We start from the raw sequence: 128,474 nt of genomic DNA, 5'->3' as shown, positions 1-128,474 counted from the left end.
ATTCGTTTGTTTCCCTGTTATATATTGCTACATGCTATCCTTATCTCTGAGCAGTATGAGATTTCATGGGTTCCAGGCACTTACCCAGGATTTGTGTTTTCTTCAGAAATTGGGCACAGCAGAGATGGCAGTGTCCTTATGTTATATGGTACTATTTACACCTATATGCCACCTCAGTCCAGATAGAGGGATTGCAGAGAGTTCCCATCCGATTTGGGTCTTAAGGGCAGCACTGGATTCAACAGACAGCAAAAAGTCATCCTCTGTGTCTCTTAGTTCCAGCCTGTCATGCCCAGCTCACACAGAGGTCTGCCCTTCCCTCTCCTTCTCACTGCTAAGGACCTCCCCCCAGCCTACCTCATTCAAGGTTGAAACCCTAAGCTTGAAGAAGGGCCCACCCTTGCCTGCCAGTCTTGCCCTCTGATAGTTTCCTTGATGGCCATCCTTGGCTTTTGTCCCCTGCAGAGCTGGCTTGGTTCCTTAGCATAATTAAATCTAGTTATGTTTCAGTGCTTGGAAAAGTTGAATCAAGCCTTGATTAATTTTGACCCTTACTAAATCCAGGAATTATGGGGAGGATTTGGCACCCAGGAATTTAAGGGAATTTGTCCCCCCTCCCCAACCTGTAACAATATTTTGGAAATGTGTTTGTTCTCCGTGCAGTAGGACACCTCTTAAAATACCATAACCTTTGCAGGGTGCTTCCTGAGATCAAGGAACCTATGTTTGGATACAAGTGGACACCATTCTGAATCAAGATGGCGGACTGAACTCTTCAAAACTGCACTGATTTTTGTTTGTTTGTTTTTTAGAATTCGCAAGCAACCTTGAGTATGAAGCTGCTAGCTGCTCATTGTGATGGCCTGGGACTCAGGCTCGGACTCGGCACCAGAGGAGTCTCAGTCTGCACCGGATCCTCTGCCTCAGGCATCATCTGAACCAAGTCTGGGGCCTGACAATGAAGAGTCCCAGTCTGCACAGGTTCCCCTGCAACAAACACCAGCTGGGCTGAGTCAGGGGCCTGAGCCTGCCCTGGCTCCAGATGCGAGGATTACCTCGTTGCCTTCAGCTGGGCCATCACTTACAGCTGCTCCACTACCAGTTGGGTCAGGGGAGGCTGAGGCGGCCTCTGGGTCTAGTAACCCACCGGACGTCTCCTGAGCTGCAGACACTAAGGTCTGAGAGAAGGAGAGGCCTAAGTACTTGCAGGAGGAGTGCTCGCCTTCAGGCGAAACAGGGAGGTGAGTCTCTGGGGGATCAGGACCGGCCATTACCCCGACAAAGATAAAAGGCTGTCGGACCCCACCCCAGGTTGTGGGAGCAACATTGCTGTATGCCAGATCCTGCCTGAAATCTTGTACCTGTCCTTGCCTGGTTTCCTGCCTTGTGTCCTGCCTTGGCCCTGTTGGACTGACTCCTAGTGGAACCTTTGGATTCTGGACCGGACCTGGACCACATTTCATGGGTTACCCCTGGGCCCAGCACACTCATAATCCCAGTTGCCAACAAAAGCCATCAAGGGGCAAACAACAGAGAGGACTGACAGGAGCCATTACCTGGGCATCTGCACACCTGTCCACAACTTCTCCGTCACATGAGCAGCTTACCTGTGGGGAAAAGGAAGAGGAAGGAACCCAGTGCTGACCAGACCAGCAAGGCAGGTTGCACCCAGAGCCCAGGCTTCTGATCTCTCTTCCTGTGTCCTGGAGAGGGACCAACTTTCATTTCTGCTTCTCCCAGGGTGACACAGAGGACCTTCCACCGACAGACTCACCAAGAAATAACTACAGAGCCGCGCCTGGTAAGTAAAGGGAAGACACAGGATGAGCATCACTCAGCTTTGCGGAGTCGTGTCACCGTCACCAGTTACATTTGGGACTTTTTAGCTTAGGAGAAAAAGGTGATGCGAGCCAGTGTGGCGTAGTGGTTGGAGTGCTGGGCTAGGACCTGGGAGAGACTAGGGTTCAAATCCTCCCTCAGCTGGGAGGCTCGCTGGGTGAGCTTGAGCCACTGTGGTGTAGTGGTTAAGAGTGGTGGACTCGTACTCTGGGGAACCGGGTTCGCGTCTCCGCTCCTCCACATGCAGCTGCTGGGTGACCTTGGGCCAGTCACACTTCTTTGAAGTCTCTCAGCCCCACTCACCTCACAGAGTGTTTGTTGTGGGGGAGGAAGGGAAAGGAGAATGTTAGCCGCTTTGAGACTCCTTAAAGGGAGTGAAAGGCGGGATATCAAATCCAAACTCTTCTTCTTCTTCTCACTGCCTCTCAGCCTAACCTACCTCACAGGGTTGTTGTAGGAAAATGGGTAAGAGGAGAAAGTATGTAGGCCACCTTGAGCTCCCTGGAGGAAAGGTGGGATTAATAATAATAATAATAATGAATTAAGAAATGACATAGTAGAAGTGTATAAAATTATGCGTGGCATAGAGAGAGTGGATGGCAGAAACTAATTCTCCCTCTCTCATAACACTGGAACTCATTGGCATCCCATGAAGCTGAATGTTGGAAGATTCAGGACTGAAGTGAAGGACACAAGACAGGTGTTGATCATCAGGTGAGCTGTGCATAAGCAAGCTGCCAGCTAGCTCTGCCGAGGCTCTTTTTATTAGCACAATATGCAAAACTAGTCAGATACATTTTGGACTGTGCCCTTTACACATCTTCCAATCATGAAATCGTGGGGTGGTACAAAGTTATTTTGGCACCTGTTTCCACTGCGTCACTTTCCCCCTGAACAATGTTTAATCGAAAGAGACAAAGGTCACAGACAGGGCACGGCAGACTACTAAGAGAGCAAAGGTTAGATAGAGGACATGATGTTCAGACAGCTGCGGCTTGTCTGCGGGTGGAAGTGTGCTCCACACCCGGCGGTCATTCCTTCACAGGACAGATGAAAGAAACAACTTCTTCATGCTGCACCTAGTTGAACTGTGGAACTCTCCCCCACAGGAGGCAAGGACGGCCACCATCTTGGATGGCTTTCAAAGAGCATTGGGCAATTCATAGTGGAGGAGAGGGCTATCAGCAGTGACTAGCTGTGACGGCTAAGTTCTGCCTCCACAGCCAGATGCAGAGATGCTTCTGAATACCAGTTGCTGGAAGCCACGAGAAGGGAAAGAGAGGGCTCTTGTGATCAGATCTTGCTTGGGGGCTTCCCACAGGCATCTGAGTCACCTCCGTGAGAAGAGGATGTTGGAAGAGACGGGCCATTGGCCTGACCCAGCAGGCTTTCCTTAGGTTCGCTATGGAGTAAGCGCAGGGGAACTTACACCTGCTCTCATGTCTTCCTTGTAAGATTCCTGGAAGCAACTGGCTGGCCACTACAATAAGAACATAAGATCCCCCTGGATCAGGCCAAGGGCACCCACAGAACCTGAGCACAAGAGCATTCTCCCCTGTGGGAAGTAGGATGCTGTACTAGATTAGCCCGGTTCAGCATGGCTCCTCTTCTCCTTACAGCCCCCGAGAACCCAGCCCAAATGTGACTGTTCCAGAGACCAGCCAGCAGACAACTGGCATAGTTATACTGTATCTGAGGATGAAAAACAACCTATGTATAATTTTTATTAAATTTTCTGTTTTACTTCTCTAAACGTATGTTCTTCTGGTTCTCTTATTCTATATGTTAAGTCTGCGAGTTATGCATATTCTGTCAACTTAAGTTGCCATTCTTCTTTAGTTGGGACCTCGCATGTTTTCCATTTTTGGGCTTACAAAACATGGGCCGCAGTAGTAGCATACATAAATAACTTTTTTTGACACCTGGGAATTTCAGTCTGAATTATCCCCAATAGAAAGGACTCTGGGTTTGGGGGGAAAGCACTTTTCAACATTTTTTCCCAGTTCATTATGGATCATTTCCCAATACTCTTTTACCCTTTTACAAGTCCACCACATATGAAAGAACGTTCCCTCCACCTATTTGCATCTCCAGCACTTATCTGATTCAGTCTTATACAGTGGTACCTTGGGTTAAGTACTTAATTTGCTCCAGAGGTCCGTTGTTAACCTGAAACTGTTCTTAACCTGAGGTACCACTTTAGCTAATGGGGCCTCCCGCTGCTGCCGCATGATTTCTGCTCCCATCCTGAGGTAAAGTTCTTAACCCGAGGTACTATTTCTGGGTTAGCAGAGTCTGTAATCTGAAGCGTCTGTAACCCGAGGTACCACTGTACATCTTAGCAAGCCTAAAGGTAAAGGTAAAGGAACCTCTGACCATTAGGTCCAGTTGTGACCGACTCTGGGGTTGCAGCGCTCATCTCGCTTTATTGGCCGAGGGAGTCGGCGTACAGCTTCCGGGTCATGTGGCCAGCATGACTAAGCCGCTTCTAGTGAACCACAGCAGCGCACGGAAACGCCGTTTACCTTCCCGCCGGAGCGGTACCTATTTATCTACTTGCACTTTGATGTGCTTTTGAATTGCTAGGTTGGCAGGAGCTGGGACCGAAGCAACGGGAGCTCACCCCGTTGTGGGGATTCGAACCGCCGACCTTCTGATCGGCAAGTCCTAGGCTCTGTGGTTTAACCCACAGACCATCTGTGACTCCTTTTCAGGTAGCATGGCTCTCCTCCTCCTTACAGCCCCCCAGAACCCAGCCCAAATGTTCTGGAGAAGGTGCAAGCATCAAGGCACACTGCCGTTCCCCCGCTCTCGTCGCAGCAGGGGCTCCGCCTTCCAGCAGACAACTGGCATAGTTATATCTGAGGATGAAAAACAATCTAGTCCATAAGATTTATGTCTTTGAATACTCTATTCATCCATCAGAGCGCGAGGCTCCTGGGGGAATAATGTCGCCTTTTGTTTCTCTGAGAGGCCCCTGCCTACCTCCCCTTCTTCTAAGAAGAGCTGGATGATGGCAGATGAGGTGGTCTGCAGCCAAGAGCGTGTACCTGTCCTGGCTGCAAGAAGGTGTGTAGGTAGCTTAGCTCAGGAAGTCCTCTGCCCCATCCCCCACCCCACCCTGCAATCTTAACAATTTGGAGCACGCAGATTTGCACGCTACCCATGGCTCCGAGTGAACAGAAGGAGTTTTTCTTTCTCTTTTTAAATTGATTTGATGGGGAGGGATTCAACTGATGATAATAATACGGTAATATAATAATAATAATTTATTATTTATACCCCGCCCACTCTGGTCAGCTCCCAATCAAGTGTTAAAACAATACAGCATTAAATATTAAAAACTTCCCTAAACAGGCTGCCTTCAGATGTCTTTTAAAGATAAGATAGCTGCTTATTTTCTTCACATCTCAAGGGAGGGTGTTCCACAGGGCGGGCGCCACTACCGAGAAGGCCCTCTGTCTGGTTCCCTGTAACCTCACTTCTCGCAATGAGGGAACCGCCAGAAGGCCCTCGGAGCTGGACCTCAGTGTCCAGGCTGAATGATGGAGACGCTCCTTCAGGTATACAGGACCAAGGCCATTTAGGTCTTTAAAGGTCAGCACCAACACTCTGAATTGTGCTCGGAAATGTACTGGGAGCAAATGCAGATCTCTCAGGACTGGTGTTATGTGGTCCCGGCAGCCACTCTCAGTCACCAGTCTGGCTGCCGCATTCTGGATTAATTGCAGTTTCCGGGTCACCTTCAAAGGTAGCCCCATGTAGAGCGCATTGCAGTAGTCCAAGCAGGAACATAAATGGTGCTCTAGAATGGTCTGAACTTCTAGTGTGGGACCGAAAGAAAAATCACACATGCTATTGGGTTAGGCGAGTGCAAAACACATTCACAGCTTGAGTGTTGGAGGGTGTTCTTCAAGGGTACAGAACCTAGGGCTCTCCTCCAGATGTTGCTGGACTCCAACTCCCATCAGCCCCAGCCAGCATGGTCAGGGAGGGTGTGAGTTGGAGTCCAGCAACATCTGGAGGGCCACAGATTCCTCATCCCTGGAGTACATGTCTCAAACCCAGCACACACCCCTTTAACATACCTGAAACTCAACCTGGTCAACAGCCTCCAAGTTTTCTGAAGGAACACCTGCCAGACTTTCTGCTTAGGGTATCCATATCCAAGCACCAATTATAAAAATGAGAACTGGCCTATTCTGATGGCCTAAGGAAGTGGAAAAACCTCAACATCACGGTACATTCCTTTAAGACATATCTAATAAAGCACGTCTCTGTCGCAAGTCATTTCATGAGGAATGCCATTCTCTTGGGAAGCTACATTGACAGACTTCAAAATACTCGCTCATTTGTTCGCGATGTTTGTTTTCCACAGTGCAAGAAGCTAAAAAGCAACCATTAGTGTTTAAACCAGTGGCTCTAAAAAATAAATAAATGGGGGGGGGGGCCTCTGCGCCCTTGGTTCCATAAATTCATCCCCAGTGCCCCCTACCCTATAAAAAGCATTGTTCAGCACAGCGGTTTGCACAACCCACTAAGGAAGATCATAACACAATAAAATTATAAATGAGAGCAATTAATTGCATATTTATTCAGAATCCAATTGAAACTAGTTAGTTTAATTAATTTAACAAATCCGATATACTTGATCGAGCAACACCAGTTTTTCAAAGTCTGAAAAAAGCTTTTGAAGCTCCCGAACAATCGACCAGGAGGGAGAGAACATGCCAGTCAGGCATGTGTCTCTGCCAGGGTCCTACTCGAGTGTAGGACGAGCTCCTGACAATTTCTGCCTCCAGAGACCCCCTTGCCTCTTAGTGCCCCCCCCGAGGTAATCCTACCCCCCTCACACACAGGGGGCGCTATTGCCCACTTTGGGAACCACTGGTTTAAAACATTGCATGTGAATTCTGGGTTTTGCCCCTAAATTTCTTAGCTACTGAAGCATCATCATCATCATCATCATCATTCACCCCTCTTCTGCTTCCAGAGCACCCAAGAGTGCTGAATCCCCTCGCCATCTTCCCAAAGTCGGAGAAAAAGTGTTGTAAAGTTCACATACCTGCTTGCTATTCTGTTTTGCACTTTGTAACGGACGCCAGGGTCACATTCCCAATTTTAGTCTTTGGCGATGAAGTGGCCGGGCGGTGAAGATGTTTGTGCGTGGGGAAAGCAACTTTTCAAAACAAGAAAAAAATCTTTCTTCGCATGCCAAGCAAAGGCACCCCCTTTTTTTCCTTTTCTTTTTCCTTTTCTTGCAAATTACAAAGAAGCACGGAGACAGAAAATCCCTCATCCGTCAGTTCAGCGGTTCCAGACTGTCATTGCTGTAACCCTGCTGGACTTTGCAGTAGATGGAAGAGGACGAGCCTTGAGATTGGATTGTATGGCAAAAGGACCCTTTACAGTAGTGCATCTTGGCTTAGATTTGAAATCATCTTCATCGGCAGGGAGGTAGAGCAGGGGGTGGAAACCCCAATCCGGACTCCTTTAAAGGTACATGGTTTCCTGCAGAATGGATCAAATTTCCAGAAAGAGCAGAAGAGATACTTTCACTCAAGAGGCGCTGGCCACAGGCTGCTGATGGAAAGTGGAAGCTAGTTTAGCAACTCTCACAAGAGGAAACTTTCCTTTTTTGTTTTTGTTTTTTTGCAGGGGCATTTTATTTCCCTTTTAAGAAGGGGGGGTGGAGCACCAGGTCTAAATTGGGAGGAAGTCAGTACAGTAATGATCATTTGGCTGCAAGGGTATTGGCTGAGGGCCTTTGCACAGTGCATGGTTCCTTCCAACATATTAGCAGACAAACAGCCAGGTGGTGGGGGAGAGGGGTTCTCAGGGATTTTTTTTGGCACTGTGTGCTTTTGCCTTCCTTGTAGTGTGTGTGGAGTGGGGTGGGCAGCGCATGGATGGGGCAGACTGCTAGATTTGGAAATGGTCAGGGCATTGCTGGAGGACAGGTGGCTCCTCCTGGCAAATGGCCTGGTGCGCGCTGGATCACCAGTCCTTCCTCGCCCCCAGAATCCGGGCAACCAAAGGTCCCTTCGTGGTTGCCATCTGTAATAAGCAAAATCTGCCCTTATTCCCTTATGGGGTATCCAAGGGCCCTTCTAGAGTCCTTTGTAGGTTCTCCATCGGTAGGAGAAAATAACAGAGGCCAACGAGAGAATATTGAGAAGCAAAGCAGCTAGTAAGCCTAATCTTTATTAAAGCTGTTGCAACAGGGTGCTCCCCTCACACACAGGAGGACGGAGGAGGACCCAGAGCAAAGGTGTGCCTGACCTTATATAGACATTTTAAATTCCTTGCCCTGGAGCTCAAGACCACCCCTCCATACATCATACATACATCACAGAAGGGGTGTAACCCAAGACCACCCCCCCCCCAAACATCATACCTACATCACAGAAAAGGTGGTCTACAACAGAAATTTGAATGTTGTTGTTTTTCCTGTCTGTCAGGTTATCTGATAATGCCTTATCTGATTGCCTTTACTGGTAGTCTGCCTATTCCTTTGAGATGGTGATTTCCCAATTCCTGAGACAATGGGAAGGTTCCCTCAACCCTCTCCATCCTTGCAGAGAAAACATTTGGTCAGTTTGGGAGTCAAAATGGTTTCAGGACGGTCTTCCTGTGCTGCTCCAGACATGTGGTCCACATATCTATATACATGCTTGGTTGGTACATTTATGAACATTATATATATATATATATATATATATACACACATATATATACACACACACACACACACACACACACACATATATATATATGATCTTAAATTTTTTATTTCAGTACGTTTTCCACTTTTGAACCATTGACTGATTAAACTGTAATGCAGGATCTGATAGTATTGGTGGAATTCTGGATAATATTACGTTTCAGAGCCTTAAAAAATAAATAAAAAGAACCAATATTCTAGCTCTCTGTCAGGGCTGGGGAACCTCAGACCTAGAGGTATTGAATACATTATTCCAGACCCGTCTTTCTGGTCCTATCACATTGCAGGGCTTGGGGCTTTTTAGTTTAGAGAAAAAGCGAGTAAGGTGGCAGGACCCGCAAGGTGATGTTTGTCCTAAGAAAGGGCTGCTCCCACCCCCAACAGCATAGCACATAGGCTGGTTCAGGCCAGAACAAGATTGCCTTTGTTCACCTGTGTTAATCTGCTTCATGATGGGCCTTGAGCAGCAACAGCAGCAGCCTGTCGTGCCAAGCCAGGGAAGGGGGCGAGGGAGAGCAGCCCAAGGGCATCCTGTTGAAAAGGGGCTTTGGGTATGCCAAGCAGTTCCTGCGAGAGACCCACTTCTGATGGAGGAGCAGCTTTCAGTAAAGGAGGAACTTACAAATGAGACAGAACTGCCGCTGGTCTATAAGGCACGGTCTAAGGCCCGACTGTTGCTGAAGCAACATCCGAATTCTGACATTTTCATCAGGCAGCCTTGAGCCCTGCAAAGGGCCTTGAAGTCTCAGATGCGGTCAGCGCTTGCAGTATAACACTCCTCAGATTTTGTGGGGTGATGGTTCTGCCTGTGGGGAGTTAGAGAGCAAAGCCCTAGGATTCCATGGTCCAGTGCAGCGCAGAGGTACAATGGTTAAAGCTGAAATAAAAAAATTAAGGTCTTATATATAATAAATGTTCATAAATGTGCCAACCAAGCACATACATTGATGTGTGGACCACATGTCCGGAGCAGCACAGGAGGACCGCCCTGAAACCATTTTGACTCCCAAACTGACCAAATGTTTTCTCTGCAAGGAGGGAGGGCGTGGGGGAGCCTTCCCATTGTCTCAGGAAGTGGGTAATCACCATCTCAAAGGAATGGGCAGACTACCAGGAAAGGCAATCAGATAAGGCATTATCAGATAACCTGGCAGATAGGAAAAACAACAACATTCAAATTTCTGTTGTAGACCACCTTTTCTGTGATGTAGGTATGATGTTTCTGGGGGTGGTCTTTGATTCCAAGGTGGGCAATTTAAAATGTCTATATAAGGGCGGACACACCTTGGTTTGGGGTCCTCCTCCTTCCCCTGCGTGTGAAGGGGGCACCCTGTTGCAACAGTTCAATAAAGATCAGACTTACTAGCTGCTTTGCTTCTCAATATTCTCTGGTTGGCCTCTGTTATTTTCTCCTACCAATGGAGAACCTACAAAGGACTTTGTAAGGGCTCTTGTGTCCCCCATAAGGGAATAAGGGCAGATTTTTGTTTATTACAATGCCTTGGCCCAGGAAGATGGTCCAAAGCAGTATGTTGTGTGTGTCAGAGAAATCACAATTCAAATCACACAAACATGGCTCTAAAACACAGTGTACTAGATCTGTATCTAATGGGCTTACATTACAGGAAGGGGAATTTTGGTTGAATGTTAGAATAAACCTCTTGAAGCTAAGAGGTGTTTGACAATGGAACTGATGACTTAGATTGGTGCTGGATGGGCTTTGCCTCGCTTCAAACTTGACTCTAGCTCTGGATCTTCTGGATCCAACAGGGGGCTAGACTAGATTGACTACAATGACAGGGGTAAGGGGACCCAGGAGGTACATCAGGACATAATAGTAGATCTCTGGGTGATTTGCAAGAGATAGGCAGAGACTCTGATCACTTGAAGGGTTTGAGTCAAAAAATGCAGGTAGAAGCAAGCATCCATTGGAAGGTGTGGTTTCGGGATGGGAGGGGATTTTATTTTGATTGCATTTTAATGTGAACCTTCTTAACCTGCAATTCTTGAACCCATACATGAACTGAAACACAGCTGTCCTTGGAAGTTTACTTTTCTCCAAATTTTGCAACACAGTTCTGCAGGCAAGCAATGCATATACTACTGAATATAACATTTAAAAGATGCATTACATTGGGCAAATATTTGCATTAGTCAAAACTGCCTATAGAAATGGGTTTATCTGGAGATATTTGCAGGGAAAAGCTGGCAACCTTCACCAGGGTTTCTAACAGGAGTCTGTCCCAGGCTTATCTGGAGATGCTGAGAACTGAACTCAGGGGCCTTGCACTGCCCCTGGGTTCTCAACCACTGAGTTAATGCTGTTGGTGATTTCCCTCTGCCCCATTTCTCTGGGCTGGCATTGCTCACCAGCTGTTAATAGCCTTTTGATCCAATATCAACCTTGCTCCATCAGAGCCTAGTCCTTCCTAGGCCACCTCTTTGATACCAGCCAAGCAATTAAGTGCTCCATGGTGGCTGCTAACTTGGCAAGGTTCCGCTTGCTAAAAAAACAAACAGACTGGAAATAATTGCTCTTAAGACTCCTGGGCCGTTCCGGATGGTCAGAGTATGACTCTGTCACCCCAGGAATTCATATCACATCCTTCTCACAGTTATCAGCCTGAGAGATCCCGAAAGATGCCTTGAATCGTATTTCCCAAGCGCAAATTAGCTTTCAGTTGTGCCTTAATAAGCCCCTTCTATCTGTATGACCTTGATCCAACAACAGGATACAAAATAACTGCACAGCAGCTGCTGCTTATCTGCTATTCATTTTTGTTTTGTTTTTAAAGCCTTGCAACTCAGAGAAATCCTTTTCAGCCTGAGGGATACATGCCCTTCTGGGCAGCCTTGAAAGCGTAGGAGCTTTCACACCCCCCCCATAAAATATCTGAGGGAGCTGCTCTGCACCCCAAGGTGAGGGCATTGTCATTCAGATGGTGTGTGTTGAACCGCAACTAGTGATTGATTATGTGGGGCAAGGCTTACCCGCCCCCCCCCCATTTTTTTTCCAAGTTGGCACCCCTGTTTCCAAGGGCTGGAGGCAGAGGCAGAAGCAAAAGTGGGTTCAGCAATGAGTGCAAATTTTACTTGTGTACCCTAGGCTAGTTTCTACACACACACACATGTAAGGAGAATCTGCTGATTCCCCTTACCCAGACTGCATTAAAGATATTGTTAGGAGAACCTGCTTACTCAAACTGTATTAAGAATGTGTCAAGCATGGTTGTGCAGGAAAAACTCAGCCTTGAGCTAGCCTGATAGAGAGCAGTAGCTGTTTTTAATCGCATCTAATCCAGACCACAACTAACAATATGACAACATCCCTAATCCAGGTTGTTATTATTATGATTGCAACCACCACCAGCACTCTTGCAAAGGTCCCTTCCAAAGGAATCACCGCCACCACGTGGGAAGAGGCGGAGGGGCTGCAGCCCTTCCCACTTCCCGAGACTACCCTTCCCAGGACGCACCGCGGCACGCGCGGCGAGCATGCGTGGTTCGGGGACGGGGCGCGGAATGGAATGGAACGCTTGTGCAGGAAAAAGAAGAGTCGTTTCAGCGGGGAGGGAAGGAAAGACTACGACCCCCATGATGCTGCTCGGCAGCGAGGAGGCGGTGCCGATGACGACAGCGGCGGCGCATGCGTGCTTACTCACTCTGGCTGAGGCGGAGGTGGCCGAGAGGAAGCAACGGCAGGAATAGCAGCGGCGGCAGTAGCAGCGGCAGCGAGGAGCTTCCTGGCAGCGGCCTCCGGTGAGGGGCTGGGAGGGCGAGGCGGCTCAGCCCCACTCGCACGTCGGGAGGTGGGGCGGTTTTTGGGGGGGGGTTGAAGAGTTTTGGGGGCTGAGAGGTCTGGGGGGCTTGGGGAGTTGTTTTGGGGGGGTTTCGAAGTGTTGCGGGTCGGAGGGAAGTGGGTTGAAGGGCTGAGGGGGGCATTTTAGGGGGTCCACGACCCCTCGTGCCTTTCAGTCTCCAGTAGAGCTTTTCAGGGTTTTTAAAAAATTAAAATAAATGGTGTTTTTTTAATAAAGTGGAATTTCTGAGAAAATTGGGAGCGGCTCTTTAATAACGTGACATCTTTCATTTCCTCCCAGAAACTCGGGGTGGGGCCGTTGGTGTTTGTGGTCTCCTGTTTTCTCTTTCCTCTCCTGTCCATTTTACCCTCGCAGCCCCCCCCCCCCGCCCGGTGAGGTAAATTAAGACTTCAGAGACGGAGAGAGTTACTAAGCAGCCAGGTACTTGCCCAAGGCCGGCCACCCACCCACCCACTGTGATTTCTTTCTTTCTTTCTTTCGCTAAGTGAAGACCTCTTAGTCTTCTCTCGCCACTCCTTCTAGCCCAAGGACGACTCTCAAAACCTGTAGGTTGTGGTTTATTCATTTATTGTATATTGTATTTTTAATAAACCCTGCCCTTACTTGAAGGAGGAACATAAGGTAAGCAGAGGAAGTTTCACTTCTTCTGTCCCCTTGCCCCACGAAACCATTGTGCAAGGGAGATCAGCCCTGTGTGGTTAAAGTGTCTGACAGGGGCCAGCAAACTTTTTCAGCAGGGGTCCGGTCCACTGTCCTTGTGGGGGGCTGGACTATATTTTGGGGGGCGGGGAAATGAACGAATTCCTATGCCCCACAAATAACCCAGAGATGCATTTGAAATAAAAGGACCATTCTACTCATGTAAAAACAAGCTGATTCCCGGACTATCCGCGGGCTGGATTTAGAAGGCGATTGGGCCGGATCCGGCCTCTGGGCCTTAGTTTGCCTACCCATGGACTAGGACCTGGTTTCAAATCCCCATGAAGCTCACTGGGTGACCTTAAGGGCCACTCGCTTCCTCTTAGCCTAACCTACCTAACAGGGCTATTCCCCCCCCCCAGCTGGAACTCACAGGAACTCAGTTCTGGCACCTCTCATGTGGACGCCATTGCTGTTATAAGAGAACAAGGGAGGCGTTCATGGTGATTTCCGGCACCTCTTTTTCTAGAAAAATAGCATTGCTGTGATGATTACAGTAAAGTGGGAGGGGAAACCATGTGGACCACCTTGAGCTCCTTGGAGGCAAGGTGGGGTATAATTGTAATAATGATGATGATGTGTGACCCAGGGATACCCAGTGGGCTTCAAGGCTGACTTGAGAATTTGAACCCAGGACCGCCTGGTCATAGGCCAGAACTCTATGGGGAGGAGGGGGGTAGCTGAGTGGTGGCCTCTAGATGTTAGACATCCAGCTCCAATCATCTGTTACTGTTGACCATGCTGACCAGGGCCAATGGAGATTGGAGTCCGACAGCACATTGGCTGCCTTTAATACACCACTCATTGCTATAGTCACCTGCCTGGAAAATGTTGGGCTTGTTTTAGGGGTGCTTTAATGGTCCCTTGGGCAAGGTAGCGTTCCTTTAAGGATTCAGGCTTCTCTTGGGGGAGGTTTGGTGTGCTTGTGCTAAGGCACGCATTCTATGGTGCAACTTTTCTTCTACAGGAAAGCTATGTGGGTGTGGGATGGGTATTTTGGGGTGTTGTGGTTTCCCCTCCCAAGTAAGGGGGGCTGCTGAGTGATCAGAGCTGTTGGCAAAATTGTGCATTGGGAAGTAAGTTCCCCCCGCCCACGGGTGTGGGTATATATGTTTGTGTGTGAGGGGTCCTCCTTATACAAGAAAAGTATACCCCTAAGTCCCTTCTGCTGGGGAAGGTTTCTCAACTTCGCCAAGCTTCCAGGAGGCATTCCATTGGCAGTTGGTTGGAATCAGGATGCTAGGCTAGGTAGGTTTTTGGTCCGATCCAGCGGTGTGTTTCTTACTGTCTTAGCAGGGTTGCCTTTTCTTGACAGAGGTCACCAGGCATCTGAGGTCTAGCCACTTTTCACTTGAGGGGTCTGAGCTGCAAGAATCTATCACCCTTCGAGTAAACAGGCCTGCCTCTGGGGTGGCTTGCTGTTTGGCTGACTTGATACCTAACTTTATGGTCCTAGACAGCTATTCCCCATGCTGGAAATTTAATGGTGGGAAATTCCTCTCCTTTATCATTCACATGTCAACTAATCTAATTGGGGAAGGATGAGTAATAACTTTGTGTGTATACGTGAGAGCAGAGGGGATAGATGTCATCCAGCTGTTTCTCAGCACCTCTTGTGTGTCATTCTCGGCTCCATTTACTTACATTGGGTAATCATTCCATGTTGCTAGAAAGGCATGTGGAACTGCTTCCCCTACATTTAATACCCACCCCAACACCACAGGCCTTAGTGGAGTATTTGCATGTTTCTGGACTTCATTTTCTTCCACATCTCCACAGTGTTGCTGGAAGTGGCTTCTGCAATTTGCCTGTGAATGGGTGGACCCTCTTCGTTCTCTTGCCAGGGTTGTTATGAAGAGCGACAAAATAATCACAGTACTCTAAATTTCTCAGAGTGGGTTACAACATCCGAACACAGCACAGTATTAAAAAAAATTTAAAGCGACTTACACAGGTGGGTCCTGAAAACACATAGCTCAGGTGTCTTAAGCCAGGGTTAATTCAACATTTTCCAGAAACTGCTGAATGAAAGTGCCAGATGTACCTCTGTGGAGGAGGAGTCACACAATTTAGGCGCTGCCACCCCCACTCTTAGCTTCTGCAGAACTACTAAGGGGCTCCTGCCCATCTTAGCAACTGAGAGGGTCTGCAGGGAATGTGGTAGTCTTTCAGTTATTTGGGGCCTAAGTCATTTAGGGATTTAAACACTACTGTGAGCACCTTGAATTGGGCCTGGAAATGCACTGGTAGCCATTGCAGCTGTTTTAGAACAAGGGTTATATGAGATCTAAATGCAATCCCAACCAGTAATCTGGCTGCAGCATTTTAGACCAGCTGAAGTTTCCTTCCAAGGGTAGCCCCATTAAGGGAGAGTTCAACCCTTTCCAAAACAGACAACCAGTCTAATTAAAAAAAAATAAAATACTGAAAGAGTGTTCTTTTGAGCCCTTAGGCAAAATCATATGTAAATACCAGTAAGTGGAAGCATGCATCAGAAATGTGAAATGGCCAAGGCTCTCGAGTGCTTGAAAGTGTTCAGCAGCAAACTAGTGCTGGTCACTTTTAAACCCTCCGTAGCTGGGGTGGGCTAATACTGTGGCCCTTTGGATGTTGTTGACCTCCAGTTTCCATCAGTCCCAGCTAGCGTGACCAACAATCAGGGGTGATGGGGGGTTGTACTGCAATGTCTGGAAGGCCACGAGTTCCCCATCTATGTTGAACCGAAGATGAGACTGTTCTCGGAAGGCCCTCAAGGCCATCTTGATAGTCAAAATAACTTTGAAACTAATTGGTAGTTGTTGCAAGAATGCGCTCACACATGTATGTTCACTTGCTTGGATATCTGCTAATTGGCTTGTTTTGGTACTATGTTTTTCTGTGGGCCCTGAGATCCTGGCTCTGGGCCCAGAGAGGGGAGTTATCTGCGAGCCTTGGATAGTTGCCACCAATGCCCTCAAGGGTCAGGTGGGTTGATGGGAGGTTCTGGCCAAGCTGACATATGCAGCTTCTTTTATAAGTAATGTATACATGTCTATCTGCGTGTGGACAAGTCATGGCGACTTTTTGTTGCTGCTGTGTTCACCCCGTGACTGTAAAGGCAGCAGGGCTCTTTACTCCATGTTGCAAGTTTACACCTTTCTTTAATAAAGCACTGGAACTGGCCGCTTTAGTGTTTTTAAGATCCTCCTTTGGTATCCCTGCACCAGACTACTCCCACAAGCCCCACTTGGTGCTTGCAGTTTGGGACACCATCCCTTCTCTTGAGGCAGGAGTGCACTGTGTAGTTGTAGCAGCAAATGATGAAGCAAAAGCAAAATGCCCAAGTGCATTTTAGATATATAGTGGTATCTCTGGTTATGTACTTAATTCATTCCAGAGGTCCGTTCTTAACCTGAAACTGTTCTTAACCTGAAGCACCACTTTAGCTAATGGGGCCTGCCGCTGCGTGATTTCTGTTCTCATCCTGAAGTTAAGTTCTTAACCCGAGGTACTATTGCTGGGTTTAGCGGAGTCTGTAACCTGAAGCGTATGTAACCTGAAGTGTATGTAACCCGAGGTACCACTGTACTTTAAACTGCAGCCTCCTTGAGGCAGGGGTCTTTCCTTTTATTGCTTTGTAAAAGTGCCACCAATAAGGGGCATCAGGGTGCCTTTTATTTTTTTTAGCCCTCCAGGTTGACTCTCAATTGACCTACAAACCTAGGTTACTCAACAGTACCATTCTATGTAAGCTGGTTATATTTTGCTTGTATGCTGAGTTTCGAAGCAAAGTATTTTCTGAGGGGAGAAAACTCTGTGTTTTGATTTGAAAACAGCTTCTTCCACTCTTTACAGCACACAGCAAAAGCTTTGGTGACCTCTTTCCTCCCTCCTGGTGTCATTTGTTCACATTTGAGTTCAATGCATCCAGCTTGAAAGGGGGTGCATGTGCTGTCAGCTTTGGACTGGGGACCAGAGTTCATGGTCTCATGTATTTCACTAGCTATGACCTTGTGGACCATTTTCTGACTCATAGCTTTTTTCCTGCAAAGCTTTTGGAACAGGCTCCACAGCTCTCCTGTTTCCTTGAGGAACAGTGAAAGCAAAACGGATACAAGAATAAAACCGAAACCTTCTGATCTTATAAAATCAGCCTGCATGAAAGCCTTTGTGCCATTGGTTAGAAAGATACCACCACCACCCGCTCTTTGTCCACACATGCTGGGCCCAGTACAACTGATCTTTCCTCTTTGCCCTCCCAACAGCCCCAGGAGAAGGAAGCAGTTCTTTTGTGGAGCCTCTCTGCTTTGAAAGGGAAAGCTTTCTTTCTGAGCTTGTCCTAGATTCTTTCCTGGGTGGAAAAAAAACCTGGTTGTTTGACCTGCTTCTTCCTTGTTCCTACCTCCTTTCCGAGTGCCATGCAGGGCTGATGCTGTCAGAGACAGGGTTCTTGGGCAGCAGTTGGAAAGGGCAGAAGGAGGCTTTGCCTGTGTGCTTGTAGCAACTGTCAAAACTACTTGTTGCCACCAGCAGCCAGAGGCTTCACCCACATGAAGCCATGTTCCCAGGCTCCTACATGAACCAAGCAGACCAGAACAATCCTAGTAGTTTGGGGTTTGTTTGTTTTTTAATTACCTGCTTTTGTGTTGTTACTTGATCTTCCCATAGGGACAGAGGACGAATTCATTCTGTCCGCTTTCCACAGTGGTGCAGTTGTGGATTGGAACATAGTGTGGATTTGTTTGGATCTTTGCAGTGCAATTTCGGTCCATGCAACATATGCACAATACAGTGGTACCTCTAGTTATGTATTTAATTCATTTTGGGGTGCTGTGTGCACCCCGAAAAATCTGTAACTAGACATGCCACTTCTGCGCATGCTCGTGGCCCTGTAAAGCGCTTCTGCGCACGCGCACAGAGCTCTTCTACGCATGCTTCCGGCTTTGCCGAGGCCGTAACCTGAAGTTTCTGTGACCTGGAGGTTACGCAACATGAGGTACCACTGTGTGTGTTTGTATTTTTTAAAGTATTTTACGGGGGGCAGGGTAGAGATTCAAAAAATGTGTACATTGCATGCAGAGTGTGCATAAAAAGGAATTTATAATTTAAATGCAGATGTTTTTGTGCATTCTTTCATAAACACCACACAAGATGGGACAAATTGAGTGCCAGTGAAACTGAAAATGAAACTGAAAATGGGCAGAGTTACGCTGATTCAGCTCAGCTCTAACCTTCCACTCATTTTTATTTTAATTCAAGAGTCTATTATGAAGTTAAAATAAGAATGCAGTAGGAAATATGAAATGATGATGAAGAAGAAGAAAACTTGCCCCTCATTCATCATTATTTTTAGGAACATAGGAAGTCAGATCATTGGGTCCATCTAGCTCAGAATTGTCTACACTGACTGACATTGACTTTCCAGGGTTTCAAGCAGTGGATGTTCCCAGCCCTACCTGAGGTTGAGCCCTGGGACCTTCTACATGCAAAGCAAATGCTCTAACCACTTAGCTGAAGTCCTTCTGTTCTTGCTCATATACCATTGTATTGGTAGAGGGTGATATTACCATGTATACTGTATTTGTTTGGCACCCACTTGTTTGAACCTTGAGTAACAACACAGAGTCTCAATGCTAACATTTCCCCCCTTTTAACTTGCAGATGTGACAAGCTGCTGTTGCCAAAGATGAAAAATTGAATTCTGACTTGACACCATCCCGAACCTTCCATATTCCCCCCACTTTTTTTTTGGAGGAAGGGCAAAAAGCCCATTGAAGATGGCAACTTTGCCAGGTACCTCCGCCGGGCCTCCCCCGTCCCTGCCAGATCCAGGAGTGGCCGTATGGGAGTGGCAGGATGAGTTCGGCAGGTGGAGGCCGTACCCAAGTGGCGTGTGCAGCTACATTGAGCAGTCCTTCCAGGCTCTCATGGCAAAAGGGAGGCAGTCGCTGCCCTCCTGGCCTGCCAACGGCAGCATTCCTTTGGGGCAAGCGGATTCCACGCTAGCACCTTACATCATCGACATACCGAATCTCACGCAGTTCCGGCAAGATACAGGTAGGAAAGTGGCTGTGCCAGCTGGCCTGGGTGTGACTTAGCAGTGGCCCTTCTCATAACACTAGAACTCAGGGACATCCGATGAAGCTGGATATTCGTAGATTCAGGACAGAAAGAAGGAAGGACTTATTCTCACAGCACTGAGTTAAGCTATGGAACTTGCTCCCACTGGAGGCAGTGATGGTCACCAATCTAGATTGCTTTAAAAGAGGATTAGACCAGGGCTGGATGAGATTATGTAGAGGCGAATACTGTAGGGCTGGGCAATATCTGGTTTGCAACATTGTGATATATCACCAGATAAACATCACAGTATCTATCATGATGGCTCAAATAAGGATTGAGCTGTGTAGAGTTGAAGCATTGGCTGGCTTCATGGTGTTTCCCTCATCGTGATTTTTGCATCACACACACACACAGATACAGATACACGTCATGATTTGCAATATATTGACCAGGTCTAAAATTATGAAACCGTTATCACAATACAGACGTCAAAACCGTTTTGGATGATGTATCAATATATCGCCCAGCCCTAGTGGGTAATATCCAACAAAGTCATACTCGAAATAAACCCATTAAAATGGATGGCTTAAAGTTACCAAGATGCACCAATTGCCTACTTAGAGTAGGACAAACAATGGGTGTGGGTGTATGTATGTATATATATATATATATATATATATATATATATGTACACACACAAACACACACACACATAAAAATTGGGGGGTGGACAGGAAACATAGCAGGAAATGCCTATCCACAAAACTTTGTAATTGCAATGTAAAAAAACCCAGGCAATCTGGGCTGTTCATCAGAAGCCAGAGAGAATGGCAGGAAATCTTCCTTCCTGAGTTTCTGAACATCTTTGTAGAAGGGAGCAACAGATGCAAAGTCAGGCCGCAGGAGTGTGGCGCTTCAGCTGTCGGCAGTGGACAGATTAGCAGATTAGCAGATGTAGGGGTAGCAAACACTCTCTGGTTGCTGCTGGACTACAGCTCCCATGATCCCTGGCCATGTTGGCTGAGGCTGGTGGGAGTTGGAGTCCAGGAGCATTTAGAGGACATTGTGACTTGAGCCCAGGCTGCCTGAAAGGTCCCATCTCCATATGTGAACCTGCTTGGGTGCTAAGATCCTCAGGTAAGCACCTTCACTCTGTCCCATCAACATCAGAGGTACAGCAGGTCCACAGGAGAAAGCCTTTTTTTTGTGGCTGCTCCCAGGTTGTGAAATACCCTCCCAAGAGAGGTCAGACTGGGTTCCTCTTTGTTACCCTACCACCAGTAGGCCAAGACCTTCCTGTTCACATGGGCCTTTGGAAACTGAGGTGCAGACCATGCTTACCACTGGGCTGCTGTCAGGGCAAACCCAGTGTTAACTGCTGTCTCTAAATGTGTTGTGATATATTTTGACTATTGTTTTCAACTAGGTTGGTTTTATTATTATGTATTTAATAATGATGTTTTTAAATGTTGCAAGCTGCCTTGAATCCCTACTTGGGAGAAAGGCAGGATAGAAATACATTAAATAATAGAGGAGCTGAACAAGAATGCAGGTCAGTGTTGGGTCTTCTGTTCTCTGTTATTTAGATTAAGAGTTACAGGTGTCTCCAACCTGGAGGAGGAGGAGGAATGTTCCTTTGGCCCCAGGATCCCTTTCCTCTTCACAGTAGGGTTAGCCAAAGTGGCATTGTTGGACTCCAACTGCTATCAGCACCAGCCTGCATGGCCAGCAGAGAAGGATGATGAGAGCTGTAGCCCTACGACACTTAGAGTCCACTACATTCTCTGTTCCTGTCTTGCAGGAACATCGTGTTCAGGGAGACTTCTGTTATGAGCTGAAGAATTTAGCTGGTTATGTCTCAGTCAGTCAACTGAAGGAGAAGAGCCTTAAGGCACAGAAACAACGGGACTGTTAATCCCGTGTCCAAATACACAGGACAATGCATCAGAGCCCAAGAACCCATTCCAGCCTGACAAGAGCACTCAAGGTTGGAGCAAAGCATAGTCATTGAAGGGTGTAGCCCTGAGGACTGGGCGATTTGCCAAGCCTTGGGATACCAAAATACTCCAGATCATTAAGATCAAGTGTTTTCCTTAGCAACTGGGGCCTGGACCTCTGTCGAAAGATGCAAGGCTTGTTCCTTACCATTGTTCCTCATCTTACAAATTGCTGGTACCCCTTTTCTCTCCTTGTAGGGACTATGCGCTGTGTGCGCAGACACGTTTTCCAGTTGGATTCAGCCCCTGGGCAGGGAGTCGTCTGGGAGTGGCAGAATGATGACGGCGGTTGGTTCCCCTATGAGATGACCGTCTGCATCTACCTGGAGCAAGCCTTCACGGTCAGCACCCCCCAGGCAGATCTTGGGCTCTTTGGCTACAAGTACAGCATCGATTTCGTCTCACAGACCCAGACCAACAAGGCCACGGGCTACCAGCGGAGAATCCGGAGGCGGGTGGATTCTCCCTACCCAGTCACCACAGTGACGGGGCCTCCTCATTCAGGACCCTCATGCACATGCCAGCAGTGTTTGTTGAACAGTGGGACTGGCCCCATTACATCACGGTTCCGGCACTCCATGGTGAACCTCCCTGGACCCTCCGCCGGAACCGCTCCCAGACCCTCTGCTGGGAATCTGGGGACTGGCAGGACAGCGGGCCTCAGTTCCTCTCTGGTGGGCTTTGTGCCTTATAACAAGCCAGCCCTGTCCGGAGCACGGTCGATGCCAAGGCTGAATGTACACAGTGCCGGGGCAGCACCGCAGTCCGGAGCCGTCGCTGGGCCAAGCCCAGCAAACACCACATCAAAAGGAGTCAGGTGAGCTATGTTTGTTGATTTACTCTTGAGTTGCTAACATCCTTTCTAAGCCAAGGGTGGGGAGCATCAGGCCTGCGGGCCAAATCTGGCCCTCCAAAACTCTGTATCTCAGCCTTGGGACTCTCCCCCAGGCCACCCCCCTCTCCCACTCTGCTTCACAACCCACCAATAGCTTTGTCCTGTGCAAAATTGTGTGTTCTCTTTTCACATCCAACCAGGTTAGACAGTCACTATGTTTTCTGGTATTAAATTCCATACTTCAGCTATGTGTTGTCTGAATTAGGACTTCCTTTTGTCCTGAATCTTCCACCCTTCATTGGATGTCCCTAGGTTCTCATATTATGAGAGAGGGCGAGAAAAGCATGGATCCTGTAGGGGGGTGGGAAGCAAGTTGTCACTGTGATTAGGATAAAAGTATGTTTAAGGCTCTGTTTATTAGGATGAGGCAGTTGCATTGGAGAAGCCAGACTCTTCTGAGCTGATCAATTGGGTGTTCTGCTTACGTGCAGCTTTTATAGAGAAAGCAAATTCATCACAAGCCATGCACAATTTCTTTATATCACACTCTCCCCTCCACCCCAACTCACCTTTTTTTTCTGAACGAAAAAGACCCGGAATGTTATAGCCTTTCCGGTGGGGGAGTTGTTCCACCCGCCTGATGGTTTTGACTGCCCTTATTCTGCACCTTTTCCAGCTCTGCAATAAACTTTCTTAGAAGCGTCAACCGGTATTCCATGTGTGGTCGTGCCACAGGCATTATGATATCAGCAAGGTGTAGAAGGTGTCAGGCCCTTTCCTAATTATCCCCAACATGGGGTTTTCCTTTGTCTCTGCTTCTGCACACTGGATTCAGGTAGCAGGAGATGGAAAATATTCCCTCTGCCTGAGACTCTGGAGTGCCACTTCCAATCACTGTGAACCCACTGCTGATGGTTCCCCCCTCTCTCTTGAATGGCGTTGTTTATCTGCTGTACAAGAGCCTCTGAAGCCTGCAGCTGAAATAATGTCAATCTCCCAATCTAATATTTGTTGGAAAAGAGATGCAACTTCAGCACAGTGAAAAAATAAAATAGAATTGTTGATAGTTAGTGGACTCTCTTTCAGCCCAGGGGTGGGGAACCTCCCTCCCAGGGGCCAAATGTACCCCATGCCCAGTCCCCTCTAACTGGCCCTTATTACTCCTAAGGCCACAACTCTTACCGGCCCAGCTTCACATCCTCCTTGAGGGTTTCTGCCTGATTGAAATGTAGCTTTAAACTCTGATCGTGTCTTTTTCTTGCCTGGATGGAAGATAGTGTGGGGTACCTGAGTGTGAAGAAACTAGCTTCCTGTAATAATATAAAAATCACATTCATTGTTCCACACACTTTTGCCTCTGGCCTCATCCAGCACTGGTATGTGACCCTCGGAAGCTTGCTCAGAAGGGTATGCAGCCATTAAGTTTTAAAAAAGGCTCCTCACCCCTCTTGTAGAAAATGCAGGGTTAAATCGTCTGAGCTGGTATCAGGCAGCTTCCTACGTTCCAGTGACTCTTTCCTTCAGGACACAATCTTACCGGCTGTCGGGCATTTGGGTAAGCCATGTTGACTGCAACATGCTCTTATGCTCTCTTGGTGGCATGGGTTCACACATTCGGATGCAAGTATTTAGTATCCAAGTGATTCACCCTGCGTGTGTGAACTGGCCTTCAGGTTAGGGTCACTGTATTGCTGCTGCTGCTGCTCTTTATGAGGTGTTTAGACTTCCTCTTTCACTTGCCTGTGCTAAGTGGGGATCAGGCCTTGAAGGTGATGCTGGTGTTTGGGGGACTAGGTAGAAGCTTAAGCTGTGGAAAGGTCCTGTTTCAGCACCAGCAGACAGCCCTGGGCAGCTTTCCTCCACATAATAGCCTCCTGTCGGAAGTGTGTAATTACTTCTGTCCGGGCTCACATACTTGAAGCTAGCAAAAACCCACCTTCAAACAGAATATTCCCATGTATGTGATTAAAGGAAATCTGAGCAGCCAGCCATTGCTATCCAGCTCTTGGGCTGTGCTGTTTGTTGGTCAGCACCACAGATTAAAATATTTCTTATTTTTGTTAGATTTGGAAACTTTTCATTTTTTTGCGCACAGCAAAAAGCCCCCCTAGAGCTGCAGACAGTGTCTTTAATCTGACTGTGAAGGTTTTGTTTTATGAATCAGCCTAGATACAAAGCCAGGAAATACTGGATCAGATCAGAACTGTAGAGTTGTAAGGAACCAAAAGGATCATCTAGTCCAACCTCCTGCAGTATAGGAATTTTTGCCCAGCATGGGCTCGAACCCATGACCCTGAGATTAAGTCTCATGTTTTACCAACTGAGCTGTCCCAGCACTTGGTGGTGGTGTTGCAAGAAAACTTGGTATATCTTGAGCTGGAGTATAAGAAGCTGGTACTGGCTTGAAATTTAACTTCCTGAGAATCAGCTGTTTTCTTTTTCTAAAAAAGCAAGTTGCTGTGTGTGAGTGTTTTAAACTGGGCAGTACTTGTTGAAATCTCAGAAAGCCAATAATATATCCTGCTGAATAGGTTTTGCAGTGGTGGTGATGGAGTTGTGTATGCCTCATTTCCCCCATCTGATAAAATCACTATAAACTGTGCCCATGTGTACAGTTTGCTTGATTTATCCATGGTTGTAGGAGTCAGCTGTTCAGGGGGCCAAACCTTTTAGCCTAGAGCATGTACAGCCCTAGTTATGTCTGGTTCTCTTGCTTATTCCTTGTGGTTGCTATAATTATCCACTTTAAAACACATTCAGTAACATTGTCCTCTTCTCTCTCCAGTGTCCCAAAGCTACCAGTGAACATGTCCAGACACAGCAAAGTGAGCCAAGCTCTGGCAGGTAAATGGCTCCTGTTATTTCTTTTTGTTGTCCCCCCGCCCATGGCTTACACTGGCAACTGGGCTTACAAGGAACTGGCATCCTCATACCCGGTGCTGCTTGGGAATTCTAAGAAACAAAAAAGGTGCAGTTATGAAAGGTTCAGTCCACCATCTTGATTCAAAATGGCATCCAGTTGGCACAGACAAAAATCTGCTCCTTGATCTCAGGACCCATCAGGCAAAGTGTGGTTAAAATCCATGCAGGTTTGAGAGATTCAGTCTGCCATCTTGATTCAAAATGGTGTCCGATTTCATCCAAGCGTAGACAAAAACATGGGATTGTAGTCAGCTAGCTTTTACTCAGAGTGGACCCATTGAAATTAACCAACCTAAGTTAGTCATGGCCATTAACTTCAACTCTTGAGTAAAAGTTAGTTGGATACATTGATCCCAGAAACCATTATGCAAAAAAAAACAAAAAATGTTGCAATATCTCTTAGAGGTGTTCAGTTGCTTAGCAAAAAGACAAAATGGTGCCCTCACTGATGATGTGGGACTTCAACTCCCATCAGCCTCAGCCAGTATGATAAATAGTCAGGAATGATGGGTGTTGTAGTCCAGCAACCTTCTGGAGGGCCACAGGTTCCCTATTTTTAGCAGTTACCTGTGTCCTGTTAGGGTAAACATATTGCCTGCTTCTTCCTGAATGTCCCTAAGTCCACTTCACAAAATGAGGATTTCTGAATTCTCAATAGATTGTCTTTCCATACTTGATACAGTTTCCCCTCACCCCTTCTGCTTCTCAGAGGCTGCTACTGCTACTGGAGTTCAGACCATTGGTCCCCTTTCCCTGACAGAGGTATTGAGAAGACTGCCTTTCCGTAGTTAAAACCATGCCTAAGGCGGCTTACAACATGAAAAGATGTACACAATTGCAAAAGTACAAAAAAAGTAGACATAAGCAGAGAAAGTAAAAGCATATAAACAATCTGCACCTAAGTCATAATAAAATCTAAAATTAAAGATACAAGAAACTGTTATTAATAGTAGCAAGGTTAAGCCTCTCCAAAATTAAGTCATAACCACAACAAAAAACCCTAAACAATAACCCGCAGGCATCCTGAGAAGCAGGGCTTGAAGGACTCGCATCCAAAATAGGCCCTGGCCTCTTAGGCAGTCTCAGCTTTTGTAGCTGCAGTCAATCAGTCAGGACTTCACCCTCCCCAGCTAGGTAGCAAGCCAGGGAGCAGGGGTTGCAGGACTCACAGCCAAGATGTACCCCTGCCCCATATATTCCATAAGATGCTCGGACAATCTAATGGGAGGCTACAGTCCACAAATTCTCTTCCAGGTGCTATATGTTTTGAGTGCATACTACTTTCCCCTGTGGCTGGCTCTGTGCATTGTGAGAGTCTGCCTTAATTGGGCAGAGTCTCACTGCAATGAGGTGCAAGGAAGAAAAGCCCAGGAGGGTGTGGGGACACCCAGTGAAGTCATAAAATGGGAGATGGAGGGTGCACTTCTGGAATCCCCCCACCCTTAAAAAAGAAAGCAGGGTGTGGTCTTCTTTTTCTCCAAAATCTGTTCACCACCTATCCTTCCCTGACTCTGAAAAGCAGGTGGCTGGTCTCCAACAGGGGTGCTTAGGAACATCAATGAGTCTTGCTGCTTCTACATGCCTCAGAAACACTTTGCAGCTGCTGGGATGATATCTTGCCCATTTCTCGCTTTGGGACTTGAGTAGGCACTGCAGCAGCCCTCAGTATGGTTGTCATCGTGAGTGTAGGCCTCAGGACTCACATGAACTTGGAGCACCCTAGAATCCTCTGCCACACACAAATTCTGTTCTGTGTCATCGGCTCAGGGCTTTTCAGCAACCAGCTGAACTTAGGAGAGATCCCTTGAAAAACAGTGGTGTGTTTGTGACTTCTTGTCGTATTATGTATTAGTCTGGTTCAGATGACTTGTCTCAATCACTAGATTGAGAATGGACTGTACGAAGCCTTGCATGCCCCACCCTCTAAATCTCCAGCTTGATCGTGCTTTGTTGTTGTTGTTATTTTGTGAATGTTGGTTAGATCAAGCCACAGTTCCCCCAAGCTTGTATGTCACATGGAACTATTGCTCATTCTAAAGTAAAAATGGAAGCTTTTGCTTTTTGCTGAACTGAAGGCTGGGAGCCGGCATTCCCCGTCACCAGTAATGTGCTTTTCTGGGAAAAAGTTAGTTGGGAAAATTCCCCTGTGCCAATTAACCTTCCTCAAGCTTGTGCCTTCCATTTATTTTGGACTTCCAGTTCCCATCCGCCCTAGCCAGCATGGCCGCTGCTCAGATCTGCTGTGGCCCTCCAGATGTTGTGGGCTACAAATGCCCCATCCCTGATTTATGTGGTCATTTGAAGTTGGCAGCTGTGAACATGTCTGCTGCTTGACTCGCTTCCTTGCACCCCACCCCCCAAATTCCACCCTTTTGAGAGAAAGTGAGTTTCTAGGTGTCTCTGTCTTACCCATCTATATCCCCACCCCCTTCCAATACTGAATCACCTCCTTTTCCTTTTGTGCTTGTTTTATGATTTCTTTTTACATTGGTCAAATCAATTTCTCAAATCAAGGTTTCCTTGTGTTATTTCCTGGCAAATTGTGTGATGCAAATTTTCTTTTCGCTCCTCCTTCCCTCCCTTCCCCACCTTGCATGCTGATCTCGTGCCCCCCTGTAGGCATGATGGCCTTTCTGATGTCAGTCCCTGGATTCCCTGTGCACCTCAGCCTGGCACCTCAGCCCGCCAGAGCCCCTAGAGCCTCTAAAAAACACAGCTCAGTTAAGGAGGGGAGGAGGAGAGAGATCGCCAAAGGTAGCCCACTTGCTTGGATTCCTCAGGGGGGCGGGTTGTGGGGGAGATCTCCTCCCGGCTGCCGCCACCACCTCCTCCTTGCGGCATTCTGCTCTCCTTTCCTTCCTCCTTTCTGGCTTCTCTGGCAAATTGGATAGCTTTGGACGCTCTTTGGATGGCCTGGCCCTTGTCTGCCGCAGAGGGTCTTGACGCGATCTTTGCCTACATGCTGCTGCTTTGTAGTCTCTCCAGAATCTGCATGACATTTTCTAAAGCCGCCTCTGTGCTCCCAAACAGAGAAGTCGGGTGGTCTCCAGGCTTTCTATGCTTAGAAACCAAGGTACACACAAGAACGAAGGGAAGGGTGGGGAGGAGGAGGCTATATTTACAGTATCGGAGGCTCCTGTTGCAGCTTATCGGATTAGCCGAGGTTCACCTTCTGGTGGCTGACACAAAAACGGTCTCCGATGGTTAAACTGGTATTAGTAAAATGTTTTGGGCTGAACGGCGGCTCAGTGATACCTTGGTTGCAGCTGGGTTTCCCGGGTTTGCTAATGTGCATAATACTGACCCCCTTAAAAATGTTTGTGTCCTTTAGTCTTCGGGCTCATCCATCACGGCTCCTCTTAATTCGTTCATTTAGAAAGATTCTCAGATCACTTAATGATAAATCAAGTTCCTATTTGTTGCCATTGTGTTTGTTATGCTGAGACACATTTCCCTTTAGGGATGTAAGAAGAGCCTGCTGGATCAGGCCAATGGCCCATCTAGTCCAGCCTCCTATTCTCAAAGTGACCACCCAGATGCCCATTACGGGAAACCCTCAAGCAGGATCCAAGTGCAAGAGCCCTCTCCCCACCTGTGGTTTCCAGCAACTGGTATTTGGAACCGTTATTGCCTCCATCTGGCTCATCCTAAAAAGAAATTCCAAAATCCCTGTTTTGCCCAGCCCCTTTGCTTTCAGCCTTCTCCAACAGCTGGTGCCTTCCAGATATTTTGGGCTGCCAGACGATCGATGGGTGTTGTAATGCAAAACAACTGAAGAATCATAAAATCTTAGAGTTGGAGTGGTTCCCAAGATCATCTAGTCCAACCCCCTGCAATGCAGGAATCTCAGCTAAAGCATCCATGTCAGATGGCCATCCAGCCTCTGCTTAAAAGCCTCCCATGAGAGAGAGTCCACCACCTTCCAAGGGAGCCTGTTCTGCTGTTGAACAGCTCTTACTGTCAGAAAGTTCTTCCTGATGTTTAGCCTGAATCTCCTTTCTTGTAACTTGAATCCATTGGTTTGGGTCCTACCCTCCAGAGCCGGAGAAAACAAGCTTGCTCTATTTTCCATGTGACAGCCCTTGAGATATTTGAAAATGGCTATCATATCTCCTCTCAGTCTCTTCCTTTCCAGGCTAAACATACCCAATTCCCTCAACAGTTCCTCATAAGACATGGTTTCCAAGTCCTTGATCATCTTAGTTGCCCTCCTCTGCACACGTTCCAGCTTGTCAATAACTTTCTTAAATTGTGGGGCCCAGAACGGGACACAGTGCGCTAGCTGTGGGCCTACCAATTCGGAATAGATTGGTACAATTTCTTCCCTTGATCAGGACACTGTAATTCTGTTGATGCAGCCCAGAATAGCATCACATTTCAAAAGAGATATACTAGGGGGGTCGTTCCAATAGGGCAATGATTTCAGCATTACAGAAGCAATTATCCTCACCCCGTGTTGCTACCTTGGGGCTTTTCTCAACCCCACAAGAGGCAATTTTGGGTGGGGTGGGGGAAGAGCAGAGGGTGTCGTTGCAGAAAGGAAAGCTATTGGGCAGCACCTCCACTGGTGTGACTCCTTAGCTGAATCCCATCCACTGCTTTCTGATAGGTTTCCAGACATTTTTGGGCCACTGCCCTCTTGGTTCCATAAATTCATCCCCAGTGCCCTTTACCCTACCCTATAAAACAGGCATAGGCCAACTCTGCTCTCCAGCTCCTGTTGGACTACAACTCCTATCATCCCTAGCTAACAGGACCAGTGGTCAGGGATGATGGGAGTTGTAGTCTTAAAAACATTTGGAGGGCCAAGTTCGCCTATGCCTGCTATAAAAAGTATTATTCAGTAGGGCAGTTTGCACAACCCACTAAGGAAGATAATAATACAGTAACATTCAAGCCAGTTGCAATTAATTGCACATTTAGTTAAAAAATAAATATATGCAGAAATAGATGTATGTTCTGATCTAATATTGTAGCTAAAGAAGAGGAAGCAAAGAATTGTGCATGAAAAATATTTTTACTCAGTCTTGCCAACGACAGCATACAGGTGAAGGAAATTTAGAGCAGTATATATTTATATATGGGTACGTACCAAACATACACAAGTCTTTGCCTACTGTAGATGTACAGTAACTAATTTATAAGAAAATCAATAGCTGTTTATAATAATTGGCTTTCTTGTGACTTGCAAAGTCAGAATCATAAATACAAACAAATGTGACCAAAGGAAATAGCTTTGAAAGTGGTAAGAGCAGTAAAACAAGTACAAAGAGAGGAAGGGGCTTTGCTTTAGGCTCTAGACTGGTCAGAACCCACTGTAAAGAACCACTGTCCTAATGTTTTCTCTCTGCATTGCTCTGCAAACCCGCATTTTTGCATTTTCGGAGGTGGTATTCTGGATCCTTAGCTCTGGGCAGTTTGTGGACAACCCGCTTACCTCTCCTACCAGTAGCTTAAGGCACAGGTGGGGAACCTGTGGCCCCCTGGCTATTATGGGTCTTCATTCTCATCACCCCTCTAATCTGACCCCAGTGTCAATGGGGCGTTGCAGTCCAGCAAAATATGGGGAGCCACCCCTGGTTTAAGGGTAGTGTTGCATGTCACTGGCCAGCTGCATCTGCTCTCTGGGATGAGGGGAGAGGACTTTGTATATGTTCAGAGGTGCTCTTCTCCCCAGTAGACAACTGTAGCTTCCACAGACTTTTTTTTTCCAATGACTAGATCTCAATGCATTTTGAGATTACCTTTTCTTTCAAGGGGTACAATGGTAGGATGGTATTAAGAAGTCTCTCTAGGCAGGTGGTACTCTGCCCAGGTATTGGACCCTTCCTTACAGACCCACTGCAGGAGCAGAGCAAAGCTTTCGTCATCGTTACAAGTTGAGAGACCAAGGCCACGTTCACTGAAAGCACCTAGAGCTACAATTCATAGAGTTCCCTGGGAAGAGGGATTGACTGTTAACCTAACTGTGGAAATCGTAGCTCTGGGAGGGGAATAGGGGCCTCCTAACAGCGCCCTTAATAAACCACAGCTCCCATGATTGTTTAAAGTGATTTTATCACACTTCAAACATATGGTGCGAATGGCCTCTACCCAGCTCTTGTGCCCATCAGTGGAAACGACTCCGCCCTGCTCTGTGATCTTGTGCACGTAGCATTGAAGCGCTGGCTGCGACTGCTCAGAAATTACTTTTGCTGGATTTAACCTTCTTGCACCTTCTCTAACCCTTCCTCCTTGGCCTGTCGCCTTTACTTGCCTGTGGGCTGCTTGCTCCTATTGCATCTGCTGTCTCCCAAGCAGATTTGTGCCTTAGCTTAGGTTGATGTCTCCTTCTGTGCTTTCTCTCTTCTCCCTCTCTCTCTAGGTGGCTCCAGCAATCCTGAAGAGGTGGTTAAGAAGTATTTGGAAGAGCTGAATGCACCCCCTGCTGATGAGGTAAGCTGCAGAACGGCCCCAGGAGCCCCTCCAAGCTAGGAACGGAGCCCTCCCTAGAAACCAGGGGTGGGGAACCTCTTCCAGCCTGAGGCAAACCTCCAGGTGGTGGGTGGGGCCGGAGCCAAAAGTGGGCAGGGCAGTGAATGCAAATTTCTACAGTAGGCTTGTTTCTACACCCACCCACCCTCCCTTCTCTCTATCCTCCATCCAGGCAAGCCAGTGGCATGAGTTCAAGCAAATGTTCCAGCCAGGCAAAGCCACTGATGGCGGGTACAGAGCAGGGCTGGGGAGGGATGTGGCCTGGAGAGAGTTCTGAGGGCCAGGTGAAGAGGCTCGGAGGGCCGCATTTGGCCTCCATGCCTGAGGTACATCACCCCTGTTTAAAGTTGAGGGAGAATGGAAGGGGAAATGCAGCTTTCTTTATTTGTTAATTTTTGCTAAATCGGTTAAAGAAACATCACAATATAGGTTAGTTGTCAGGAGCCGGAGTCAGGCGTTAGGTCAGCGACAGCAAACACGTCCGTGAAGTTATTCAAAGGAAGCAAAACAGCTCAGGCCCAGTGAGCACAGCAACTCGTCCCTGTAGGTCTTGCCCCGATAAAGCAGTTGCGAGGATTAAAGGTCTTTCCCACTGCTCTCTACGGCTCCTCCTCTCCATGGTTTTTCCCAAGCAGTCGCAGATTGCGCACACAGCCGATCTCTCCTCTGCTCTTCATTTCTCTGCATGTCCTGGGAGACCGGGGGGGAGGGTAGCTGGTTGCGGCAGGAGGGGGAGACGTCCTGGCTTCTTCAGCAGCCTGCCTCCACTCTGCCTCTCGACCCTGCTCTTCTCCAGCCTCCTCTTCTGCTTTAGTTGAAACACTGATTCTCTCTGTCCAGGATTGCATCATCTGCATGGAAAAACTAGGCGCCCCTTCGGGCTACAGCGATGCCTGCGAGAGCAAGACGATCAGACCGGAGAGCGTGGGGAGGCTGGCCAAGTGCACCCACACCTTCCACCTCCTCTGTGTGCTGGCCATGTACACGAGCGGCAATAAGGTACTTGGTGGGTGGGGCAGGTTCATGTGCAGAAGCAGCTACCCTTTCCCTAAACAGCATGGTGTGCAGTTGCTGCTGAGGGTAATCATTATAGCAGGGATGATGCTGGTGCTCCAGCGAGGCGTAACCTTTAAGGTTGCTGGAAACTCAAGACCAGGGATAGGGGCAGAAGTCTCAATTCTCCAGCCGGCTCCTCCGGTACATCAGCTTCAGCGAATGCTCCATCTAGATTTCCATCAAGACACACATATCCCATAAGGATTTTAGCTCAGAAAAGAACCAGGCGCAGGTTTAAGGTTCTTGCATTAATTTACGAAGCCCAGAACAACTCATTAATATATCAATATCTTCACCCACAATTATCAATTTCTGTGCAAAAAAATCTCGCAAATGGTTGATTGACTGCATTGTTGGTCCTTGAGAGAAAAAGAGGCCTCAAACTTTAGAAACGCCCTCTTTCGATTTTAGAAAACTGCGAAATGTTCTAACTTGCTTGCTTGCGCCTATATCAAATGCCCTGGTTGTTTGGCTACAGGAAGCACCTTTAGCAAGAAACCGACTACTAAAATGAAGTATTATTATTGTGGTCCTGGTAATTTCCTGCTCCAATCTGCCCCTACAAAGTATCATTTGGACTCCTTATGCCTTATGTGGGGGATTCCCTGGTCCTGAATGAGGTAACCGTGCCCCTGAAGGACCAGGTGCGCAGCCTGAGAGTCATTTTGGACTCACAGCTGTCCATGGAGGCACAGGTTAAATCCGTGTCCAGGGCAGCTGTGTACCAGCTCCATCTGGTACGTAGGCTGAGACCCTATCTGCCCGCGGACTGCCTCGCCAGAGTGGTGCATGCTCTGGTTATCTCCCGCTTGGACTACTGCAATGCGCTCTACGTGGGGCTACCTTTGAAGGTGACCCGGAAACTACAACTAATCCAGAATGCAGCAGCCAGACTGGTGACTGGGAGCGGCCGCCGAGACCATATAACACCGGTCTTGAAAGACCTACATTGGCTCCCAGTACGTTTCCGAGCACAATTCAAAGTGTTGGTGCTGACCTTTAAAGCCCTAAACGGCCTCGGTCCAGTATACCTGAAGGAGCGTCTCCACCTCCATCGTTCTACCCGGACACTGAGGTCCAGCACCGAGGGCCTTCTGGCGGTTCCCTCACTGCGAGAAGCCAAGTTACAGGGAACCAGGCAGAGGGCCTTCTCGGTAGTGGCGCCCTCCCTGTGGAACGCCCTCCCACCAGATGTCAAAGAGAACAACAACTACCAGACTTTTAGAAGACATCTGAAGGCAGCCCTGTTTAGGGAAGCTTTTAATGTTTGATGTAACATAGTATTTTAATATTCTTTTGGAAGCCGCCCAGAGTGGCTGGGGAAACCCAGCCAGATGGGCGGGGTATAAATAATAAATTATTATTATTATTATTATTATTATTACAAGCATATAGCTGATGCATTTGCTGTTGAATCAATCCATCAAACTGATGGATGATTTAGAAGGATTGGGTCCGGCATCATTTTTGCTGCTCTTGTGTGCCAGTATCCATACTCAGCAGAGTTACATCTCAACGCAGCTCCTTCCTTGGAAGTGTCTTTGCGGTAGAAGGCACACACAGTAGGCAATGAACAATCATGGATGCCATAAAGATTCAGTCGAGTGTAGAGGTTTATTTGATAGGCATAAAAGCATATTGGTAGCAAATATATATAGGCATTCACCACTGCCGTGGTCAAGGCATGCTTAGAGTCCAACAAGAGTCCAAGACACTCTCTCTCTGCTTCTCTCACCAAAAGGCGCAAGCAAGAAACTCACATTAAGTTACGCAGAACCTTTGTTATCAGTGCTTCCCGTCATAATGTGCATGTCCAAAGAACAGTTCCCACAAAAAATGTCCTTGCATAGATAGAACAATCTCAGCCTTCTGCTGCTTCTTGAAACCACTTCTCTGTTCTTTTCTGTTTCTGGAACAAATGGTTCTCACACACAGAGAGAGAATATCCAAAATATGCATGTACCGATCCCCTAGAGACCCCTGGGAAAAAGGGGTTTGTAGCCCTTGGAGAGACATCCTCCTAACAACTCTCAGCACCTTGAACAAACTACGGCTCCTAGGATTCTTGGGGAAAGCCATGACTCTTTAAAGTGCTGTCACAGAGCTGTAAATGCATGGGGTGAATGTGACCTAGATGGTCAAGCAGCTCTGACTTTGTACAAGGACTTGCACCCCCAAACTCCTGTGGTTGCAAAGGGCTTTCTTTTTTTGCTGTGACCTATCTTCTTGCTGAGCAGTCCCCTCTCCCTCCCACTACACACACCCGGGAGTCAAAAAATTTTGCCTGGCCCTGGCCTTGGTAGCCATCAAAACTTGGCTCCCCTCCCTTCCTGTATTGCAGAGGAAAAGCAAATACATCCTCCTCCCAGAAGATAATGGGTGAAAAGAAAGGGCTATGGCTTAGGCGCAAAGCAGCTGTTTTGCATGCAAAAGGTCCCAGGTTCCATCTCCCATGGTAGGGCTGGGAGAATTCCTTGCTTGAAACGCTGGAGAGCCATTGCTGCCAGTCAGACGATGCTGAACTAGATGGGCTGTTGGTCTGACTCTGCATGAGGCATATTCCTATATTACTAAGTCTATATTACTAAGTGCCCGGTGCCAATTTGAAAGAGGTGCTCTCTGCCTCTTGTTGCCAGCTATAACAATGGCAGAAAGAACTCTTTCCTTCTGGCCATCAGAATAAAATTTCTGGCTGCCACTGGTGACCGTATTTGTGGGCTCAAGGAGAGTAGGCATGCCAATCTATGTAAAAACTGTTACAGTCGGAGTGGGGTTGAATAGGTGCTTCTGGGAACTTAAGGAGGTGAGTGATTGCAATCTCCTCCGCCCTTTGTGGTGTGCCTAGCACCACAGACAATAAGGGAAGTAAACTGGATCCCAGGGGTGGGATGCTGTGCTTCAGAGTTGTTCTCTGTAAGTATAAGCAAAACTTCTTTAAAAGGAATGGGGAGATGCAGGCAATATGGAGCCTGCCTCAAAAAATCCTGGGGCTCAGGCTCCCCACCCTGACACGTCCCCTGGTTCTCGGGGTTCTAAACCTTTCTTTGACCTGGTTTTTTACCTTCCAGGACGGCAGCCTCCAGTGCCCCTCTTGTAAGACCATCTACGGGGAGAAGACAGGCACCCAGCCCAACGGGAAGATGGATGTCGCCATACTCTCCGAGTCTCTCCCGGGGAATGAGGACTGTGGCTCGATACAGATCATGTACCACATTAACAGGGGCATTCAGGTGAGAAAGTTAGAATGGAATCATAGAGTTGGACCCCACAGATCATCTAATCCAACCCCCCGCTATGCAGTGGCGTCAGCTAAGGAAGAGGGGAAATCATAGCTCAGGGGTGGAGCGCCAGGGTTTGCATGTTGGCTACCCCTGACTGTTGGCATCCATCTGACTTGGGAGACAGTGGAGGAGTGTGCCTTTGGGGGTGAAGTCAAACCGCTGCAAGGTTGCAGCGCCTACTGTGGCTGTAGAGACCGGCATGGGAGAGACATGTCCTGTTGCAGCTGGGGCAGTTGAAGGCATCCGGTTGTGCTGCTGCAAATGCACCACGGCATTTCTTCTCTCTGCGCTCGTCCCAACAGCCATTCCTCCTCTGGTCACCGCTATGGGTGCACAACCTGACTGCCTGCAGGCACTGTGGACATCTGTGAGGGATTCCCACATATTGGGGTTGATGTTGCCAGCTTTCATGCCACATTTGCAGAAATCTTTGTAACTCAGAGTTGGTCTGCCAACAGGCCTGACTGACAGCATGCAAAGTACCCATCTGATACTTAACCAGCAACCCTTCCCACGTGTTCCTACACAGCACTGCCCCCTTCCTGCAGCCACCTCTGAAGCTAAGTGGGCAGTACAGCCAATGACTGGATTTCACATGTGTGACCTTTGTCTCCCTTCCAGGGTCCGGAGCACCCCAACCCAGGCCGCCCATATTCTGCAAGGGGCTTCCCGCGCTACTGTTACCTGCCAGATAACGAAAAGGGAAGAAAGGTATGATGGAGTCAGCACCTGCACTTACCTGTGGCAGTCAACTTTCAACAGTTAGAGGAGCTAGGAGGTCAGCCTTAGACAACCTGATGCACTCCAAGGGTTTTGGACTACAAGTCCCATCATCCCTAGCAAGGGCTGCTGGGAGCTGGAACAACTTAGGTCCAGGGTACCTCAGGGACTCTCCCGATCCCTTATATTCCAGCTCGAACTCCGGGATTATCTGCAGGAGCAGCTCTGGCTGCTCCCTGAGTAGGTGAGGCTCATTTGACAACAACAAGGAACTGAGCCTTTAGTGTCGTCAGCCCAGTACTGTGGAACTCACCACCACTGGAGATTCAGCAAGGGCCTTCTGTATTAATTTTTAAATGCCTGCTGAAAACTTTTCTATAAAACACCTGGAGGGCATTAGGTTGGTGAAGGCTGTAATAGAGGAGAGGGGTGAGCACAAGCTTATGTCTTCTTTATTGCCTGTATTTTAATAGATTTGCTTCTTATATTGTTCAGATTCTGTTAAAAGTTTGATTACTTTTAACAATAATATTTTATATGGTTTTAGCTTTTTGTATTTTATCTGTACCATGTTTTAATTAGTTTAAGTTCCATTGAGCCCCAGAATGAGGGAAAAGGCAGGATATAAATATTATTATTAATAGTAGTAGTAGTAATAATAAATGTAAGATGCAGTGGGGGACACTGGTAACTGTCCTGGCCAAAACCCCATCCAACACCAGGGACAGCTAAGAAAGGAGGTGAGATGTAAGGACTGGCAAACACCTCTCGATGAATGCAGAACAAAGCCAAATTAGAACTTCCCCATCGCTCAAATTCAGCTCCAAACGGCACCAGCTTCATAGAGACAGTTCACACTTACAACCAAGGTCCATTCGCCCACATGGTTGCAGGGTGCCATCTACTGCCATCTACCATCCAAAACTGCCATGGCCAAGACGGGGAGGGGTGCCCTCACTCTGATTTGGCTTCACAACAATGCATTGTCACTGGCAGCAGTGGCCTCCATTACGCCAACAAGTTCTGGGTGAGGGCAAAGCTTAACGCCCTCACTCTGATTTGGCTTCACGGCCACACAGTGTCACCAGCAGAGATGGCCTCCATTGAATCAGCAAGTCAGTTTTGAGTGACCTCCCTCCCTCCCTCTTGCCAGGTCTTGGAGCTCTTGAAGGTGGCCTGGAGGAGGAGACTGATCTTCACCATTGGGACGTCCAGCACAACAGGAGAAAGCAACACCGTGGTGTGGAACGAGATCCACCACAAGACAGAGATGGACTCCAACACCTCGGGGCACGGCTATCCAGACCCCAACTACCTGGACAATGTGCTAGCCGAGCTGGCAGCTCAGGGGGTCACGGAAGACTGCTTGAGATCCTGATCACCCACGTCAGTCGGATGGAGCCCGCTCCTGCACCTTCGGACTGCAGGCACCCCTCTCGAGGGTCGCCGCCGCTACAGCCAGTCGCCCCTGTTGCCTTAAGCTCGCTTGCCCCCCTTTCTCTGAGCAATAATGCTGTCTCTGGGATCGCCTGGTTGCAGGGAGGAGGTTTCTCTACTCCGTTTTGTATCTTTCTAAGGGCTTAGCCCAGCCTGAATGTACGCAGCGAAACCTTCTCCCCCCTGTATAGAAGAAATGCATAAAAGGACAGTGACTTTAACTCTCCCCTCGTTGCCTTCTTCCGCAATATGCGGTTGCCGATGGGGAGGCGGGGCTTGGAGGTGCCTTTCATGCAATGTGGGCTTGCCTGCTCTGGGTGGCAACCTGCAGGGGGCGCTGCATCTTCCTCCTGCATTGCAGATCTTGCATTTGAGCAAGGAAGTCTGTCTTCACGCAGCACTGAGTTAAACCCCGGAGCTCCCTCCCAGAGGAGGCAGTGATGTCCGCCTGCTTTGGATGGCCTTAAAAGACAAAATATCTGAGGAGAGGGCAATTGTTGACTATGCTCTGCTTCCACAGTTTGAAGCAGCAGCATTTCCCAATACCTGTTGCTGGAAGCCATAAGAGGGAAGAGTGCTCTTGTGTGCGAATCCTGCTTGCTATCTAGTTGGCCGTTACGAGAACAGAACGCTGGACCAGATGGGCTGTCGGCCTGATTCGGCATGTTCTCGTGTTATATGCCCTCCAAGGTCACTTCCTGTGTGCAGAAGTTTGCAGAGCAGGGCGAAGAGCTGTAGTTGAGACTTCTCCATGATCTGCTCATCTTCTCTGTGCAGGGAGATGTAGAAGCAGGGCAGCATTCATTTAGGAGGTCTCTTTCCGTGCCTGGGATCCAGGGTGGTGTTGCTCTTTGGGAAGCGGTGGGCTCTCCTCCACCAGACGGTGACCTTTCAGGGAGGCCACCATTGCCTCCCACATGGCAGGAAGCAGGTTAGGCTGGATGACCTCTGAGGTCCCTTTCAGCTCTATGAGTCTGTGCACCAAAGTGTGCAGAGCAGGACATCCAGAACAGCCCCAAACGCCTGAAATGAGTTTCCTATGAGAAAAGGCTACAGCCTTTGGGCTTCTGAATTCAGGGTGGGAAGGCAAGTAAAGGAGAGGGGACTTGATGGAAGATGTTTAAACGATGCATGGCGCGTGGAGTAAAAGGATAGAGGGATGCTCTTCTTCCTCTCCCAGCCAAGGGAAGTCCTCCTTCACACAGCAGATAGTTGGATTGTGGAACTCTCTCCCACAGGAGCCACTCGTGACCACTAGAATCCCAATACTCTGCTTGAAATGTGCCATCAGCCTACAGAGAAGCTGCTGGCAGCTCTGTGTCCTTTGGAGCTGAACTAAAATAGACCCCCTGCATCAGCAAAAGCAGGAATTAACACCTTGCATGCGTTATGCAAATCAAATAGGTTTGCATAATGTTATTCTCCATAATTCTGCATAATTTTTATTACTATGCTAGTCATACGGAAAAGTCAAGTCTTACTCAGCTACCCTTTCAGCCTTCTGAGATAATATGGCCTGTCTTTGCCTACATACTTTGAAGTATATTTTCACAGCCATAAGGACTTGCTTACCAAAAGAACTTCAGCCCCTGAAATTTGAGATTCTCAGGATGCTGAGAATTGTATAACCATTATGTGGTTGCTTGGTTTTAATGCTATGGAGCTGGAATCCTCACAGAGTCACCAAAGTTTCTTGGTAACTCCCCATCTGAATCACTATTTTGGGGCTGTGCTGATTTGTCAACAAAAAGCAGTTTCAGGGCCTTGGCAGCCTGTTCAGACATGACGTGTAACCCTTTATTCCCTTTTCCAATCAAATTTTGTAACTGCTGGAGCACCATCAGGCCTAAAGATAACTTTGATCCCTAAGATTTTGGAAGGTAAGGGTGTTGTAGTTTGGGAGTGATTTTCCCACTTTAAGCACTGTGACAAAGGAATGGAGGAGTGGAAGTTTCCATTGGGACAAAGCTCACACTCATTGCCCGCTGCCATTTTTTATTGCAGCGTAGCAAATGAATAAAGATTATGCCAAGGTTGACCATAAGAGGGAGACATATGATCCACATTGGAGATGGAAGATCAAATCTCTGTCCAATGTGAGATTCATATCCCCATGGACAGGGCTCAACAATCCAGGCTTTTCTCTCTTTCCCAGCTACTGACAGACCTTCCCAGTTTCTCCAGCTTCTGAGAATTCAGACACCTTTTTGAATTTCTCTGGCCTCCTGTGGACTAGGAAGTTGGTTTTGACATCAAAGCGGGCCCAGCCTTCAAGCAAAGCCGACTTACCCCTGTGCTGTCTTTGCTGATCTGTATGAATGTCCTAAAGCTGAGCTATGCGTGGCTTATTTGGTTCATGAGCCTGACAAAGTTTTGAATCTAGACCATAAATGCTCAGCTGCTGGGAACGGAGAGCATAATAACCTCTAAACAATAAATACTTTTGCACAGAACTTGGAAACTGGTGATTTCTTCCTAACATTTTACTGTGAGTGTTGGAAATTCTGCGTGGAGAAAAACTGGATGCAAGTGTCTTGTTTAAACTACTCCCCTGCCCCACCTCCTTTTCAAACCCTACCTTAGGAGTCATGAGGACTAGTCCCTTGCACTTAACAGTAATGAAATAAAATAAAAATGCAGCCCTCCAGCTGCAGAATTCCACACATAGTAACCATTGCTGTACAGTGGTATCTCGGGTTACAGACGCTTCAGGTTACAGACTTTGCTAACCCAGAAATAGTAAAGGTAAAGGGACCCCTGACCATTAGGTCCAGTCGTGGCCGACTCTGGAGTTGCGGCGCTCATCTCGCTTTATTGGCTGAGGGAGCCGGCGTACAGCTTCCAGGTCATGAGGCCAGCATGACTAAGCCGCTTCTGGCGAACCAGAGCAGCGCATGGAAACGCCGTTTACCTTCCCGCTGGAGCGGTACCTATTTATCTACTTGCACTTTGATGTGCTTTCAAACTGCTAGGTTGGCAGGAGCAGAGACCAAGCAACGGGAACTCACTCCGTCGCGGGGATTCGAACTGCCAACCTTCTGATCGGCAAGTCCTAGGCTCTGTGGTTTAACCCACAGCGCCACTTCAGGATCAGAACAGAAATGGTGCAGCAGCCGCACAGCAGCAGCAGGAGGCCCCATTAGCTAAAGTGGTACCTCAGGTTAAGAACAGTTTCAGGTTAAGAACGGACCTCCAGAACGAATTAAGTTCTTAACCCGAGGTACCACTGTATTCGAACACAGCTACTTGGTGAGTCATCCTTCTCACTCTGGCAAGGGGTGAAAACTCCAATTTAAAGAGAGGAAAAGGTTCGAGAACAAGCATCCTATAGTGTTGTAGACTGTGAGCCTTGGGAATATCTGGATTTTGTCTTATTTTTTGGTGGTTCACCCAACCCAAAAAGAGTTCATTCGAAGGAGGACAGAACGCTTGCGTGCAGAGACAGAGCGAGCTACCTCCTCTGAGTAGAAGCAGTCCCAGGGCGTCTTTGCTTCCAAGGCACAGAGACATTATCGTTCTGCCCCCTCCCCGCAGAAGCTTGGCTGCAAGGAGGAAATCCCAAAGCAGTGGATCATCCAGAGAGACATCAGGCACCCTCCTCTTCAAATGAGTGCCCTGCGCTCTTGGGAGTTTACTCATCATTTAATCTCAAGTCTCTTTGGGGCAGCTCTGACCTGCCTGCCCACATTAATGGACTGCCCAGTACAACCCAGCCTTGTGGAACTGGTTTGGCAGCATTACCCCCTAGCCTTGTCCGTAACCTGTGTGACAGGTAGCATGGCTGGGACTTTTGCACATATGTGTACCCACTCCCCAATCCATACAGGTCTGGCGGCATTTTTCAAGTGTTTCTGCCTTTCCTGTCTCCCACCTGCCACGCTGTTCTTTTCCTGTGTTCCGCTGGCCTGGTTGATGGACCTACAAACATTCGCCCTCAAATATTGCTTATTTCTTAACTTAAAAGCATTCATGGACCATTTATAGGGAAGTTTATTTTTAACGTTTTATTATGTTTTTTTATGTGTTGGAAGTCACCCAGAGTGACTGGGGCAATCCAGTCAGATGGGTGGGGTACAAATAATAAAATAATAGTAATTACTACCACTACTACTACTACCGGTACTCCTACAATTATGGGATAGGGCATCCCTATTTTAATCAGAAAAATGTTGGAGTGTATGGACCTGTAGTCTAATGAATTGTTGGGCAGTACAAATAACAGAATTTTATGAGGCCCTCAGCTACTGAAGGTAATGGGGCCCTTTATATGTCCAGCTGTCCTTTGTCAATAACAAATTGCCGCTGTTTTTTGTGTTGAATATATGCTATATGGTATTTTATGGACCTAATAGGTATCTAAAGCTATTTGCATATAACAAATAGGAGCCTACGCAACAGAAAACACTGTTGTTGTATGTAGGTTTTATTTTATTTGTTTTTTATCTTATATTTTAGAAATGTTCATCCAGTTGTTGCTTTCCTTTAATTTTTTGGGTCCCTCCAAGAGAGTGGGGCCCTAAGCTATAGCTTGTTTAGCTTATACGTAAATCTGGCACTGGTCCTATTCCATACCCTCCAACATTTCTCCAATAGTCCTAAGGAAAAGTGGGACATTCTGGGATCAAATCAGAAAGTGGGGTGGCTTTTATAAAACCAGGACTGTCCATGGGAAACAGGGACGCTTGGAGGTTCTGAAAGAGAAAAAGGGAAGCCTTCATGGTGAGTTCTCTCTTTCTGGAAAAAAATAACACTGGGCACTATTAATAAATAAAAAACCGTCTTGCCAAGCAAAGGGCAGCCAGGACTGGCTAATACCTGGATGGGAGTGTACAGGGGACCTCCCTGCGTATTAATTTTTTGATGGAAGGTATAAAATAAAATTCAGGAACGACAATAGGTTGAGAAACTCAGTCCAAGAAAACTCCTGTTCTTGACAAAAGGGCAGATTTGGTTATGAAGCATCTTGATCCATCACACCTGGACCAGAGGGGCTGCTGGTCTCATCCGGCAAGCTCTTCCCATGTTCCTCTTGGTGGCTGTTGTGTGTGTGTTTTTTTGGTGGGGCAGAATAAAAAGAAGACAAACCTGCTCACTATCAGGCTCAAGATCCTCCTTACACAGGCTGGGAGGAATGTGGAAAGTGGGGAAGGGCCTAGGGCAGCCCCTGAAGGCAAAGCAAAAAAAAAGAAAAAGAAAAAGAGCCAGCCTGTTGAGGAGGAGGAGGAGGAGGAGGAAGATCTTTCACCTCAGTGGTCCTCTCTTCACTTGCACCCAGGACAGCAAGAGAAGTGGTTTCTGTGGCCCTGACCATCTCCTGTTTTAGTGAGGAGAAACATCTGGAGAAGATCCGGGCTGTGTGAAGATGGCCTCCTTCCTTCTGCTTCTGCTGCTGGCAGCTGGAGGGACCGTCACTGGCATAGGTGACTATTGTTTGGTAACACTGTGAATTTTAAAGATAATTTTATATATATTCTGACCCACCCCCAGGATTTTGGGGTAGTTCCTTCAAAGAATCCTGGGAACGGCAGACCCTCCAAGTGTCCCTATTTTCCAGGGACAGTCCTGGATTTACAGAAGCCGTCCCATTTTATGATTTGATTCCAGAATGTTCCGATTTTCCTTAGAATGTCCCTATTTTCATCAGAGAAATGTTGGAGGGTATGGAGTTATGCGACCCCTGAGCCAAGGAGATAAGTAACTATATACATGCTTTAGAAGACATCTGAAGGCAGCCCTGTATAGGGAAGATTTTTTAAATTTATTAATGTTTAATGTTTTGTTGCATTTTTATATGTGTTGGTAGCTGCCCAGAGTGGCCAGGGCAACCCATTCAGATGGGTGGGCTATAAATAATAATAAAAATGTTATTTTAATTTTTATTATGGAATGAGGCATCCCTATTTTAATCGGAGAAATGTTGGAGGGTATGGAACTGTATATTTGCAAAGTGCTGGGGGTTGTAGCTCTGTGAGGGGGAAACTACAGTTCCCATGATTCTTTGGGGGAAAGACTCTGCTTTAAAATGTGGCATATGTGTGTGGAGCAGTGCTTGGGATTTTTTTTAGTTTAGAGGAAAAGCTGAGTAAGAGGCAGCATGATAGAAGTTTATAAAATTAGGCAGAAGAAAGTTTTTCTCCCTAGAATTTGTGGACCTCGAACAAAGTTGAATGTTGGAAGTTTGATGCACCCTGAGTGATGATGACCAGGGTAGGCGGAATGGAAGGAATAAATTTGATTCAGTTCCTCTTTAAAGATAAATTTGCTCTTCCTGAAACAATGCTTGAACCAAAACGCATCCATCCTTCAGAATTCACGCTTCTCCAAATTTTGTAGTGTCATTCTCCAACTGAATAAATGGTACGAAAATGCAAGTACTGTGGTAAAATATGCATAAAATCTGCATAGATCCGTGAAGGAAAGATACTTAAAACATGCATTCTATCCCATATTACTTTGTAAAAAGAAAAAGAAAGGTCAAATTGCATAAAAACATGTAGATTTGGAGAAATTCAAACTTCAATGCTACCAAATTTTCATGGCAAGTTGTTTTCTTTTTAAATCTGATGTGGAAATGTGGAGACTTGAAGAAGAGAAAAATGAGAAGTAGAACTTGATAGATTTGCCCATCTCTACTGGGGAGGGCAGCAAACCACCTACCCTTTGCCCAGTTAACCAGGAGGACTTGGGAATGGAACCAGACCATACATTTAAACTACTGTCATATCATTTTATATAGTAACGGCTTTCCTGCAGAGAATTCTGTGAGCTGTAGTTTGTGAAGAATGCTGAGAGTTTATTATCTATTTACTTTGTCTCTATCCCACCTTGCCTCTCTGAGGAGCTCAAGATGGCGTACGTGGGTCTCCCTCTCCCCAGTTAATCCCCACCCACAACAACCCTGTGAGGTAGATTGGGCTGAGAGGCAGTGACTGCCCCATACCCCCAGGTCGCCCAGTGAGCTTCATGGCCGTTTGGGGGAAGGGGGCAGATTTGAACCCTTGTCTCCCAGATCTTAGTCAGAGACTCTACCCAATAAACCACACTGGCTGTTTAACAAACACTCCACCTCTTTCCCCTGGCAGAGCTACAATTCGCAGAGTGGCTTAACAGGCAAGAGGGAACTCCTGGAATTTTAGCTCTTTGACTGGGGTGGGGGGAATAGGGACCTCCTAACAACTCCTTTTTTTAATTAAAATTTTTATTGGTATTTTCGTTTTCAAAAAACACCATGTGATTTTACATATCTTTACATTACCTATATTCTCGAGTCAACGACTTCGCCCCATCCCACCCAAGTGACTTTCTAACTTCCAATTATAATTTCATCTGCATTTCTCATTCCCCACATCTACCTTTCCTTTTACTTTAAGACTCCTTATCATTGTAAATAAGTTTCTAATTTTAACTGACAAACCTTTAAGCCAGTCCTGTTAGTGTTGTTAAACATTTACAATGTTCTTTCAAATAAATAATAAATTTACTCCAGTCTTTTTCAAACTCTTCATCTCTCTGGTCTCGGATTTTCACATACAGTCTTGCCATCTCTGTATATTCGATCATCTTGTTCTGCCATTCTTCGACTGTCGGAGTTTCTTGCTGTTTCCACTTCTGGGCTAAAAGAATCCTTGCCACTGTTGTTGCGTATAAGAATATAGTATGGTCTTTCTTAGGGATCTCTTCTCCTAAAATACCTAACGAGAAATATGGAATATGTTCTTAAACACTTTCTTAAGTTCATTATAGATCATGTCCCAGTATGCTTTCAAAACCTTAGGGCAAGTCCACCACATATGGTGAAAGTTACCTTCTTTTTCTTTGCATTTCCAACATAAATTATCAGATGTTCTATACATTTTTTTGTGAATTTAGTTGGCGTCAAATACCATCTATACATCATTTTCCATATACAGTGGTACCTCGGGTTAAGTACTTCATTTGTTCTGGAGGTCCGTTCTTAACCTGAAACTGTTCTTAACCTGAAGCACCACTTTAGCTAATGGGGCCTCCTGCTGCTACCGCATGATTTCTGTTCTCATCCTGAAGCAAAGTTCTTAACCCAAGGTGATATTTCTGGGTTAGCGGAGTCTGCAACCTGAAGTGTATGTAACCTGAGGTACCATTATATTCGCCTCCTAACAACTCTCAGTGCCCTTAACAAACTACAGCTCCCAGGATTCTTTGGGGGAAGCCATGTCTGTTTAAAGTAGTATTGTATAGTGTGAATGTGGTCCAGGTTTTCTTGAAAATCCATCTTCTAAGATCACTGGAGAGAGGAAGGATCGTACCATGGGGGGCTCCCATTCTGAGGGGTACAGTCGGCACCTATGCCAGGGTGTCTTTCATCTCAGAGGTATTCAGAGCTGTTGAGCCTGGCAGCAGACTTGCTGCCCTCACCTGGAGAAACACTAGATTACATGGCCGTTTGGGGGGCACAGAAGGAGTTGGGGGGAGGTGCCTGGTTGATCTGTCCAGAAAAAAGAGGAGCTTGTCTTGTGTAAATTTATACATGGGATTATTGGATAGAGGCCCCATTCCCACCATATGTTCAAAGCACTATAATGCCACTATGGGATCCGTGGTTTGTTGAGGGTGCTGAGATATGTCAGGAGACCCTTAATTCCTTCAAAGAACCACGATTCCTAGAGTGTTTTAACAATCCTGCTTTGCAGGGAACTCTGGGAATTGTAGCTGTGGGAGGGGAATGGGGGGGGGTCTCCTAACAACTATCATCACCTTTAAGAAGCAATAGATCCCATAATTATTTGGGGGAAGTTAGTAGTTTGTTTAAACTTTAAAGGTGGGCTTAGACACAGTCGTGGAGGATAAAGATAACAATGGCTACTAGTTGTGATGACAATGTCTTCTCTCCACGGTCAAGGCAGTATGCCCCTGGTCCTGATTGGGGGATTATTTACTTATTTATTTATTTATTCCATCTGCCTCCCACCTTCCCTGCAAGGAGCTCAAGGCAGCAAGGAAAGCCCGCGTGGTGTAACAGTAGGAGTGTTGGATCAGCCCCTGGGAGACCAGGGTTCGAATCCCCACTCAGCAATGAGGAAGGTCACTGGGTGAACTTGGGCCAGTCACTAGTGATTTTTTTTCTGGGGATACACAGATTCACAAAATGTTTTTGTACTTTTACTGTCCATTTACTGTATTTATTTTCCCCGATCTGAACCATAAAATGGTGGTTTTCTTTGAGTCAAAATGAGAGTAACCCTAAACATTTTTTTAAGGGAGGGAAAAAAGCCCTGCCAGTCAACATTCCTCAGCCTAATCTACTTCACATGGTTTCTCTGAGGATAAAATGGGGGAATCATGTACACCACCTTGAGCTCCTTGAAGGAGGAGGTGCTGTATAAATGTACAGTGGTACCTCGGGTTACAGACGCTTCAGGTTACAAACACTTCAGGTTACAGACTCCGCTAACCCAGAAATAGTACCTCAGGTTAAGAACTTTGCTTCAGGATGAGAACAGAAATCGTGCTGCGGCGGTGCAGCGGCAGCTGGAGGCCCCATTAGCTAAAGTGGTGCTTCAGGTTAAGAACAGTTTCAGGTTAAGAACGGACCTCTGGAACGAATTAAGTTCTTAACCCGAGGTACCACTGTAATCAATCAATAAATGCATGGTTCTCTCTCTCTCTCTGTTTTATCCTCACATCAACCCTGGAAGGTAGGTTAGGTTGAGAGACAGTAACTGGCCCAAGGCCACGCAGTGAGCTTCGTCATGGCCAAGTGGGGGTTCGAACCCTGGTCTCCCCAGGCCCTAAGTCTCAGTGCTCTAACCACTAGATCACACTGCCTCACTTCCCTTTGGAGTGTCTGGCTGGCTGCTGTGAGAACTGGATGCCTGGCCCCCTTTGACCCGATGCAGCTGCAGGCGTCTCCTGATGCCCTTCTGATGGCGTCTGTTTGTGTACCTCACAGTTTTCTGCATCTGGGAGTAGGAACCCACTGAATCTCCCTGTATATTTTCAGAGACGATCTCCTACACCCCTTCTGTCTCCAACAAGCCATTGGAAGGGAAAACCACTCAAAGCACCTTCGCCCTGACGCTACCCCACTGCATTTTTGACCGATTTGCCAATGCCTCGGACAGTATCTGGCTGGTGGTCACGTACGCAAACGGTGAGTCTGCGGTGAGCTTTTTGTAGAGCCCACCAAAATCTGGACAATGGGGTTAGAGGGGGGTGGGGTCTCAATTTAAACCCTTGTCAACTCAAAACTACCTGCAACTTTTACTTTTCTATCTCCCAGTTTTAATTTTTGACATCTCTCCCAGTCTGAGTTGCTGCAGCACTCAGATATTTTAGCAAGCCAGGGTTGTAGATAAGTAGAAATGGCATGTTGGCAGTTAATGTAACCACCTTAAAAGCAGGGCTGCAAGCTTTCAGCAATAAATAAATCAACTTGAAGCAGCAAGAAAAGACAGACAGCTTAATTTAGGTTACAAAATGGTAAATGTTTCTAAATTTTATGTCTAAGCTAAACAAGCTATAGCTTAGGGAGTGCCCCCCCCCCCAATTTTAATATTAATATACTTCTTCTTAATTGTATTTCAGTTCAACAATTACTTTGATAAAATACATATTTTGTTATGTGCAAATTGCTTTAGATACCTATTAGGTCTATAAATTACCATATACCATACAGAAAGCAGCTGCAATTTGTTGTTGACAAAGGACAGCTGGACATATAAAGGGCCCCATTACCTTCAGCAGAGGGACACGGGTGGCACTGTGGGTTAAATCACAGAGCCTAGGACTTGCCGATCCGAAGGTCAGCGGTTTGAATCCCCGCGATGGGGTGAGCTCCCGTTGCTCAGTCCCTACTCCTGCCAACCTAGCAGTTCGAAAGCACGTCAAAGTGCAAGTAGATAAATAGGTACCGCTCCAGCAGGAAGATAAACAGCGTTTCCGTGCGCTGCTCTGATTTGCCAGAAGTGGCTTAGTCATGCTGGCCACATGACCCGGAAGCTGTACACCAGCTCCCTCGGCCAATGAAGCGAGATGAGTGCCGCAACCCCAGAGTCGGGCACGACTGGACCTAATGGTCAGGGGTCCCTTTACCTTTACCTTACCTTCAGTAGCTTACAGCCTCATCAAACCTAAATCTGGTCCTGATAGAAACACAAAGATGGCTTGCTAAAAACATGCAGTCTGGGTTTGGAGCAACCAGCCCAAACATCCTTACTGGTTGGTTCACATGGGGGAAAGGTTTAAGAAGAGTTTGGTAGTCCTTTCTCCCAAGGTGATGGGGTGTGACCTCGCTAAGCCTGGCAGGACAGCTTACTCTATGATATTAACCCCTTAGTGCATTAATTAGGTTAAGCATGTTGGTTATATGAGGCTGGAAGTATTCTACAAGCAGAGGGGGCTGTCTTGGTCCTTACGGAAATATTCCTTCACCAGCAAAATGTTTCATTCCTGCCCCCGCTATGCCTCCTCCACCCAACAGCCACAGCCAGATTCAAGAACCCCAAAACACCTCAAGAGATCCCGCCATACGAAGCTCTGTTCACCTCTCACGGCTACATGACCATGAAGTCCACCCCCGCCCAGTACTGCAAAGCCAGTAATCCCAATACCGTCCTCCGGGTAGGAGGCGAATCGTCTTGCAAGAACGACGACACCCAGACCAGCTGCAATGGGCCGCTGCCTTCTCCTGCTTCTTTCAGGTAACAATTCATCAGCTGACTTGATGCAGAGCAGAGGAGTTGAATTTGCATGGGAAACTCAGGCAGAGACCCTTAGCCAATTCAACTATTATTGTTGTTGCTTGCCACCCCAATCTCTGAGCGATGCGAGATTCCAGGGGTTCCAGGCGCTTCCCCAGGGATCATGTTCCCTTTTGGAAATGTGGCACTGCGGAGTCCGTGGTGTCTTTAGGATATAATAGTTTATTGACACATATATACAACCTGAGCCTACGATGGAGGGGCTCACAGCATTAATACTCCAATGGGGCCTTGCTTCCCGTATGGACGCAGCCCTGGATTCAGACAGAAACCAAACATCTCTCTCTCTCTCTTTCTTTCTCTTTCTTTCTCTCTTTCTTCCCAGCTTGCTGCTTTGCCTCTAGCTCACATCACTGCATCTCTCTGCTCGCAACTCTCGCTCTGTCTTTCTAACTACCTGGAGTTGAGGGAGGGGCTTCACCCACTAGCCATCTCACACAGAGCCCCTTTCCTTTGTTCCCTTTAATGGCTCATCACCCAAGCTATCTCTTCCACCAGAAGGCTAGCCTGGCTCTTCCAATAATTAGAAGTCTGATTAATTTCTAACACTCGCTGGATCCAGGGATTGGAAGGGTCTCGGCATACAACCTAACACCTCAAACTCTTAACATTATTATTATTATTATTATTATTATTATTATTATCCCGTCTTTCCCTCAAACCAGGGCTCAAGGCAGCTTACGCAAATTAAAGCAACACCGATAAAATATAGAAAGCTCCAAGACAATCATTAAAAAGTAATTAAACTATAATAAAATTAAAACATGGCTTCCAGAGATGTCTGAAAACGCCACACACCCCTCTTAGAAATGAAGCGACTGTGTCGTCAGTCCTGGCTTGTTTGAAGCCTGAGGCACCTTGAGTTTCTGATGGCTCAGAACCATCTCTCTACCCAAACATCCATGGCAGGGCAGATCTGTTCAGCCAGAAATTCCACATTGCACTCCACGTGAGTTGACATTTCTGAGGGACTGGAACGAGGCCTCAGGCGAAGGAGCTTATTATGGGTGCAGTCAGGGCCAGTCTCCTATTTTAAACACAGGCCTGGAAGATACAGTAAAGGCCTCCGCCCTGCGATCAGGTGAGAGTCTCCCTTGCAGAGAAAGTTTAGATTGACATTTATTGAGCAAGTTGGAGCTTCCTGATTAGAATGGGGGTGGAGACGCTCCTTCAGGTATACTGGGACAAGGCCATTTAGGGCTTTAAAGGTCAGCACCAACACTTCGAATTGTGCTTGGAAACATACTGGGAGCCTATAACACCGGTCTTTCAGGACCAGTGTTATATGGTCTCGGCGGCTGCTCCCAGTCACCAGTCTAGCTGCTGCATTCTGGATTAATTGCAGTTTCCAGGTAACCTTCAAAGGTAGCCCCACATAGAGCACGTTGCAGTAGTCCAAACAGGAGATAACTAGAGCATGCACCACTCTGGTGAAACAGTCTGCGGGCAGGGAGGGTCTTAGCTTGCCTACTGGTAGACAGCTGCCCTAGACACAGAATTGCGCCTCCATGAACAGCTGTGAGTCCAAAATGACTCCCAGGCTGCACACCTGGTCCTTCAGGGGCACAATTACCCCATTCAGGACCAGGGAGTCCTCCACACCTGCCTGCCTCCTGTCCCCCAATAACAGTGTTTCTGCTTGTCAGGATTCAGCCTCAATCTGTTAGCTGCCATCCATCCTCCAACCGCCTCCAGACACTCACACAGGACCTTCACTTCCCTCACTGGTTCTGATTTGAAGGAGAGCTAGAGCTGGGTATCATCCACATACTGATGGACATCCAGCCCAAACCCCCTGATGATCTCTCCCAGCGGCTTCATGTAGATGTTAAAAACAGACAGAACCCTGAGGCACCCCACAAGTGAGAGTCCAGGGGTCTGAACACTCATCCCCCCAACACCACTTTCTGGACACGGCCCAGGAGGAAGGAGCGGAACCACTGTATAACAGTGCCCCCAGCTCCCAGCCCCTCTAGACGATCCAGAAGGATGTCATGGTCAATGGTATCAAAGGCCGCTGAGAGATCCAGCAGGACTAGGAAACAGCTTTCACCTTTTTCCCTAGCCCGCCAGAGATCATCGACCAGTGCAACCAAGGCTGTTTCAGTCCCATGGTGAGGCCTGAATCCCGACTGGAAGGGATCAAAATGGTCCGCATCCTCCAGGGTGCTTGGAGTTGTTCAGCAACCACCAGGTCAATCACCTTCCCAAGAATGGAAGATTTGAGACTGGGTGATAGTTGGCCATATTGGCCGGGTCCAAATATGTTTTTTTTAAAGAAGCAGTTTAATAACTGCCTCTTTCAGCAGGTCTGGGAAGGCTCCCTCACTGAGCGAAGCATTCACCACCCCCTGGAGCCCATCGCCCAGCCCTTCCTGGCTCGCTTTTATAAGCCAGGATGGACAAGGATCAAGGAGACAGGTGGTTGGTTTCACTCATCCAAGCAGCCTGTCCACAACCTCGGAGGTAACAGATTGGAATTGATCCCACACAACTTGACTGGACAGGGCTCTAGCACTCTCCCGCCCCAGCCCTGCTCCCACGGTGGAGTCTACCTCTTTCTGAATCTGAGCGACTTTATCTGCAAAGAACTTTGCAAAGTCATTGCAGGAGATCTTGGGGTCGTCACCAGGCCCCAATGGCGAAGGTGGTTCCATGAGATTGGGTTCAGTTTACATTGAAAGGTGAACCCACATAATTATTTCCAAAAGAACATGCAAACTAAAAAAATCCCAGCCATCCTCTGAAATTTACACTTCTCTGGTTAAGTTATGCGTACACAAATGCATATACTGGGGTAAAACATGCAGAAGAATGAGTATATTAGCAAAAATAACATACACCAATGCTTTATATTAGGGGAAATATAAATAGTAGGGGGAATACATCTTGCAAAGAATGTGTATATTAAGCAAGACTGCATACAAACCTGTGTTTATTAGGGGAAATGCAAGTGAATTTTCCTAAGGCAGGGTGATATGGAAATGTGAAAAGCCAAATTCAAGGCTGGGAAAACGAGAGACAGAGAGAAACCAAGGCTAGATGCACACGCTGGACCTAGATTCAACCAGTGATTTGTTCCAATAAAGTTTAGTAAGACATCCCTGATATTTCCACTTACCCACCTCTGTCTCTTTTTAAACTCCTCCTCAGAGTGAAATTCCTTATCATGGATTCCAAAGGACCGAAAGCTGAAACAAAGTGGTCCGCTCCAATTCCATTGAAAGGAGGTATGTTATAAAAGAAAGAGGCTCGCAGAGAAGATATGGGCTGGCTCAATGTGATTTGCCACCTGAGGTAAAGGGCAACATGGCGCCCTGTCACCAGAAGCTGACCAAGCGGGCAGGGTAACTGGCAGAGTCCTCACAAAGGCACCTGAGTCAGACCATCTATCTCAATATTGTTTACACTGACTGGCAGCTGCTCCCCAGAATTTCAGGCAACTGAGGAACCGATAAGAAAATTGCCTCCTTTTGTTATCCCTTTCAGGTGAAGCGTGGGAGACAGTGGATACCTGGCCTGGACGTCGCAGTGGAGACATGATCGTCATCACCACTATTCTCTCTGCCCTTTGTGGGGTTGTCACCATTGGCTTCCTAAGCACCGTCAGCTATGAATGGTAAGACTTTGCTGTCTGGCATCCTAGATTTGAGAGAAGCCTGCAAGCTTAGTGGGGTACTGGAGGGGGATTGTGGTAGAGGGCAAGTCCCGGGTTTTACCCCAGTGAGGCCTTCTGCTAAAACACCAAAGTGATCAACAGGCCCTCCCTGCTCCTCTCATAACGGGACTTTCAGGTTTGTTAGCACAGAGGGAGTCGGAGGATGAGGAAAACCATCCAACCCACAGGCTAGGTACGTTTTCCCTTTCCTTTGATGGGATTCCTGATTCAGCCTAGCAGTTCAAACAGCAGCTGTGTCACATTTTGCTAAAGCTCAGCGTTTTCTTACAAGCAGTACTGAGTTGCACTTGCATTGCTTTGCATGTAAACCGCTGGAAGATCTGTGCTTGTATTAAGAGAGCCAGTGTGGTGTAGTGGTTAAAAGCGGTAGACTCGTAATCTGGTGAACTGGGTTCACTTCCCCGCTCCTCCACATGCAGCTGCTGGGTGACCTTGGGCTAGTCTCACTTCTCTGAAGTCTCTCAGCCCCACTCACCTCACAGAGTGTTTGTTGTGGGGGAGGAAGTGAAAGGAGATTGTGAGCCGCTTTGAGACTCCTTAGGGTAGTGATAAAGCGGGATATCAAATCCAAACTCTTCTTCTCCTTCTTAAGTGGGATATTTCAAAATATATTAAAAAATGAACGAACGCATGCTGTCAGATGTAAGCACCACTGAGTTGCAAGGCTAAGGTCAAACCTCCATGGGAGAGCATCTGTTTCGCAGGCAGAAGATCCCAGGTTTGAGCCCCAGCGCCTCCAGTTTGGCCTTGGAGAGGCTCCCTGCCTGAATTCCCTGGGAGCCACTGCCAGTCCGTGTAGACAGTACTGAGCTAAATGGAGCAGTGATCTGACTCAGTATAAGAAGGCAGTCATTCCCAGCTTTCCTCCGACATTCATGCTCTGTGCTCTCTCTCTCTCTCTCTCCAGCTTCAAGCTTTGCCGCCCAGGCCCACCGGAAAACCAAGAGGAGCCCCCGCGCCAAGACCCCTTCCAAGGCAGCCGCTATGATACGCACCACATCCCTCCTGCCCCTCCTGCGCCTCCCCCTCCCCCTGCCATGGACATGCCAAGCCCCCACCACCTCAGCCCTGCTTCCTAGAGCCCCCACCCCCGGTTGGGTCTCTGGGCAGATCAATGCACACCCTACGTCTAAAACACACATTTCAAGCACATGACTTCCCCCAAAGAACTCTGGGAACTGTAGTTTGCTAGGCTCGCTGGGGACGGTAGCTGTGCGACGGGAAGACTACAGTTCCCATAATTCTTTGGGGGAAGTTGTGTGCTTGAAATGCGCACTGCGAACATACTTTAAGTGTGGCTCTGCCTTCCCATGTCTGTTTCCAGTCTGATTCCATCCAGACCTGACAGCCACCAAAAGTAGCCCTGTTACATCAACACTCACAACTTAATCCCACTACCTTGACCACCTTCCTTCTCCAGGTTTTATTCTTCCACTCAGCAATATAAGCCTGTCCTCCTTTCACTTTTTCGAATGTCACGTTACTAAGCTGGCTGTGATTGTTTCCTCTTTTTTCCTTTCCTTTCCTTTTCTTTAAATGACTTTTTATTGGGTTTGGTAAACAACAGTCCTGGGGATAATAAATGATGCGAATAAAGAGACCAAGTCTTATCGTGTCATTTGTATAACACAAAAAACAACACAATAAATTTGCAGCGATATCTGCGACATATGGTGCGTTAGTGATCAATGTAAAGGTTCTTGGTTTAAAGAAATAAAAATGGGAAACAGGATAGAACAGAATTATCAGGGAACATTCAGCATCGCATAGATAAAAGTCCAATCAGGAGCCCTCGTGGTTGTGCTTCGATTAAGTATGAGTAATACTCATTGTTCCTCTTATGTTACCAATGGAAAAAATATATAAAGTGTTGGTCTATTGATAAATGGGGGAGGGGGTTCCAAGTGAAGATTATAATTTACATTTAAATTTCAATTTAGATCAACCAGATTGAGACAAATGCTGATAGGGTGAGGGGAAATTGTTTATTTTCTGGAATACCGGCATAGACTCATAAAACTAGAGTTGGCTGGGGTCCCAAGGGCCGTAGCTATCCTACCTCTACTTAAAACCCCCCCAATGAAGGATATGTCATGAAATTCAACCACAGGCCATCTGTCCACCTGTCAACCATAGTATATTTGTTAATCTCTGAAGGAGGGCTGTTTCTCAAACTGTTTTGTACTGATTGTCTATCATTGTGCCAGAAAGGTCTCTCCAGTATGTTGCATGTTGCCACTTGTAATAAATGGCTTATTCATTCTTTACTATGGAAATCCAGATTGTTGTCTTGAAATACATTTAATAAAGCTAATTCTGGTTCGACTGCCCATTGTTGTTTCGTTATTAATTTCTCTGAATATCAAATTCCAGAAAGGCTGGGTTTTTGTATGTTTACCCACCATGTGTGTAGAAGATGTGGGACATTTTAAAAATAAATAAATAAATGACAATAATAATATAATGCAGACTCCCCCCCCCCCCATGCCCACCTGTTTTCTTGAATCCAGCACTGTTCAAATTTGGTGCTGGACGCAAGACATGTTGCCTTTGGCAGGGATCAGACATGTATGTTACATCACAGTTTTATTGCCACAGGAGAAGGAACTGAAGCTTAAATTGTTCTGGTCGCCTCGCCTCAGAAAGGATATTGCAGAGTTGGCAAAAGTTCAGAAAAGGGGACCCAAAATAATAAAGGTGGGGACAGATCAGTCCTATGAAGAAAGGCTGCAACATTTGGGAAATTTTAGCTTAGAGAAAAGGCAGGAATGCTTTTGAAAGCCAGAGAAGAGGAGAGGGCTCTTAGGCTCAGATCCTGCTTTTCCCATAATGGGCATCAGATTGGCAAGTGCGAGAACAGGATGCTGGACTAGAGGGGCCCTGGGCCTGAACCCACAGGCTCTTATGTTCTTAAACAGATCTACTGTTCTTCTTTTCATTTCCTGAATTTTCCTGTTCTTATTTTTCTTTTATTTACTTTTAGGCGCATGTTACACAAAATGAGAGCTAATTTTGCCAATAGAATCTATGTACAAAAGGTCTGCGTGTGCCAACTTGATGTTGCGTAAATAAATCTTGAAAAAAGAAAGAAGCAGCCCTTTGGAGATCCGAACACGGAAATCCTAAAGCAGGGCTGGGCGAGATTGAAAATATTTCTCTGCCACTGAAGTGTGAAAGGGTTTGAGTCACCCAGTGCGCTAACATACGAGCTCCACCCTGGATACACAGACCTGGACACTGGTGCTTGGGGATTCCCACCCCAACCCCACCGGATGGGACTCCTTCCTGCCGCTGGAAATAAGAGAAAAGTTTGTCAAATCTTAATTTTTCTCCCTCTCATAACACTAGAACTCATGGGCATCCAATGGAGCTGAATTTTGGAAGATTCGGGACAGGTAAAAGAAAGGACTTCTTAAACTGTTAAACTGCGGAACTCCCTTCCACAGGAGGCAGGGATGGCAGCCAAATTGGATGGCTTTAAAAGAGGAATGGGCAAATTCATGGAGGAAGAGAAGAAGGCTATTATGGCTCCGCTCCGCCACCACAGCTTGAGACAGCAATGCTTCCAAATACCAGCTACTAGAAACCAAGTATGCGGGCGGTGTTGTGGTCTAAACCACTGAGCCTCTTGGACTTGCCAATCAGAAGGTTGGTGGTTTGAATCCCCGTGAGGGGATGAGCTCCGTTCCAGCTCCTGCCAACCTAGCAGTTTGAAAGCATTCCAGTGCAAGTAGATAAATATTGTATTTTTCCATGTATAAGACGACCACTATTTTTTTTTAACCCAAAATTAAGAAATTAAGTTGTTTAGCTTTGGGGGTGGGTCACTTCTGCCAATCGCTCACCCACCTGCCCGCCACTGCCAATTGCTTGCCACAGCCACTGCCGGTCGCACACCTTGCTGCAGCCAATTGTCTGCCCACTCGCTGCCACCAACCGCCCACCCTCCCACTTGCCACAGCCACCAATCACCCACCCAATCACTGCTGCCAATCTCCTGTTTGCTGTTGCCATTAATCGCACGTCCCCCCTCTGCATTCACTATCCGTGTATAAGACGACACCCAATTTTTGCCTATTTCTTTATTTTAGCAAAAAGCATCGTCTTATACATGGAAAAAATACGGAAGGTACCGCCAGTGCTTTTTTTCTTTCTGGGGGTACGCACGCATACCCCTAAACATTTTGTGAATCTAAGTTTGGCCTCATTGAGGGGCAGTATTTCAATATGAGTAGGAAAATGAGAGTACCCCTAAACATTTTTTAAGAAAAAAAGCACCGGGTATCACTGTGGTGGGAAGGTAAACGGTGTTTCCGTACGCTCTGGTTTCCGTCACGGTGTTCCATTGCGCCAGGAGCGGCTTAGTCCTGCTGGCCACATGACCTGGAAAGCTGTCTGTGGACAAACACCAGCTCCCTTGGCCTGAAAGCGAGACGAGCACCGCACCTTGTAGTTGCCTTTGTTTTGTTTTGTTTTTTAAAGAATATTTATTCCAATTTTAAAGTTACAGAGAGAAAAAATATATAGAAAAAAACAAAAACAAACCACATACATCTTACAAAAAACAGACAGTAAAAAAGAAATAAAAAAGACAAAAAATCACAGTAGAAAATAACAAAAATCAAATTAGACCATTACAACCATTTTCCCTTTTACTTGTTTCCATGACTCCCTCTCACCTCCCTGCTTTGTATTCTAGTTTAAATCGTATCTCCAGCAAATCCTTCTAACCTTCTTTTCTTTTACTTATTTTAACATTCGAAAGTATTTAATTCTCCTCTATCCTCATTTTACACTTCATATTTACTTATTCCATTATACCCTGTCTGCCAATACGGTCTAGTATTCTTCTCCAACCTTTTTCTAACATTCTTTTATATTACAGTGTTTCTGGAGATATATTTTAAATTTTTTCCAGTCTTCTTCCATCAACCCTTCTTCCTGATCTCGAATTCTGCCGGTCATCTCAGCCAGTTCCATATAGTCCATCACTTTCCTCTGCCATTCTTCTCGGGTAGGCAATTCTTGTGTCTTCCAGTATTTCCCAATAAGTATTCTTGCCGCTGCTGTCGCATACATAAAAAAATTCCTGTCTTCCCTTTGCACCAATTGGCCGACCATGCCCAAGAGGAAAGCCTCTGGTTTCTTCACAAAAGTGTATTTCAATACCTTTTTTAATTCATTATATATCATTTCCCAGAAGGCCTTGATCTTTGGGCACGTCCACCAAAGGTGGAAAAAAGTTCCTTCATTTTCTTTGCATTTCCAACATTTATTATCGGGCAAATGATAGATTTTGGCTAGCTTGACTGGGGTTAAGTACCACCTATAAATCATTTTCATTATATTTTCTCTTAATACATTGCAAGCCGTAAACTTCATACCTGTGGTCCATAACCGTTCCCAGTCAGCAAACATAATATTATGCCCAACATCTTGTGCCCATTTAATCATAGCAGACTTAACCATTTCATCCTGTGTATTCCATTTCAACAGCAGATTATACATTCTTGACAGATTTTTAGTTTTAGGTTCTAACAATTCCGTTTCCAGTTTAGATTTTTCCTCCTGGAAACCAATCTTTTTATCTAGGTTAAAAACCTCCCTTATTTGATAATAGTGAAGCCAATCTCGAACTTTAGTTTTTAATTTGTCAAAACTCTGCAATTTTAATTTATCTCCAACTTGTTCTAAAATTTCACCATATTTTGGCCAATTTGTCTCCATATTAGTTTTTTTCAATGCCTTTGCCTCCATTGGTGACAGCCACCTTGGTGTTTTGCTTTCCAACAGATCCTTATATCTCACCCAAACATTAAACAATGCTTTCCTGACAATATGATTCTTAAAGGCCTTATGCGGTTTAACTTTGTCATACCATAAATATGCATGCCATCCAAACACATTATCAAAACCTTCTAGATCTAAAATGTCCACATTTTCAAGAAGTAGCCAATCTTTCAGCCAACAAAAAGCGGCTGATTCATAGTAAAGTTTAAGATCTGGCAGGGCAAATCCCCCTCTTTCCTTCGCATCTGTTAATATCTTAAATTTTATTCTAGGCTTTTTGCCCTGCCAGATAAATTTGGAAATATCTCTTTGCCACCTCTTGAAACAGTCCATTTTGTCCACAATTTGCAATGTTTGAAACAAAAACAACATTCTAGGCAATACATTCATCTTTATCGCAGCAATTCGGCCCAACAATGATAACTTCAATTTTGACCATATACCTTGTAGTTGCCTTTGACTGGACCTAACCATCCAGGGATCCTTTACCTTTTTTTTTTTTTTTTAACGTTACTGGAAACCACAGGAGGGGAGCAGGCTCTGGTGCGCAGGTCCTGCATGTGGGTTTCCCAGAAGAGGCATCTGGTTGGCCCCTGTGAGAACAGGATGCTGGACTAGCTGGGCCCCCACTGGCCTGATCCAGCGGGTTCTTCTTAGGATCTTATCATCAGAGTTCAAGGACATGTTCCAGTCAGACAGAAATGCTCAAGGAGAGTACAAAGGAACACTGGTGAGGGCTTTGGCAGAGCTGGGGTCCCAAGGACCAGACAGGAGGTCTCGAGGGCCGCATCTGAGGTTGCCAACAAGCACCCCAAAGCGATTTAACAATGAAAAACATTGCAGTAGTGTCTCATACCTCACGTTAGCGAACTGTGGAAAAGGCTCTAAGGATTGAAAGTGGAGATGCTATGTGTATTTTTCTCTGTTTGTTTGCTTGTTTTGTAACACGAGGAAACCTTTAATGAAAACACCGACGGACATAAACAACCACCATTTCAAATCCAGTACAATGCAGGTTGGGATTTAAAAGGAAAACTCTCGCTAGAATTGGAAGGTATTTGGTAAGCACCGAAAAGGCAATAAGAGGCAGGAGGATGTTGCAGAAGGAAGGGGCTGCCCCACTAAAGGCCTGATTCTGGCATTGTGAGGGCCAGAGAGAGAGAGGCCTGGAGAGTTTCAATTAGCAGTGAAGAAACCAAACTGATTACAACAACAGTCCTGTCAGGTAGGCTAGACTAAGTTAAGATATGCAGAGAAGCAGCACATCTTTTCAATAAGTGGGGCAGCAATCCCCATACAATGTAATGGGCCCAGGAAATCCTGTTAGCATCCATGCCCCCCCCCCCCCAGTCTTCAGGGTCTCCTTGTTCTATATCAGTTGCAATCAACTGAAAAGTTCACAACGATCCATATAGACTGTCACATGCAAATGTTAAGCAAATCTGTGCCCATATTTGGACAAGCAAAGATCTGAGGAGAGAAAGGCCCCAAGGCATGTTGAGCTGCCCCCCCCCCCCCCCGAGACCAGGCTCCTTGCAATTTAGGAAGCGCCACTCTGCTAAAAATAACCAATAGGTGCGGCCAAGCTGACCTCAGCGCATTGGAAGCCTTTTGCTCACCTGCTTGGGCTTGTCGGCGTGTGATCTTTCAATCACGCACTTGAGAACTTTCCCTCGACATTTTGCGTTGTGTTTCCGTTGCAAAAGGGCTGGGTTTCGACAAGGCCCCAACCCTGCGCTGTCGGGTGTGGCCGAGTCCTCATGAAGGACGACAGCTGTGTTGCCTGTCACCATTTTCTTTCTGGGCAGGGTTTTGGGTCTTTTTAATGGGAGTGCAATGAGCAGAAAGAAAGTCGACCAGCGTAGCGTTCTGAAATTCTTCAACAGCGCATAATTCTGGAATCCTGACCCACAAGGTGTGGCCACACGGCCACTGGCTTCGGAAGGAGATGAGACATATCTGCTAGGAAAGAGATGTCTCTTGACAACTATTAGCCGCAAGAAACCAGTAGAACCTCCAGGTTCGGATGCACTCTATCTCCAATGCTGACCCAGTGTGTGGCAGCTGTGAAAAAAGCAAAATCCATGTTAAGGATGATAAGGGCAGGAACTGAAAATAAAACTGCCATTATACAAACCTATGGTGCAATCGCATATGGAATGCTATGTACAGTTCTTGTCACCTTGCCTCAAGAAGGATATTGTAGAGTTGGAAAAGGGCAACTCAAATGATAAAGGGGCTAGAGAAACTCTCGTATGAGGAAAGATTGCAGTGTTTGTGACTTTTAAATTTAGAGAACAGCGTAACCCCCATCCGTCCCTATTTGCCTGGAACATCCCCGGAATTACAGAAGCCATCCCGGCTTCTGATTTGATCCTGGAACGTCCTGGTGATGAGCGGGTGCTTGCAGTGGTGCCACGCTCTCACGCGAGTCAGCTGCCTCCCACGAGAACACGGAAGACGCACATCTTTTGGTGCCGCACTCTCGCAATTGCCAGCTGGCTTGCGTGGCAGCGCTGTTCCAAAAGACACACTTCTTGATTTTCGTCAGATTAACGTTGGAGACTATGGGACAGGAAAGAGGAGGCAGGATCAAAGTTTATAAAATCACATATATATATTTTTCTCTCTAGTAACACTAGAACTTGTAGACGTCCAATGAAGCGGAATATCAGAAGATTCAGGAAGATAAAGTTCTTCACATGGCACATAATAGGACTCACCTCCACAGGAGGCAGAGAGGGCCATCAACTTTTAACTGGACAAATCAATCAAGGAGAAGGTTATCAATGGCTGCCACCCATGATCGCTCTGTCTTGCTTGTGAATACCAGTTGGTGGAAAGGTGCTCTTAGGCACAGGTCCTGCTCATGGTTTTCTGTTTGGGGCATCTACTTCACCACGATGAGAACAGGATGCTAGACTAGATGAGCCATTGGCTTGATCCAGCAGGCTCTTCCATCATCAGTGGCAAGGAAAGTGCTGTGTCCCTTAACTGGTGACTCCACGCTGCTCAGTGTGCTGCTCAGGTGAAGCGGGGAGGCCAAATGGGGTCTGCCTCCAGTAGGGGGTGGCAGCTGCAGAGGCGCACCCCTAACTTTTTTTGAACCTGGGGCAATTGCTCGAGTAACCCCCCTCCCCCATGCTACACCCCTGTCTTACGTTTTCATGACCCAAGAGGAACTTTACAACCCAAGTGAATGTGCAATAATAAAAATCGCAAAAGCTGGTCAACATCAGAAGGCAATGCTGGGAAATGTTCCTTGGTCTGTGCGAGCGAGAGTCCATTGGCCTCTGCTCTGTGGCACAAAGGGTCTCTCATCTCCCTTGTTCAGCCCCATCTCATTCTGGCTTCTTCTCACCATTCTATGGATTATACAGAGAGGGAACTGCCAGAAGGCCCTCAGAACTGGACCTCCATGTCTGGGCTGGACGATGGAGTGGAGATGCTCCTTCAGTTACAAGCTAGTTGCCATTGGTAGACTTCCTCTCCGTGAATTTGTCCAGTCCTCTTTTAATGCCACCCAGGTCGCTGGCCATTACTGCCTCCTGTGGGAGGGAGTTCCACAGTTTAACACTGCGCTGCGTGAAGAAGGACTTTCCCTTCACAGCCTAGGACCCTCGTACTTACGGGACCGCCTCTCCCGGTATGCCCCACAGAGAGCCTCAAGGTCCATAAATAGCAACACCCTGGAGGTCCTGGGCCCTAAGGAAGTTAGATTAGCTTCAACCAGAGCCAGGGCCTTTTCAACACTGGCTCCGGCCTGGTGGAACGCTCTGCCTCATAAGACCAGGGCCCTGCAGGATCTGATTTCTTTCTGCAGGGCCTGTAAGACAGAGTTGTTCCGCCTCGCCTTTGGCTTGGAGCCAATTTGATTCTCTCCTCTTTCTTTTTCCTTTTTCCTTTCTCCTCCTGTGATGAGGCTGCATTTTAATATTTTAATGGTTCAATATTTTAATGTTGTATTTTAATCTTGTTTAAAGCTGTATTCATTCAACTTGTTTTTATTATTGCTTGTTAGCCGCCCTGAGCCCGGCCTTGGCTGGGGAGGGCGGGGTAGAAATAAAAATTATTATTATTATTATTAATCTGTCCTGAATCTTTCAACATGCAGCTTTATAGGATGTCCACAAGTTCTACTGTTATGAGGAGGGGCAGGAGAGAAACCAAACCTTTTCTCTATCCCCTTTCTCTTCCTTTTGCCCACAAATCTACCAACATTCAGGCTCAAGGATGCCAGGCCAGAACGTGACATCCCTCTGAGGCAGGTGTCGCTTCCTCTTGCCTTTAGAAACCAAGTGTCTCTAAGTGACGCCCAGAGAATGCCAATCCACGTGGGGGACCTTCTCTCGCTCCCACCAGCCCCTGGGCACACCCCTCTTTGGCACGGTCGGTTGGATCGCTCACGCTCCATCTATCCCTCGCTCTCCAAAACAAGCCGGACTTGTTTGCTGCCAGCCCTCGCCCATGTGTATGGAGGGGTTGTGTTTTTTTTAAGTACAGCTGTCTAAAAACTGAATGACAAATGTGGGCGAGGCCCAGTGGGGCAGGACCACAAATAGGGGCAGGAGGCATCTTTGTGCTCAAGTCTCCTGGTGGCATTTTTGTGTGAGAGACCCAGAAGGAGGAAGGACAACCCGTGGGAAGCATGCTTTTCTCTGGAATACTCTTGGTGATGGGAATCTGCGTCACAGCTGAAAAAGGTAGGGATGTTCCTTGCCTTATTCAATTTATGGGGACATTGATTTATTTGTAAAATGCATTTTTGAGAGAGAGAGAGAGAGAGAGAGAGAGAGAGAGATCACTAATAATTCAACATCAGGAAGAACTTTCTGACCATAAGAGCTGTTCAACATTGGAACAGAGAATACTGGGCTCTCCTTCCTTGGAGATTTTTAAGCAGAGCTTGGGTGGCCATCTATCATGGAAGCTTTAGCTGAGATTCCTGCATTGCAGCGGGCTGGACGGGGTGGCCCCCAGAGCCCCTTCCAACTCTATAATTCATTGATTCTGTGATTCGCTCCAGGGCGAGCTACAACAATTTAAGAATGCAATACGAAAACCAGTTTTAACAAATGGCTGTCAAGAGAATAGCTTGAGTCCTGATATATGTATATCTGTGGTGTCAAAGGCTGTGGTCTGGAGGTGCGTATTTAAGATACAATAGAAGGTACATAATGCAGGTGTTCAACACCACTTCTGTGGGAAGGGAGTTTCTCAGTTTAGGGATTGCTACAGAGAATGCCTTCTCCCACCCACGCTCCTGAATTTACAAAGACATTTATTTGTTGGTTTTATTTGTAAAATTGCAGACACCTCTTAATGTTAAAAGGTTGCATCCAACAAGTCTGTGCCACTAATGTGACTGTCCCTTAAGTTCTGCAGAATATAAATTATGCAGAATATCTTGGGTTGTTGATAAAGATATTTGTAATAGCATAATAAGACCAAACACATCTGTATTCCAATGTATGGAAATGTACCGTATTTTTCGCTCTATAACACGCACCCGACCATAACACGCACGTAGTTTTTAGAGGAGGAAAATCCGTAGGCATGCCACCCGTAGGCATTCCCTCCATAACACGCACAGACATTTCCCCTTACTTTCTAGGAGGAAAAAAGTGAGTGTTATAGAGAGAAAAATACGGTAATTGAGTATTTTTTTATTATTTTTATTCTCATTCACATTTTTCTTCCTTCATCACTCTTTTTTTATAAAAGAATTTTTTCTATTATAAACAAACAAATAAATAAAAGTTCTACACAAAGTAGACTTTTTGAAATTAATGGGCCATGGTTTATTAATTTCAGTGGGTGTGCTCTTGTGTAGGACTAATGTTAGAAATACCCCCACCCAATTTTTATGTTTATTTTAAATCTCTAAGCAGTTTACATAAAATATAATGGAGCGGGGAGTCAATATAAATTAAGAAAAGAATACAACAGCAGTGTTCAGACAAGACTTTTGAAAGACTAAATAAAAACAGTTTAAAGCTACATAATAGATAAAACTGAGCAGTTAACAAAGACTTTGTAGCCCAGTTGAAGTTAAGAAAAACGCAGCAAAATTTGGACTAGTTTATATACAGTACATGCTTCGGTTGGCAGTGTTTTTATTGATGCCTTTTATGATGGTTTAATGTTTAATCTCTTTGCGATGTTTTGCAGGAAGCAATTGATAAATGAAACAAATAATAGAATGACAGCTACAACCTCTTGTTTATAGAGCTCTCCCTCCTCCCCAGATTTCCCCTTACCCAATTGGCACATCCTGGGGACATGCCATCGGTTTGGAAAGGGTGGCAAAGAATTTAGACCTCTTGAGAAATGATTAAAATAGAAGCGGCAGGGTGGTGTGTAGATGTGGGGGGTAAAAACTTTGGAGAGGGGGTGGTAAGATTCCAGAGGAGGATTAACTTTTTCATTTAGAGAATAAGCCTCAGAAAGGTAGGCTCTGGATTTCTCTAATTTATGCCTCCCAGAAAATGCAATACATTGTTTTAGTAACTTAAAGGGGGGAAAGGCAAGAGGGGGGGTGGGGGGGAGGCTGTTAATTAGGCCAGTAAACCGGGCATCTCTCTCCCCTCAACCCTGTTTAGTGGAACAAGTCCTTAAACAAGCCACACACATTTTTACAGTCCTGGGTGAGGTGTGCTAAATATTCTATCCTCCATTAGGGAAAGGGAATTTGCAGGGAGGGCAAACGGTAAACGAGTCCCTTCAGAAAATATGGTGAGAATTGAGGAGTGGATGACCGGCAGAATTCGAGACCAGGGAGAAGGGTCGATGGAAGAAGATTGGAAAAAATTTAAAATATATCTTCAAAAATATTGCAATATAAAAGAATGTTAGAAAGAGGTTGGAAAAAGAATATTAGGTCGTTTTGGCAGATATGATATAATGGATTAAGTAAAAATGAGGTATGGAAATTGATGAAATAGAGGAGGATTAAGTATACTATTGAATGTTAAAATAAGTAAATGAAAAGAAGGTTAGAAGGATTTGCTGGAAATACGATTTGAACTAGAATACAAAGCTGGGAGGTGAGAGGAGGTCATGGAAATAAGCAAAGGGAAAAAAGGTTAGGTAAAGGTTTAATTTTTGCTTTATTTTAATGTAATGCATCTTTATATTTTTTGTTAAGTCTTTTTTTTTTGTTTGTTTGTTTTTTGTTGTATGCTTATTCTATTTTGTATGGTTTTTCTTTTCTTTTTCGTAATCCTAAACTTGGAATAAATATCATTTTTTAAAAAAAAAAGAAAGAAAGAGAATTGAGGAGTGGAATAAACATGCTTTCCATAGATAACAGTATTGCAGATTCATAGAAGTATAGAGCTAGAAGGGATCTCCAAAGGTCTTCTAGTCCAACCCCTTGCAAAATGCAGGAGTCACAGCTAAAGACAGATGGACACCCAACCTCTGTTCAAAATCTCCCAGGATGGAGAGTCCATCTCCTTCCAAGGGAGCTCATTCCATCTTCGAACAGCTCGTGCCGCCAGAAAGTTCTTCCTAATGTTTAGTCGGAATCTCCTTCCTTGTAACTCGAATCCATTTGTTCTGGTCCTACCCTCTGGAGCAGCAGGAAAACAAGCCTGCTCCCTCTTCCACCAAACGGATTATCCTCTGCACGAACTTTTCCTTCATAGCTGTCCTGGGGCTGCAGAGATGGAGTACAGGGTCTCTGCCATCAGCCAAAAAAATAAAGACATCTGGGAATATGCCTCCTGGGAACAAGTAACAACAAGGGGAAGAACACTTGCAAGGACATCAGAACCAGTGCTTGAAGTTGCATTCTTTTCCTCTTCCCTCCCAATCCGTTTTTCCTTTTGTGCCACACCCTTCAGATTGTAAGGCTGAGAACAAGCACCTTATTATCGACTGTTGCAAGCCGCTCTGGGAAACTTTCTGCTGAAGAGTGGGATTAAAAAAAAAACCCAAAAAACCCTTTAATAAGCAAAATGAACAGCTCACTTCCTTTTCTCGTTGCCTTTCTCTAGTGTCGGTAGGATATACGCCTCGCCTCACTTCCAAGGACCTGGCCGCGAAGATCACTTCCTCCACCTTCACTTTGGAACAACCTCGCTGCGTCTTCAACAAGTTTGTCGATGCCACTGATGAGATATGGCTGCTGGTCGCCCGCAGCAATGGTACGTTGTGTGTGATTGGTTGCAATTATATCCCGCCTTTTTCGCCATTGAGCTCTTTTTTTTTTTTGGGGGGGGGGGGTAAATCAATTTTTATTGGTTTCTTCACAATTAATTTCCACAGTTAAGTACAAAAGACAAATCCCCGCCCGCCCCCATCCCCATTCACAAACACCTTTCAAAACCTTATCTTTGAGGTTATTTAAACCTCATGACTTGCCTCCATTCCCTCTTCGGGTTCCTTATATTAACAAAATTCTTCTGCATTTCTATACACATATTTCATCAATTCTTCTTCTTCTTCTTCTTCTTCTTCTTCTTCTTCTTTTATAAATAATTTTTATTAATTTTCCAACATACATTTATAATATCCAACCTAAATTTATCACATATTTTCTCTTTTGGACTTCCTTCAGCCTCTCTAACAATCATCCATTATTCAATTTTTTAATTACACATTTCCTAATCTTTATATTGCATTTTATATACCTTCACTCTCTTATTTTTCTTCAACACAATATTCCTCAATCTTCTTCTTCTTCTAATTTTATTCAAATTTTTCTGATTGCAAATGTGCGGTTACACATATACAATAATTATTTCACATTATTTTCCCTAACTTTGGCATATTTAAATTTCACTGGAAGGCAGCTATCAGTTAAATCAGATTTAAAATCCAGCTCACCTTCCTCACAATCTCCTCTTAGTCTCAGGGGCTGTAATTTCTGCCTCACTTCAGCCACCAAGGCATTCCCAAATATTTCTTGCCTACCGCCCATGCCAACCATAGTTACTTCTGACTTTTCCTCCAGAAATTCCACCAGTTCCTTCACAATTTTTTCTCTTATGTCCTCCCTCTCCTGTTCAGGAACCCCACGGAGTCTTAAGAGATTTTCTTTTTGTTGCATCTCAAGCATTTCCAGATCATCCTCTATCGTCTCTTTATGCCTATAAAGGAGTTCATGCCTTCCTGCGCTTGCACTATTTTTGCCACATTGTTCCTGTTAGGGTCGCCCAGCAAGGCCTGGCGAATAATCCATTTTTTCCTTATTGCCCCTTACAGCGGCAGAAAGCTGCGCTGTCCTCAGATCCCCTGAGGAGCTGCCCTATCAGGCGTTCGAGAACAATTCCTGTTACATGACTCTGGGCACTGCCCCAGCCAACTACCCCTGCCCAGCGGAAGAAAGCAGCAAGCTCACTGTCTTGCGAGTGGGGAACGAAGTCGACTGCAAGACGGATCCCGCCAGGCCAGATTGCAATGGCCCCCTGCCTGAGCCAGGACCCTACAGGTGAGTTACCTGTGTCAGGTGATTCCCCCACCCGCCACTCAAAGTTCTGATAGTGTCTCTGTTTTCTGAATTAAACCAGTACTGCATTAAAGTACTGTCTATAGGGTTTGCTTGTTTGTTTTCCATTTGGTGCAGCCGTCCTCAACAGGAAGCCTTGCCAGGTGTGGTTGGACTCCAACTCCCATCGTCCCTGATCACTGGCCACACTGGCTGGGGATGATGGGAGCTGAAGTCCAACGACATCTAGAGCAGTGACTGCCAGACTCCCCACCAACAACACTACCACATCGGGCCTCTTGAAAATGGCCGAGGGTCTTGGAAGACAACTTAATGGTTCTATTTTTCTCCCAGTAAAACATTGTTGACATGCAATGGCATTTGATGGCTGACATGTAATGGACGGGTGGAAGGGGAGGAAATTCGATTCAGTACGCTGTTAGAAAGTTGGTGCCACTTTGAATCTATTTTGGCCAGTTGCTAGTTCAGCTTTTCAGAAGTCCTACGTTATCGCTTTTCATTTTCCTTATTGATAATTTTGATTGCTTTATCTTTTTTTGTGTAAACTGCCTTGAGGGTTGTTTGTTTTCTGCATTCCAGCAGTGTATAAATTCTGTGAAACAAAAAAATGAAATTAGAGCCAAATCTATCATATTTGTGCTTTCCGGGGGAAAACACATGAGGCGTTCCAGCCTGCGGGAGTGGGGGGTTACCTGGGGAGAGTCCTGAGGACTGGGAGGAGGAGGTGTCAGAAACTGAAGAGGCAACAGAGTTTAGTGAGCAGGAAGAGGCTGTGGCAGAGAGCAGTCTAGGGTGAAAGGCAGAAGAGGAGGCTGGAGAGGAGGAGGGCAAAGAGGCAGGGATGAGGCAGGCTGCTAAAGAAGCCAGGGGGTCTCCCGCTTCTACTGCGACCAACTCACTTCCCCCCTGGTCTCCCAGAACCAGAAGAGGTATGAAGAGGGCGGAGCAAAGGCAGGCACAGCAAGGAAGTATCAGATTGCTTAGGGGAGGAGAGGAGTCTTAGAGAGCTGTGGGAGGTAAGGGACATTCAGTCCTTATAACTGCCTCACTGGGGTAAGACCTACTGGGTAGAATTGCTGTGATCACTAGGCCTGCACTGTTTTTGTTTCTTGAATAAAAAGCTAATCTCACTGACACCAGGTGTTTTACTGCTGACCTACCCCTACCCCTGGCCCTAGCTCCTGACAATCTCCAGGGAGGACTCGAGGTGCCCCTTAACTCTCTCTTTTTTTAAAAAAATCAATTTTTATTAAATTTTCTGAATTACATTTCAAAACATTCATTTAAACAACCTTAAATCAATGACTTCCCTTCTTCTTATGTGGTTCATTTTGCATACCATAAAGGTAAAGGTAAAGGGACCCCTGACCATTAGGTCCAGTCGTGACCAACTCTGGGGTTGCAGCGCTCATCTCGCTTTATTGGCCAAGGAGCCAGCATACAGCTTCTGGGTCATGTGGCCAGCATGACTAAGCCGCTTCTGGCAAACAAGAGCAGCGCACGGAAACGCCGTTTACCTTCCTGCCAGAGCAGTACTTATTTATCTACTTGCACTTCGACGTGCTGCTAGGTTGGCAGGAGCAGGGACCAAGCAACGGGAGCTCACCCCGTAGCGGGGATTCGAACCGCCAACCTTCTGATCGGCAAGTCCTAGGCTCTGTGGTTTAATCCATATTCCTGCATATTTTACATGAACTAAACCATTCAGTAATCCATTGTTACATCCATCAAAACTTACTTACTCTGTTGAATTTATCTTAATGCTACCAGTGTTTTTAAATGAACACAATTTTCACCTATATATTCAGTAAATATTTTCCAGTCTTCTTTAAACGTGCATTCTTCTTGTTCTCTTATTCTAGAAGTTAAGTCTTCAAGCTGTGCGTATTCCGTCAGTTTAAGTTGCCATTCTTCTTTGGTTGGGACCTCGCTTGTTTTCCATTTTGGGGCTAACAAAACAGAGGCTGTGGTAGTAGTATACATAAATAGCCTTTTTTTTTTTTTTTTGACACCTGGGAATTTCCCTCTGAATTATATCCAACAAAAAGGACTCTGGGTTTTTTTGGGAAATGTACTTTTAAACTCCCCCCCCCCCCAAAAAAATTCACTATATACCATATCCCAATACTCTTTTACCCTTTTACAAGTCGCCCACATAAGATAAAAGGTACCCTCAACCTCTTTACATCCCCAACACTTATCTGATTCAGACTTACACATTTTAGCAAGTCTACTCGGAGTTAAAGACCATCTGTAAATCATTTTCAGGTGCCCCTTATCTCAAACCCTGAAGGGAGATGCTACCAGCCAGTGTCAACAATCCTGAGTCAGAAGGACCAATGGTCTTTTTCAGTCCCAGGCAGTTTCCTTCTTTCCTTTATTCATGTGACTTGGAAGAGGGTATTCCGACTCCATCAAGTTCTTACCTTTCTCTTCTCAGAGTGAAGTTTCTGGCCTTTAATTCCGGAGGCCCCACAGCAGAGTCGAGATGGTCAGATCCCATCACGCTGATCCAAGGTAACTGAACAGGACCTGCTGGGTGCAATCCACACCCTGCCAAGCACGTTGGAGACCCCTCAGTTTCAAGAGGACCACTGCAGATGCCTTCAAACGCCTCCCTATCACTGTGTGCAGATACATGTTTATCACTAGAGGGCCGAAGGACTAGGAGTGCCTTTTATCAGCTCGGCCTGGTTTGCCAACTATGGCCAGTCCTGGGCAGGGATAAATTGGCTACTGCAGTCCATGCTTTGGTAACCTCAAGGCTGGACTACTGCAATGCGCTCTGTGTGGGGCTGCCCATGGGACTGGTTCAAACGCTCGAGCTGGTGCAGAATGTGGCAGCCAGGTTGCTGATTGAGGCGGCTGGCCAGTAGCATGCAACACCTTTGTTAAAACAGCTGCACTGGTTGCCCATCTGTTACTGAGCCAGGTTCAAGGTCCTTGTCTCAATTTACAAAGGCCTGAAAAAGTTAGGTCCAGGGTACCTCAAGGTACCTCAGGCTCAATCACAGAGATAATCTGCAGAGGCATTGCTAGTCACACCTGAAGTTGGCGTGGTTCATTTGACAACGAGAAACTGAGCCTTTAGTGTCGTGGGCCCAGTCCTGTGGAACTCTCTGCCACTGGAGATTCAGCAGACAACTTTTCAGTGGCAACTTTTAAACGCCTGCTGAAAACTTTTCTATTCTGCCAGGCCTATGCACGCAATTACCATTTGCTGCTGTCTGTTTTTAACTTTTTTGCTTTTAACTTGTGTTTAACTTTTTTATGCTTTTGATGTATGGTTATATGGCTTTATTGCTGTAAACCATTTTGTTATACTTTTGTGATATAGCGGCAAACATTTTTTATTATAAATAAATAAATAGTCCCCCACCACCTCGGTTGTGATGCTCAGGAATCAGGGCTCACCAACCTTTCTAGACCTCTGGGTGCATATACATATATGACACTGAGTATGCCATTCCTTCTAGTCACTTTTCAATAGAACGGCCCGTCTGACAATTACAGCTTTAAATGTATTCTCTTGTCCTTATCAGGGAAGGATCCCGAGACGATCGACACATCCCCTGAGCGGCGGAGCGCAGGAATGATTGCCATTGCCACTATCCTCTCCATCCTCTCTGCCATCCTGCTGGCTGCCCTCATTGCTGCCTTGGTCTATAAATAGTACGTTTCTATTTAGAATTGCGGAGGGAATTGACTATGGCCTTGCCTGAAACCCGGTGGTCATGTCACCCTGGAGTTAAGGGCCTTTGCTTGACGTCTGCAGCTTGGCTTGCTTACTTGAGCCTTCTGGAGCATAGGACGTTAGTCATGCCCAAAACAGAAACGAATGGAGATGGCTAGCACATTCACTTCAATGGGTCGCCTCTGAGTAGGACTTAGCTGAATGTCTGGGCAAATGTTTAATGCTATATTTGATGCATTTTTGTCTAGCAGAGGAGGAGAAGGAGGCAATGTGGTGGGGAGACATCCACAAGGGTGGGTGGGTGGCAATGAGCAGAGGTGGCTGGATCTGCCACCTGAGGTGACCACCTCACCTCATGGGCAGGCCGGACCCTGCCTTTAAGTAATACAGGAGTTTCCCCAATTTAATTGTGAAGTGTTTCTTTTTCATTTAACTGAGTCTACGCCCAACCTTTTCCTCCAAAGAGCTCAAGGTGGTGTATACTGTTATCCTCATTTAATCCCCACAACAACCCTCTGAGGCAGATTAGGCTGAGAGACTGGTCCCCAAGATCCCCCAGTTAAAGCTTCATGGCCAGGTGGGAGGATTTGAACCCTGGTCTCTCTCAGGTCCTCCTCCAGCCCTCTAACCACTACACCACCACTGCTTCTCCCACATCAGTGAGGTTGAGGCCCGACCCGACCTTACGCGATCCTCACAGCCCATATTGACCTCATTCTTCCTTCTGCCATTCCTTTCCCACAGTTCGGACGTCTGCGGCAGTGCCGAGATTGTCACCGTGAGGGATCCAGCGACAATCACCCGCTACACCACCCACCATATATATGACCAGCCGGGCCGAAACTTGTGAGGCGCTCTGTTTCGGGACAATCTGTCGACAGTATCCATCTTCCCTTTCCCCTCCCACTATGGCTGCCTCAATCCCTTAGACTCTCTCAAGGAGCTCAGCTGAGACATTTGGCCTTTGGACGTACATCCCATTCCTGAGTCCCTCTTGGAGGAGCTCAGAGGAGTTGGCGGAGCGGAGGGAAGAGGAAAAACTGAGCAATCATCTGTGAATTACGCACTTTGGGATGTTTTCTTCCCTGAAGATGGATTTTGGCGGCACCTTCTGCCTAAGGGAGAACCGGATGCGACAGTGGTTGTGTCTTAACACATTGAAATAATTCTGTATGTAAACAGCAGCAGATTTATGCTGTTCCCAATGAACGAATAAGTATCCACCATCTGGGGGCAGCCTCATTTTAAAAGATGGGGAGGCGGGAGGCGGGGAGAGAGCTTTCAGGGTTGTTGTCTTTTCAATTACGCATCACAGATGTGGTGGTTACGGGCAGAGTAATTCACCAAAGATACAGAAGGAGAGAAGCTTCGGGGCCAGGGTGCCCCTCAATTAAAGACGTCTTTGTTTGATGAATGGGATGGGGTTTGTTTGAACCTGAAAGGAATATCTCACAGGAGAAAAGGGACGCACACCTTGTTTTCAGGCATCTGTGGGGGCAACAGGCACCTTCTTAAAAGAGGCTTTTCAGTGCCTCTTAGAAGATGGTGCCTGTCAGCTGGGAAGTCTGGCGGTACTGTTATTAAAATATAATCTATATCATTTTAACCTGCTGTTGCCTAGTTAATCGGGGCAGGCACCATTCAAAGCTGCGGAATGGAGAAATCAACGCAACCAAGGGTGTGGACTTCCAGGTATGGTTGGACTACAACTTTCATCCAGGGGCAGCCTGGCCCGTTTCACTGCCTGAGGCAAAACAAGAAGGTGCAGTGAGAATGAGGGCCCTCATTGTCCTTAGAATCGTAGAGTTGGAAGGGACCCTGCAGATCACCTAGTCCAGGGGTCTGCAACCTTTAAGACAAAAAGAGCCACTTGGACCGAAGAAAAAATAAACTGGGAGCCGCAAAACCATTGCGACATTTAAAACAGTGGGGAGTGTCGGGGCACACAATGCGCCTCCTCCCCTCGCTAGTATCCGCCCCGGAGCCGCGGCAAAGGTGTAAAAGAGCCACATGCGGCTCCAGAGCCGCAGGTTGCTGACCCCTGACCTAGTCCAACCCCCTTCAATGCAGTAATAGGCAGCTGTCCCATACGGGGATTGAACCTGCAACCTTGGCATTATCAGCACCACGCTCTAACCATCTGAGCTACCCAGGCCTTCACAGGGTCCAAGAGCATCTGAAGGACTACAGATTAGGCGCTCCTGGACGACACATTATAATCCTACACTTGGAAAACACCACACCATCAAATGGCCACCTTCCCCACAATCAAACAAGCCCAAGAGTCAAAATAATCAACCCATCCTTTTGGGGATTCCTCTACCGCTTGGGCCAAGCAGGTGAATCCGAAACAGGGGGGTCTTTTTTTTGGTGTCACACTTATAATTCTCCCTCCGCCTCTACAATCATTGTGTTGTCGTTTTTTGCAGAACATGCTAAGATCATCCTATGTACGGAAGCAGAAAGGCAACCGGTGTGTGTGTGTGTGTGTGTGTGTGTGTGTTGCAACCTAATGGGTGGCAAATCCCCAACTACAGAGCCTAATTTCCTGACCCAACCCAAAACATTTAATTTTTTTCCCGATTCCCCAATTTGGCAGCAGCAAAAAGGAGAAAAAGTGGACTCAGTACTGGCATAGGCGGAGACAATTTAGGAAGGGGGAAGATATAGCCACACCCACTTTGGGCCACACCCACCACTGGCATGCGGCCCCCCAAGGCGGTTGGCCAAGACTGCATGTGGCTCTCAGGTCAAGGAAGGTTAGTTGCTTCTCCCGTAACCAGCCCATTAAGTATCGTTTAACTGAACGCAAACCATGATTTCTTATTAAAAGACAACAGTGTGAGCCTTCATTCGTATGCACAGTAGAACTATTACCAATTCATTCTGCACATTTTCCGTTCTTTGATCTGTTCCATCCTATTTCTGTATCAAATGGCTTTTTAAAATAAAAGAAAAGCACAGGTGTTTTTTCATTAAAGTATATTTTAAAATGCAAATTTTACATAGGGTGGGCAGCATATTTTGCATGTATATCTCGAGCACCCTGGGTATTTGTACATTTTTGAGTCGCAGCAAAATTTGGAGAGATGCAATAACTGGCCAATAGCTGTGATCTGCAAAATTGGCTTGGTCCCCATTCCGACGTGGCTCATACGAAATCCTCCACCTTCCCTACTCTAAAGTGAGGAACTGCAGTATCAGTCCAGCACAAATGAAGCCTCCTAAAAGGAGGGTGTACACAATCAAGAAATAAGCCAAGACCCTTTGGACTTCCTGGAGGACCGCGGCCGCTATTCCCCAGCTTTTCTCTGGCCCAAACATGGCTGAGGCAATGCACTCTCCTAAATCACCATGGAATGTGGAGTCTCCAAGAGTCCTGGTGGTTGAAAGCAGGTCTAGATAGGACAGGCTGAGGCTGTGGAATGCCTTATCTTGATTTCCTTTCCATTAAATTTGCTGTTGTGTTCTTCCTGTGAAAAGGCAGAAAGAAAGGGTTTGGGGTTTTTTTTTTTACCTTATTATTTATTTACAATCTCAGAAGGCATGACACAAAAGGAAAATGGATGGGGAGGGAGGAGGAGATATGCAAATGTCCAGTTACAGGTTCTTTCCCCCTTTTTTTATTTATAATCATAAATTAATAAGAATAAGCATGTGCACCCACCACCGGGACCATTCCATTGTAACTATCCAACCTCCCAAAATTTCAACACCTCTTGCAATTCCATTTTAACAGTACAAATTCTAAAAACACCTTCCATATTTCCTCAAAACAATTTCTCCTGTATATTCCCTGTCTTACCATAATGGCACATGTTAATAGCTACTGTATATCCCACACCTCTTTATACCATTCTTCCATTTTATATTCTGCTTGCCCCTTCCACTTCCTGGCTATAACAATGCATGCAGCTGTCAATAGATTTGTGAGCGAGTCCTTCACAGCCTGCGAAACCTCCGCCCCGTCGTAAATTGATAATAATGCTGCCTCTGGACTTTCGGTCAGCTTTAACCCAGTGATTTCTGATATCTCCTTAAACACCCTTTGCCAAAAAAAAAGTACATATTTACACCCCCACCACATGTGAACATAAGTCCCAGTTTCCTGGCATCCCCTCCAGCATAACACTGAATATTCCTTGTTTATTTGATTTACAGGCTCTTACAAATAATAAAGTTTTATAAAAAAATAAAAAAATAAAAAGTATTCTCCACCTCTGAGTTCCATTATTATTGAGAATAAAGGTTTGATATAGTCTTAAATGAGCCAGATGTGCTCAATATCTGAAAGCCACTGAACAACCATGTGCTTCAACGTATAGGAAATAAAGCCCTACCATATGTGAAAAAAGAACAGTCCTTTGAGCTCTGCCATTTAGATACTTTTGGTTTATGGCAGATCTCTTCAAGAAGGGTAATTTGCCAAACCCTTGAACACCAGCAACCCAAATGATTTAGGATTAAAGGTCTTCCAGGATTTGGCAACACAGCCCCGGGCTGCTGTTAAGAGATGAGAAATAAGTTCTTTACTTTTCAAATCCCGCTCTGCCTTTGGTTTTTAATCCAGAAGAAAATGCTGCCCACAAAGCTGTTTGCTAACCTTAACTCACCCTAAACTCCAGCCAACGAGATCCAAATGTCCGGTGTCTCTGTTCTTCAGATCCTGTAGCTTTTCAAAAAGGATCAACGCTGCCACCCTCCTAACTCAGATTTCCTTGACCTTCCTTGTGGGGTGCAACAAACCAGGACACCTGCTTTGGTTGGCTCTGCTGCTAGCAGCAGGGTGGTGGCATTAGGAAGACTCGAGCTCTCAAGGAGAGAGCCAGACGAGATGGCCTGGTGGAGCAACCGGCTGGAAGCGTGACTGACAAAAGTGAAAAAGAGAGAGGCTGATTTACACGGTTCTGCTGAGCGCAGCCTCTTTCATCTGCTCCCCCTGTTGCTTGGAGACCTCCTTATCACCAATTGCACATCCTCTCTCACTTCTTATGGACCAGAGTGATTGATGGCTGGGGAAGACAGACGCCTCGGGCATATGTTTCAACCTACATCTATGCCACTGGTTTGGTGAGATTGCCTGCTATGGCTGGCATCACTGAACCCCCTTCCCTGCTGGTCCATACACAGGGGCTGAGATAGCGGCAGTTCCCAGATCGCCAGCTGGAATCATAAAGACTTGCAAAGCAAAATGCTTTTTACTGAGTCAGAACATTGGTCCTCCTTGCACTCCAGGTTTCCAGAAAGGAGAACAATCCCTATCTGGGATTATAAACTGCTTCGAGGTTTGTCCCCCCCCCCCCCCCCAAAGCAGTGTTTAAATTTTATGAAATAAAAATAATTATATAATTTTTATTTATTTTCAATTTGATATTATAAATTCACATCATCATTATCCACTTTACCGCCTTGGGTCTTTAGAGCCTATCCCTATCGACTTCCTTCCCTCCCGCCTCATGGCTTTCAAAATTAAGCTTTATATCATTGCATTTTGTACATTTTCCAGTTCTAATTACCCTCATTACAAAATGGCCCAAAATTTAAATAAATATAAAAAGATAGAACATTTCTAATTACAAGTCTTCAGACAACCCTGCTAGTGATATTAACTGCTTCCAACAATCTTTCAGATACAGCGGTACCTCAGGTTAAGTACTTAATTCGTTCCGGAGGTCCGTTCTTAACCTGAAACTGTTCTTAACCTGAAGCACCACTTTAACTAATGGGGCCTCCTGCTGCTGCTGCGCCGCTGGAGCATGATTTCTGTTCTCATCCTGAAGCAAAGTTCTTAATCCGAGGTACTATTTCTAGGTTAGCGGAGTCTGTAACCCGAAGCATATGTAACCTGAAGCGTATGTAACCCGAGGTTACGTATCATATAAATTTACTCCAGTCCTTTTGGAATACTTGATTATGCTGGTTTCGGATTTTTCCTGTCAGCTTCGCCAGTTCTGCAAAGTCCGCCATCTTCATCCACTACTCTTCTTTTGTTGGCCCAGGATTTTTTATTTACCTTGTCAATCAACATGGGTGACGTCTATGATCCCCCTTCAGATGTGCCGGGCATCAGTTCCCATCCCCCAGCCAGGATGCCCAATGGCCAGGGATGATGGGAGTTGTAGTCCAGGAAATATCTGAAGCTCCACTGGTTGACCACTCTTGGCTGATGTGAACATAAGAAGAACCTGCTGGATCAGAACCATGTCCCATCTAGTCCAGCATCCTGTTCTTGTAGTGGCCAACCAGGTGCCCTCATGGGAAACCCGCAAGCAGAAACCAAACGCAAGAGCATTCCCTCCATACTGCGGCTTCCAGCTACTGGTATTGAGAAGCATTTCTGGCTCTGAATGTGGAGGTACAGCATAGCCATTGTGGCTAGTAGCCACTGACATGGACATAGTAGCCAGGATTTTTGTTAGGGGGCAGGCCTTTTGTTGGGGCGGGGCAGAACCTCAATTAGCTATGTATTTGTATTGATGGGAGGGGCAGCTGATGTGATTTGTCACCTGAAATATACTCAGAGTCGAGAGTGGATTTCATGCTCTTTATTCAGCTCATAGTGGTGAGGAGGAATCGAAGTTCCCCCACAATATCTGCTTTATATACATTATTTACACAATGGGCTGCACGTGATTGGCTAATTCCGGGATTCTCCTGATTCTCCAATCAGGTTGTGGACTCACTTCTAGCTGGAGCTGGATTGGGTGGCTCCTGCGGACCAAGCATACTGCTGCATTGTTCTAGGACCAATCAGACTGCTGCATTTTGGATCCTATTCAACTCAGTACATAACATCACCCTATTAGTTTTATCATATTTTAATGCTGTTGAGAAATTAGGCTTGCACTGTGTGGGGGGGGGTAGGTTTCTAAATCTTGCTGCGTGTACAAAGCAATAGAGGGCTAAGTCAGGGGTGGAACTTTACAGTCACTGAGTAAGCCTGGGAAAGAGACAAGTACTACTACTAAAGTGACTTTGAGAGTACGGGAACAGAGATAACTATGAGTAAAGACATAGCAACGCCGTCCATAGTGTCATATCTATTCTTGCGTTGGGCGTTTGGTATTTAGGTTTTAAGCTGGATTGGATTTTTAAGGTTTCGTACGAATGCAAGATCAAAATGACAAACACAACAAAACACGATCAAGTTTATGAATCACTGAGCGAAATCACTGGACAGAACCAATTCAGAGCTGACTGTTCTGGCTAGAGCACTGTGTTCCATCCATCGCCCTTCACGCCGGCATCGGAATCATGGCTTCACTTGTGCCTCTACCGCCGTTTGCGCCAGCCTCTGAATCGTGGGACTCCTACCTCGCTCGGTTCGACTGCTACCTCCAAGCCAACGAGCTGACATCAGTATCAAATGAATGGAAGCGGGGCCTATTCCTCAGCCTCTGTGGGCCTGAGGTGTTTGAGACGGCCCGAGCATTGGTTGCGCCTGAAGCAGTCCAGGCAACACCATGGGACACGATCCAAGAGAAGCTCCGCAACCACTACGCGCCAAAGCCGTCCAAGATTGCTACCCGCCATGCGTTTTACCACCGGAACCAGGCAGAGGGGGAGTCAATCAGCAACTACACCACCGCCCTCAGACAGGCTGCAATGCACTGCGAGTTCCGAGACTTAGACGATGCCCTGATGGATCGAATCGTCTGCGGGGTCCGGGACATCCATCTGCAACGGCGTCTCCTCGCCAAGCCAGACCTCACGCTACAGAAAGCCATTGAGGAGGCTGTGGCCTCAGAAGCTGCTGAACGCTCCACCCAGGAGATCCGCAAGTCCAGCAGCCTGCGTCTTGCTAGGAAGCCAGTTCCAGTGCATCACGAAGAGGCCGGCAGTGATGAGGCATCCTCCAGTGAAGACGATGACGTGCACCAGACAAAGCGGGAGCGCAGGAAGTTCCAACAGAAGTCCAAGGGCCAACCGGAATGTGCCGGCTGCGGAGGCAACCATTCCCGTGCCAAGTGTCGATTCAGAGACGCCATCTGTAGGAAGTGTTGCAGAAGGGGCCACATCGCTAAGGTCTGCCGATCGGCTCCATCTGACACCCCCCCTTCACCGACTCGCAAGTCCAAGTCTTCACTCCAGTCTGCCAAGGAAAGCTGTTTCGCTCTCACCAACTGCCGCTGCCCGTCTGGAACCACAATTGGCCAAACCGACTCGCCTACGCGACGCAAGCTGAACGTCACGGTGCTCATTGAAGGAGCTCCGTGTGACATGGAGATCGACATGGAGGTCTGCCCTGTCCATCGTGTCTTGGAGCACCATCAAAAGACTGGTACCCAGAGTGTCCAAAAGGCAACTCGACTCTCACCGCGTACACCTGAGAGACTACCAGGGAAATGACATTCCCGTGGTAGGCATTGGCCAGTTCCGGATCGCCTTCAAGGATTTTTCGGGCCTGCTCCGGTTGGTGGTGGTCGAAGGTCAGCGGCCAAGCCTCCTAGGGCTAGACTAGTTTGATGCCCTCGGCCTGGAAGTCACCGGCATCAACTGCATCTCTAACGCAAAGACTGAGGGTCTGGTCAAAGACTTTGCCGAGGTTTTTGACGGCACTTTGGGGCAATATACAGGTACGCCCATCTCCTTTAGCCTTGATCCACAAGTCGCCCCCATCAAGCTAAAGCCACGCCGGGTTCCCTTTGCTCTCGAGGCTAAGGTGGACGAACAACTGGACAAGCTGATCGCCCAAGGAGTTTTGGAGCCGGTTGACCACGCCAAGTGGGAAACCCCCATCGTCACGCCTGTCAAGCCAGACGGGTCAGTGAGAATCTGCGCTGACTACAACTGCACGATCAACAAGGCACTTCAGCAGCACGCTTATCCGGTTCCTGTTGTCCAACACCTGCTGCATTCCCTGGGTGAGGGTAAGGTCTTCGCTAAGCTGGACCTTGCCCAAGCCTATCAACAACTGCCCGTCGATGATGCCACTGCTGAAGCCCAGACGATCGTCACCTACCGAGGGGCATTCCGTTGCCGCCGGTTGCAGTTCGGGGTGAGTGTGGCTCCTGGCATCTTCCAAAGCCTTACGGAGCATCTCCTGCAAGGGCTTCTGGGCGTGGTACCATATTTTGATGATGTCTTGGTGTCCGCAGACTCACACCAGCAGCTGTTCGAGCGCCTCTGTGCTGTGCTGACCAGATTCCAAGAGGCCGGGCTCAAGGTAAAGAGGGAGAAGTGCCAGATCGCCGTTCCACAGGTAGAGTTCCTGGGCTATCTTATCGACGCCTCCGGCCTTCACCCGACCACATCCAAGAGCCACGCTATCCAGCAGGCCCCCATCCCAAAGAACAAGACGGAGTTGCAGGCATTCCTGGGGCTGCTGAACTTACTTACAGATGGCGAGGCTCCACCTACACCTCCCTCGCAAACTGCCAGCGTGGAGCCGAACCAAGCTGCTTCAGAGGGTCTGCCAGACTTACCACAGGCTCAGACCACTCCACTTGCGGAGGCTCCACAGCAGCAGATCCAGGGGATTTGGTTTCAACGCCACCTAGGGTCGCACCACAGCCTCAGCAAGAATTGTGTGGCCCCCCGGATTTGGCTACCAGTCCCCGGCGGTCTGGCAGAGTTTCCAAGCGCCCAACGTATTTAAAGGACTATGTTGTTGGACATGTATCACTGTTGGTCTAAGTATGGGAAATGTAACCGATATGCTTTTGTGCCTAATTGAACCATTACGTGTAGTGCTGTATATAAGGAAACCATTACGATTGTAACTAACGCCTTATCTCGGTGGGGAGGGGTGTTGTGTATTGAAGTTCTCACCCTGGCCACCAGGAGTATTGTGTATGTAGTTTTCACTCAGGTCCACGTCAGTTATTTTAGGCGGGAAACCCTGGGTTGTTGTTGCTACATTGTTGACAGCTGGCTGCCTATAAAAGGAGGCCGGCTGAGCTGTTTGCAGTTCAGTTCTGTCCAGCTTACAAATAAAGAGCTGCTTTGGAAGAATCGCTGTGTCGTCTGCTATGTCTACCCACTATTCAACAGAAACATAACAGTAGTAGAGAGGTTGCATTTTCCAAATAGAGAGCAGATAACGTAGACAAATAAAAGCAGCAAGAGAAATTCAAGATTCCTGATTCGGCCCCAGACACACTGATCAGATGTTTGGAAGCTGTGGCTGGATGGTTACGTGGGAGCCGGTTGAAGTTAAATCCTTCGAAGACAGAGGTCCTTTGGCTGGGAAGGGACGATATGGGATTGGGGGGGGCAACTTCCATCTCTTGCGGGGGTGCAATTAGTGCCAGCACCGTCCGTTAAGAGTTTGGGTGTAATCTTCGACACCTCCCTTTCCATGGAGGCGCAGATTGCAGCTACAACAAAGGCAGCATTTTTTCATCTCCTCCAAGCTAAGCAGTTGGCTCCTTACCTCTCTCGCCCTGACCTAGCCACTGTGATCCACGCGACGGTCACCTCCAGACTGGATTATTGTAACTCGCTCTACGTGGGGCTGCCCTTGAGACTGACCCAGAAACTCCAGCGGGTGCAGAATGCCGCGGCGAGACTCTGTACGGGGTCCTCGCTGCGAGATCACATTCACCCGGTGCTATACCAGCTGCACTGGCTCCTGGTGGGGTACAGGATCAGGTTTAAGGTGCTGGTTTTAACCTTTAAAGCCCTATACGGCCTAAGACCCTCGTACCTACGGGACCACCTCTCCTGGTATGTCCCACAGAGGAACTTACGGTCTTCAAATAAAAACATCTTGAAGGTCCCAGGCCACAGAGAGGTTAGGCTGGCCTCAACTAGAGCCAGGGCTTTTTTGGCTGTGGCTCCAATATGGTGGAACGCTCTGTCACAAGAAACTAGGGCCCTGCGGGACTTGACATCTTTCCACAGGGCCTGCAAGACGGAGCTGTTCTGCCAGGCCTTTGGTCGGGGTTCAGTCTGACTCCCTCTCCCCTTTCATAAGAACTTGCATGAAAGTGGCCTCCCAATTTTTCTCACAGGCCCATATAAGTTCAGCACAAACAGTTGGGCCTGGTGAGCATTTAAGGTCCCCAACCCTAATCTGCGGGTTGCCATCCGATTGGATTTTATTCTGATCCTGATCTGATTTGAGGATGTATTTTAATTGATTGTCTGATTTTATTTTAATGTATTATACATTTTATGTTAGCCGCTCTGAGCCCGGCTTCGGCTGGGGAGGGCGGGATATAAATAAAATTTATTATTATTGTTATTATTATTATTATGGATTTTAATTTTTTTTAATTGTCTTATGGTCATGGTTTTAAGCTGATTTCATTTTATGTGAGTGTAATGGTTCTAGGGGTTGCTCGTGCGTGAATCGGTGCCACACCTGGCTGGGTTGCCTAAGTGAACCCTTTCTGTCCAGACAGCCACTCACCCGTGGCTGTCTCAATCGCTGGCAGAATCCGTCAGTGGGCGTTTCTTGAACTTCTTCCAGCAAAGAAGCTCTTTGATGCCTAGTCTCCGCCTACTCTCCCTGCACAGAAGCCTTCTGCACAGGGAGGGTGTGGGCAGCGGAGGACCCGTGCTCTCCCTGCTGGTCCCCGGCGAGGAGTCATGGAGCCACCTCGCCGATTCCCCCATCTGCCCCCCTTCTCCACTGGTGCTACGCTGATTTCCTTCCCCAGAAGATGTGCTGCTTCTCTCCCTCCCGAGACGCTCTCCGGAATCCCTCTGGAGCCCTCCCTCTCCCCCTGGCTCTGATGGCAGTTCCCTGACAGTGAGTTATATAGGCCATAAACAAACAACAAATAAAAGCAATGAATTCACTATTCAACTCAGTTCTGTTTTATTATGATACCAAATGAAAAGATTCTTAACAATGCACATGATTCTACATGTGAGGAGCAGGTAAAATATGATACCGACCTCCAGTTTCAGAGGAAGCCACCCAGTGACCTACGCATGCGCCCTGCCCTGTGCATTTAGACTGACATTCCCCTCAGGAGCTCTTGCAGCCCAAGATGCAAATGTGCTTCGTGCGCAACTCCAGCTGGGTATCCCGAGAAGAAACGCCCATTGTCTCCAGAAAACTAGGGGAAGGAAAGCAAGAGAGCAGAAACCAGGGTTCAGTTCCGGGATTCATTGAAATGAAAACAATTACTGGACGAAACACCTCGAAATGTCCAGAGCTAGCACCGCTCCATCTTTTCACGGTTCAAACAAGTTCTTCTTTTGACGGCAGCCAGGCGCATAATGGCGAGATACTTAGAAGAATTTGGGAGGCTGCCTCTTTGACAAACTGGTACAATAAAATGCGGCAAACAGAAGGTGTGGGGAAATGGGACTGAGGACATAAAGCTGGCATAAGGTTTGAAGCATGTCTTATGCAGATTAAATGAATAGCTGGCATCTGGCAACACTCCTGACCTCGCCACTCATGTGCGTTAGCGGAGATTCTTGCAGTGCAGGGGGTTGGACTAGATGGCCCTTAGGGGTCCCTTTTTAAAATATATTTTTAAAATTTTTAAATAATTTTTAAAATAATTTCCTTTTTAAAATAATTTTTAATTTGATTTTTAAAAAGTATAAACATGTAACAAAAAAAAATCCAAATATTGAGATTACTCTGAATCTCCTGACTTCCCCCACCCATCCCTTCCATGGGTCCTACTGATATTTACAACTGCATATCAATACTAATCCAAATTTTTATCCTTCTAAATTATCCATACTTACTGTTACTTTACAATTGTGATTAAAATCCTGCTAATGTTTTAACTTGCTTACAGTAGTCTCGTAGATAAATTATAAAGTTTCCCCATTCTTTCTTAAAGTTCTTGTCTTCTTGATTTCTGAGCTTCCCAGTTAATTTTGCCATCAACTTGGTTTGCCATTCTTTTCTGGTCATGGTTATCTCTTCCTTCCATCCCTGGGCTAATTTTTTGACGGGGTGTGTGGTTCCCATCCAACTTTACAATTCTGTTACTATACATGGGAATTTTTTGAATTAAAAATTACAACGTGCATATTGGAGCTGAATTTTAATTGCAGGAAAACATATGGAAATCCAAGCCCTTCTGCTTTGCTAGCATCTCGTACTGAGAACAGTTACTGGTAAATTCTACTGCATGCCATCTATGAAAAGACATGCAATATCACAGGCTAAAGACTTCAATGCGACTCTCCTAGCGGACTCAACCATGGTTCCTTGGCCCTTCCACATCTGGCTTACTCCAGCAAACAGATTTTGTCACCTTCGCTCTGTGTTTTGGAGAAGTGATTTCGCCTCCTCAGGCTGGGCTTCCAGATAAAGTCGGTACTGCGAGAGTGACTGGATATATCCTATTACGTCAGCAACGCTCAGGGGAATTTTATCGAAAATATCCATCATCCTGGAAAGAAGCAGAAAGCTTTAGGAGAAGTTTGGGGCTGAGTTGAGAGTACGGAAATCTTTTGACTACGGAAGTGGTGTCAATCATATGTATGTTTGCTCAGGAGAGTGTGGCTGTTCAACTTAGTGACTTTGACAGCATTGTTCCGGACTTCCCAATTTGCATTTGTTTAGTTACAAAAATATTTGTACGTTGCTGTGTCATAAAAATATATCAAAGCCGTTTACAGCAAGAAAACCATACAACTTACAAATTCAGTAAGTTGGGGAAAAAAGAAGACGTTAAAAACAGGTATCATTTAACAACTGTGGATGCATTCTTAATAGTTTGCATAAGCTTGGTGGAACAGAAATGTTTTTAGCAGGAGATTGAAGAGATTGGCATTGCTGGGTCCATGCACCGCACTGTACAAAAGGGCCTGATTTACTCACCTCTGCTTCTCTTGAAAGGGCAAAGAATCAAAGATTTCTTGGTAATCATTCTCAAGTGATTTGAGCTTTTTATTTCTAAAGGTGAAAAGCTGGTCTACCACCTGGAAAAGAGAGAGAGAGAGAGAGAGAAAGGGGGTGGGTGGGAAGCCACAGTCATTTTTTTTATGCTTGCAAAATCTCACTGTTCAAAGCATGCTGCATAAAAGAGGATGCTGAGCTGTTAAAGGTGCAGAAATCCGGAGTAGAAAAATGATCAACATGCAGATGCTCCCTATATGGAAGACTAAAAGCACTGAAGGAAATGTGTGAGGTGTGGCAGCCTATAGAATAATGTAGCGTGGTACCTCAGGTTACATACGCTTTAGGTTACAGACTCCACTAACCCAGAAATAGTGCTTCAGGTTAAGAACTTTGCTTCAGGATGAGAACAGAAATCGTGCAGCGGCGGCACGGCGGCAGCAGTAGGCTCCATTAGCTAAAGTGGTGCTTCAGGTTAAGAACAGTTTCAGGTTAAGAACGGACCTCCGGAACGAATTAAGTACTTAACCCGAGGTACCACTGTATTTCAAGACTGTCACCCAGTATGTGCCCATTTGATGGCTGGGATCTGCGAAACTGGCCCTTTCACAAGTGTCACGTAACATTCATTCAGCACTTACAAGAAATCAATCTTTTATTGTGGCAGCACTTTGGAACTGCCTGCCCATTGACATACCTGGCTAAAAACTTTTTCATTCCCGCATGCCTACCTAGGTTTTAGTAGCTATAAGTGTTTGAAATGGTCAGTTTTATTTATTTCATGTAACACGTTTTTAATGTTTTTTAAATTGGTATTTCAAATTATAGTCAGACCTCGGTTCCTGAATGCCTCCGTTTTGGAACGTTTTGGCACCCAAACACCGAAAACCCGGAAGTAACTGGTTTGGTTTTCGAACGATTTTCAGAAGCCGAAGATGCTACCCGGCTTCTGTTTTGAGTTTCCCTATTGTACTGAGGCTTCCGCTTTGTATTCGGTTGTTGAATGTTTCAGAAGTCGAATGGTCTTCTGGAACGGATTATGGTCGGCAGCCGAGGTTTGACTGTAATATTTTAGACTGCCTTGTAAACCGCTTGGAGGTCTTTTTATGTGGTGTGTGTGTGTATATATATGGACTATTTTAATTACTGAGCGGGGGTTGGTAAAAGTGTTGAAAGTCATGGTGCTTTGTAGAAACTGGCTTTATAAATATTGCTGTAATAAACGACTGGGCCCTGAAATGATATTCTTTTCCATAGTGCCAGTGTTTTGCAGGAGGGATTAAAATGCATCCAGGACTTCTAGGTTTGCTCAATTAACCTAGATTGAAGGACTCTTCTGTCCTTCTACAGGAAAGACACTTAAAAACAACAACAACCCCACAGACATTTGGGGCTAGAAAACTGGCAGGGATGCCCCTGAAATTTGTGGCCTGAGGGCAGACCTCAGGTCCAAGGTCTGGGCAGACAGGCCTGTGCGATGGACTGACCTCTCTGAAGATCTCGGTTAACTCGTCTGTACAATCTTTGTAACACAACTGCATGTCCCAGTTGTAGGAGCTGAAGACCACACAGCCTGACGGCTTGAGAACTCGGTCCACTTCCCTCAGAAAGCGAGGCCCGTCAAACCAGTGGACGGCCGCAAACGCCGTGACCAGGTCCACAGAGCCATCTTCGAAAGGGAGGTCTTCGGCAGGGCACACCCTGTGGGAGGAGATGGCAAGGTGATTGTTCGAAGGCTGCTGGATCAGGCCCAAGGCCCATCTGGCTAAGCATCCTGTTCTCACAGTAGCCAGCAAGATGCCCCATTGGGAAACCCGCAAACAAAACCTGGGTGCAAGACCAGCGGCAGAGGAAGCCGCTCGGGCGCCTGGGGCAGTGCGCCCAGTGGGTGAGCCACCCATAGGGGCAGGGCGCACCGCGGGGCCTCCAGAGTCTGCCTGCCTTCTCCCACTCAGCCGCCCTACAGCCACAGTGTCACTCCCAGTAGACATGCATAGCTCGGGCGCACTGCAGGCCCGGCGGTGGGTGCCGCCCAGCATTTTGTCACTCCCCTCAGTGGTGACACCTGGGGCGGACCGCACCCACCGCACCCCCCTTTCTTGGCCCCTGTGCAAGACTCCTCTCCCCTCAGTGGTTTCCAACAACTGGAATTCACTAGCATTGCTGGCTCCAGCTGTGGAGGCAGAGCACAGCCATCGTTATACCACCCAACATTTCTCCGATGAAAATAGGGATGTCCTATTCCATAATCAGTGTCTTTTTTATACCCAAGCCATCTGACTAGGTCGCTCCAGCCACTCTGGGCGGCTTCCAACATATATAAAAACATAACAAAACGCTACACATTAAAAAACCCCCGAAAACCTTCCCTGTGCTTCAGGTGTCTTCTAAGGTTGTATGGTTGCATAACTCCATACCCTCGAATGAAAATTTGGACGTCCTAAGGAAAAGTGAGACATTCTGGGGCTGCTTTTGTAAATCTGTAACAAATGATGGCTCCTAGAATCCTCTGGGGGAAGCCATGACTATTTAAAGTGGTATGATAGCGCTTTAAATATACTTTCATATTTTAATACTTATTATCTAATTTGTGGAGTAATTGGAAGTGCCTCTGTGCACAAACATCAGAACATAAGGAAAGCCTGCTGGATCCAGCCTAGGGCCCGTCTAGTCCAGCATCCTGTTCTCACAATGGCCTACCAGATACCTGGGGGAAGCCCACGAGCAGGATTTGAGCAAAATGGCTTCCCTCCTGCAGCTTCCGGTAGTCAGAAAAACTGGCCTTCACTCTGCCCACCTTGTAGGTCCAGCAGAGGCATCGTGGCTACTAGCCACTGATAGGCCTCTTCCTTAATTTCTCTAGTCTTCGTTTAAAGCCTTCCAAGTTGGTGGCCATCCCTGCCTCATGTGGAAGGGAGTTCCATAGTTTAAACATGCGCTGCATGAAGCTGTGTTTTCTTTCGTTGGTCCTGAATATTCCAACATTCAGCTTCAAGAGTTCTAGTGTGATGAGAGAGGGAGAAAAGCCTCTTCCTGCCTGCTTTTTCTCGGCTATCCACGTGCGAGGTCAGCTCCTACTTACAGATAAGAGACATTTGGTGGTTGTGGCGCTCTCCTGGCCTCCTCGATCTGAGCTTCACTGATGTCTGTCCCGACCACCTTCTCAAAATGTTTTGCCAGCATCTGAGTGCTTTGGCCCGAGCCACAACCCACGTCGATTGCCAGCTGCCTAGGGCTCACTCTCTGAGAAAAGATAGTGACACATCTCAGAAAAAACCAAGAATAAGCTCCAAATACCTGCACCTCCCCACCTCAGAAGGAGGATGGGGAATCCCCAACATGGAAGTTACATACGCTTCAGGTTACAGACTCTGCTAACCCAGAAATAGTGCTTCAGGTTAAGAACTTTGCTTCAGGATAAGAACAGAAATCGGGCTCCGGCAGCGCAGCGGCAGCAGGAGGCCCCATTAGCTAAAGTGATGCTTCAGGTTAAGAACAGTTTCAGGTTAAGAACGGACCTCCGGAACGAATTAAGTTCTTAACCCGAGGTACCACTGTACCCATCTAGGTCCGATACATGAGCAGTTTTCACTCGAACACAGTGAAACCAGCCGTGAATTAACACAAAATGTCATGGGCTGCTTGGACGCAGAAAAATGGCGGGAGGAACTAGCTGGGGAAAAGCCAACTCCATTTTCTTCTTATATCACTGCCACCCCCTTGTTACTACCTAGGCACACTACCAAGGGGTCTAAGACCTTTTGCTAGATTTCTAATGTTTGCTTATTTTGAATATGTGTTTACCCTTAGCCTTATGCCTGCTAGAAGTTTTCACAGAAAAGGAATAATGAAAGATTGGTTTTTTACAAGAAATGAAAGAGACAGAATATTTACTTCGGGCAGCAAAGTGACACTGTAGAATCGTGGAGTTGGAAAGGACCAGAGGCGCAACAGGGCCTTGTTTTAGGCTGCTCAGCCTCCTCGTCTAGCAGCTGACGCAGGAGGTAGCGCTGCCTCTGCTGCCGCTTTTCCTCACAACCTCCATCCAGCCCCCAGAGCTTCAACTCCAGATATTTTGGTCTGGATTGGAGAGAGAGGAGGAGAGCTGGAGGGGAAAGCAGGCATTCAGAGGTTTTTTAGAGGGTGCACCCCACTTTGCACAACCCCCACATAAGGGGCGGGAAGTTTTGCAGTGCCTGTATTGTTATATACCAATGTTAGGTTATGGAAAGGGTCTTCTAGAGGAATCATTTACCATGCTAATTTTTTCCTCAAGTATTAAGAAGGCCAGGAAGCCTTCCAGGACATCTTCAGGATAAAGATTAGTATCAGACTCAAGAAAGTTCATAATGGAGCTCTCCTTTTATATAAAATTATGCCAACTGTACGAATGCAATGATCTACGCGTCCAAGTTCAGACACACACACTATTATGTTCTTACCTTTTCTTCCAGGTACGAGAAGATCACGCCCTGTAGATTCTCCTGCGGGGAAAACCTGTATTTTCGATAAATAGCAGCGTGAGCCCTCTCCTCAAACAGACGAGTGGCCATGGTTTCACGGAGCACAGCCTGCAACTACTTGCAAGTTCAGAATGACACACACTACTACGTTCTTACCTTTTATTCCAGGTACTAGAAGACCACGCCCTCTAAGTTCTCCTGCGGGGGAAACCTGTACAGTATTTTTGATCAATAGCAGCGTGAGCCCTCTCCTCAATAAGAGGAGGGGCCATTTCATGGAGCACATCTTGCAACTTCTTGCAAGTTCAGACTGACACACACTATTGTGTTCTTATCTTTTCTTCCAGGTACGAGAAGATCACACCCTGTAGGTTCTCCTGTGGGGATAACCTGTATTTTTGATCAATAGCAGCGTGAGCCCTCTCCTCAATCAGAGGAGTGGCCATGGTTTCATGGAGCACATCTTGCAACTTCGTGCAAGTTCAGACTGACACATTCTATTATCTTCTTAGCTTTTTGTGCTGGTCCCGGGGGTAAGGTACCTTGGGTGTAGCAGAGTCCACACGAAGAGGGGCAAGGTCCGAGGCAGAGAGCCGGGCGGGGAACAGGAACGCTGGAACAGGAGGCTGTGCAGGGAACAGGAGTACCGGATAGTCAGGAACAGGAAGCCGAGCAGGGAACAGGAGTACCGGATAGTCAGGAACAGGAGGCCGAGCAGGGATCAGGAACACAGGAAGGTCCGAAGCCAACAACGACGTTGCTCCCGCAACCTGGGGCCGGGCTGACTGGGCTTTTATCCTCTTCTAAGGCCAGGGGCGGTCCCGGTCCCCAGGAGCCCCGCCTCCTCTGGCCTTAAGGCGAGCACTCCTCCTGGGGGCAACCAGTTCCCTTCGCCTCTCTGCCCTAAGCCTCTGCAGATCAGGAGAGGCCGAAGGGTTACTGGGCCCTGGAGGAGGCTCACCTGTGGCCACTGAGTCATCAAGCCCCTCTGGGGCCAGAAGGGCTTCACCTGGGGCCAGCTCCTGATGCACTGCCACAGGTGCAGGCTCTTCAGCATCTAGGCCTTGCCCCAGTTCAGCCGGCCCTGGAGGCGGGGACTCCTGTGCAGGCTGGGATTCCTCTGTTTCATCCTCCGAATCGGAATCCCAGGCCATCACACCATCCCCCCTCCCAGGCCCCCCCCTCAACCGAGGGTCCGGACCCGGCTTGCCGGGGTACGTCGCATGGAACTCTCGGAGGCAGGCAGGTGCGTGGACATTGACCGCTGGTTCCCAGGAACGGTCCTCCGGTCCGTACCCCTTCCAGTCAATGAGATACTGCAGCTTTCCCCTGCGGTATCGGGAGTCCAGGATGCGTTCCACCTCGTACTCAGGCTCTCCCCGAACCAACACTGGCTGCGGTCGGGGACGGTTCGGGTGGAACTCGTCGGGTGGGGCCACCGGACTCAAAAGGGACCTGTGGAAGACCGGGTGAACCTTCAGGGTTGCGGGTAACCGGAGACGGAATGCCACAGGAGAGATTTGGTCTACGATAGGGAACGGGCCGGTGAAGCGGGCGTCCAACTTCCGCGAAGGTCGAGAGGGGTGGAGGTGGCGAGTGGAGAGCCAAACCAGGTCACCGACGCGAAGTTCCGGCCCCACCTGGCGGTGGCGGTCGGCCTGGGCTTTGTACGCTTCCTTGGCCTGGTGCAGTTGCTCCACCAAAAGCTGTTGCTGGGACTGGAGCTCTCGAAGCCACTCCGTCACCGCCGGGACCGCGGATGCCGGCAGCACCTCTGGAAACAGCCGTGGATGATAACCATAACTGGCCTGGAACGGGGTCTGCTGGGTGGACGCATTCACCGCGTTATTGTAGGCGAACTCCGCCAATGCCAGGTGGTCGACCCAGTCATCCTGCTGGTAGCTGCAGTAACACCGGAGGTACTGCTCCAGCACCGCGTTCGCCCGTTCCGTCTGGCCATCGGTCTGTGGGTGGTAGGCTGACGAGAGGCAGACCTCCGTCCCGAGGGTCTGGTGTAGTGCTCGCCAGAACCGGGATGTGAACTGAACGCCCCGGTCGGACACCACGCGCTCAGGTAGGCCATGCAGGCGGAAGACATGCTGAAGGTACAGCTGAGCAGTTTCCTTGGCTGTGGGTACAGATGGACAGGGAGCGCAGTGCACCATCTTGGTGAAATGGTCGGAGAAAACCAGAAGGCAGGTACAGCCACGAGACGAGGGTAAGTCCACTACAAAGTCCAACGAAACCGTGTGCCAAGGGCGCGGTGGAACTGGCAATGGCTGAAGTAGGCCGGGGGGTCGCCCGGTAGGTCCCTTGGCGCGCCGGCAGACATCACAACCAGCAACGTAGCGAGCCACGTCAGCCTTCAGGCGGGGCCACCAAAACTCTCGACTGACCAGATGGGTGGTCCGATACCGTCCAAAGTGCCCCGCTGCTGGGGCATCATGGGCCATCCGGAGAACCTCCAGCCGTAGTGGCCCTGGCGGGATGTACAGACGACCGTGGTGCAGCAGAAGGCCCTGATGCAGGACCAGCCCCGGATACTGTGGGCTGGACCCTTCAGCCAGCTCCCGGAGTCGTTCCTGGGCCCAAGCGTCGACCCGCTGCTGTTCCCGCACCCGAACCTGCAGTGGCTGCGCCTCCTGGGTGGCCAGGAATGCAGCCGGAGGTAGGATCGTGGTGGGTTCTGCTTGCTGTACCGTGTCTGTGTTGTCTTCAGGTTTCCGGGACAGGGCATCCGCCTTCTGATTCTGAGAGCTAGGGATGTAGCGGATCCGGAACTGGAACCGGGAAAAGAACAACGCCCACCGGATCTGTCTTTGGTTCAGCTTGCGGGTGGTCTGGAGGTACTCCAGGTTCCGGTGGTCGGTTCTCACCTCCACCGGATGTCGTGCCCCCTCAAGATGGTGGCGCCAGACCTCAAAGGCTACCTTGATGGCCAGTAGTTCCCGCTCCCACACAGTATAGTTACGCTCCGCTGGTAGGAGCTGGCGAGAATAGAAGGCACAGGGTAAGAGTGGCGCTTCAGGACCAATCTGTTGAGACAAGACGGCACCGAGAGCCGTACTGGAAGCGTCGGTCTCCACCACAAAGGGTCGAGAGGGGTCAGGATGTTGTAAGATTGGTGCCCTCTGGAAACAGGCCTTCAACCCCTGAAACGCCTCCTCTGCCTCCTTGTCCCAGGAAAACGGCGTCTTTGGGCGCAGTAGCCGGGTCAACGGGGTGGTGCGATGAGCATAATCAGCGATGAAGGTCCGGTAGTAATTGGCGAACCCCAGGAAACGCTGCAGGTCCTTGCGGTTCCGGGGTGCCGCCCATTCTTGAACCGCTGTCACCTTCCCCGGGTCCATTTGCACCCCATCTGGAGAGAGCCGGTGACCAAGGAAGTCCACAGTCCGCTGATGGAACTCGCACTTGCTGAGCTTTGCGTACAAACGGTGCTCACGCAAGCGCTGCAGCACGGTCCGGACATGTCCCTCATGGCAAGCCGGGTCACGGGAGTAAATCAGTATGTCATCCAAATACACCACCACGTACTTGTCTAACAAGTCCTGAAACACGTGGTTGATGTAGCGTTGAAACACAGCAGGCGCGTTGCACAAACCGAAAGGCATAACCAAATATTCGAACTGCCCGTACCGGGTCCCAAACGCTGTCTTCCACTCATCCCCGGCTCGGATCCGAATCAAGTTGTAGGCCCCCCGGAGGTCCAGCTTGGTGAACACCTGTGCCCCTTGCACCCGCTCCAGCAGCTCCGAGATAAGGGGCAAGGGGTACCGGTCTGGGACGGTAATTTTGTTCAGGGCTCGGTAATCATGGCAAGGGCGGAGTTCCCCACATTTCTTCTTAACGAAAAGCACTGGTGCCGCGGTAGGCGAGGTGGAAGGCCTAATGAACCCACGCTCCAGGTTCTTGCGCAAGAAGTCCTGCAAAGCCTCGCGCTCTGGCTCTGTTAGGGAATATAAGCGACTCACTGGTAAAGGCGCTCCGGGTTGGAGGTCTATGCCGCAGTCAAAAGGCCGATGTGGCGGCAGCTGGTCTGCCCCCCGTTCCTCGAACACGTCCTGGTAGTCCTGGTACACGGCTGGGAGCGTGGGTGCTGCCTCCTCTGAGGGCGCGGCCGCCAGCGTTCCGGATTGAGCATGGGAACATGGGTCTGGGAAGTGCACGGTCCGTTTGACCCAGTCAATCTGAACGTTGTGGGCTTCCAGCCAGTCCATCCCGAGCACCAGGGGGAAGCGGGGCATAGAGGCAATGTCCAAAGTTCGCAACTCCCGGTGCTGCTGGAGACACAGGACCAGGGGCTGGGTCTCCTGAGTAACGGCACCTGAACGCAGAAGTCGTCCGTCAATCGCTTCCACCTGGACCGGTACTGGCTTGTTCCGAAGTGGCACCTGATGATGGGCGGCAAAAGCAGCGTCCATATAGGAGCGGGTTGCCCCTGAATCTACCAAAGCATGGGTGAGGATCCAGGGCCCACCTGGAGGGTATAAACGTACCGAAACCATAAGATGTTGCAAGTCCATTGGTGCGGGCCCATTCTGTACGGTTTGGGACCCCCGGTAGCTAGGGCCATCAGCTACTGGGGTTGGCGGTTTCCCTGCGGCTGGCGTTTCTCAGGGCAGGACAGAGCGAAGTGTCCACTTCCGCCACAGTAAAGACAGAGATTTCCCTCCCGACGCCGCGCCTTCTCTGCGGGGGAAAGGCGTGGCCGCACTGCCCCGAGCTGCATAGGCTCCTCCGTTAAATCAGTTGTGACCGTGGGGCTGCTGGAAAAAGCTGGTGCCGTGAACTGGAAGTGTCGGCGACCCCGGGCCTGACGACGATCCTCCAACCGGTCGTCTATTTGTAGACTCCGTTGAATGAGAGTGTCCAGCGTGGTGGGGCGTTCCATTGTGGCCAACTGGTCCAGTACCTCGTCCGAAAGCCCTTCGAGATACTGGTCCCGCAGTGCCGAGTCATTCCAGGTCAAGTCCTGTGCCAACAGCCGAAACTCCGTGGTATATGTGGCCACCGTGGACTTGCCCTGTTTCAAACGCCGAATCGCCCGGTTGGCTTGACTCTCTTTCTGGGGGTTGCCGAACGCGGCCTCCAAACGATTGCAAAACCCCGTATAGTCTGCCAGCAAGGGGGAGTCTTGCCTGAGTAGCGGCAACGCCCACTTGGCCGCCTGGTCCTTTAACAAACTAATCAAAAAGTGCACCTTGGTGCGGTCGTCAGGAAAGTTCCGGGCTCGCCCCTGAATATACAGCTTGGCCTGGGCCAGGAACATGGGAAAGCTGGCCGGGGCTCCATCAAATTTCTCAGGCAAAGCCACTGGGTACTTGCCCGGAGCCGGGGCGTCGGCCCCAGGAGCCGGTAGGGCTTCCAAGCGTTGCTGAAGTGCCACAACCGCGTCGCTGAGCTGCTGCACGGTGTGAGTCAAGGCCTGGTTCTCCTGGGCCAAAGCCACCAGTGCAGCCGCCTGTTCAGCCATGGCCTCTGGCTCTTCCCGAACGCACCCCTACGAAGGGGAAGTGCGGGTGTGGCGGGAGCAAACTGTGCTGGTCCCGGGGGTAAGGTACCTTGGGTGTAGCAGAGTCCACACGAAGAGGGGCAAGGTCCGAGGCAGAGAGCCGGGCGGGGAACAGGAACGCTGGAACAGGAGGCTGTGCAGGGAACAGGAGTACCGGATAGTCAGGAACAGGAAGCCGAGCAGGGAACAGGAGTACCGGATAGTCAGGAACAGGAGGCCGAGCAGGGATCAGGAACACAGGAAGGTCCGAAGCCAACAACGACGTTGCTCCCGCAACCTGGGGCCGGGCTGACTGGGCTTTTATCCTCTTCTAAGGCCAGGGGCGGTCCCGGTCCCCAGGAGCCCCGCCTCCTCTGGCCTTAAGGCGAGCACTCCTCCTGGGGGCAACCAGTTCCCTTCGCCTCTCTGCCCTAAGCCTCTGCAGATCAGGAGAGGCCGAAGGGTTACTGGGCCCTGGAGGAGGCTCACCTGTGGCCACTGAGTCATCAAGCCCCTCTGGGGCCAGAAGGGCTTCACCTGGGGCCAGCTCCTGATGCACTGCCACAGGTGCAGGCTCTTCAGCATCTAGGCCTTGCCCCAGTTCAGCCGGCCCTGGAGGCGGGGACTCCTGTGCAGGCTGGGATTCCTCTGTTTCATCCTCCGAATCGGAATCCCAGGCCATCACACTTTTCTTCCAGGTACGAGAAGATCACGCCCTGTAGGTTCTCCTGCGGGGAAAACCTGTCTTTTTGATAAATAGCAGCGTGAGCCCTGTCCTCAAACAGACGAGTGGCCATGGTGTCATGGAGCACAGCTTGCAACTTCTGCACGTTCCTAGGGACACTGGTCTGCCTCTGTGTGTTTTTAAATGTTTTAACAGTGAGGTAATTTATTGTAGCGCTTTTAAATGTAATCAGGCAATCAGATAAGGCATTATCAGATAACCTGGGTGTTATGTGTTGATGTTCTCACCCTGGCCACCAGGGGTATTGTGCATATAGTTTTCACTCAGGTCCACATAAGTTAATTTAGGTGGAAAATCGTGGGGTTTTGTTGTTACAATGTTGACAGCCGGCTGCCTATAAAAGTCGGCCGGCTGAGCTGTTCAGTTCAGTTCAGTTCCAGCTTACTATAAAGAACCACTTGGAGAAATCTCTGTGTCAACTGCTATGTCCACCCACAACTTAATACTGGCAGACAGAAAAAACAACAACATTCAAATTTCTGTTGTAGACCACGTTTTCTGTGATATAGGTATGATGTTTCTGGGGGGGGTGTTCTTGGGTTACACCCCTTCTGTGATGTATGTATGATGTATGGAGGGGTGGTCTTGAGCTCCAGGGCAGGGAATTCAAAATGTCTATATAAGGGCAGGCACACCTTTGTTCAGGGTCCTCCTCCTTTCCTGTGTGTGAGGGGAGCACCCTGTTGCCACAGCTTTAATAAAGATCAGGCTTACTAGCTGCTTTGCTTCTCAATATTCTCTGGTTGGCCTCTGTTATTTTCACCTACCAATAGGAACCCACGTAAGGACTCTATATGGGCTCTTGGATACCCCATAAGGGAAAAAGGGCAGATTTTGTTTACAACAGCCTCTACTCACCTGCCCCGAACTAACTCTTACATTCGCCTGACTTTAACTTCCATTTGTCACAGCTGCAAGTCTGCAACTAAACAGGCTTGCCAGTTTGGGGTTTTTATGCCGGCCTAAAAAGGCTTTCTGCTAAAGGATTCTGGGAATTGCAGTTCAGCAAGGCTGCTGAAAATTCTGAAGGTTTTTTTGCCTCCTTCCTTCCCTCCCAGAACTACAGGTCCCAGAATTGCGTGGGGAGTAAATTAAGTCAGTAATATAGGTTACAGGACAAGTTTAAGGTCTTGCTATTGGTAACATTGAGAATGTCCTAACTTGTACACAGTGGTCTGGATGCTTTGATCCTTGGGAGGAGATGGACTCTCATTTGTACTGTATGCTCCTAAGGTTCACTGGATGTCTGCTAAGCCTTTAGTGTGAAGGCATTCATTGTGGATTTTAATTTTTTTTAATTGTCTTATGGTCATGGTTTTAAGCTGATTTCATTTGATGTGAGTTATATCAGCCATAAACGAACAACAAATAAAAACAATGAATTCACTATTCAACTCAGTTCTGTTTTATTATGATACCAAAGGAAAAGATTCTTAACAATGGACATGATTCTACATGAGAGGAGCAGGTAAAAGATGACACCGACCTCGTTTCAGAGGTAGCCACCCAGTGACCCAGGCCTGAGTTCTAACGCCGTTCCGACACCCAGCTCTCTTGTTTTCTGCTTCAGCGTGTGGGTGGCTGGGGGAGTCTCCCTGACACCCTTTTCTCTTCCTCCCCACCCAACAGCTTGCCAGCTTGCCAGCTCTGGTCTAAATGGATTGTTTGCAGAGAGCTTTTGGAACAAGGTCCAAGGAGACAGACCAGTCACTGCTGCAAGGAAGTGGTGGCTTCAGAAGGCTCCTGGCCCTTTGAAAGCATCTAGTTCCCACTCTCCTTGAAATCAATGGAACCCTGGAATCATAACCTGCTGTCTTCACAACTGATAGAGCTGGAGTCCATTAATGCATTCAGACTGACATTCCTCTCAGGAGCTCTTGCAGCCCAAGATGCAAATGTGCTTCGTGCGCAACTCCAGCTGGGTATCCCGAGAGGAAACACCCATCGTCTCCAGAAACCTAGGGGAAGGAAAGCAAGAGAGCAGAAACCAGGGTTCAGTTCCGGGATTCATTGAAATGAAAACAATTACTGGACGAAACACCTCGAAATGTCCAGAGCTAGCACCACTCCATCTTTTCACAGTTCAAACAAGTTGTCTTTTGACGGCAGCCAGGCGCATAATGGCGAGATACTTGAAGAATTTGGGAGGCTGCCTCTTTGACAAACTGGTACAACAAAATGTGGCAAACAGAAGGTGTGGGGAAATGGGACTGAGGACATAAAGCTGGCATAAGGTTTGAAGCATGGCTTATGCACAGATTAAATGAATAGTTGGAATCTGGCAACACTCCTGACTTTGCCACTCACGTGCGTTAGCGGAGATTCGTGCATTGCAGGGGGTTGGACTAGATGGCCCTTAGGGGTCCCTTGCTTTTTAAAATAATTTTTAAATTTGATTTTGAAAAAGTATAAACATGTAACAAAAAAAATCCAAATATTGAGATTACTCTGAATCTCCTGACTTCCTCCACTCATCCCTTCCATGGGTCCTACTGATATTTACAACTGCATATCAATACTAATCCAAATTTTCATCCTTCTAAATTATCCATACTTACTGTTACTTTACAATTGTGATTAAAATCCTGCTAATGTTTTAACTTGCTTACAGTAGTCTTGTAGATAAATTATAAACTTTTCCCATTTTTTCTTAAAGTTCTTGTCTTCTTGATTTCTGAGCTTCCCAGTTAATTTTGTCACCAACTTGGTTTGCCATTCTTTTCTGGTCATGGTTATCTCTTCCCTCCATCCCTGGGCTAATTGGGGGAGGGGGGTCCCTTCCAACTCTACAGTTTTGTTATTCTACATGGGAATTTTTTGAATTAAAAATTACAACGTGCATATTGGACCTGAATATTCATAGCAGCAAAACATATGGAAATCCAAGCCCTTCCGCTTTGCTTTCATCTCATACTGAGAACAGTTACTGGTAAATTCTACTGCATGCCATCTATGAAAAGACATGCAATATCACAGGCTAAAGACTTCAATGCGACTCTCCTAATAATAATAATAATTTTTATTTATACCCCGCTCTCCCCAGCCAAGGCCGGGATCAGGGCGGCTTACATGCAATAATAAAAACAAGTTGAATGATTACAACTTAAAAACAAAATTAAAATACAACATTAAAATATTGAAACATTAAAATATTAAAATGTAGCCTCATCGCAGGAGTAGAAGGAAAAGAAAAAAGAAAGAGAGGGAGGGAATCAAATTGGCTCCAAGCCAAAGGCCAGGTGGAATAACTCTGTCATACAGGCCCTGACTTAACCATGGTTCCTTGGCCCTTCCACATCTGGCTTACTCCAGCAAACAGATTTTGTCACCTTCGCTCTGTGTTTTGGAGAAGTGATTTCGCCTCCTCAGGCTGGGCTTCCAGATAAAGTCGGTACGGCGAGAGTGACTGGATATATCCTATTACGTCAGCAACGCTCAGGGGAATTTTATCGAAAATATCCGTCATCCTGGAAAGAAGCAGAAAGCTTTAGGAGAAGTGCAGGGCTGAGTTGAGAGTACGGAAATCTTTTGACTACGGAAGTGCTGTCAATCATATATATGTATGTTTGTTCAGAAGAGTGTGGCTGTTCAACTTAGTGACTTTGACCGTATTGTTCTGGACTTCCCAATTTGTATTTGTTTAGTTACAAAAATATTTGATGCTGCTGTGTCATAAAAATATATCAAAGCCGTTTACAGCAACAAAATCATACAACTTACAAATTCAGTAAGTTGGTAACAAAAAAAAATTAAAAACAGGTATCATTTAACAACTGTGGATGCATTCTTAATAGTTTGCATAAGCTTGGTGGAACAGAAATGTTTTTAGCAGGAGATTGAAAAGATTGGCATGGCTGGGTCCATGCACCGCACTGTACAAAAGGGCCTGATCCACTCACCTCTTCTTCTCCTGAAAGGGCAAAGAATCAAAGATTTCTTGGTAATCATTCTCAACTAATTTGATCTTTTCATTTCTAAAGGTGAAAAGCTGGTCTACCACCTGGAAAAGAGAGGGGGGGGTGGGGGGGTGGGAAGCCACAGTCATTTTTTTTATGCTTGCAAAATCTCACTGTTCAAAGCATGCTGCATAAAAGAGGATGCTGAGCTGTTAAAGGTGCAGAAATCCGGAGAAGAAAAATGATCAGCATGCAGATGCTCTCTATATGGAAAGACTAAAACCAATGAGGGGAATGTGTGAGGTGTGGCAGCCTATAGAATAATGTATTTCAAGACTGTTACCCAGTATGTGCCCATTTGATGGCTGACATCTGTGAAACTGGTCCTTTCACAAGTGTCACGTAACATTCATTCAGCACTTACAAGAAATCAATCTTTTATTGTGGCAGCACTTGGGAACTGCCTGCCCATTGACATATTTGGCTAAAATCTTTTTCATTCCCGCATGCCTACCTAGGTTTTAGTAGCTATAAGTGTTTGAAATGGTCAGTTTTATTTATTTTATGTAACAGGTTTTTAATGTTTTTTAAATTGATATTTCAAATTATAGTCAGACCTCAGTTCCCGAATGCCTCCGTTTTGGAACGTTTTGGCACCCAAACACCGAAAACCCGGAAGTAACTGGTTTGGTTTTCGAACGATTTTCAGAAGCCGAACATGCTACGTGGCTTCTGTTTCGAGTTTCCCTATTGTATTGAGGCTTCGGCTTTGTTTTCGGTTGTTGAATGTTCAGAAGTCGAATGGTCTTCTGGAACGGATTATGGTCAACAGCCAAGGTTTGACTGTAATATTTTAGACTGCCTTGTAAACCACTTGGAGCTCTTTTGTTTTATGTGGTGTGTGTGTATATATATGGAATATTTTAATTACTGAGTGGGGGTTGGTAAAAGTGTTGAAAGTCATGGTGCTTTGTAGAAACTGGCTTTATAAATATTGCTGTAATAAACTAACAGAAAATAGCCACACAGTCACAAATGTTTCTGCATAGGAAGGTCTTAAAACTTCTCCAAAAAACGTAAAGCAAGCTGACCATAAGAGCTTCTCATGGCAAAGATTTCAGAGGGCGGGATGAATTTTTCTTATCCCCTTCATGTCCTCGCCTGGACCCTGAAATGATATTCTTTTCCATAGTGCCAGTGTTTTGCAGGAGGGATTAAAATGCATCCAGGACTTCTAGGTTTGCTCAATTAACCTAGATTGAAGGACTCTTCTGTCCTTCTACAGGAAAGACACTTAAAAACAACAACAACCCCACAGACATTTGGGGCTAGAAAACTGGCAGGGGTGGCCCTGAAATTTGTGGCCTGAGGGCAGACCTCAGGTCCGAGGCCTGTGTGATGGACTGACCTCTCTGAAGATCTCGGTTAACTCGTCTGTACAATCTTTGTAACACAACTGCATGTCCCAGTTGTAGGAGCTGAAGACCACACAGCCTGACGGCTTGAGAACTCGGTCCACTTCCCTCAGAAAGCGAGGCCCGTCAAACCAGTGGACGCCCGCAAACGCCGTGACCAGGTCCACAGAGTTGTCTTCGAAAGGGAGGTCTTCGGCAGGGCACACCCTGTGGGAGGAGATGGGAAGGTGATTGTTCGAAGCCTGCTGGAATAGTTGTTCGTTTATGGCTGATATAACTCATATAAAATGAAATCAGCTTAAAACCATGACCATAAGACAATTAAAAAAAATTAAAATCCACAATGAATGCCTTCACACTAAAGGCTTAGCAGACATCCAGTGAACCTTAGGAGCATACAGTACAAATGAGAGTCCATCTCCTCCCAAGGATCAAAGCATCCAGACCAGTGTGTACAAGTTAGGACATTCTCAATGTTACCAATAGCAAGACCTTAAACTTGTCCTGTAACCTATATTACTGACTTAATTTACTCCCCACGCAATTCTGGGACCTGTAGTTCTGGGAGGGAAGGAAGGAGGCAAAAAAACCTTCAGAATTTTCAGCAGCCTTGCTGAACTGCAATTCCCAGAATCCTTTAGCAGAAAGCCTTTTTAGGCCGGCATAAAAACCCCAAACTGGCAAGCCTGTTTAGTTGCAGACTTGCAGCTGTGACAAATGGAAGTTAAAGTCAGGCGAATGTAAGAGTTAGTTTGGGGCGGGTGAGTAGAGGCTGTTGTAAACAAAATCTGCCCTTTTTCCCTTATGGGGTATCCAAGAGCCCATATAGAGTCCTTACGTGGGTTCCTATTGGTAGGTGAAAATAACAGAGGCCAACCAGAAAATATTGAGAAGCAAAGCAGCTAGTAAGCATGATCTTTATTAAAGCTGTGGCAACAGGGTGCTCCCCTCACACACAGGAAAGGAGGAGGACCCTGAACAAAGGTGTGCCTGCCCTTATATAGACATTTTGAATTCCCTGCCCTGGAGCTCAAGACCACCCCTCCATACATCATACATACATCACAGAAGGGGTGTAACCCAAGAACACCCCCCCCCAGAAACATCATACCTATATCACAGAAAACGTGGTCTACAACAGAAATTTGAATGTTGTTGTTTTTTCTGTCTGCCAGTATTAAGTTGTGGGTGGACATAGCAGTTGACACAGAGATTTCTCCAAGTGGTTCTTTATAGTAAGCTGGAACTGAACTGAACTGAACAGCTCAGCCGGCCGACTTTTATAGGCAGCCGGCTGTCAACATTGTAACAACAAAACCCCACGATTTTCCACCTAAATTAACTTATGTGGACCTGAGTGAAAACTATATGCACAATACCCCTGGTGGCCAGGGTGAGAACATCAACACATAACACCCAGGTTATCTGATAATGCCTTATCTGATTGCCTGATTACATTTAAAAGCGCTACAATAAATTACCTCACTGTTAAAACATTTAAAAACACACAGAGGCAGACCAGTGTCCCTAGGAACGTGCAGAAGTTGCAAGCTGTGCTCCATGACACCATGGCCACTCGTCTGTTTGAGGACAGGGCTCACGCTGCTATTTATCAAAAATACAGGTTTTCCCCGCAGGAGAACCTACAGGGCGTGATCTTCTCATACCTGGAAGAAAAGCTAAGAAGATAATAGAATGTGTCAGTCTGAACTTGCACGAAGTTGCAAGATGTGCTCCATGAAACCATGGCCACTCCTCTGATTGAGGAGAGGGCTCACGCTGCTATTGATCAAAAATACAGGTTATCCCCACAGGAGAACCTACAGGGTGTGATCTTCTCGTACCTGGAAGAAAAGATAAGAACACAATAGTGTGTGTCAGTCTGAACTTGCAAGAAGTTGCAAGATGTGCTCCATGAAAGCACGGCCACTCCTCTGATTGAGGAGAGGGCTCACGCTGCTATTGATCAAAAATACAGGTTATCCCCACAGGAGAACCTACAGGGTGTGATCTTCTCGTACCTGGAAGAAAAGATAAGAACATAATAGTGTGTGTCAGTCTGAACTTGCAAGAAGTTGCAAGATGTGCTCCATGAAAGCACGGCCACTCCTCTGATTGAGGACAGGGCTCACGCTGCTATTTATCGAAAATACAGGTTTTCCCCGCAGGAGAACCTACAGGGCATAATAGTGTGTGTCAGTCTGAACTTATACCCATAGATCATTGCATTCGCACAGTTGGCATAATTTTATATAAAAGGAGAGCTCCATTATGAACTTTCCTGACTCTGATACTAATCTTTATCCTGAAGATGTCCTGGAAGGCTTCCTGGCCTTCTTAATACTTGAGGAAAAAATTAGCATGGTAAATGATTCCTCTAGAAGACCCTTTCCATAACCTAACATTGGTATATAACAGTACAGGCACTGCAAAACTCCCCCCCCCCTTATGTGGGGGCTGTGTTCTGGGGGCCCCACGCACATAAGTGAAAATGTGCAAAGTGGGGAGCACCCTCTAAAAAACCTCTGAATGCCTGCTTTCCCCTCCAGCTCTCCTCCTCTCTCTCCAATCCAGACCAAAATATCTGGAGTTGAAGCTCTGGGGGCTGGATGGAGGTTGTGAGGAAAAGCAGCAGCAGAGGCAGCGCCGCAACCCCAGAGTCGGCCACGACTGGACCTAATGGTCAGGGGTCCCTTTACCTTTACCTTTTAGGGAACCTGTGGATCCTGCACCCACCCACCCCAATGTTGTTGAGACAGTACAGCCCCCTCTCCTCTGCAGCCAGCATGGCCAGTAGTTAGCATGGATGGGAGTTGTAGTCAAAGGAACAACATCGTGAGGGACACGGCTTTCCCACTCCTGACTTACCCAAGGCCGTACAGTGGTACCTTGGGTTACATACGCTTCAGGTTACATACGCTTCAGGTTACAGACTCCGCTAACCCAGAAATAGTGCTTCAGGTTAAGAACTTTGCTTCAGGATAAGAACAGAAATCGGGCTCCGGCAGCGCAGCGGCAGCAGGAGGCCCCATTAGCTAAAGTGATGCTTCAGGTTAAGAACAGTTTCAGGTTAAGAACGGACCTCCGGAACGAATTAAGTTCTTAACCCGAGGTACCACTGTACCCATCTAGGTCCGATACATGAGCAGTTTTCACTCGAACACAGTGAAACCAGCCGTGAATTAACACAAAATGTCATGGGCTGCTTGGACGCAGAAAAATGGCGGGAGGAACTAGCTGGGTAAAAGCCAACTCCATTTTCTTCTTATATCACTGCCACCCCCTTGTTACTACCTAGGCACACTACCAAGGGGTCTAAGACCTTTTCCTAGAGTTCTAATGTTTGTTTGTTATGAATTTGTGTTTACCCTTAGCCTTATGCCTGCTAGAAGTTTTCACAGAAAAAGAATAATGAAAGATTGGTTTTTTACAAGAAATGAAAGAGACAGAATATTTACTTCGGGCAGCAAAGTGACACTGTAGAATCGTGGAGTTGGAAAGGACCAGAGGCGCAACAGGGCCTTGTTTTAGGCTGCTCAGCCTCCTCGTCTAGCAGCTGACGCAGGAGGTAGCGCTGCCTCTGCTGCCGCTTTTCCTCACAACCTCCATCCAGCCCCCAGAGCTTCAACTCCAGATATTTTGGTCTGGATTGGAGAGAGAGGAGGAGAGCTGGAGGGGAAAGCAGGCATTCAGAGGTTTTTTAGAGGGTGCTCCCCTCTTTGCACATTTTCACTTATGTGTGTGGGGCCCCCAGAACACAACCCCCACATAAGGGGGGGGGGGAGTTTTGCAGTGCCTGTACTGTTATATACCAATGTTATGTTATGGAAAGGGTCTTCTAGAGGAATCATTTACCATGCTAATTTTTTCCTCAAGTATTAAGAAGGCCAGGAAGCCTTCCAGGACATCTTCAGGATAAAGATTAGTATCAGAGTCAAGAAAGTTCATAATGGAGCTCTCCTTTTATATAAAATATGCCAACTCTACGAATGCAATGATCTACGGGTATAAGTTCAGACTGACACACACTATTATGTTCTTACCTTTTCTTCCAGGTACGAGAAGATCACGCCCTGTAGGTTCTCCTGCGGGGAAAACCTGTATTTTTGATAAATAGCAGCGTGAGCCCTGTCCTCAAACAGACGAGTGGCCATGGTTTCACGGAGCACAGCTTGCAACTTCTGCAAGTTCCTAGGGACACTGGTCTGCCTTTGTGTGTTTTTAAATGTTTTAACAGTGAAGTAATTTATTGTAGCGCTTTTAAATGTTTAACAGATGTTTTCCTGTAGCGTAGTGAACTTTGGCACCAGAAAGAAGCCTGCCTCTTTCAGAATGCTGACTGTGCAATGCTAATTATTTTTCAGACTTGCTTTTTTGCAGCCAAGAAGCAAAGGATTCAGCTCTGAAATCCCTCTAGGGCAGCCTTGTAATAAAAAAATTAAGGTCTTATATATATATAATAAATGTTCATAAATGTACCAACCAAGCACATACATAGATATGTGGACCACATGTCTGGAGGAGCACAGGAAGACCGTCCTGAAACCATTTTGACTCCCAAACTGACGAAATGTTTTCTCTGCGTGCAGGGAGGGGGTGAGGGAACCTTCCCTTTGTCTCAGGAATTGGGAAATCACCATCTCAAAGGAATGGGCAGACTACCAGAAAAGGCAATCAGATAAGGCATTATCAGATACCCTGGGTGTTATGTATTGATGTTCTCACTCTGGCCACCAGGGGTATTGTGTATATAGTTTTCACTCAGGTCCACATAAGTTAATTTAGGCAGAAAACTCTGGGGTATTGTTGTTACAATGTTGACAGCCGGCTGCCTATAAAAGTAGGCCGGCTGTGCTGTTCAGTTCAGTTCAGTTCCAGCTTACTATAAAGAATCACTTAGGGAAATCTCTGTGTCAACTGCTATGTCCATCCACAACTTAATACTGACAGACAGAAAAAACAACAACATTCAAATTTCTGTTGTAGACCACGTTTTCTGTGATGTAGATATGATGTTTGTGGGCGGTGGTCCGGGGTTACACCCCTTCTGTGATGTACGGTATGTATGATGTATGGAGGGGTGGTCTTGAGCTCCAGGGCAGGGAATTTAAAATGTCTATACAGTATAAGGGCAGGCACACCTTTGTTCTGGGTCCTCCTCCGTCCTCCTGCGTGTGAGGGGAGCACCCTGTTGCAATAGCTTTAATGGTTTTATTAGATTTTAGATCAAAGCAATAATTTACTGTGGGAACTGATTGCCCTTATAAAATTAACAAATGATAAAGTGATTCAAGTTCACACACACACACACACACACACACACACACACAATACTGAGTCTCTCTGGCCAGAAACAGCATTCCTCCTTAATCCCATCTCCACTGTCATAATTAAAAATACATGGTTTTAATACGTTTGTATCCCTGATAAGAAGAAGCAGTAGGGCCAACTTCTGTATTTGGTTACCTGGCAAGATAATGTTTAATAGAGACATTTATGCTTGTGATATAGCCACATATAATGCTTTTAACTAGACAGCATCCTAAAAAGCAGAGACACCACCTTGCCAACAAAGGTCCATATAGTTAAAGCTATGGTTTTCCCAGTAGATGTATGGAAGTGAGAGCTGGACCGTAAAGAAGGCTGATCGCCGAAGAATTGATGCTTTTGAATTATGGTGCTGGAGGAGACTCTTGAGAGTCTCATGGACTGCAAGAAGATCAAACCTATCCATTCTTAAGGAAATCAGCCTTGAGTGCTCACTGGAAGGACAGATCCTGAAGCTGAGGCTCCAATACTTTGGCCACCTCATGAGAAGAGAAGACTCCCTGGAAAAGACCCTGATGCTGGGAAAGATGGAGGGCACAAGGAGAAGGGGATGACAGAGGATGAGATGGTTGGACAGTGTTCTCGAAGCTACCAGCATGAGTTTGACCAAGCTGTGGGAGGCAGTGGAAGACAGAAGTGCCTGGTGTGCTCTGGTCCATGGGGTCACGAAGAGTTGGACACGACAAAATGACTAAACAACAACAACAACGCTTTTAAAAACATGGATCAAAACTCTTTATCCTTTAACAATTTAAGTAAAGTCATGTTTATAACCCAGTTAGATTGACCTGGTGGTCAAATTGCTAGCACATTTGCAAAGCTTAAGCAGGGTCTGGCTTGGTTTCAAACTGGATGGGGAACTGTGTGCCAAAAGTCCTGCATAGCAGGGGGATGGACTAGATGACTCATAGGGTCCCTTCTATGACCAATAGCTTTGATCAGCTTTGGCAAACTTGCCCTGTAACACCCACCCCACCCCCTGGGTCAGTCTGTTACTGAAGTTAGAAAATGTGAGGAGAAAAATGTTAGAAATGGTCAAATAAAACAAGATTCGGGAACAGCTGAGCAGTGCCCCAAGTGGTGAGGCGCATCATTGCAGCTTCTCAGTAAAGCATCGGGAGCTGGCGGACCACTGCCCCATGTGGCCAGCAGTGTCACTACAGCTTCTCAGGGAAGAACCTTCCCCGCTGGCTGGCTCTCCCATGCTGGCCATTGGCTCCTCCTGGGCTGGGAGGGAGATAAAAAGGGTTCTCCTGCCACCTAGGATTCTACTTGAGCAGTAAGGCATAAGGGAGCTCTAGTGCTGGAGCAACGGGAGGCACTGTGGGGGGGGGGTAGGTAGGTTTCTAAATCTTACTGCGTGAACAAAGCAATAGAGGGCTAACTCAGGGCGGGGTTTACAGTCACTGAGTAAGCCTGGGAAAGAGACAAGTACTACTAAGCTGACTTTGAGAGTACAGGAACAGAGATTACTATGAGTAAAGACATAGCAACGCCATTCATAGTGTCATGTATATTCTTGCATTGGGCGTTTGGTATTTAGGTTTTAAGCTGGAATGGATTTTTAAGGTTTTGTACGAATGTAAGATCAAAATGACAAACACAACAAAACACGATCAAGTTTATGAAACATAACAGAAGCAGTAGAAAGGTTGCATTTTTCAGATAGAGAGCAGATAACGTAGACAAATAAAAGCAGCAAGAGAAATTCAAGATTCATTGTGGATTTTTATTTTTTTTAATTGTCTTATGGCCATGGTTTTAAGCCGATTTCATTTTATGTGAGTTATATCAGACATAAACGAACAACAAACAAAAACAATGAATTCTCTATTAAACTCAGTTCTGTTTTATTATGATACCAAATGAAAAGATTCTTAACACGATAAACTTCAATGCACATGATTCTACATGAGAGGAGCAGGTAAAAGATGACACCGACCTCGTTTCAGAGGTAGCCACCCAGTGACCCAGGCCTGAGTTCTAACGCTGTTCCGACACCCAGCTCTCTTGTTTTCTGCTTCAGCGTGTGGGTGGCTGGGGGAGTCTCCCTGACACCCTTTTCTCTTCCTCCCCACCCAACAGCTTGCCAGCTCTGATCTAAATGGATCGTTTGCAGAGAGCTTTTGGAACAAGGTCCAAGGAGACAGACCAGTCACTGCTGAAAGGAAGTGGTGGCTTCAGAAGGCTCCTGGCCCTTTGAAAGCATCTAGTTCCCACTCTCCTTGAAATCAATGGAACCCTGGAATCATAACCTGCTGTCTTCACAACTGATAGAGCTGGAGTCCATTAATGCATTCAGACTGACATTCCTCTCAGGAGCTCTTGCAGCCCAAGATGCAAATGTGCTTCGTGCGCAACTCCAGCTGGGTATCCCGAGAGGAAACACCCATCGTCTCCAGAAACCTAGGGGAAGGAAAGCAAGAGAGCAGAAACCAGGGTTCAGTTCCGGGATTCATTAAAATGAAAACAATTACTGGACAAAACACCTCGAAATGTCCAGAGCTAGCACTGCTCCATCTTTTCACAGTTCAAACAAGTTGTCTTTTGACGGCAGCCAGGCGCATAATGGCGAGATACTTGAAGAATTTGGGAGGCTGCCTCTTTGACAAACTGGTACAATAAAATGCGGCAAACAGAAGGTGTGGGGAAATGGGACTGAGGACATAAAGCTGGCATAAGGTTTGAAGCATGGCTTATGCACAGATTAAATGAATAGTTGGAATCTGGCAACACTTCTGACTTCGCCACTCACGTGCGTTAGCGGAGATTCGTGCATTGCAGGGGGTTGGACTAGATGGCCCTTAGGGGTCCCTTCCCTTTTAAAATAATTTTTAATTTGATTTTTAAAAAGTATAAACACGTAACAAAAAAACCCAAATATTGAGATTACTCTGAATCTCCTGACTACCCCCACTCATCCCTTCTATGGGTCCTACTGATATATACAACTGCATATCAATACTAGCGTAATCCAAATTTTTATCCTTCTAAATTATCCACACTTAACTGTTTCTTTACAATTGTGATTAAAATCCTGCTAATGTTTTAACTTGCTTACAGTAGTCTCGTAAATTATAAATTATAAACTTTTCCCATTTTTTCTTAAAGTTCTTGTCTTCTTGATTTCTGAGCTTCCCAGTTAATTTTGTCACCAACTTGGTTTGCCATTCTTTTCTGGTCATGGTTATCTCTTCCCTCCATCCCTGGGCTAATTGGGGGAGGGGGGTCCCTTCCATCTCTACAATTTTGTTATTTTACATGGGAATTTTTTGAATTAAAAATTACAATGTGCATATTGGAGCTGAATTTTCATTGCAGGAAAAAATATGGAAATCCAAGCCCTTCCACTTTGCTGGCATCTCGTACTGAGAACAGTTTCCGGTAAATTCTACTGCATGCCATCTATGAAAAGACATGCAACATCACAGGCTAAAGACTTCAATGCGACTCTCCTAGCGGACTTAACCATGGTTCCTTGGCCCTTCCACATCTGGCTTACTCCAGCAAACAGATTTTGTCACCTTCGCTCTGTGTTTTGGAGAAGTGATTTTGCCTCCTCAGGCTGGGCTTCCAGATAACGTCGGTACGGCGAGAGTGACTGGATATATCCTATTACGTCAGCAACGCTCAGGGGAATTTTATCGAAAATATCCGTCATCCTGGAAAGAAGCAGAAAACTTTAGGAGAAGTTTGGGGCTGAGTTGGGAGTACAGAAATCTTTTGACTATGGAAGTGGTGTCAATCATATGTATGTTTGCTCAGGAGAGTGTGGCTGTTCAACTTAGTGACTTTGACAGCATTGTTCCAGACTTCCCAATTTGCATTTGTTTAGTTAAAAAAAAAATTGATGTTGCTGTGTCATAAAAATATATCAAAGCCATTTACAGCAACAAAACCATACAATTTACAAATTCAGTAAGTTGGTAACAACAAAAAAAGTTAAAAACAGGTATCATTTAACAACTGTGGATGCATTCTTAATAGTTTGCATAAGCTTGGTGGAACAGAAATGTTTTTAGCAGGAGATTGAAGAGATTGGCATGGCTGGGTCCATGCACCGCACTGTACAAAAGGGCCTGATCCACTCACCTCTGCTTCTCCTGAAAGGGCAAAGAATCAAAGATTTCTTGGTAATCATTCTCAAGTGATTTGATCTTTGCATTTTTAAAGGTGAGAAGCTGGTCTTGGATCTGGAAAGGAGAGAGAGAGAAAGAAAGAGAGAGAAAGGGGGTGGGTGGGAAGCCACAGTCATTTCTTTTATGCTTGCAAAAATCTCGCTGTTCAGAGCATGCTGGATAAAAGAGGATGCTGAGCTGTTAAAGGTGCAGAAATCCGGAGTAGAAAAATGGTCAACATGCAGATACTCCCTATATGGAAAGACTAAAAGCATTGAGGGAAATGTGTGAGGTGTGGCAGCCTATAGAATAACGTATTTCAAGACTGTCACCCAGTATGTGCCCATTTGATGGCTGGCATCTGTGAAACTGGTCCTTTCACAAGTGTCACGTAACATTCATTCAGCACTTACAAGAAATCAATCTTTTATTGTGGCAGCACTTGGGAACTGCCTGCCCATTGACATACCTGGCTAAAAACTTTTTCATTCCCGCATGCCTACCTAGGTTTTAGTAGCTATAAGTGTTCGAAATGGTCAGTTTTATTTATTTTATGTAATACGTTTTTAATGTGTGTTTTTTTAAATAATTTTTATTAACAGGCCAATCAAATCACATTATTTCCAAATCACATTAATTCCAAATTATACAGCCAGATTTTTAAATTTTGTTGGGAGTACCCATACATCAAGCTCCGAACGGGGGTCCAAGCATCACTTATATTGCTGCTTTAATTAAACAGTTCTATCCAGATAGTCTCTTTATTACTTTCTTCATCTTCTTGTTGTTATCATATATTCCTTTCTTTGCGATCTCTGATAATCTTCACAAGCGGGTTGGAAACAGACATCCTCTGTGTGGGTTTTACACTCTACAAAGATCATATCACTTAGGGACAGCCATTCCACACTTCCATAAAAAAATTATCTTCGGTCTGTCCTTTAATTTTCTCAGGCTTGCCAAGTATATCAGGAGGGCTCTGTCAGGTTAAGATCACATTCCAATCATCATTCACATTCCGATGATCCTGATCCTCCTCCCCCCGTCTTTCTTAGACAAGCCTGTCTTAGCGAGACGCCATTTAAAGCTGCGTCATAAAATTTTCCTCCGTTCTCCGTTGTTTACCAGTCATCTCTTTAATCTATAATCCACTCCACACAGTTCTTGAATTCCTGCTTGTGATTAGTAAAATGCAACGATCTTCTTTCTCTGGGGTGCAGGGTTATTAATATTCACATAAGGCAAAGAAAAGAAAAGTTTTTTCCTCCACCCCCCTTCTTTCACTCCAAACATACCAGTCTCTTAATGGTGGTTCATCACTTGATTTATTTGTCCCATCTGTCGCTCCGGTCACAGAGATCCATTAATCAGCAGTCTTATCTCCCGAACTTTGCTTGATGTATGTGCTTTAGCTTCTTTCCAATTATATGTTTCCAATTATATTTTCAAGCTAAAGCGAACCAGCACGTGCTAATTGGAGACAGCGTCAGGAAGAGCCGACCTCGCCGAGGGCTTGTGCCAAGTGACCGGCACCCCCTTCTTTCGAATCCGGGGGTGCGTTATGGACACCGCTGGCAAGGCAGTCCCCCCCATCTCCTTGGGGGGGCGGGAAGGCTGCATACTTCCCATAGCAGCCTCTTAATTACCTCGTGTGGGTCGGAGAGATGTTATTGTCGGCCATCTTCCAATGCGCCACCTGGTGGCCCCCGTTTTTAATGTTTTTTAAATTGGTATTTCAAATTATAGTCAGACCTCGGTTCCTGAATGCCTCCGTTTTGGAACATTTTGGCACCCAAACACCGAAAACCCGGAAGTAACTGCTCTGGTTTTTGAACGATTTTCAGAAGCCGAACATGCTACCCAGCTTCTGTTTTGAGTTTCCCTATTGTAATGAGGCTTCCACTTTGTTTTCGGTTGTTGAATGTTTCAGAAGTCAAATGGACTTTTGGAACGGATTATGGTCGACAGCCGAGGTTTGACTGTAATATTTTAGACTGCCTTGTAAACCACTTGGAGGTTTTGAAAGTCATGGTGCTTTGTAGAAACAGGCTTTATAAATATTACTGCAATAAACTAACAGAAAATAGCCATACAGTCACAAATCTTTCTGCATAGGAAGGTCTTAAAACTTCTCCAAAAAATGTAAAGCAAGCTGACCATAAGAGCTTCTCATGGCAAAGATTTCAGAGGGTGGGATGAATTTTTCTTATCCCCTTCATGTCCTCGCCTGGGCCCTGAAATGATATTCTTTTCCATAGTGCCAGTGTTTTGCAGGAGGGATTAAAATGCATCCAGGACTTCTACGTTTGCTCAATTAACCTAGACTGAAGGACTCTTCTGTCCTTCTACAGGAAAGACACTTAAAAACAACAACCCCACAGACATTTGGGGCTAGAAAACTGGCAGGGATGGCCCTGAAATATGTGGTCTGATGTGGGGATGCAATAGAAAAATAGCACCCTTGTGCAAGATTGTGCAAGAGGAAGCATCTGCTGACTTGTTCCCCCACACGCCTGGGTCACTGTCGCGCTGCCTAACCGCAAAGCTTACGCGGCTGTCATGCTGTCTGGAGTTATATCCTGGTAGAGAATAGTTATTCTAAGAAATGCAAACCCTAGCTGTTTTCCACCCGAGTGCTACACGTGTATATGCAACATGATGTAATGTGCGCAAGGCTAATAAACATGCAAGGCTGCTGGGAGGGAGAGCTCACTCCTTGCTTAAACCTTCACCCATGACTCCTCGTCATTTTTCCTCCGCACCTGGTGGGCTGGTTCCCCGACAAATGGTGCCTCGTGTGATTGCCTGAACGGCTTCCAGGACGCGTGCTGTCAAAGACGGTCCTCACTGCTACTCACCCGCCCGGCTGTGGCTCAAGGCGCCTTCTCATCTTCGGATCCCCGGTGAGTAGCTATTTTTCTATTTTTATCATGGGTTCTGCGCTCTCCAACCCTCAGAAACAATTTTTAAAAGACATGCAGCACCTCCTTCGGGAAAATAAACAGCAAGTACCTGAAGGTGATCTAATTGCATTGATCCTGGCCATAGATGAACATTGTCCATGGTTCCCTGAGGATGGGACATGGGAAATTCCAGACTGGGATAGGATTGGCGACCACTTTCATGGCCATGGCCGCATAAATGTTCACGTCCTCAGTGCCTGGGCTAAAGTCCGTGGCTGCATGGCAACTCTTACGCCCAAAAACATCCTCTTGGCTTCGTTGCAACCACAACAAAAAACAGTCCTGAATATGCCTTTCATATATCCGGCTGCACCGCTTCTACCACCACCTCCGCCACGACCACCAGATTATCAGCCTCCGCCAACGCCACTGGGGACTGCGATTAAACAAGCAGCCCCCCTCTTAGGTTTTTCATCTGGCACACCAGTGGCTAAAGTCATACTGCTCCCTGCGGACGCCACAACTCCTACAAATCCCCCCTTAATTGCTGCTGCAATGCCTCTCACAGCTCAGCGCCCTACATTAAAAATGACACTGGGTGGACGTGAGGTAGAGGGGGTTCTGGATACAGGGGCAGATGTTACTGTGATTGCTAAACAAGACTGGCCTCCCGAATGGCCCACAAAGGCAGCTGCGCAGGTTTTGGGTGTCGGGGGAGAAGCGCCAGCCTGTCAAAGCCTCCACCCAAATGATATCCTTGTGGCTGCACAGGACATATCAGTGGAATTATTAAAAGACCTTACATCTGCCCTCACAGATTTTGGACTGTGTATTGCCCCAGATAAGGTTCAGCAAACTTTGCCTATGTTATATCTTGGACATAAATTGACACAACAAGCAGCCATTCCGGTTGTTCCCCAATTGTCTTTTCCTGCCCGCCTACGGCTGGTTGACCTTCAACAACTTTTGGGACACCTGAATTGGATAAAGAATTACCTTAATCTGCCTACTAGCACCTTGTCACCATTGTTTTCTGCCTTACAAGGACACAAACTACCCGGAGAAGTCATCCCAGTTACAGAAGAAATGCTACAAGCCTTACAACAGGTTAATGCTTTATTAAGAGAACGAATGGTGGATCGCATAGACACTCTGCACAATGTGCAGTTATCCTTGGCAATTTTTTCCACACCTTTGCTGCCTACAGCCATTCTCTACTCACAGAAATCGGCTGCCCCCTCGGGTGTCAACATTGTGGAATGGATCCACCTTCCGCATACTCCACCGCGTAACATTTATTCCTCTCCAGCGGCTGTAATGGATTTGGTAATTAAAGGGCGCGCTCGAGCAAAAGCCCTCTCTGGACTGGACGTTGAAAAAATTTACTTGCCTTTTTCACTCACAGAAACACAACACCTGATTTCCACCTCCGTGGCTACTCAAGTAGCACTTGTGGATTTTTTGGGAACCATCACGCATAATCCCCCCTCTGATCCACGCCTGTCTTTTCTTTCTCAAACTGTCTATACTTTAAAAACTGTTCTTTCTCCGACCCCCATCCCCTCTGCCCTTACCCTTTTTACTGATGGGTCAAAAACGCGGGGGGTGGTAGCATGGGAGGAGGGTGAAAAATGGAAAACTGAATTTACTGAGCAACAGAGGTCCGCCCAGCGGGCTGAACTTGCTGCTGTAATCCTTGCCTTTCAACTCTTTCCTGATAAACCTTTTAATTTGCTTGTTGATACACAATATGTGTATCGCCTTCTGTCTTCCCTGCCTGTTTCTTATATCACGCCTGCGTTAGATGCTGATTTGTTTGTTCTTTTTTCTACCTTGCAGTATCTTATTCAAGAACGCCGTCATCCCTTTTATGTTGCACACCTTCGTTCCCACACCAATCACCCAGGGTTTTTGGCTCAGGGAAATGCCGTGGCAGACGCTGCACTGCGATCTGAAGTGTTTTCCTTGTTTTCTGACCCTATTCTCTCTCATTCTACCTTTCACCAGCCTGCTAAAGTTTTGGCAAAAATGTTTAAAATCCCTATTGCACAGGCACGAGACATTGTCTCTCAATGTTCTATCTGTTCTAAGGCTCCAACCATGATTCCCTTTGATGCGGTAAACCCTAGGGGTACGTCCCCTCTTGCGGTTTGGCAGATGGATGTTACTCACACCCCTCTGCTCGCCCCATTTTCAAAAGTTCACTTGACAGTGGACACCTCATCTGGATTTATCTGGGCCACCCCATTGAAGGGTGAGACCGCTCGTCACGTCATTCAGCACACCCTGCGCTGTTTTGCTGTGATGGGTAAGCCACAAAGCATTAAAACGGATAATGGCCCAGCCTATATTTCCTCTCAGTTTTCATCCTTTTGTGATTTATGGAATGTGAAATTAATCCATGGTTTGCCTTTTAATTCAACAGGACAGGCGATTGTGGAGAGGGCGCACTTGACCTTCAAGACTCTGCTGTCCAAACAACTTGGAGGTCGAAATGCCCCCTCTGCCGAGATTCCTTCAATTGTGCATACTGTTTTATTCACTCTTAACCATATTTTGTGTCCCCATAATAGGGAATATACACCGGCTGAGATTCATTTTCGAAAAGCAGAGCCTTTGGCTCGGCCTCTTGTATCTTACAGACAGCTGCCTGATCCAACATGGCATGGTCCTGTGCCACTCATCTCCTGGGGACGCGGCTACGCGGCAGTGGACCTGGATGGACGGCCTACCTGGTTACCAGCGCGCTGTGTGCGACCCTGGCGAGCTTCTGCCTCGGAAGTGAAGGCAGCAACGAGCCATACTTCACCCTCTCTGGCGGACGTCGCCTTCCTGCAGCCCTGAGTCCCTACTGCACTTGGAGACATCGCCATCTGACCCTGAACGTGCCGTGGTTGGAATCACCTGTAACAGCGATACCAGTCTTTCCTGCAAAACTACCAAACCATCTTGTACCTTACTCTTTTCAAGCTCCACGACGCTCCTGGAACCACACAAAAAGGTTCCATTATGGTTTTGCCGCTGCCTGCTTAGGAAACTCTCCTGGCTATGAAGGATGCCCGCGATATACAGGTCTGGCATGGGTTTTGCCGCCCCGTGATAGTACCCCTATTTGTGTTCCCACCACAAATTGGGAATGGTCTTTCAAACATTCCCTGTCACCAATTAACAAAGCTTATATTGGTCAATTGGGATCATGTGTCTGTCGCACTGGTTGTTGGACTAAACCAGGTTTTTGGTTTCTGAAAAAAGGAAATGTTGCCACCCTCTTTCACAGAGGCTGTGAAGAGGTGGCAGTTGCTGTCCTTTTCCCTTATAACCCATATTGCCCACCTGCACAGCTCATCTGGTTCCTGCAACATTGGCCGAAACAAAAAAATTCTACTGGCTGGCTGCATCCACTGGCTGGCTGCATTCAAAGATTTTGAATTATACTAATTGTTGGATTTGTATGCATATTCCTCCACAGGCTCGGCGCTCTGGCATATTGTTGCATGGCATCCCCATTAATGATTCTTTTAAGATAAGTAATAATCTCAAGATTAACCGCACACGTTTTCCACCAGTGGTATTGACCTTGTTGGAACCAGCAGATAGGTGTTTTAAGTTTAAACATAACACATCTGTATTTCTAGGGAACTACCCTAATTGTGCTTGGACTTATGAATATGTCAATACCTCCTCTTGTTTCTTGAACACAACCACACGCAGTGGAAGGCCACCAGTAGTTATAGGGAATGTTACCCACCGTATGACATGGGGCCAGCATGCAATGTGCAATGATTTTGATGGATGGATATGGTGGATGAAAAAGAGTAGTAGGACATCCATGGTTTTACAGAATGATCTTTGGCTTTTCTGTGGACATAGAGCCTATAAGGAAATTCCTAAAAGTTTTTCAGGGATTTGCACCCTTGGTATTGTAGTTCCATTGATTTATAAGTTAGACAATATTTCTTCGCTTCGGCTTCGCAATAAGAGAGATGCTAACGCTCCTATAGTTCATTATGCTGAAACTGCAATTGCTAGGGCTGCCCTGCCCCCTCTTGGTGTTGCCATGAATTACAGGGACCTCCACAGACTCTCCAACTGGACAGAAGGGCTATTCAATGCAACTATAAAAGCCTTGAAAGTAATTAACCAAGAAATGTCCAATATTCGTGAGGTTTCCCTGCAGAATCGCTATGCTTTGGACACCATTTTGGCCTCCAAGGGAGGGGTGTGTGGGTTAGTGTTATCACACTGCTGTATGTATATAAAAGATTATAATCTTAGTATTTCCACAACTATTAATGAAATGGAAGCCATGGTTAAACAAAATCCGATCTCACATCCTCCCGTTCCTGACTCTTGGGAATGGCTTTTTTCCTGGCTCCCTGATGGATTTTGGTTTCGTCATTTATTGCTAATAGGCTTAGGATTGGTTATAGGATTTGTGTGTATTTGTTGTTGCATACAATGTGTTCCCTCGCTGATCACCCAATGTATGGGGTGGTGGTCTTCGCGACGCACTTCCTTAGGTGTCCCCCGCCGAGAATATGTTGCCAGATACACGCGCTTTCGCAATGAAATTTATGACTCTGATTAAATAATATAAAAAAGGAGGGCATGTGGGGATGCAATAGAAAAATAGCACCCTTGTGCAAGATTGTGCAAGAGGAAGCATCTGCTGACTTGTTCCCCCACACGCCTGGGTCACTGTCGCGCTGCCTAACCGCAAAGCTTACGCGGCTGTCATGCTGTCTGGAGTTATATCCTGGTAGAGAATAGTTATTCTAAGAAATGCAAACCCTAGCTGTTTTCCACCCGAGTGCTACACGTGTATATGCAACATGATGTAATGTGCGCAAGGCTAATAAACATGCAAGGCTGCTGGGAGGGAGAGCTCACTCCTTGCTTAAACCTTCACCCATGACTCCTCGTCATTTTTCCTCCGCACCTGGTGGGCTGGTTCCCCGACAGTCTGAGGGGAGACCTCAGGTCCGAGGCCTGTGCGATGGACTGACCTCTCTGAAGATCTCCGTTAACTCGTCTGTACAATCTTTGTAACACAACTGCATGTGCCGGTTGTAGGAGCTGAAGACCACACAGCCTGACGGCTTGAGAACTCGGTCCACTTCCCTCAGAAAGCGAGGCCCGTCAAACCAGTGGACGGCCGCAAACGCCGTGACCAGGTCCACAGAGCCGTCTTCGAAAGGGAGGTCTTCGGCAGGGCACACCCTGTGGGAGGAGATGGGAAGGTGATTGTTCGAAGCCTGCTGGATCAGGCCCAAGGCCCATCTGGCTAAGCATCCTGTTCTCACAGTAGCCAGCCAGATGCCCCATTGGGAAACCCGCAAACAAAACCTGGGTGTGTTGTAAACAAAAATTGCCCTTTTCCCTTATGGGGTATCCAAGAGCCCATATAGAGTCCTTACATAGGTTCCTTATTGGTAGGAGAAGATAACAGAGGCCAACCAGAGAATATTGAGAAAGTAAAGCAGCTAGTAAGCTTGATGTTTACTGATCTGTTGCAACAGGGTGCTCCCCTCACCCGCAGAAGAGGAGGAGGAACCCGAAACAATGGCGCGCAAGGCCTTATAAAGACTTTTGAAATTGCCACCCTGTAGATCAAGACCACCCCCAGAAACATCATACATACATCACAGAAGGGGTGTAACCTAAGACCACCCCTCAGATACATAATACCTACATCACAAAAAAGGCGGTCTAAAACAGAAATTTTGAATGTTGTTTTTCTCCTGTCGTTGTTTATCTCCTGTCTGGCAGGTTACTTGATTGGATTTCCTGGGGAGCCTGGGTAGTCTTTTGTAATGATAAATACTTAGTTCCTGGGCCAGGTCACAGTCTCACACCATATTCATATCTTAAATATGCCCTTAAGACAGGAATTGTGAGGAAAGAGACAATGGGGAGGTTTCCTACTTTGACCTTGCAGAGAAAACATTTGCTCAGTTTAGGAATCAAAATGGTTCCAGGTCGTACTTCCTGTGCTGATCTATGTTCGTGCTTGGTTGGTATGCTTATGAACATTACCATATATCTAAGACCTCAAAAAGGCTGTTGCCAGAAGTCCCTGATAAAACCATTGATAGGAAAGGATTGATAGGATTGATAGGAAAGGAAATTAAAAAAAAGATAAAAATATCTTTCTATATGCCACGATGGCAGCAAGAACTATGCTAGCCCAGAATTGGAAAACGGATGTAATACCTACTATAATGTAATGGCAGGTTAAAATGGTTAATTACGCAGAACTGGCCAGAATATCAGGAAAATTAAGAGACCAGGATGAACAGAAGTTTCAAGAAAACTGGAGTAAATACTTGATGCATATAAAAGACAACTGTAAAGCTTTAAAGACACTGGCCAGGGTTAGAATAACTCTAACAGCATACGGTAGACAAAGTAAAATACACAAAATACGAGATGCTAGAAATTTTATGATACTTACCAAAGGAATGGAGGGGAGTCCAAGGCTCGGCGGAGCTTAAGATAAATATGTGACTCATTTGTATAATACAGTGGTGCCTCGCAAGACGAAATTAATTCGTTCCGCGAGTTTTTTCGTCTAGCGAATTTTTCGTCTTGCGAAGCACGAAATCCCATAGGAATGCATTGAAATTCAATTAATGCGTTCCTATGGTCAAAAAAAGTCCAAACAAAGCCAAATTTGGTACAACAAGAGTTTATTAAGTGCTCTTTAAAGTCACACATACTGTAAAGAGCATTTCAAAAATTGAAGGAACAATAAATTAAGTTTCTAAACATGACAGGAAAAACATTTAAAAATCAACAAAGTGTACATTACATTTTCTAAGACTCTGGGGAACCACTCGAAGAAGGTTCCTCTTCCACTCTTTGCTTCTTGCTTAAGAACCTGTCCATGGTCTGCTGCTTCATCCACCTTTTCAGCACCTCCCTGAAAGACGACATGACCCTCGTATCAAAAGTGTTCGCAAGGTCACGTGTCACGTGCTTGTTAGGGTGGTTCCGCTCTGCAAAAGCCTGCACATCCTTCCACTTCATGCAAATGTCCCTCAGTTCTTGGGAGGACAGCCGTTCCTCAGTTGCTTCCTCCTCTTCCAGCGAGGCCTGCTCCTGCGCAGCCTCTGCCTGCAGTTCGACCAGCTCCTGGGTGGTCAGCTCGTGGTCGTACTCCTCCACCAGCTCGCAGACGTCCTCCTCTGTGACCTCCAGGCTCATGGTCCTCCCCAAGGCAACAATGTCCTGCACCACTGTTGACTCTGGTGCATCAGAGTCACTTGTTGCCACACAGTCCGGCCACAGGCTGCGCCAAGCGCAATTTAAATTTCTCTGGCTGATCCCTATCCAGGCCGTGGTGATCATCTTCAAGCAGGTGACGATGTCGAAGTGGTCCTTCCAGAATTCCCGCAGGGTGATGGTGGTGCAATCAGTCACTTCGAAGCATCGCCTGAAAAGCTCCTTCGTGTAGAGTTTTTTGAAATTGGCGATGACCTGCTGATCCATCGGCTGGAGCAGTGGCGTGGTGTTAGGAGGCAGGAACATGATGTTGATGAAGCTGAACTCCTCCAACAAGTCCTCCTCAAGGCCTTTAGGATGAGCAGGAACATTGTTCATCAGAAGCAAAGCCTTCAGCGGCAGGTCGTTGTCCAGCAGGTACTGTTTGACAACAGGGCCAAAAGCAAGATTGACCCAGTCCACAAACAGCACACATGTGACCCAAGCCTTACTGTTGGATCGCCACATGACACTCAGCTGCTCCTTGTCGACCTTGTGTTTCTTGAAGGCCCGTGGGTTCTCCGAGTGGTACACCAGCAGGGGCTTGATCTTCAGGTCGCCGCTTGCGTTGGCACAGAAGAGCAGGGTCAGACGGTCCTTCATGGGCTTGTGGCCAGGCAACTTGGCCTCCTCCTGAGTGATGAAAGTCCTTTTGGGCATCCTCTTCCAAAACAGCCCGGTCTCGTCGCAGTTGAAGACCTGCTGTGGAACGTAGCCCTCCGTCTTCACAGCCTCCAGGAACTCCAAGGCAAAGTCTTCAGCCGCAGGAACATCAGAACTGGCAGCCTCTCCATGCCTGACCACGCTGTGGATTCCAGATCTCGTCTTGAACCGGTCAAACCAGCCTCTGCTTGCCTTGAAGACTTCTGGCTCGCCTGAGGTTCCTGGCTGTTCCCGGATGAGGTCTGCGTGCAAGGCCTTGGCCTTCTCACAAATCACGGCCTCAGTCACTGTGTCCCCTGCACGCTGCTTCTCTTCTAACCAGTTGAGGAGCAACTTCTCGACCTCCTCCAGAACAGCTGGGCGGTTCTTCACGATCCTGGTGACTCCCTTGGCTGCATCAGTCGCAAGGATCTTCTCCCTCATCTTTAGGATGGTGCCGATGGTCGATGGGTTCCTGCCGTACTCCCTGGCGAGGTCTGTCACACGCATTCCACCGTCGTGCTTCCGGATGATCTCCTTCTTCATTTCCAGCGTCACCTTCTCCTTCTTCCTCTCGCCGGCCTCTGCAGCAGCAGTCTTCTTGGGTCCCATGGCAGCACAGCTCCTAGCTTCGTAAACTCAGGGGGAAAAAACAAAAAATCAGTGATTCACACCCAAAAAATTCAAAAGCACCCAGCCACCCACCACACAGGAATTCAAACCCAGAACCAAGTCCTTGAATTCCAAGCACCCAACCCAAAATCCAAAAACCCCCAAAAAAGTTTTAAAGGTTTAACTTACGAAATGGCTGCAAATCACCAAAGTCTTCAAAATCCTCAAATGGCTGCAAAATAAGTTTTGGAAAAGCTTTAAAAATCACCAAAGTCTTCAAAAACCTCAACTGTTCCCCCAGCCACCCACCCACCACACAGAAATTGCAAACCACTCCCCAACTGTTGCAAACCCCTCCCCAACTGTTGCAAACCCCTCCCCAACTGTTGCAAACCCCTCCCCAACTGTTCCCCCAGCCACCCACCACACAGAAATTCAAACTCAGAATTTTTTTTTGAAAAAAAACAACATGGCCCAATGGTCACAGAAAATCAAAAAAATTCAAAAACAACCCACACAAGCTCCCAGATTCTTGCAAACCCCTCCTCAACTGTCCCACCAGCCACCCACCACACAGAAATTCAAACTCAGAATTTTTTTAAAAAAAAAACACAACATGGCCCAATGGTCACAGAAAATCATAAAAATTCAAAAAGAAAAACCACACAAGCTCCCAGATTCTTGCAAACCCCTCCTCAACTGTCCCCCAGCCACCCACCACACAGAAATTCAAACTCAGAATATTTTTTTTTTAAAAAAACCAACATGGCCCAATGGTCACAGAAAATCATAAAAATTAAAAAAAAAACCCCACACAAGCTCCCAGATTCTTGCAAACCCCTCCTCAACTGTCCCCCCAGCCACCCACCACACAGAAATTCAAACTCAGAATTTTATTTTTTTAAAAAAAACATGGCCCAATGGTCACAGAAAATCATAAAAAAATAAAAAAAACCACACAAGCTCCCAGATTCTTGCAAACCCCTCCTCAACTGTCCCACCAGCCACCCACCACACAGAAATTCAAACCCAGATTTTTTTATTTTTTTTTTAAACCAACATGGCCCAATGGTCACAGAAAATCATAAAAATTAAAAAAAACCCACACAAGCTCCCAGATTCTTGCAAACCCCTCCTCAACTGTTCCCCCATCCACCCACCACACAGAAATTCAAACCCAGAATTTTTTTTAAAAAAAACAGCAGAGTGCCCCAATGGTCACCAAAAATCATAAAAATGCAGAAAAAAACCACACAAGCTCCCAGATTCTTGCAAACCTCTCCCCAACACCAAGTTCTTGAATTCCAAACACCCCAACCCAAAATCCAAAACCCCCCAAAAAAAGTTTTAAAAGTTTAACTTACCAAACGGCTGCAAAAGAAGTTTTGGAAAAGCTTCAAAAATCAGCAAAGTCCTCAAAAACCTCAGAAAAGGCTACCACACCGCGTGCAATGTGTTGCTCCTCGAAGTCAAGTCGCAACTGCACCTCTTCAAGCAATGCACCCTGGGTATTAACGGTTTACGAAAAAGGAAACAAACTTGCAAGATGTTTTCGTCTTGCGAAGCAAGCCCATAGGGAAATTCGTCTTGCGAAGCAGCTCAAAAAACGGAAAACCCTTTCGTCTAGCGAGTTTTCCGTCTTGCGAGGCATTCGTCTTGCGGGGCACCACTGTATATGTATGTATGTTGGTGTGTTTAATGGAAAATCAATAAAAAATTATGTAAAAAATAATAATTAAAAAAATACATTTGCGATAATACCGCATTAAACAGTCATGGCTTCCCCCAAAGAATCCTGGGAGCTGTAGTTCGTTGAGGGTGCTGAGTTGTTAGGAGAGACCCCTATTCGCCTCACAATTCCCAGAGTACCCTGTGAAAAAGGATTGATCTAGGAACGCCATTCCCTTCTGTAAATCTGTGAATGTCCCAATAAAATAGGGACACTTGACGGGTATGGAGTGGTAGCTCTGGGAGTGAGAGAGGGATCTCTCTTCACAACTCTCAGCCACCCTGGCCTTCACTCTGCCCACCTTGTAGGTCCAGCAGAGGCATCGTGGCTATTAGCCACTGATAGGCCTCTTCCTTAATTTCTCTAGTCTTCGTTTAAAGCCATCCAAGTTGGGGGCCGTCCCTGCCTCATGTGGGAGGGAGTTCCATAGTTTAAACATGCGCTGCATGAAGCAGTGTTTTCTTTCATCGGTCCTGAATCTTCCAACATTCAGCTTCAAGAGTTCTAGTGTGATGAGAGAGGGGAAAAAACGTCTTCCTGCCCGCTTTCTCTCGGCCATACACGTGCGAGGTCAGCTCCTACTTACAGATAAGAGACATTGGGCGGTTGTGGAGCTCTCCTGGCCTCCTCGATCTGAGCTTCACTGATGTCTGTCCCAACCACCTTCTCAAAATGTTTTGCCAGCATCCGAGTGCTTTGGCCCGAGCCACAACCCACGTCGACTGCCAGCTGCCCGGGGCTCACTCTCTGAGAAAAGATAGCGACACATCTCACAAATGCATCGCCAGGTCGTTTTCAGCAAGGCTAGCACCTCAAAGTGCAAGTAGATAAATAAGTACCACAATGGCGGGAAGGTAAACGGCATTTCCGTGTGCCGCTCTGGTTCGCGAGTAGCTGCTTAGTCATGCTGGCCACATGACCCAGAAGCTGTACGCCGGCTCCCTCGGCCAATAAATCGAGATGAGTGCCGCAACCCCAAAGTCGACTGGACCTAATGGTCAGGGGTCCCTTTACCTTTACCTTTTAGGGAACCTGTGATCCTGCACCCACCCACCCCAATGTTGTTGGGAGTGTACAGCCCCCTCTCCTCCACAGCCAGCATGGCCAATAGTTAGCATGGATGGGAGTTGTAGTCAAAGGAACAGCATCATGAGGGACACGGCTTTCCCACTCCTGCCTTACCCAAGGCCATACCCATCTAGGTCCTAGACATGAGCAGTTTTCACTTGAATACACTAAAACCAGCTGTTAATTAACCCAAAATGTCATGGGCTGGTTGGATGCAGACAAATGGCAGGAGGAACCAGCTGGATAGTCCCCAAGGGACCTATGTTCTGGGTCGCCTCTTGCCTCCTTCACAGTGGGGTGATGGTAACTGTGTCGTAAGAGAAAACTGCTTCTTTCAGTTGGTTCCTGCCTTCATTTCTTCTTCTCTGACCCGTAATGGACTTCAGGGATACTGGGTCCCTTTGATGGGGAATTGACCTGTAAAAGTCAACTCCATTTTCTTCTTATATCACTGCCACCCCCTTGTTACTACCAAGGCACAGTACCAAGTGGTGTAAGACCTTTTGCTAGAGTTCTAATGTTTGTTTCTTATGAATATGTATTTACCCTTAGTCTTATGCCTGCTAGACGTTTTCACAGAAAAGGAACAACGATTGGTTTTTTACAAGAAATGAAAGAAACAGAATATTTACTTCGGGAAGCAAAATGACACTGTAGAATCGTAGAGTTGGAAAGAACCAGAGGCTGAGCAGGACCTTGTTTTAGGCTGCTCAGCCTCCCCGTCTAGCAGCTGACGCAGGAGGAGTCATTGACCATGCTAATTTTTTCCAGAAGTATTAATAAGGCCAGGAAGCCTTCCAGGACATCTTCAGGATAAAGACTAGTATCAGAGTTAAGAAAGTTCATAATGGAGCTCTCATTTTATAGAAAATTATGCCAACTCTACGAATGCAATGATCTACGGGTATAAGTTCAGACTGACACACACTATTATGTTCTTACCTTTTCTTCCAGGTACGAGAAGATCACGCCCTGTAGGTTTTCCTGCGGGGAAAACCTGTATTTTTGATAAATAGCAGCGTGAGCCCTGTCCTCAAACAGACGAGTGGCCATGGTTTCACGGAGCACAGCTTGCAACTTCTGCAAGTTCCTAGGGACACTGGTCTGCCTTTGTGTGTTTTTAAATGTTTTAACAGTGAAGTAATCATTGTAGCGCTTTTAAATGTTTAACAGAGAAGGAATGTCCCCGTTTTCCTGTAGCGTAGTGAACTTTGGCTCCGGAAAGAAGCCTGCCTCTTTCAGAATGCTGACTGTGCAATGCTAATTATTTCTCAGACTTGCTTTTTTGCAGCCAAGAAGCAAAGGATTCAGCTCTGAAATCCCTCTAGGTCAGCCTTCTAATAAAAAAATTAAGGTCTTATATATATAATAAATGTTCATAAATGTACCAACCAAGCACATACATAGATATGTGGACCACATGTCTGGAGGAGCACAGGAAGACCGTCCTGAAACCATTTTGACTCCCAAACTGAGGAAATGTTTTCTCAGCGAGGAGGGAGGGGGTGAGGGAACCTTCCCTTTGTCTCAGGAATTGGGAAATCACCATCTCAAAGGAATGGGCAGACTACCAGGAAAGGCAATCAGATAAGGCATTATCAGATAACCTGAGTGTTATGTATTGATGTTCTCACCCTGGCCACCAGGGGTATTGTTTATATAGTTTTCACTCAGGTCCACCTAAGTTAATTTAGGCGGAAAACTCTGGGGTATTGTTGAGGCTTCCGGGTTGGTGCCTCTGGCAATGGCGGATTTACTCCGATCGGGAGGAACCCGCTCTGCGAAAAACAGGGTCTGAACCGCCACGGCGAGGCGGAGACCCATTAAAAACCACAGGCGGGAGAAGCCTGTGGACGTGGGATTCGGCTGGCACCTTTGCGCCTCCCCTACTCGCGGGGAAACCCTGTTTTGGGGATCCGGAGCGACATGGGGTGAGTGGCGTGGTGCTTTGAATCGACTGCTTTTTTCACGGAGTGAAGCCGCATTGCTGTTGCCAGAGAGCGCTGACTTTTTCCTGTGGACAATTGGATTTCAAACAACTACTCGTGAGTAAATCGGAAAATTGGATTTTTAAATACTTTAATCCGGCACTGAAGCGGGAGGGCACAAACAGGAAGTCCGCCTTCCGTTTTTGTAAATAGACTGAAGCAAAGACGTTACAAGTAAAGCCTTTGGAAGCTTTTGGTAAAGGATTAAATTTCCACCGGTTTAAAGTTACAAAACCCCCTTGGGACGCAGGAGAAGAGGGGGAAATTTTGGATCTAGTGAGCCTGCAGGAGAGAGTGAAAAAATCAGATTACTACTGCTCTGAACCTGGGAACGGGCTGCCAGATGACGTTTGAAGAGAGTGCTTTTGACAGAACAGATTTGACAGCTAGCTAAACAAGAGTAAGATACTGTTTCCATTGTCCCTTTCTGCGTTTAAAAAAGAAAAAGAGGAAAAGTAACTGAAATTTTATCTTTAATGTTTGAAATTGCGCTTGAAAGAACTGATACAAGTGGAGACTGTTTCCCTCTAGAGGGAGCTTTTGAAACTGTAACAGGACTGTAACTGGGGAATCTCCAGCTGCAGAAAAGGAGTTTGGGAACCAGAGAGTGACCTTGGGCTATTTAAAAATGTTGATAGGAGAGGCTATTGTGACTGTTTTATGTAAGATAAGCTGTTCGCTGGGACAGCTTCACAAGAAGATGGATGATATGACTCTCAAAGTTGATAATTTGGAACAGAAAGTGACCAACTTGAGTAAAAAAGCGAACACTAACACAGAAATAATTCAGGACTTGGTACAGGAACCCATTTTGGCAGGACAAATGGTGGAGGAGAAGGAGGAGAA

General features: G+C 46.8%; 5 protein-coding genes and 1 long non-coding RNA gene across 8 annotated transcripts; 3 read left to right on the top strand and 3 right to left on the bottom strand.

The window, feature by feature from the left end:
• The first annotated feature begins 12,194 nt into the window (after window positions 1–12,194).
• DTX2 (deltex E3 ubiquitin ligase 2) lies at window positions 12,195–38,068 on the top strand. 2 transcript variants are annotated; one of them, XM_080982990.1, is made up of 10 exons: window positions 12,195–12,322; window positions 18,724–19,119; window positions 21,321–21,939; window positions 24,743–24,801; window positions 27,499–27,633; window positions 31,244–31,314; window positions 32,194–32,352; window positions 35,478–35,639; window positions 36,312–36,401; window positions 37,564–38,068. In XM_080982990.1, the coding sequence occupies exons 2-10, from the start codon at window positions 18,840–18,842 to the stop codon at window positions 37,786–37,788; spliced, it is 1,800 nt and encodes a 599-aa protein (XP_080839116.1). In that variant the 5' UTR covers window positions 12,195–12,322; window positions 18,724–18,839; the 3' UTR covers window positions 37,789–38,068. The 2 variants fall into 2 exon arrangements, with proteins under 2 accessions (XP_080839116.1, XP_080839117.1); XM_080982991.1 differs by lacking the exon at window positions 27,499–27,633.
• Window positions 38,069–38,204: 136 nt separating this feature from the next.
• Window positions 38,205–55,594, top strand: LOC308464078 (uroplakin-3b-like). The gene is made up of 6 exons (XM_080983213.1): window positions 38,205–43,267; window positions 47,827–47,976; window positions 49,306–49,525; window positions 52,739–52,815; window positions 53,075–53,204; window positions 54,172–55,594. The coding sequence occupies exons 1-6, from the start codon at window positions 43,210–43,212 to the stop codon at window positions 54,341–54,343; spliced, it is 807 nt and encodes a 268-aa protein (XP_080839339.1). The 5' UTR covers window positions 38,205–43,209; the 3' UTR covers window positions 54,344–55,594.
• Window positions 55,595–63,294: 7,700 nt separating this feature from the next.
• LOC308464091 (uroplakin-3b-like) lies at window positions 63,295–75,175 on the top strand. Its single transcript, XM_080983239.1, has 6 exons — window positions 63,295–63,757; window positions 67,055–67,204; window positions 68,265–68,490; window positions 70,949–71,025; window positions 72,051–72,180; window positions 72,947–75,175. Exons 1-6 carry the CDS (start codon window positions 63,703–63,705, stop codon window positions 73,050–73,052), a joined length of 744 nt encoding a protein of 247 aa, XP_080839365.1. The 5' UTR covers window positions 63,295–63,702; the 3' UTR covers window positions 73,053–75,175.
• LOC308464168 lies at window positions 73,961–76,258 on the bottom strand. Its single transcript, XR_013979913.1, has 3 exons — window positions 76,008–76,258; window positions 74,249–75,675; window positions 73,961–74,031 (listed from the first exon to the last, which is right to left on the bottom strand). It is a non-coding gene; the product is annotated as an uncharacterized lncRNA (long non-coding RNA).
• Window positions 76,259–83,945: 7,687 nt separating this feature from the next.
• Window positions 83,946–127,033, bottom strand: LOC308464040 (putative methyltransferase). Of its 2 annotated transcripts, XM_080983138.1 has the most exons (9): window positions 126,583–127,033; window positions 125,159–125,319; window positions 119,333–119,546; window positions 90,407–90,448; window positions 89,047–89,207; window positions 87,452–87,665; window positions 85,947–86,047; window positions 85,378–85,515; window positions 83,946–84,213 (listed from the first exon to the last, which is right to left on the bottom strand). In XM_080983138.1, the coding sequence occupies exons 1-9, from the start codon at window positions 126,691–126,693 to the stop codon at window positions 84,123–84,125; spliced, it is 1,233 nt and encodes a 410-aa protein (XP_080839264.1). In that variant the 5' UTR covers window positions 126,694–127,033; the 3' UTR covers window positions 83,946–84,122. The 2 variants fall into 2 exon arrangements, with proteins under 2 accessions (XP_080839264.1, XP_080839265.1); XM_080983139.1 differs by lacking the exons at window positions 83,946–84,213; window positions 85,378–85,515; window positions 85,947–86,047; ... (1 more) ...; window positions 89,047–89,207; window positions 90,407–90,448 and adding exons at window positions 109,132–109,711; window positions 110,830–110,967; window positions 111,398–111,498 and having other exon boundaries at window positions 126,583–126,968.
• On the bottom strand, window positions 98,056–103,803 carry LOC308464100 (putative methyltransferase). The gene is made up of 5 exons (XM_080983256.1): window positions 103,645–103,803; window positions 101,971–102,184; window positions 100,566–100,666; window positions 99,996–100,133; window positions 98,056–98,624 (listed from the first exon to the last, which is right to left on the bottom strand). Exons 1-5 carry the CDS (start codon window positions 103,722–103,724, stop codon window positions 98,534–98,536), a joined length of 624 nt encoding a protein of 207 aa, XP_080839382.1. The 5' UTR covers window positions 103,725–103,803; the 3' UTR covers window positions 98,056–98,533.
• Window positions 127,034–128,474: the final 1,441 nt, after the last annotated feature.

The sequence above is a fragment of the Podarcis pityusensis genome (genome assembly GCF_964106645.2).
Source record: "Podarcis pityusensis genome assembly, chromosome: 15".
NCBI classification, from domain to species: Eukaryota; Metazoa; Chordata; class Lepidosauria; order Squamata; family Lacertidae; genus Podarcis; species Podarcis pityusensis.
Note: the sequence above shows the minus strand (reverse complement) of the source record. Positions and strands in the feature narration are given on the sequence as shown.

Bases quoted from the DNA above. Each gene is read 5' to 3' on its own strand.
- DTX2 (XM_080982990.1), top strand. From the start codon at position 18,840: ATGGCAACTTTGCCAGGTACCTCCGCCGGGCCTCCCCCGTCCCTGCCA. The intron at 24,802-27,498 runs GTAAATGGCTCC...GCCCCCCTGTAG, and splicing joins AGTGAGCCAAGCTCTGGCAG to GCATGATGGCCTTTCTGATG. The intron at 27,634-31,243 runs GTAGCCCACTTG...CTCTCTCTCTAG, and splicing joins GAGGAGAGAGATCGCCAAAG to GTGGCTCCAGCAATCCTGAA.
- LOC308464078 (XM_080983213.1), top strand. From the start codon at position 43,210: ATGGCCTCCTTCCTTCTGCTTCTGCTGCTGGCAGCTGGAGGGACCGTC. The intron at 47,977-49,305 runs GTGAGTCTGCGG...TCCACCCAACAG, and splicing joins GGTGGTCACGTACGCAAACG to CCACAGCCAGATTCAAGAAC. The intron at 49,526-52,738 runs GTAACAATTCAT...ACTCCTCCTCAG, and splicing joins CCTTCTCCTGCTTCTTTCAG to AGTGAAATTCCTTATCATGG.
- LOC308464091 (XM_080983239.1), top strand. From the start codon at position 63,703: ATGCTTTTCTCTGGAATACTCTTGGTGATGGGAATCTGCGTCACAGCT. The intron at 67,205-68,264 runs GTACGTTGTGTG...TGCCCCTTACAG, and splicing joins GCTGGTCGCCCGCAGCAATG to CGGCAGAAAGCTGCGCTGTC. The intron at 72,181-72,946 runs GTACGTTTCTAT...CCTTTCCCACAG, and splicing joins GCTGCCTTGGTCTATAAATA to TTCGGACGTCTGCGGCAGTG.
- LOC308464100 (XM_080983256.1), bottom strand. From the start codon at position 103,724: ATGGTTTCATGGAGCACATCTTGCAACTTCGTGCAAGTTCAGACTGAC. The intron at 102,185-103,644 runs GTATGAGAAGAT...CTCCTCCCACAG, and splicing joins CTTCTTAGCTTTTCTTCCAG to GGTGTGCCCTGCCGAAGACC. The intron at 100,667-101,970 runs GTCAGTCCATCA...TCTCTTTTCCAG, and splicing joins TAACCGAGATCTTCAGAGAG to GTGGTAGACCAGCTTTTCAC.
- LOC308464040 (XM_080983138.1), bottom strand. From the start codon at position 126,693: ATGGCCACTCGTCTGTTTGAGGACAGGGCTCACGCTGCTATTTATCAA. The intron at 90,449-119,332 runs GTCAGTCCATCG...TTTTCCCCGCAG, and splicing joins TAACGGAGATCTTCAGAGAG to GAGAATCTACAGGGCGTGAT. The intron at 89,208-90,406 runs GTAAGAACATAA...ATCTTTTCTCAG, and splicing joins TCTCGTACCTGGAAGAAAAG to AGAGTGAGCCCTAGGCAGCT.